This window comes from Sceloporus occidentalis, unplaced genomic scaffold (genome assembly GCF_023333645.1).
Source record: "Sceloporus occidentalis isolate IW3139 unplaced genomic scaffold, rSceOcc1.0.p SCAF_133, whole genome shotgun sequence".
Taxonomy (NCBI): Eukaryota; Metazoa; Chordata; class Lepidosauria; order Squamata; family Phrynosomatidae; genus Sceloporus; species Sceloporus occidentalis.
In genome coordinates, this window is record NW_028317113.1 from 143922 (window position 1) to 266642 (window position 122721).

General features: G+C 39.8%; 4 protein-coding genes across 4 annotated transcripts; 2 read left to right on the forward strand and 2 right to left on the reverse strand.

Annotated features, from left to right (window-relative positions):
• Positions 1 to 12627: 12627 nt before the first annotated feature.
• Positions 12628 to 29656, forward strand: LOC149281374 (proteasome subunit beta type-2-like). The gene is made up of 6 exons (XM_089499356.1): positions 12628 to 12718; positions 14203 to 14325; positions 14534 to 14604; positions 25473 to 25635; positions 28288 to 28337; positions 29555 to 29656. Exons 1-6 carry the CDS (start codon positions 12628 to 12630, stop codon positions 29654 to 29656), a joined length of 600 nt encoding a protein of 199 aa, XP_089355482.1.
• Positions 29657 to 36693: 7037 nt separating this feature from the next.
• On the reverse strand, positions 36694 to 59274 carry TFAP2E (transcription factor AP-2 epsilon). The gene is made up of 7 exons (XM_089499326.1): positions 59248 to 59274; positions 58440 to 58886; positions 55884 to 55935; positions 44757 to 44985; positions 41312 to 41430; positions 40068 to 40209; positions 36694 to 36982 (listed from the first exon to the last, which is right to left on the reverse strand). Exons 1-7 carry the CDS (start codon positions 59272 to 59274, stop codon positions 36694 to 36696), a joined length of 1305 nt encoding a protein of 434 aa, XP_089355452.1.
• A 9202-nt stretch (positions 59275 to 68476) lies between these two features.
• LOC149281376 (neurochondrin-like) lies at positions 68477 to 76464 on the reverse strand. The gene is made up of 7 exons (XM_089499337.1): positions 76349 to 76464; positions 74065 to 74293; positions 72455 to 73453; positions 71814 to 72055; positions 70040 to 70267; positions 69773 to 69915; positions 68477 to 68931 (listed from the first exon to the last, which is right to left on the reverse strand). Exons 1-7 carry the CDS (start codon positions 76462 to 76464, stop codon positions 68477 to 68479), a joined length of 2412 nt encoding a protein of 803 aa, XP_089355463.1.
• A 56-nt stretch (positions 76465 to 76520) lies between these two features.
• On the forward strand, positions 76521 to 111796 carry LOC149281377 (dyslexia-associated protein KIAA0319-like protein). The gene is made up of 24 exons (XM_089499338.1): positions 76521 to 76529; positions 80471 to 80519; positions 81544 to 81644; positions 84797 to 84866; positions 85235 to 85390; positions 89972 to 90519; positions 93266 to 93491; positions 97632 to 97733; positions 100114 to 100211; positions 100469 to 100556; positions 100644 to 100736; positions 102533 to 102665; positions 104110 to 104338; positions 104762 to 104885; positions 105254 to 105386; positions 106203 to 106351; positions 106757 to 106908; positions 107676 to 107814; positions 108643 to 108802; positions 108995 to 109137; positions 109413 to 109535; positions 110588 to 110678; positions 111416 to 111510; positions 111609 to 111796. The coding sequence occupies exons 1-24, from the start codon at positions 76521 to 76523 to the stop codon at positions 111794 to 111796; spliced, it is 3399 nt and encodes a 1132-aa protein (XP_089355464.1).
• Positions 111797 to 122721: the final 10925 nt, after the last annotated feature.

Consider the following 122721-nt stretch of genomic DNA (forward strand, 5'->3'; position numbering starts at 1 on the left):
GTGTCACGTTCTGCCCAGGCTGCGGAGCTGCATATCTGTCTTGCTTTAGTTTCTCTGTTTTGCTTCGATCCATTCCTGGATTTTATTTTGCTCTGTTCTGATCTTCCATTCCTTGCTTCTGCTTCAGCTCTTTGCTTCAGCTCTGTTTCCTTTATAAGGTGTGCCCCACCCATGTGTTCTGTTTGTCTCAGTCTTCAGTCTAAAGGTATGTCTCAGTGCTATGTGTTTGGTTTACATGTTTGGTTTGTTTCGTACCACTGTCAGCAGGGATTAGCGTTAGGACCCACCGTCATTGGAGTACTTTGGCGTAGTGGTGGGCTAAGCATACTATGGCCATATGATGTGACGGAATCTCCAATAGTTATCAAACAGTCTTAGGCTAGTTTCTGTATTCATGTTTGTCTGTCTCTTATGTACCTTTGCCCTTCTTCCTTGTATCATCTGAGGATTCTGGTTCCTCTCTCCTCTCCCTTTGTCCTAGTTAATATGGCCTATGCTTGCTTAAAGGAGAAGCGTCCGAGGATTCCGGCTCCTCACTCCTTCCCCTGTGTTCCTTGCCTTCTTCCCTGTCCTTTGTTGTGCCCTGTATCATGTATATCTTGTCTAGTAATGTTTATTCCTTGTCTGGTTCACTGTAGTGCCCTGTAATATGTATGTCTTGTCTGGTTATGTTTCGTGCCTGGTCTCCCTGTCCCTTGCTTGTTATGTTTCTGCTATATCCTTTGTTTAGCTTCCATACTCCCTCCCTGCAGCATCCTGCACATGATTCTAGTGATATGTTTCATGCCTGCTCCAGGGTGCCTGCAGGATATCACTTTACTTCATTCTGGACTTCAACCGCTGCTATATCAGGGCGCTGATGTTTGGCTGCACAACCCTAGGTGCTCAACTCCTGGGTGAGTGTGGTCGCCCTGCAAACAGGCCCTGTCCAAACTCCACTACTGCACTGTGACTCCTGCATACAATCTTCGGGCGCGCTGGGTCCTTTCAGTCATCTGTTTGGACCCAGTCCGTGACAAAAGGTCACATTTGGGAGGTCATTTTCTCAGCCCACTAACCAAATTTACCGAATCAAAGTATATATTTTTGAAAAGTAGATAAAACTAAACTAAAAAACTACAAGAACTAAAACAAAAATGAAAATGTTTTAGATAAGATTTATCTAAAAAAGTTAATCCCATCAGATTCCCTGCATTCCCATAGTACAGGATCTCTCTGTATTTGTATGTTGTATGGTATAGCTTATAGCAGGGGCGTCCAACATGCGGCCCGCGGGCCAAATGCGGCCCGCGAGACCTCGAGGTGCGGCCCGCGTAAGATCGGCAGCCAGGGCAACCGATCTTACACGAGCCGCACCTCAAGCCCTGCTACTTACTTGTGGGAGGGTCTTCTGGACAGCACAGAGGAAGCGGAGTTCACGTGACTTCCTACTTCCTCTGTGCTTTAGCAGAGAAGGCAGAGGGAGGCCGCGCCCCCTGCTGAACTCTGTGAGCGGCATCGAGGGAGCTGCAGTACAGGTAAGGGGGTGGGGAGGGTGTTTGAATGAGTGTGTGTGGTTGAGGGAATGAATCTGTGAATGAATCTGTGAATGAATGATTATATGAATAAATGTGTGTGTGTGTGTGTGTGTGTTAGCATGGATGTGTACGTGCTGGAACCTAGGCATGATGGGACTGTGATTGCTGTTAGCAATCACACTCCTATCATGCCAAGTCAGCCAGTACATGCTGAAACCTGGCCAGCTTCCCCCCTTGTGTAGTGATAATGCCAGCAGTATGGGGTCTGCACTTACAGCCATCCTGTACCAGCATGTACTGGCTGACTTGGCATGATAGGAGTGTGATTGCTAACAGCAATCACAGTCCCATAATGCCTAGGTTCCAGCATTTACTGGATGGATGTGTAAGTGCTGGAACCTAGGCATGATGGGACTGTGATTGCTGTTAGCAATCACACTCCTATCATGCCAAGTCAGCCAGTACATGCTGAAACCTGGCTAGCTGCCCCCCTTGTGTATTGATGCTGCCAGCAGTATGGGGTCTGCACATCACTTACAGCCATCCTGTACCAGCGTGTATTGACTGACTTGGCATGATAGGAGTGTGATTGCTAACAGCAATCAGAGTCCCATCATGCCTAGGTTCCAGCATTTACTGGATGGATGTGTAAGTGCTGGAACCTAGGCATGATGGGACTGTGACTACTGTTAGCAATCACACTCCGATCATGCCAAGTCAGCCAGTACATGCTGAAACCTAGCTAGCTGCCCCCCTTGTGTAGTGATGCTGCCAGCAGTATGGGGTCTGCACATCACTTACAGCCACCCTGTACCAGCATGTACTGGCTGACTTGGCATGATAGGAGTGTGATTGCTAACAGCAATCACAGCGAGCACAGTCCCATCATGCCTAGGTACCAGCATTTACTGGTTGCCTAGGCTAACAGCAATCACACTCCTATCATGCCAAGTCATATTGCTAATTTTGTCCAATTGCGTGTTACCTACTTTTATTAAACATGTGAGTTTTTATTAGTATTTTTAAAGGTGGGGGTCATTTTCGGTTTTGGCTAAGTGAACCCTGAATGTTTTGGTCCAGAATTTTCATTTTAGTTCATCCCTAGAATAAATCTAGGGAATCCTGAATTTGTAGTCGCAAAACTTTCAAGGCCCAGAAATCAGTGAGAGGAAGAGTAAAGGTTTTGTGTCATTTTACTTTATTTTAATCTGCATATTTTATTAAAGGCCATATTTTTTGTCACAGTGAAAAATGAGTGCGGCCCGCGCACGTATACAATTCTGATGAAGTGGCCCACTGCAGAAAAAACTTGGACACCCCTGGCTTATAGCATTCTCCAATACAGAGGCCAGGCTTAGATGGGCAGTCGTATGATGAATCGCTTCTTATCTGGAATGACTCATGGAATGGCATGCCGTCTTCAAAGGGTTAATAATGGGCTTTAATTTAGGGATCACATATAAACAAATCCCTCCCTCTTTTCTATTTACTCTTTCCCTTTCTCAACTGAGTAACATTGTAAATAAACTGATATATCAACCCACCATGTTTCCATGATACTGATCAAATCATACTGTCCTTTACTTACCAGTATCTCCAGCTCACCCATTTTGCTTGTCAAGCTTCTTGCATTTGCTTAAAACATTTTACATTACTCCCCATTTTTGGTTCATCAGTTGACAAGCACTTCATGAACACATGAAAATATGTGATTTGCATCAGGTATTAAATATACTGCATTATATAATTTTAACTGAACATACATGTGTTATATAGTGGGTTAAAGTGATCAGAAATCTCATTGGTTTAGTTAAGGGTAAGTGTTGCATGTTCCACGTGCTGTAAAATACATTTGGTTATAAGTGTGAAAGATGTTCTACTAAAAGTAAACAAATCATTATGTAATGTGATGCAGGGTGACAAGATAGGTATATGACAGCTCCCACAGGAATCATTCAATTTATCTTGAGGTTAATGCATGTTTTAACACCTGGACACAATCAATTAGCACCTACACTGAGTGATCAATATTATGTCCAAACTAAAACAGTCATGTCTCATGAAAGCAGACAATGGTGTGTATGTATACATTACTCAGTGAGACTTAACCATGTGTATCAATTAGGGATATAATCACCCTGAATTTTAGCAGTACTTGCAGTAAAATGTGGGACACTTTAATGCATTTGATACCGAGGTAAGAAAAAAAAGTAAGTGAACCCTTTGGAATTATCAGCATAAATTTGTCTTAAAATATGATATGAACATCCACAGTGTGGGCTGGACAAAATATTAGCAAACATAGAGTCCAAGCAATGAAACAGAATTGGAGGTGTGTTTAAGGCTAGGTTTCCACTTGGGTATTTTTCCTGCGTTATTTTCTTGATGAAAAACGCCAGGAAAATGCCAGGAAAACTGCCACTGCATTTTCCTGCGTTTTGGCGTTTTTGCCTTTCTGTGGAAATTGCTTTTTCGACCTTAGGCAGTTTTGCCAGCCTTTACAAATTAGAATTTTCACCCAACTTAAAGGGATTAGGATAAATGGCAAGTATCTGACCCCTCCTGATGTTATTTCCTTGATAGAGTTCTACTTAAACACGCCCCAGCGGACCCTTTTTTCTCTTTTCTGTGGTTTGTAAGGCATGCTTTATACCGAATCTCTGCTCCTCTAGGAAGATTGGCCCCAAATGATGGTGCAAATTGCAAGGGATACTCACTAGTTGAATAAGCTTGGACACATCAAAGACAATTCTGGGTGCCATGCGGCTAATAAATTACACAGAGACAGCACACAGTGTACAAGCAGATAAAAGTTTTACCACAGTACTGGGAAAACGGCAGCTCTTCCTCTTCCTCTTCCTGGGTTCTGCCCCTTTTTTGTAACTGTGGGAAAAAACGCCATAAAAAACGCCAAGGCAAAACCTACATGGCGTTTTCATGGCGTTTTTTTTCTCTCCCATAGACTTCTATTGGAGAAAAACACCAAGATTTCCTTGCAAAAAACGCCAGAGTGTCAACATGCTGCGATATTGAAAAACTGCCACAGAGCCCAAAAAAGCAGTAAAACGCCAAAGAGGACTGAAAAAACACCAAACAGAAAAACGCCAAGAGGATATGGCATTGTGCGATTTCCTATTGAAGAACAGCAAAAATCTGGCCGCAGCGTTTTTTCACTAATAAAACGCTGTGTGGCTGAATTGGTGTTATTATGGGCGTCTTTGCAAAAAATACCCAAGTGGAAACCTAGCCTTAAAGCTATTTTGGCGACCAAAAAAAACCCTTACCCCTTAATGACAAAGCCCGTACATGTACGGGCTCAAAATGCATTGTTTTCAATGGGTTTAGGGACCGCCCATTGTCCTTAAGGGGTTAAACAGTTTACTCTTATAAAAATTTTCTGATGTGAATCATGCAAAAAAAAATCTTAGAAGATTTACAATCAAGAATTGCCGATTTGCATAAAGCTGGAAAGAGTTACAAAGTAATCTCAGAGAGTTTACCAATTCATCAGCCCACATTTAGACAAATTGTTTATATATGGAGATTATTTGGTACTGTGGTTACTCTCCCTAGAAGCGGGTACCCAGCCAAGATGACTTCAAGATGATACAATGCAGAATGCTCAATGAGGAAAAAAGAACCATAGAGTAAAAGCTTATGGCTTAAAGGAACCTCTGTTCATGAGTCTACCATAAGCAAAACATTGAACAAGCATAGAGTCCATGGCAGGAAGCCACTGTTCTCCAATTTAACATTGCTGTTCACCTAAAGTTTGCTAAAGAGTACCTTGATACTCCACAATGTTAATGGGGAAAGTTTTTCTGGACTAATGAAACTAAGGGACCATCATGATTTAGGGCTGCTTTGCTGTCTCTGGGCTAGCTATCATCAAGGTATCATATCAATGTTTATCAAGGTTTTAGGATAATGCCAGGGTGGCTGTCCGTCAGCTGAAGCTCAGTAGAAGCTGTGCAATGCAGCAGGACAATGACCCTAAATATCAAACTAAATCTACTACAGAATGGTTTCAAAAAAAAGAAAATCTGCCTTTTGGAGTGGTCCAGTCAGAGGCCAGACCTTAACCTATTAGAGATGTGGAATGACCTCAAGAGAGCCGTTCACACCAGACATCCTAGGAATATGGCTAAGCTTAAGCAGTTCTGTTAGGAAGAATGGTCCAAAATTCCTCCTGAATGTTGTGCAGGTCTGGTCTGCAGCTACTGGAAGCATTGGTTTGAGAAGTTACTAAATCCAAGGGTTCACTTACTTTTTCCACTGTGAATGTTTATTGGGTGTGTTCAATAAAGAAATGAATAAAAGATTATCATTGTTTGTGTGCGATTGGCGTAAGCACATTGTGTTTGTCTATACTTGTGACTTAGATGTAGATCAGATCATATTTTATGAACAATTACTGCAGAGAACCAGGTCATTCAAAAGGATTCACTTACTTTTTTCTTGCCACTGTAGGTGTGTCTCCTTTCCTTTAGTGTTTCTGCCTCCCTGCAAATGCATAGAGGTATACTGCAGAATTCTTATTCCTATGTATGTTCACTTTTCCTCAAGCTCCAGCTCCTATGCTTATAGGAACAGCTGAACACATCTACTGTAGTGTATTTACTATACTCACCACCAGCTCCAGTGCAGACTTGTGCAATAGGTTTTGAGGGGGTCAAATGAGAACTCCCGCATCAGGCTCGCCATCAGAAATCCAGTACATGCTTAATGCCTGGTGCCTATGGTACCCACACACATGCCAGCACGAAATTCTAACACGTGCAAACTCATGCTAAAACTTTACAGACACACACATTCTAACAAAATATGCTCACAAGCATTAACACCTTATGGTAACACACTCTAACCTTACCAGGGGATATATACACTCATGCTAATGCCATGCAGTTACACACAACACCATACGCACGCACACACTAATGCCACAGCCACATATACATGCACACACTATCTAACAACATACATTAACACACTCCCGCTGACTCTAACACTATATGTATTTGTAGGAAGCACCGACCCCCCCATGAATCAGATGAAAACTAAGCAAAAAGCACAGAATTTTTGTCTGACATTCATGGGTCCACATTTACTCCCACTCTCATTCTCTCTCTCTTAATGTTTCCCTACCTTCTCTACAGAAAACTTCTGCTTCTGCATCTTCAATCTCTTTCTTCCTCCGCATATCCGCAGACATAACCCGCCAACGTCCACTAAAATGGAGGCACTGACTCTAACACTTAGATACTGAGTCTAAAACAGTACACATAAATACAAATATATACACATAAAGCTGCCTATCTACTGCCTAGTAACAGGCCTCCCTGGGACTCCCAAGCTCCTCCTACACACAGTAACATAATTATACACACACAGGGCTGGCCTTAGGGGTGTGCGACCTGTGCGGCCGCACAGGGCACCATGGCAGCAGGGGCGCCTGCCCGGGACTTAAATGAAAACATCGCGTTTTTAAAAAAAAAAAAAACTTTATTTAACATCCTTCATGTTAAATAAAGTAAAAAAAACAACAAAAAAACCCCAATGCTTTAATTTAAGTCCTGGGCAGGGGCACCGAGCGGTTGCTCGTGAAGTTTTCAGCAACCGCTCGGCGCCCCTCACTCTCCGTGACTCAGTTGCGGTGCTGGCATTTCATGTTGAGCGCCGGAATATGACATCATGATTTGTTGCTGCCAAAAGTGGCACGAATATGGGCCTATGGAGTGGGGAGGTTGGCTGAAGCTCTTTAGCTGCAGCTTCTCCTAACGTAGTAGATTTTTAAAAGACCCTTAAAAGACCCCAATGTGCATATGTGCAGCAAGAGCTCACATTAATTTTAGTGGTAGTGCTTTCAGTGGCAATAATCATTGAACCACAGCTGCAGGGCTGCAGCTCCTAGCTCAGGTGTTTATTTTTTTCATTTTAAAGAATACATTTTAAATTATTCATTTTTCTTTAATGAGGTTGCCAGGGACATTTTAACTCAGCTATCATAAAACAATAAAATAAAATGATTACACTACAATTAATGCTTAGTGACAATTTAGGGTACATTTTCATAATTCTCAAAATTCTTCTTAATTCATAAGTAGCTTTCGTGAAATTTATATATCTCATAAGATAATGGCTAAAATAAAAAAGTGTGATGATCACAAAGGATTTTTTTTTATTTTAAGCATTTGGAAAAAGGGCAGGCTGGGAAGCTTTTATGAGTTGTCAAGTTCTTCTCTTGGGCTAGAGGCTAGGTGAGACTTAGAGAGTTGACCTGTTTTGCCCCGTACTGTAGAAAAAAAACAACCAACAGCATGCAGATGTTTCTAATTATTTTCTCTGTCTCAAATGAGTTCAGCGCTCTGTAGAGGACTGTCACCCATAGATCCACATGTAAAAATCATGTGATAGCGTCTGAAGACCCAACATTATCATTAAAGACTGTGAAATGAGTCCTCAAACCAATTTTTCACCTCAGGGTATGTGTTACCACTGTCCAATTGATCTGTCAGCAACACATCCATCATGCTCTACTTACCCTAGAGATACACCCTGGGTTATTATAGGATATTTTATTAGTTTTTAGCACATACAGGTGCAACAAAATCATATATATTTATTTGAACTCCTTTGAAACTTGAAGTGGATTGTAAAGAAATGAGCTGCTATGAAAGTTTAGACCCTGTTTGAACCCTGAACTACTTTTTACTTACAGTAATTGCCTCATTCACATCTGCTAGGGGGATATTACAATGATCACATCACAAGTCTTCTCATGAATTCTTGCTTTTATACTGACACCGGAACCTTCCAACCTTAACAGCATGATAGCATGTTCTTCTCAAATCTGTTCATATAAATTAATCCTATTGCCCCCCAAGGGATACTAAAATCTGTTTATTATTTTACAGTTATTATATTATTCTGCATTGTCTTACTCATTTCCACACATCTTTACGCCATAATGTAAATTAAAAAAGTTGGGACTTCCAACAACTATTTAAGGTGACAAAGACAATAGGGAACTCATATTTCATGTTTTGGCCAAACTCGTGTTCATATTCCTCAAGCAAAAAGCTATTGCAGCTGGTGTAGAAAAGATCTAAAATATCCCTAGCTTTTAGAGATGAGTAAGACTCTTCAAATTTAAATAACTGAGAATTTTTTCAAAGCCACAATTTGGACGTAAATCTCTCAAATATTACCACATTATTAGGCTGTTATAAGTTATACCTTGATTGTTTATTTAGTTTGCGCTGGTAAACGGAATTTTACAGGGAACAATTTCCAGGCACCAGAGAAATATCTTGGCTGGGCACTACTTTATGCCTGAGCCTGGGCAGTGTCCAGGTCACCTTCATGGCCACTATCACGTATGCTAAGTGACAGGATATGATGTTCATTATGGAGTATATACAACCGTGCAAAAAAGAAACTACACCCTTTTTGAATTCTATGGTTTCACATATCAGTACATGTCATGCCCCTCTTACCCTTAACTGTTCTCCCCAGCTCTCCCCTGTTTCCACAGGCCTGCTAAAAGCTCAGTAGCGGAGTAGGCCGAAACCGTGGTCATTAATTATGTTTATAAGGGGAAACAGTGAACCAGATGCTGTGGAAGCACTCCCCTCCAGTTGTTACACCTATCGTGTCTGCCGGGGTCCTGCGTTGATCTGCTGTTTGTGGGTGGCTCCCGCGGGCTGACATTTACGAGCGGACAAGCGCGTCAAAGGGGCACGTCCATGGCGTTCGCACAATACGGCGTTCGCAAGTGTATGAGCGAGTTGCCGCACATGGACGTTACCTGACCTTTGGCTTCCCTGTTGGACTACCCTGTTTGTCTATTTCTTGACTCTTGCTTGGATTACCGTTTCTTCCTGATTGCCATCTGCCCTGACCTATTGGACTGTTCCTTTGCTTTTGGATTATCCTTTGCACTCTCATGCTCCCATTCCTACCAGGGTGTCCTACTTGTCTACCTCTGTGGACCACCTGGTATGGGTACCTAGCAAGAGATAACATCCTCTGCCTTTACTCCAAACCCAATCCTGACACAATCATCGTTTCTTTAGCAGGTCTAAAAATTAGGTAAATACAACCTCAGATGAACAACACATATTACACTGTGTCATGATTTATTCAACTAAAATAAAGCTTAAATGGATATGCCATGTGTGAAAAGCTAAGTACACCCTTACTGCTTCCATAGGAATTAAGATGCTAAGTAGCAGACAGGTGCTGCTTATCAAATGCACTTGATTAATTGACCATCAGCAAGCAGTTTGCATTCAGATGCCAAGAGGAAAGACATCAGTGATGATTTTAGAGAAGCAATTGTTCCTGGGAAGGGTTATACGGCCATTCCCAAACAATTCAAAGTCCATCATTCAACAGTGAGAATGTTTATTCAAAAGTGGAAAACATTTAATACAGTTGCCTATTCTCCCAGATTCTTACATTACATTTATTTATATAGCGTCAACAGATTCCGTAGCACTGTTACAATTAGCAGGATAATTTAAGATCTTGTGAGTTTACAATCTAGTCGGTGGTTGAGGGGGAAGTGAAACAATAGGAAAGGACTGCTTGGATCAGAATGAACAGAATGGCTGAAAAAGAAAAGAAGGTGTTGGCCCAGTCAAAGTGCAGACCTCAATCTGATTGAAATGCAGTGGGATGACCTAAAGAGAGCTAAACTAATGCCTGCAAACCTCAATGAACTGAAGCAAGGTTGTAAAGAAGAGTGGGCCAAAATTCCTCCACAATGATGTGCGAGACTGATGTAATACAGAAAATTATTATTACCTTTTTTGCTGCTTAAGGTGGTTCAACAAGCTATTGCATTGTAAGGTATATTTAGCTTTTCACACATGGTCTCACCATTTTGGCTTTATTTTTGTTGATTAAATCATGACACAGTATATGTTGTTCTTCATCTGAGGTTGTATTTACCTAATTTTTAGACCTGCTAAGAAACAAATGATTGCTATTAGTTATTGTTGTAATTATCATTAGAATTCAAAGAGGGTATACTTTCTTTTTCACATGACTGTATGGATACTCCATATCAGGGCCACAATCAGAAATTTTTGGGTAAATATGGCACAGGTAAGCTGTTTTGGGGCACTGTCGAGCTATTTCATGCTCCATATATAGTGTATTTGGGCTGGTTGCAAAATACATTGATCTCTGCTATCTGCCCATGGAGCAGTGGCTCGCCGTGGCGCAGATCATCCACTAATAGTCAACCTAGGCCAATATATGCCACTTTATGGACCTCTTCTGCTCTAAGACCGGGTGGGGAGATAATTATGTCAAATGTAAAAGTGATCTACAGCCTAGGAAGACACCTATGTACACATATGTAACCTGGTAGGCACGGCAATTATTACAGCTTTGTTTAAATCTATATAAACATTCATATAAAAATTTCTCCATTCGTGGACCAGTCAGGGAGATCAGAGGATCGCCACCCAATTTTTAAATACGTTTATAAACAGTCTTTCATGAAACGTAGTGGGTTGGTCCTGAACTTTTTAGTGCATGACCCCTAACAGATTGTAGATTGAATCTCTACTAGTATGTGTTAACAAATGTAATTTGTATTGTAAATTTATATATTGTCAGTTTCAGTTATTATTAATTTTCACTGTCCCTCTATTTTAATAGCGCTACAGAATCTGCTGTAACTGTAGAAGGGTTCTTAAGGTCATGACTTTAACAAGACTTTTAAGGAACTTTCTGACCAATTCAAAGCTTCTTTGATCCCTCTTTAAACCATCTTTTATTTGCACAATTAAAGGGACACTCCAGCCAGCATATGGACTTAAATGCATATGATAGCTGTGTGTTCACTTTTGATTTTTGTTGCATTGCTTTTCCAAATGCAGGGAGGATTCTGCAGGATCCTTTTTTGCAAGAGGATCCAGCTGAACATATCACCACGCGCTTGATATGCTTGCTGCCAGTCAGCTACAGATTAGCGAATGCTGCAGGCGGGGGTCAGTTCAGACCCTGTGCGTGGCAAGCAGTCTCATTGACCTTGATTATAAGAACTGATCATTGGCAACAAGTGCTTTCTTGTTTAAGGGGGGAATCCGTGACAGTACACTGTCCCTTTAAGTGTCTAAACCATTTTCCTCATTTTTCTTAACATACACATTGTGACATCTGCACAAGACAGACTTGGGTAACTAGCTGAGTAATGCAGAATTTCATTGCACTGTTTTCAAACGAAATAGCTCAACAGCAGCATTAATGGCAAAACCCTAGCTTACCTTCACTGTAAAATACACTGGCATTTTGCCCTTACATCTTTGAGCCAATTTTACTGGCATTATATCGCCATTAGACCTTTAGGCTAAAAAAAACTTTGGTTGTAAGTACATAACTTCCATTGTTGCAAATGTCAGGAAATCTAACTGATACAGAACCTGAAGTCCCTCAGCCAGGGTCAGACTTTATAAGTAACGTTGGAATATATTTGTCCCAACCGACATTTAGTCCCAGACAGTTATTCTAGGTCTACAGCTGTAAAGGCTGTACTCAAACTCTGGGTTGCTTGGTACCCCCAAGTAAAAATGTTTACACCCCCACATACTTTTGATTCTTGATATGGAAGAATTCTCATCCGGTGCCTTGTGTCCGCAGGCTTTATTATCTAGTGATCTATAGAACACTATAAGTCACTCATACTCGTTAAACATTCCGAGCTCCTTCCATTAGAGGAAGAAAGAGCCCGCTCAAAAAGTCGGTGGTGTGCCATAGTTTAATAATCCGCCCGCCAACTCCTATAGGGTTTAACAGCATATCTAGAATAGTAAAGACATGTGTTAGAATCTCAAAATCTGAACATTACTCAGGTAGTTTACACATGTAGAATAGCGGCGCTCTATACTGTCACGCATCGTACAGCTATATACCACTTCGCCCTTAAACCGGTCGGACGCGCTTCGATTCCTGACTACAGTTCCCGACATCCCCGTTAAGGCAGTCGCGCCGCAATGACGTCAGAAGCTGAGCGTCAGTCCCGGCCTTGTGGTGATTTGCTGTGTAACGACAAGAGGCCGCATCCGAGAACCGGGGATCGTACAGAGCAGCCGGCGACATGGAGTATGTAATTGGGATTCAAGGCGACGATTACGTGTTAGTGGCGGCGGACACGGTGTGCGCAAACAGCATCATCCAGATGAAGCATGGTAAGAGGGCATTGTGTTACTGCGATCCTGTCAGCTAGCAGAAAGTGGAAGTGGATTATAACAGAGTAACCAGCTCGCTGCAGTACTCAATTAATACAAATACCTTTCGCTTTGCCCAGACCTGTGGATTTCGGGGCATTTACCTTTTATTTAATCCCATACTAGTTACAGAGGGTATTCTAGATCGTAAACTAGCACTGTCATTACCATTTGTATCTGGAAATACAATATGTTATGTCCCCATTACCTATTGTACAGTGCTGTGTATTATGATGGTGCTCTAAAAATCTATATCTATCTATCTATCTATCTATCCATATATCTATCTATACATATATACACACTTAATTATAGGTGAGAAAAGGCCAGGAAGGAGCCGCTCTTGAGTCGTTAGTATTAGAGTGAAATCTGTTTGGTTGTGTGGAGTAATTTCTATATGGGCCTGAAATGATACCCCCAGAGAGTAATGTTAGCGTGTTCTCTGTAGCACCTATACAGGGATTATAAACGTCAATGTCCTGGCCAAGCGCTATGTTAATACAATGTAATGTGAAACTTGCTGACAACTCATATCTGTGTGAATATGGAGCCTTTATGCACTCAAACACATAGCAACTCGCTAGTCTGGGTATAAAGAACTTCCAGAAGATAGAAGTAAAAGGCGACACTAGTTCTTGAATGTCTGCTCACGTATATAGCGGGTATTACCAAACTTTTTTGGAACCAGTATCCATTTTTGTGTCCAGTTTGCTGTCCCTGAAGAATGCATATTAAAAGATTATGAGGTGGAAATCGCAGCTGTCCTCCTCTGTGGTCTGACAGTTATTGCCACTGATTGGCTGCTTGTCCCAGCCAATAGGATATTGGATTCATTGCACTAAGTGGTTCTGCGATGTCATGGAGGGGGATGGAAAGAGGCCAGAAATAACAAGTATAACATACTAGATGGCTATGTGATATAAATTCACAAGGTGGTATTTAAATGGCCAAGTGCTTAGTAATTCTGTCCGGTTTACCCTTTGGGATTCTTCAGGTTGGGTTAAACTGTCGCGTCATGGCCCGTGGATGAGCTGCCTGAAAGTGAAAGCGACACTTCCTGATTTCCTGCTCTGTCTGTAACCGGATCATGACCAAGACTTTACCCCGTTTTCTTCATTTGCATAATTATTTACCGCAATAAATAACCATCAATAACCTTGTATAACATTTAATACAATAGCATATAATATTTATATCATTTCTAGTACCAAGTTTGAAAATCAACCTAGCAATCAATCTGACCATGTATTTAATTGCTGTGGGGGAAAGCACAGTTGGGTGGTCCGGCATTGGCACTGGTTTTGTTTGCCTATATATCTGCAATGTAATCATTTTTTTTAATTTATTTTGCAACCCTGGCTTAATGTTCATTATGTAGCCGCCATGTGGAATCTGTGTAGATGACAGACTCGTCTAGCCTTAAGATGTCACACTGTCTTTTACAGATGCAGACAAAATGTTCAAGATGAGTGAGAAGATTCTCCTCCTGTGTGTTGGCGAGGCTGGAGACACGGTTCAGTTTGCTGAGTACATTCAAAAGAACGTGCAGCTGTACAAAATGAGAAATGGTACGTTATGGTGATGCCGCTTTATTATTTTCTCTTTAGCTTCCTCTTGATATCGGCCGGGAGAGCGGAGGTTTTGTTATTCTGGCGAACAGTTATCTGTAGGTTTTGTGCCCATTACATAGGGTACAGTGTTTAAACATAATACTGAATCCCCTATCTTAAACAATACATTTGCAGTTCATACGTAATTTATCGTTTTTATTGTTAGGCTATGAGTTGTCTCCTGCAGCGGCTGCAAACTTCACACGCAAAAACCTAGCTGACTACCTGAGGAGTAGGGTGAGTTTGTTTTATTTAAACTCATGTATAAGAATGCAACAAAACGGAATTTAATGTGTAAATGTGGGCAAAATCCTGCATTTTTGGGGATAATATTGAAGCAATAATCTATAGAATAAAGAGTTTGAGACTTGCACTACTATGAAATGTTTTCTATAAGAAATCCTACTATTGGATAATAGCCAATCATGATATTTTTTTTTAAAGAAAAATTTTAACCCAAAAGATGTGATGGTTAATGACATCTTTAAATATTGCCTCTCTTGTCCTGAAATACAAATACTGTGACAAAATTGAACACATTGAAATGATACAACATTACACAATGTAGAAATGTGAATACTTCTTATGTTTCATGGCTCTTGCCGATGTGAACAGCTGTACATATGACAACAGTATCTTAGTGATGTGGTAATGATGCAGAATATTTGGAGACTTGGTATCATTTCTCCCTAATTACTTCCCTTGGCTGTATAGAAGGGCTGCTACGTTAATGGAAGTGTCTCCCCCTGTTTCCACTCCGCTTTTCTCCTCTCTCTGCAATTTAATGTTGTCGGGTCGCTCACATGACCCCCAGAAACAGATGGTGCAGGTAAAGCTGTGACTTTTAAGTATCCTGTCTCCCAAGCGCTGAAATCCATTTGCGATACACACCGAAAACTAATACGGCTAACGAGGGTAATTGAACACGTGTTTTGGCAAACACATTTAGCAGGATGTGACATTATGCCACGTTCAGTCTCGTTGTCTTTGATACTGGAAGTGCCAACCAGCCCCCCCATGTGTCTAGGTCGGAACGTGCCCCCCTGCCTCTCCCACGCCAGCTCTGTCATTCTCTCTCTCTCTGTGCACAGGCCTGCCCCACCTGTTCCAGATGGGCAGCACAGTGGGAGGGCACTGGCAGGGGCAGATGTGTTTGCATACCGGAGATACAGCTCTGTGCTGCTGCAGATGGTGATGCCTGGGAGGGGAGTAGGGTGTGTAACCCCATTGTTAAGGAGTGCACACTGCAGTCTCATCATGCCCTTTCTTATCGGCGAGATCTTCCTGCATGTCATTTTATTTCTATATTTTTTTATTTGAGGAGGCATATAATCACCATAAGGCCTATTGTCTAATGATTTGTAACTGTGCATTATTTACCATTCGTGCTTGCTACTTATAACCTGTAAAGGCGCTGTTCCACCAACTGATTTAGAACTATACACAGATGTGTCGTTCCTGGTACCGTTGAATGCCCAAACACTTCTTAGTCATGTAAAACTTTGTTGTATGCATAATTTTGCAGGGATTTCTTATGTCACGTGACAAAAAAAAAACCCCAGACTTGCTTGCCATAAAAACTGGGAAAAACGCTTTTTAACCCCTTCGCGACCTTTGCCGGTTCAGGACCGTCATGACATGAAGGTCGCTAAATGACCTTTGACGGTCCTGAACCGTCATAAAATAAAATAAGCTTAGAAAGTGATCAACGATCACTTTCTTCGCTTAAACGGCGTTACTGTAATGCCTCGATGTCGAGGCATTCAGTAACGCCGAGATCGGCATCGGGGGCCATGTCTGGCCCCTCCCCGGGGCGTCAACAGCCGCCATACATTGTATGGCGGCGGACGCCCGTTTTAAAAGCGTTTAGGAGGCGATCGACGATCGCCTCCTAAACTTAAATGGTGTCGCTGGAATGCCTCAATCAGGAGGCATCCAGCGACACCAAACACTTACCTCTGGGTGGGCTGTGACCGCTCCGGAGAGCGGTCACAGCCGCCGCTGCCGGTGATCTTCGCCATCAAGCAAGATGGCGGCGGTCCGGGAAAATAAACAATAAAGATGATAGAGTTAGCTAGACGGTCTCCAGACCCTCTAGAGAACTCTGGCTCCACTTGCAGGTTGAATACAGGTACTGCATTCAACCATGCAAGTCAATGGAGCCCAGCTTTCTAATCACTATGTGATTAGTAAAATATAAAAAAATAAATAAAAAAAAAAAAAAATGGAAAAAAAATAAAAAAAATGTGCTAACATTTAAAAATAATTATGCAGTGATGTCACTAGATGAACCATCCAGTACATTGCAAAATGTGTAAAAAAAATATAAAAAAGTATTAAAAAGATAAAATAAAATAAAAAAATAAAGTTTATTATTTTGAGCAAGTGCTAAAATTTCTCAAAAATCTCAACAAAGAGTTAAAATAAAAGCACTTCAAATACCCAAGGGGTGTCTAATATATAAAAAAAATGGCTGATGGGGTAAATTGGAGTGGCCTAGCTCAAAGATAGGGCATAGGTACAGACTGACCAAAATGGAGAAAAAAAGCGCACTTCCCAAATGTGGCATTTTAAATCTGAAACAACCCGACAAACCCATGCATGTCGGGTATCACTGCACTCAGGAGATGTTCCTGAACACATATTGGGGGGTTGTTTGACAGTGGCATATACCAGAACCTGTATATCTATAACTAAAGTACAATTTGTGTGGAAAAAAAATAAAAAAAAAAATACTATTACAAAGTTTGACAAAGTGTAGTTCTATAATTGGTGCATGGAAAGGGTTAAAATAACAGCATTTGGAATACCCTGGGGTGTCTAGTTTTCAAAAATATATGGTTTGAATGGGTTAAATTGAGTTAACCGGCTTCAAAGATATTCCAAAGAGGAGATGGAGGCAGAATGACCAAATGACCACCTGGATTACGCATGCCCCAAAAGTAGCCTTTTACCAGCCAAACAATCTGACAAACCCATGCACGTGGGGTATCGCTGTACTCAGGAGATGTTCCTGAACACATATTGGGGGGTTGTTTGACAGTGACATATACCAGAACCTGTATATCTATAACTAAAGTACAATTTGTGTGAAAAGAAAAAAAAAAAAAAAATACTATTACAAAGTTTGACAAAGTGTAGTTCTATAATTGGTGCATGGAAAGGGTTAAAATAACAGCATTTGGAATACCCTGGGGTGTCTAGTTTTCAAAAATATATGGTTTAAATGGGTTAAATTGAGTTAACCCGCTTCAAAGATATTCCAAAGAGGAGATGGAGGCAGAATGACCAGATTTGTTAAAAAAGATTTGGAAATCATAAAACGCTGCTTGTACTTATTGCCCTATAACTTACAAAAAACAGCAAAAAAACATAAAAACATTGGGTATCTCTAAACTCAGGACAAGTAGTAGAATCTATTTAGCTAGTTTTTTTACTTGCTTTTTTAGGTGAGTAAAAGATTTTTCAAATAAAAGTCATAAAATGTGTTTTTTTTCAATTTTTCACCATGTTTTTTTTATTTTTTTTATAGTAAATAAGATGATACGATCAAAATAATGGTATCCGAAGAAAGCCCATCTTGTCCTGAAAAAAACAATATATAACTTATGTGGGTTCACCAAATGGGTGAGGAGAAAATTACAGCTGAACACAAGCACCACAAAAGTGTCAAAACAGCTGCGGTCCCACAGGGTACAAAACGAAAAATGAGCCTGGTCCTTAAGGGGTTAAATGTTTGTGTTGTATTTATACCTTTTAGCGGAACGAGTAAAATGACAGATCTGGTTCATTTGCCTAACATACTACAGAGTGCAGTTGATGTTTTGTTTAAATTAAACGGCATCCTTAACATCTGGGGGGGAGGAGGAGGAGGAGGAGAACATTTATTGCAGCAAAAAAATATATATAATAATTTGAGTTACGTGTTCAAGGATTATTGTCTTTTAGGGTACTGGAGCAGAGGATGAAATGTTATACCATTTAAACTTTCCCTCTGGTTTCTTGCTCTAGCGCCTTAATTCTGGTATTGATGGATTTTTCACTACATTACATTTTCATTAAACTGCATGCTTACCCACTTGAGGTTGTGCGTACCTACATTTTGTCCTATTTAAGCCTGTTATTGGTTTGACATATACATCGTACCCCGGCTGTAAAGCTCTGAAAAGGAAATGACCTTTTTTGAATACAATTCAAGTGGTTATTTGATTTTTAGCGATTTCGAGCACTTAGATTTTTGTTTTCATTTGTGTGACGATAACAAATCTGAAATTGTTAGCATCGTTTGGGATTCAGATTTATTCTGTATAAAGGTTGCTTTTAAAAGAGTTTAATAAAATGGAATTTGACTACACATTAGAGCATTTCATTGGCTGCCGTGTCGAAGAGTGTGCTTTTCAGACTTAGTACCAAAAACTCACACATATATAGATATTAAAGTCGTGCATCCAGATTTATGCAAAATTTACAGATTTTGTACGAATCTCTGAAAACGAGGCCAGAACCCCCACGAAAACAAAGCAAGAAGCTTCGAATTTTCGTCTGCAATCCAAAAGTTCTTCACTCAACTTCTGTGAATGTCTCCATCCGTTCTACGCCGGCCCCTTCTGGGTTTGCAGCTCCGTGTCTTGTATCTTCTTGCTCTTTTTTATCTTCTTTCTTAGTCCGCACCTCCACGGACATGACTTCGCTGTGGACTTCCGCCATTTTGCCTTTAGATAACCTAGTTTGAACTTCAGCCAAAATGACAGAGCTTGGAGGGTCACTGGAGAAGATGTCACCGGAAGCTTTACCGTTTTGACCGAATTTCGCCTAGGGGTTCTGTCCGCGCATATGGGGAGGAGAAAGGAGAACAAGAAGATGCAGGACACAGAAGCGGAGCTGTGTGACACAGGAGGGGGAAGTGGTTTGCAGGAAACGATGGAGAGACATTCCGAGAGCATGAGAGAGAGTTAATGTGGGCGTCAAAACAACAAACTTAATTTCTGAATCTAAAATGCCCTCCAAATTACGTCCAATACCAGCGGGAAATGGAATTCATGTCTGAAGAGGAATGGGCCAAAAATGAACTATTTCACAGTTCGTGCTATGTTAATATCGCCAAAATAATCACAAAGCCTGTGCGTGTATAGACCTCACATAGGCTGCTTTTACCTTTTCAGTATGTAGGCAAGTTTGTCATAATTCTACGCGTATTATTTAAGTGATAGACTGTGGGCAGGTGTGTCGAGGTACCGTTTACAGTAGGATACAATTTTGTACTAGGCTTCTCTCTCCAGTAAGAAAAGCAAATGTAAAAATCGGTGTGTGTCTGCTGGACTTTCCCACCTCTCGGTTTAATGGAGCTGTTTATTTATACAGTGCTGACACAGTTGCAGGATCACAGGTGTAGATTTCCAAGCCCTTCTTTGGCTCTCTGGGGGATCTGAAACTGAGGCAGCATTGTTATCTCGCTCCTGGAGAGAAAGCATAGACGTGCCAAGCAATGTGGTACCTGCTGAGACAGCGGACTTGCAGACTCAGCATTACGCCAGTAGAACTCGTTCGCGGTGTGTAGTAGACCTTTGGATACCTGCCGTGCTAGATGTAGACAATCAGGTCCTCTAGTTTGTGTTCCTTTCAAACTTTCTAAGATGCATAACAGATAACGTGTTTCCAGCTCCGCGTACGTGTTAAGAGCCGTTCCACCTACTTTACTAAACTTTCACACTTTCGCAATTAAACGTAGCATTAGCAAAATCATTCCTAGCATTGCTGACTGCCCAAACCTTTTCTCGTGAATAATTATTTAATCCAGGGCTCGACAAAACCCTTTACAAGCAGCCTCTCATACCTCTTTTCCTTAGTATGATGTGCTGGGAACGTGGCAGGGTCACATCCTGGATTTTGTGGCTGGTTCCTGCTAGCGGCGCATATTTATTGGCCAATGTTTTCATCGGGAACTTTTCTCATTCGTAATTTTGTGTCTGTGCGCATTATTTCCATGTGACACCAAATCAGGCACTAATAGGTTGTCGCCATAGAAATTGAGCAATCATTTTCTTATGTAATCAAACCACTGGAAGAAATAATAAAATGACAAATATGCTTAATAGTAGTTGTAAAATATTAGGGACTGTAATGTTTTGTGTTAGTGGACCAGCGTCTTTTATGTTTCATTTCCAGGGAGAGTAATAACTTTTTTTTATTTTTTTCCTTAGCGAAGTAAATGGTGAAAAGGTTTTTAATGCTAAACGTTTTTTTGACAGTGAAATTCTCATGTTTTCTCAAGGGTGCCAGTATTTGTGGAGGGCACTGTATATATAATGCACACGCATACAGTGTCAGTCATTGGATACACTGTGTCTGTTACAGGTGTGTTACGCTCTGCTCTTTCTCCAGAATGCTTAATCAGGGGACATTGTTGCGATCTAGTATTGCTGCTCTAATCTGCCTCTCGCTTGCACTGTGTGCATATCGTGCTCTGCAGGATTCTTCCTGCGCAGCTTCATCTCCCCCCCACCACCACCACCACCACCTTCCAGCGGCTGTGACTTTGCCTTCCGCCAGATGTCTCACCGATGCTTAATCGCTGCCCTGGTGCAGTCCCGTCGTACGTACGGCATGTCTCCGCATTACTTTTCACCACTGCTCCCCAGGAGCTGACAACTGAACGCAAATTTCACGCTCTGCTTAATCAGGCGGTACACATTCAAATTCCTCATTGTTGAGAGTGGGAAGAGTACCGGATCCGAGGTCTCTCTCTTTTTTTAAAAGTTCTGTTTTGAGCCCGAGACTTGTTTCCTAACAGCATGATAATATATATATTTATTTATTTTTGGAGAAGAACGGGTAAACAGAATAACAGCTGAAAACATTTGCGCACACAAGGAAATTTTCTGCTAGGAATTCTGCCGTTAAACTCCGTGATTCGAAACCTACTTATAAAATTATTTTGCATTGGATTAGCCTTAAAAAAAAAAAAAATGTAAAAAAAATATTACAGCTTTGAAGTATTTGGGACATGGTAAGCGAGGCGGGACCCGTCCTCACACTCACTGGAAACTTAAGACGTTGTCTTACTTAAGACGGCACTTAAACTCTGGTCTTCAAGATGATACAATAAGTATGAAAGAGAAGGCATTTGTTATTTATTATCTTTATGATTGCAAATTACAGCGTAGAAAAAAAATAGCTAGAAGTCCAAAGTAACTCAAATGGTTTTCCCTCTCGTTGCAAAATATATGTAGGCAATCCAAAAAGAAAAGTCAAACACATTTAGATTTTGGCGAGAATGCAAAAACCACTACATTTATTAAAACATATAGAAACATTAAAACATTTGGAGCAAAGGCACAAATGACGTCCTTTTTCAGTTTGCAAAGCCAGTAGAAGGCTGTCGTGGCAAAAAATGGTTATCATACATGGGTTAATAAGTGGTTTTCTATGCTTGAGTGTTTTTGTATGGTTTTTCTGCGAATTTTACTTGCCAAACTGTGAGATGTGCTAAAATGATCCCCAGGTTGGGTCCCTCACACCCTCCTAATTTCACGTGTCTCAGTAATGCTTTTTAGAGAGCTCTATGCAGCCTGCCATTGCCCTCTTTGCCTAATCTTCCGGTATTGAGCCGACAGCGTAGTGTGCACCTACCTTCCACACGGGGAGTTTCAAAGCTTTTGACTTATTTATGCCTTTGCGTAATACCATCTTTCCAACTAATGTGAACCATGCTTGCACTATAAAGGTCTTTGGAAGTTAGTGGCAAACAGAAGTCATAGGCGATACCATTACTAGTGCATCGTAGAAAATAACCATCCCAAAAGGTCATCTACAAGGTGCTTTTGGACCTTCCAGCGTTGAAAGGGTAAAATGCAGAATGCTCCCCCGCTGTGCTCGAGCGTGTCAAGAGGAAGTCTGACATGGTAACTGGCACAGATGTATTGGTTTAATTAAAACCGCCTCACACCCTTTTATTTATGCCTGAGCATCTCACACATGCAGAAAGCTGGCATCTCGAGAGTCGCACAAACCTTTAGCGAGACGTCTCCAGCACCACTCTTTATATAGTGAGCTTTTTTTTTTTTTTTTTTTCTCCTGTTCTTCCTCTTGTTAATTGTGACTGTGTCTCAAATGTGTAGGCATACATAAATGTTAGAGTGGCTAATTAAATTAAACCATTTAGGGAGCTAAGACTGCAGCAACATTCCCATATTGCCCATTACGCCAAATGTTTTCGGGTCATGTAGCACATGGACAGCAAATTCTGCATTACTAGGAAGTGACTGCACCAGTTTGGAAACTCAGTTTGTGTAACCCTAGATCAGATGTCAACAATTTAGGTGCCAACCTTCTTTTTTTCTTCTTCCCCAATAATGTTTTTATTTTTATTTATTACCCCCTGCTCTGCAGTTAAAGGGTGTTTATTGAGGCAATACGACACAACGCACCTTTTTTCAGTGCTGGAATGCTTTAAGGACTGCAGTTAACCCCTTCATGACAAACCATGTTATAAGACATAAGCTGCTATTCTTACAGTTACACACACACACACACACTAACACCATGCAGTAACAGACACGCTAATGTCTAAAGCTCACAAACACCTTACAATAACATTCTACACTCATGTACACACATGCTAATACTATATGCTGACATACAGAATCATGCTTATGCCATACTGTAACATACAGCACACCCTAATACCCATGCACACACTATCCAACAACATACACACATTGGCCAACACTATACATATATACAAATACATATTCTAACACTATGCACACCTAAACACAAAAATTTGGCACTAAGCTACAGTAGAGATGGTCTTTTCCACTTCACATTTATACACACACACTCTGAATCTACTGCACTGTACACACACACACACACATACACTGACTCTACAGTATACACTCATACACTATGCCCCCTCCCACCTTGTGAAGACCTGCCACACTGCTGCCTATCTTCTGCCATTATGAATCAGACACCCTACACTTTACTGGGGGCATGGGTGCTGTAAGGCACCCGCGTAGCCCTGGCCTGTTTTTACCCCCCCCCCCTTGTCCCACAAAACCCTAGATGTGTTTATTTTTGATAACTAATGAAACCACTGTTAGAGGGTTTTTGGGGTTTTTTAACCTTTATACCGCACAATGCCCTGTAATTTATGCCCCCTTGCCACCCTGCTGTCTCATGCAAATAGACTGTGCATGGTATCTAATTTGCATATGAAGTGAAGTTGGTGGTGAAGCTATTGCTATAACAGTTTTCCTTGCCTACAATATTGTAATATATTTGTTCCTGATTGTAGGTTTGCAAGTTGAATTTGGGGCGAGCAATGCATAGGTAGCATTTGAACATGAGTATAGATGTATTCTATCTCTACAGGAGCAATAGATGCATTAGCAGATGGGAGGCACAGAGGGGGCAAAGAGTAAGTGTTGTAATGTGAGGCCATTCTTTTCAAATTGTGTTCTAATTAGTTCCCTGATGTGACTTGGATTAATTCAGTCATGCGTAAAGTATCTCAAGTGCTTGGAAGGAATAAATGTTGCACTGTGGTTGATTACACATTGATGCACACATTGTATAGATAAATTAAATGAGGGTTAATTACCTTTTATGAAAAGTGTAGTCTGCCAGTTAACAAACATGCTTTTCAAGGAGAGGAGTGTAGGTTGCTTTTTATGGTTTGCTAACTGGCAAACTATTGATGACACCTACATTACTATAGTTCATCAGAATGCAAGAAAACTAATATTGTAACCAAGTTTAGCTATATATATATATTACATACATGTGTCTTAGCATGTCATGTGACTAGTTATGTCTGGCAATCTGGCTGCCCTTGCAGTTTAGTATAAGAGTTTTCACCCTGGGGTGAAGATGGCTGCAAAACTTGTAAATTGCACCAAAGAGGAACACCGTTCCGTCATATGCTTTTTGTGGGCAGAAGGTGTGCCAGGAGCACAAATTCATCTTCGCATGTGTGCTCAGTATGGGGATAAAGTTCCCTCTCGTAGAGTCGTCTATGAACGGATTGAAAAGTTCACAAATGGCTGTACTGGTGGTGGATGCAGAGCGCTCTGGAAGTCCAGCTACAGCCAAGACCACGAGGAATGAAAAGAGAACCCTGGAACTAATCCGTGAAAACAGAAGAATAACAGTTGAAGAGGTGGCAGGACAGCTGAATGTTGGATCTGCCTATGCCCTGATTCATGGCAGCCTGAAGTTCAGTAAAATGGATGCCTAAGCAGCTGACAGAGAAGCAAGCACTTAGACGTGTGTTCCCGACACATGAAGAAGGTGGTGATTTTCTTCAGAAGATAGTCATTGGTCATGAAACGCGGGTTCACCATTACGAGTCCGACAGCAGGCGGCAGAGTATGCAGTGGAAGCATCCATCATCTCCCATAGCAAAGAAATTCAAGATGCAACCGTTGGCAGGAAAGTTGATGTTGACCGTTGGTACGACGTAGGGAAAATTGCATTGACTATGTAGAAAGGTGATGTACCGGAATTTGTTTTGAAATAAAAAAAAAATATATATATGTATATATAATAATTATATATATTTTTTTTGGTGCTGAGCCCCACAAAATATATGGTGGCAGAGAACATACATATGCTCCAGTATTTTTATTTTTTTTTTGTATATCCCAGGGGTTGAGTGATTATGATACTATGGTAGCACTTATTCCTGGTTCCTTAATTCTACATAATCCTGACCAGCCCCACCATAATGTTGCATGGACTTCATAGACTTTCTTTGGGAGTGATTTTCAAAACCTGGACAGTTAAAGTCCAAAGTGGTAGCTCTTAAAATGAACATTCAATTCTGTCCTGTGAACATTTAATTTATAATTTTATTACTATCCATATAAAATACTACTTCCCCACACTTCCAACACACATTAACTTTATTGTGAATAGGTGATCGGATTGCTTTGCCCTAGAAAGCATGCCTTGAAGCTTGGATTAGTGTTTAGGGTCACACACTGCCTTTATGGTTTGTTTTTTCTCACCCTCCACGAGCACAGGAACCACAAAGACTGCTCATGGAATATACATAACTTCTCGCTTTTAATAATGTCTTTTCACTGTCTTTATTATTCCAGACTCCATACCACGTTAACTTATTGCTGGCGGGGTACGATGAACATGATGGGCCATCCCTCTACTACATGGATTACTTGGCCGCACTGGCAAAGGCACCTTTCGCAGCCCATGGTTATGGAGCTTACCTCACCCTTAGCATCCTGGACCGCTACTACAAGCCAGGTATGACAGATGCTTTTAATCCAAGAAGCCTAAATAACCTCTAATCTATCTTGTCAGCTTTCATGGCAGATTTCATAAGTAGGTCTGCAGATGCCGGTTAATGGTTCCCCGTCCAGGAGAAATGTGACAAAGAACTACTTTTTTCAGAGTGCTAACTTTATAGCGTTCTAGCAAAAGTGGTAACTTACAATAAGGGAATCCAGCCTATTTTGTGATAAACGGAATATAAAACACACTATATCAGAGACCAAGACTCCTTGGATTTATTGCTAGTATATAATTATGCAGTAAGGTTGTTTTTAAACACACACCGGTTGGGCAAAAGGGAAATGCTGTTATGTTTGCCCATGTGGTACAGAATGTGAAATACAAATTACGAGGCTGGCACGCTTCTGAAAGATTTTCTGTGATGTTTAGCACTCGGGGGGGGGGGGGGGAGCAAGGGCAGAAATGTTAAGAGTAGTGTCATTGCAATATAGCCCTCCAAACATGTTATGCCAGCGCTGAGATGTTAGTGTGATAACACCCGCACCTTGCAGGGGTATGCAGAGAGCAGAGTACCCCCTGGTGGGACTCGGTCTCACCCCCACCCTTTCTTCCTTAGTCCCCCAGGTTCTTCCCAAGTGAAACTGTCAATCACGGCACCTCTGATCTGAAGCACCCTTTCATTCCCGCGGTGAGGTTCAGTTCGCTGCACTTACAGCCCTCTTTACTGCCGTCTCGCCCTGACATATTATCTTATCCAAATGTTCCTTCCTTGGTGTCATCCTCTGAATTCTAGATCTAAGCACAAACCAGGAATGACACTGTTGATTAGAATAGTTCAAACAAATTCCAAGCAGATTTTTATTGAACTTTTGGGAATTTCAACATTTGGAAAAATTCATGTCTTTAGTATTTAGGCTGCAAATGATAAGTTTTTGTCTGATTTTTGCCGTGGCTGGTCCATACCTCCAGTCCTTGAGGAACTCAACAGGCCACAGTTTTTTTATATCTGAGCTTCAGACATCTATTTAAAAAAAAACAAACAAAAAAAACCCATTAAAATACTTAATCTGTGCTGTTTATGTCTACCCACGTTAGTCAAGGTAACCGTATTACCCATATCGCCTAAAAACTGTGTCAAAGGTGGAGTTTACATGCCTCTAAAGTTATTCATCAAGGATCATAGGTGCCTATCTTAATTGACATGACCCTGGCCTGGATTATTTTCTGGGTGTATACAATTTCAATGGGAATCGTGGCTATCAATTTACAATTTATCCTTTACTGTTAAATACAGAGGATTGGTATTATGACGACTTGGGATAGATTTTTACATTTCGTTACATTTATTTATGGAATCCCAGCTAATATTGCTATTACAAGGAGGGAAGAGACAACATTAACAACAACACTAAAATTGCCAAAAAGTGTCTTGAACTGTTTGATGTTCCAAATTAAAATAATTTATATATCCTGTCATTAATATAGTTTTTTTGGTTTCTAGCATTGGTAAACTGTGCCATTTTATTACCAGTGTACAGGTTAGCGAGTAGGAATGAACCTTGTAATATGTTTTGCAAATATAGTTTTTATCCCAGAAAAATGCATACCCCACTTTTTAATGCAAGTCAAGTAATTATTAACATGTGCTCTACACTACAGCATCCTTGTCTGGTTAACCACTGTAGTTAGACTATAAATAGGTATTTAAACATGTATCTCGACGTCCCAGCAAACATAACAGCATGGTGATGGAGTGTATTACCTTCCTTACTCAATAATTATTGCCAATGGCACCTCAGTACCTACAGGATTGCATGCCCATAAAGCTGCCAAAAAGGTGTAAAAGCTATATTACCCAGCAAGAGATCCAGGCTTAAACCAACTCCACCACCCCCAAAGCCTAGCCATCACAGCCTGAGGCCGAAGCAGCTAATTCCCTCCTCGAAGAAGCCTGAGCGCACCTCGTCTCAAATACCCCTCCCGAACTAGGCTGGAATTCCGTCACGCCTCTCTCCCCAGCGTAACAAACCGATTAGCAGCCTTGTTATTAGTGGTGTTGGTCACATATGGAACATGTTTCTTTCCCAGAGAAGTTATAGAAAGGGGGAGGAGCAAGCTCATTGATTTTGTTTAAACATTCATTCACAAAATAAATGCTTTACAGCACTAAGAGCTGCCCCTCTACAACGGCCATGGAAAGTTTCTAACACGTACAAGCCTTTATACTTCTCTGCATCACATGGCGGTGGTTTTATGATGCCTCTAAGGGGCACTGAGGTTAAGCAGCCAAAGAAAGTAGTTTAGGATGATTGAGAAAAACAAATACAAAAATTTAGTCTCAACGTAGTTCCAGTCAAGTTGTGGCTTATTCCTGTCATGCGTAAGTGGTAATAGAATGTTACATGCTCTTTTGCCTCTGATTTATGTAGTTTAAAGTGTTGTACGTGTATACATTTGTAACTTCTTAACAACTTCTTCTTTGTATACACTTGAATCAGTTTCAAAGAAATGACAATTATCGAGATGTTGGTATACAGGATGTTTATGAATGAATGTTATTCCCCATCTGAAACTAATCTTTTATGAAATTGCCATTTGAGAATGGGTTCTTTGCCCAGTGTTTGTTATAATGAGTTGACTATTTTTTTTATTTATTTTTTACAGGTCTCACAAGGGAGGAGGCAGTAGAGCTGCTTAAGAAATGTATAGCAGAGGTAAGACATTTTATTTTGCAGATTTCTGAAACTCATGGCAGTTAACTCTGCAACACCTAGTCTGCCTGTTAACCAGACGTGCTTTACATTCTCTTGATATCCTTAGCATGCTGCTGCTTATCATAGCGCTCGCACATAAAGCACATTTATTTATCTTCACTCGATATTACAACTTTTGAAGAAACCAGGGTTAGTTTTCAGGTGCAGGTGAAATCTTGAGAAAGCAGCTTGTGCTACTGGAGAGAGAAGAGAGTCTAAATACTCAAAACATGTCACACAAACCCCTAGTACTTTGTGTTAAAGAATATAACATGTCCACATACACAGGTTTGTGAAATTGCACCAGGAGATCCTCTGGATAATTTTAGTTTAACATGAAGTATAATTAAGAGACTGGCACTAATGTTCTAGAGTTCTAGACTCATTTCCAGTTCAGAAGCCATATGCTTCAAGCACAGCCTGGTAGCAGCAGCTGACCTTCTCGGAGCTATTCATTGCCGGTAAAGGGTTAGTGTGCTTTTCCAGTGGTTAGCTGTGAACACTATAAAGAAGGAAAGAAAAACACTTTGTAGCTCTCTGGTATGAACCAAATGCGAAATAAGCAAGTAACTCAGAAGTCCATTCTGAAGCATTAGCTGTGTCATTTAAAGTGAATTCAGAACTTCAATATTCATGCACCTGAACATATCCTACCTCCATGTAAGATACATTTATTTATACAGATTCCATAGTGATGTTACGATAAGAGGTAGTGAAAATAAGCAGTTTGAAATGACATAACACACTTTAATACATAGTGCTACAGAAGGAAGAGAGGGCTCTGATCTTGCGAACTTACGATCTAGTCAATTTATCTAAATTTTCGTTTAGGATCTGTACTTTAGCCTATTGTGTGTCAAAGCATTCTTGTGACCTACACATACTAGGGAACTCAAACAAGTCATTGATTTATTCACTTGTATATTGGTTTTGAACTGGCACGAAACCCAGTTAAATTATATTTTGCACGCTATGGAAGGTTTCAGCACATATTTTTAAATGTCATTCAGAGTCACAATATTTGTTTATTTTGCTTAAGTTTAGAGTCAGCAATCTGCTAATTTAAGTATTTTAACCTTGTTCATCAGATGAGAGGAGTTGAGTTAATTTAATTTATTCTGACACCTTTTGAAAGCAGCAGGTTTTTCACACACCTCCTTTTTCTCCTTGTCTTCCAGCTTGAGAAGCGGTTTATCCTGAGCTTGCCTTCATTCACCGTGCGGATAATTGATAAGGATGGAATTCACGACATGGACACCATTCCTGCTTCGAGTGTCTGATTTGCCCCCTTTTCCTTTCTCTCCATCCTGCTTTTTTACCTTGATTTCTACCATTTTTTTGGAAACTAGTGTAATTAAATTGCCTTATGCCGATGGCATATGAGGCTAATGAAATCTCATCTTGGCTTCTGTGTTTCCTAATAAAGTACAGGAATTTACACTATTCCACTACACAATGCAAATACATTGGCCAAAAATATATCTTCCTCTGTTCTGATTTGCTTATTAGTAATAAACTGTAATGGCAAGAATGGGAAATATTGGCAAAGACCTGCTCTTCAATTGGTTTTAAGGTTTGGGGCAAGTTGAATAGAAGTCCTTTGGAACAATATTGTCCTTTCAATATTAAATATAGTGCGATGTTCGGTAATGTAGCTTACCATTTAAGAAAAATGGGTTTTATCTTAATTTGTTCCACATCTACAAAAAATAGCTCGCTGTTGTTGGCAGTCATACTTTGGTTGACCGTCCCTGCTCAGACACCACACTGAGACCATTCTTTATGATAATGCTAATGAAGTCCTGATATTCTAAAGACATCCTTATCTCTATGGACTTTACTGAGTAAGGGGTCCCTCTGGGAGAACAAGACTGAGGCATCCTATTGTTTACCACAAGGCACTACCATATATCATTTCTCATGCCACATTACCGTTTGTTTTTTTAAAGCAGCCATTCAGTTGCAGGAATGTCCTTCAATTGGTATAAGTGGGCAAATGATTAATTTTGTTATTATATGCCATTTTCTTCACCACATAAAGCGATCAATACTGACGTGGCAGAGCCAATGCAGCTTTGTCTTTAATAGTAAGAGTCTTTAATATTTTGGTGGTAAAATGACAAGAATAATCTAATCTGAAGACATCAATTCCAAATATAACTGAAGCATTTGTTTCGTTAAACTAGTTACTTTAGACATAACTTTGTGTGTATGAAGGTATAGCTTTTGGCTACCATAATACTGGGCTTTTTTGGTTGGCATTAACACCCTTCCATATAACTAGTTCCTTACCTCATTTACTAACTCTTCGTTAGTAGAAGCTTTCTGATCCCGTCAACAACTCTAAGGAAGAGTAATCACATCAATAGCGTACAATGCATGGACACCTAAAAACAAATTTATAAGAAATATGAATAGTGCACAAAGTGACAGCCCCTATGAGCTAGTTGAATGAAGTGTTACTACAAATATGCATAACTAGAGTGAGATCTCAATAAATAAAATCTCGCATAAGAAAGGATCATTCCAAAATATTTGAATAACCTGAAATGAAAAAAGACCAATAATAAAAAGAAAGAAGCCATTGTAAATGTATTATGGCTTGGCACACTTACAAAAGCAGCTGCTATGAACGTAGCAGAATAGACAGCACACAAAGGGAAGGTATGCTTGCCTCTCCTAGGACACCTGAATTGGATGTCTATATATTAAATGTAACCCTAAAATGTTAATGAATGAAAATGTTTGAAATACAGTAGACAACGTTAATCCTCTAAAACAAAAAAGTGGAATAATGCTGTGACGTGTATCATGGAATGATCAGAATGTGACGTGCATTGAGCATGAAATGCATCAGGTAGGTCACTACTTTTAATGTCTACCACCATCTTTCTTGTTTGCCTATGTGCAACATTGGGTGATTGTAGGTTAATATTTCTAACTTTCTATGTCACCATACACCATCTGCTGTTCCACTGCCAATTGCTCCATTTGCCTCCCCATATCCTTCAGAATCAAATTCAAACTTCGGATACCTACAGAGCCCCCCCCTCTATATCTTCCACTCTCCTATACAAATAATCCCCTAACTGCTCTCTTCGTTCCTGTAATGACCTGTGTCTCTCTTCTACCATCTCTTCCCACCCTCGCATTCACAATTTCACCTGTGCTGTACCCCTTTCTCTGGAATTCCCTTCTTCATTCCGTCGGACTTTCCTCATATCCGACTTTAAAAAAAAAAAAAGCTCTCAAATGCGTACAACTTTCTTCCTAACACCCTCAGCCATCGTCCTAAGCCATCTAATTGACCAACAACCTCTACAGATCACCATGGTTCAACCAACTCATCTCCATCCAAGCAGTCCTCCTACTGTTTCACCTTCCCCTCAACCACCGACTAGACTATAAGCTTGGAAGGGCAGGGCCCCCTTCTCCTTTTGTACCAGTTTGTTATTGTTTGTGATTTTAAAATATTCTACTGACTGTGCCATAGAATCTGCTGGAGCTATATAAATAAATGTAATTTACAAGAAAGACTCATCTGTAAGATGGTCAAGGTCACATTCACACTTGGGGTTAATAAGCAATAAATCAGCAGGCTGCTCATTTGAAAGAGATCTTATCTATTGTCTACAGAAACTATATGTGTGTGTTTGGCCCATACGTGACTACTTTGGACCTCCTTTTCTGCTTGAGATCTTGAATTATTAATTGTGAATTTTCTTATCGGGAAGCTGCCCTCTCCAATCTACCCTTGTCTGTGATTTCTATGTGCATGTTTGCGGCTGCTAGCCTAGTTTTCTTTAGTTGTTCATACATTCCTTTGTGCGTGTAGCTCACTTCCTGTCTTGTAACCGAGTCAAACCCTTTGTATTCCCAGACCCAAAAGTGTACACCTTGTGCTATTTTACCCAGGATTCTTCAACCCTCTGATCTGAATCCCCTCATATGGGCCAGATTAACAGATGAATGTGATCCCTGCTCACCTTTGTAGGAATGTTATTCATTCCACAAGTTACTTAAACCTCAGCTTTACTATATTGTGAAATTCTAATTGTCGTCTCGTTTTAGTTGTGTTCCTGTCTTAAAAGTTGTGGTAATATGTATGATGCAGATAGACACACTTGATATATGTGAGGACAGTTGTACAATGGAAACGGAACCATCAAAGTGTGTAACATTTAACTACAACCTTCGCTGGTGTCATTATGTTTCCATAGATGTGTCACTATTCATCAAATGTGAATTTAGTTCTATTTTTACAATGGTAATTTGGCCCATATGTGTAGATTCAGATCAGACTTTTGTAATGATAGCTAAGAAACTAATACTGACAATTTAAAGTAGGGTTGTCAAATGTAAGGCCTCTGAGGGCTCCATCAGACCCTCCAGAAAAGAGAACAGAACAGTTATCTTGCAACCCCTCCTTACTGATCATATTATAATCTGGTGAGTTTCTAAGTGTGTTCATGCATTTGGGGGAAAATAGGTACTTGAAGGTTTTACTGTGCATTCAGAAGTGGTAGCTCTAGTGAGAGACGTACGCTAGGATGTAAGTTGGTCCTGTGGAATGTATTGCTAAATTAGTGATATTTCTTAAAAATCACTTTATTGGTTGAACTCTTCATTAGGTTGAGGTAGCTAATCTCTACTTGAAGGACAACCTTGCCATGGTTTGCCCAGCAAAGAGTAGTAAAGTTCTCTCTCTAAATCTTCTGAAAACTCCCTCTTTAATCAAAAAAACTTCTGTATGATTTCTGCAAGAAAGTTTACTGAATGATACTGCAACAAAAAATGTAAATGTATGGTTTAAAGAACCATAACATCTCATTGGCTATTGTCCATTTTACTGTTCAAAAAAATTTGTTGATCAATGTTCTTTGATACACATCCAAGAATCAAAGGGGTTAGTTTATCCTGACATTAGCACGCATCCTTCCCAAAGTTGGAGGCCACCAATGCTACGACCACTATATGCTCCTAAACCAAAAGGCCCAGTATATGTTCAGGTTATGTTTTTAACTATTCACATAGAAAATTGTTAGAGACAGTCTAGTGTCCCTGCCACCACCTCTAAAGAAGGATGCATATTAAAGTCCTCCATGAGTACTTTAGTATACATTCTTCCAAAACATAAAAATAAAGAACTTACCTGACATCGAAGAGGCATCCCTGCAGCAGCCCACCTCTTCCATGTTCCTACTATTCTTGCCATTGATTTGCTGCATGAAGCAGTTGATATATGTGAGGACGGTTGTACAATGGAAACAGAACAATCAAAGTGTGTAACATAACACAAAATTAATGACAGCACTTTCCACACATGCCCACAGGGTCTGAACTCTGAACAGTCTCCCACCAGCAGCCTTGGAGGTGGGACATCTTCTGCAGAATCCCCTTAAAAATTAAACGTGACCACACACGTACCATATGCATTAAAGTACAAATGATGGCTATTGTGTCCCTTTAATTTGCTGCCACCAAAGAGTTGTGTTGGGCAATCCTGCACGTGCTTATAATAGGCAGAGGATTCTCCATAAGATAAGAATATAAATATGAGCCTAAAGTGCTAGATTTGTATTTTCCAGTAGATTTTACCTCTCATGTAACTTGTATTATGCATTAAATTAGTATCACTAGGAACAATTAGTACCAGCAATAATTCTGAAACATTTAGGTGATGAGTCCAGCCAAAGAGCTCATTGTATGGTAATCCAGACATTGAAATGCAGCCGCTGATCTGAAAATGTTCCAGTAAAGGGTGCTGTTCAGAATGTACAGCAATTCTTGGTGCTACAGCAGGTGAATAATAAACATAAAACAACTACCCACTTCCCCTCCTCACGCCCTGGCGGTGGCGGTGGGGGCACAGGGTGAGAGGCAGCATATGTTGTGCCTGGGGCAGGGTAAAGAACTGAAAAACCTCCCCCTACCTACTGATAGAAAGATACCAGGGTCACGCTTGCTGCCTGTCTACTGGGCACCTCGTTAGCTACTGAGATCCACTGACTGTGTTAGGTGCTCTACAAATATATTATATTATAGGTAAGCACTGCTGTGTCCGAGTCTGTCCTGATAATCCAGAGCCATGAATCTGCTCTATGGTAAAAGCTCAGCTCCGTCAGTAAAATCTTGATCATTTTTTATAAGGCAGGATAGAGCTCATAACATTGGACTGGAGTCCGGGAACCATTGCAAATGCAAAGTATGAAAGCAATGCCCCATTGTATAACAGAACTGTGTGTGTTTGTTGTGTTTCATGGTGCTGCGCAGTAAATAAGGACCAAGCTTTGGGCTAACCGCACAGCCAATTCAATGCACATAGGCCATTAGCCAGACCCCAGGCCAGAACCGTAATGAACAACAGCTGTGCTCGAGGTCTTTATTCCGAGGCATGTAAGGTTGTTGTTGATTAGCATAATGATGCCTTTGTTCCTTCGCCTCTTACATGTCATTAAGTGTTTCGAGGCTAAGCATTTAGGGTATTATCACCCTTTTAGCATTCCATGTTAGAATTGTTTGAGTAGCATACCCTAAAGAATTATCTTCTACATTGATCTGAACTGGGCCCTCAGGGTGGACCCAACATTGTGTGTATTCTGGATATCCACACACGCTCTTCTAGAAGCACAGGTGGATCTGCCTAAAAGACATAATGACTGACTTCATCACCTGCATCAATATAAGAAGATATTGAAAAACTCTAATCTTATGTGGGTTCGAGGATCAGTGTTGGGAATGACTAATCTCTGATTTCCACATAAAGAACAGATCCTATAAAATAATAGTCCAAATAAATCACAAAAGTAACTTTGTTTTACTTTTTTTTATTAATGAGAATTTTTTCCCTTTTTTTTTAATCTTTTTTCTTTCATTTGTGTTTTTTACAACAGAGGTGTCTATGAAATGACAATTCCTCTTGGATACACTTTCAACTCCCTGGTGCAAGAGGGGAATAATCCCCCAAATATTAATATACCCAAAGTCACCCCGTTTATAAATAGCTTGCACTGAAACGTCTTTAAAACATCCCAAATTAATTACACATAAATAAATATGTACAGAAGTCTCTCTGATTGTGCCGAGATATAGTTATCACCTGGTTGACAATATTTATCAAGCATTGTCCTTGCGCTGAGGGTGGAGCTTTATCTCCTTGCAAAGAGAAGAACACATTTCCGTCTAGTATCAGTGTAAGCGACATTTCACGTGTTGAAGGGTCTGTCTTATGTACCAAAACAATTCTGAAAGGGAAGCCTTGTGTACTAATACACTAACAATGGCCACGAGGTGGCATCTAGTTTAGTATTTATCCCGTACAACTGAGGCTGATAGAATATTGGGGATTTCATATAATGGTCATTTTTCAGTGAAACCCAAGAGGCTAGCATGGGTGACATCATGCGCAATAGTAATTCTAATGGCAGCAAAGTCTATGTTAGACTTTAGAATGGTTGGTGTTCCATAGAGCAATACAGCCCAATCACAGCACTATAATTAGCCAAATTATTAGTGTTCTGGTTTAGAAATGGTTGGTTAGTCAGTACCCAGTTGTTTGACAAATTGATCTGGGTTAGTATTATATAGGATCATTCCAGAAGCACACATGTTAAACTATCTCATTTTAATGATAAACTCTTGTGTTTCACTGTTGCAATGCATGTAATCCATGACCTTTATCAAAATTATTGCGTTTAAATATGTTATTCCAAAAATGGCAGGGTCTGTCCTTTCCCGACACCTGTGGTGCTGTCATTGGCCAAAGTACAGGGGATGGAGCGATTAATCAGGAAATTTATCTCATCTAGCTGTATTGATTTCAACAACCACTGATACAAACAGAATTCCCATTTCTTGTTGCATGGGCAACTGACATGATGGTTACATCTGTCAATCAGGGTAGCTCTGCTTTTAGTATGGCTTCTATGTGATTCAGAGTGTTAAATGATTTGTCATATATGTACCAAGAAAAACAATGGCATGGGATGCCTGTGATTGTCTGCTCTATGATACATGTGTTGGCTAGCAAAATTGTCATGGGCTACATGCAATAAGGTCCAACAAGATGTCTCACTTTCCATATTCTGCTGGTAGCCACAATGAGATGTATTTTCCTTTTTGTAAAATGTTCAGTCTTGGCCCTCACACAACACTTTCTTGGTCCATTTTTAGAAAGGAAGCTTGTTGTAACATAAATCATTTATGTTCAGTGATTACAACTGTTCCCCGGAAATTGCAAGAGACATGTCTCCTCCTTATGTCCACTTCTGCTTCCCAGCATCATTCACCTCTCGGTTCTCCCTGTCTATGCCAGGGGTTATTTCCGATGCTTAATATCCTTCTCAGAAGGTTTGGATTCCCCAGTAGAGTGTCCATTTCCTGTGCTGTTCATGAAGATCTTGTCCATCCCCTTGAGAGACTCCAGCAGGTAGTTTTGAAAAGCAGTAAGAGCTGCACATATGGCTGGACCTCCAAATCCATGTGTGATTAGGCTGAAGTGGGTGAGGCAGCTCTGGACACCCGGTTCTAGGATAAGGGATGGGCGGCTGTTTCCCAGCGGGGAGCGATCTTGGGCCAATAGGTCTGCAAATTCTTTGCATATCTGCCTGAAAGGGAGAAGAGTTGAACACTTAAAAGTCCTGTAAAAATAATGGCAACAAAAATAGGCCGCCTCGTACCTCCCAGTATATTGGTGGTATCAAAATTGAGATCATTCAGTATTTTCTGCAATGACCATCCGATTGCACACAATCATCTAACTTTGTTGATTTGTTTATTTATTCTGTGCTAACATGTACCATCTATAAATGTGGGGATGTCAAGCGTAAGATTTTATCAGTACCTTGGCAAATGTAGCAAATGTCCAGAAAACATGTACAAGTACCCAGCCATTTATTTTCATGCCAGTAAGGAAGCTACACTATATGGCTGGACACTGGTTGGACATCCCTGCTATATGGGTAAAAGTATTGGGACAACTGATCAGTACACCAACAGGGACTTAGATGACATTGCATTCTAAATATATAGACATTATTATGTAGCTGCCCCCCCCACCCCACTTTGCAGCTATAACAGCTTCCAGTCTTCTAGGAAGGCTTTCCACTAGATTTTGGAGTGTTTCTGTGGGAATTTTTGACCATTTGTCCAGTAGAGCATTTGTGAGGTCAGGCACTGCTGTAGGATGAGGCCTGTAATCGCTGTTACAGTTCACCCCATAGGTCAGGGGTGAAGAACGAAATCATTTGGTCTGGCCCTGCCAAGGCAACCTCAGGCGGCCACACAACCGCTATTTGCGATCTTTAATGCGCACTGGCCATGTTTGATGAATTTTAGACCAGCTTGAGGGACCATTGCCCCCTGTCCCTCCCCTGGATAGTGATCAGAGATCTCCCTAAACTGCTCAATTGAGCTGCAAAACCTATAAAGTAACATGCCCAGGTTCTGCAGTTAACGAAAGTCTAAAGTTAAGAAGTATGCATATAGATTAAATTGCATAGTTTGATGAGGGCTTATGGCTCAGTCCTGACCTTGAGTATTATCATAATTCAAGGTTTACAAATCTATGGAAATAGACATAAGGGAGATATCCGTATTCTTTGGTTATAATAAGCACAGATGTCTGGGTCATGAGGAAGCAACATTTCAAAGACCCTAAAGTCACAAGATCCAACAGTCACTTTATAAACAGACAAGAGCAAAGTTGAGTTCTGAGAATCTGTCCCTTTTACCTTGTGGAAAAAAATCCTTGTCCTACCACCTGTATCAGATAGAGTCTGACCCTGCTAAGCAAGGTCTTAACATCAAAGTACATAAAAATATCTGTCCCACTCAATGTTTTTCCTGCAATGCATACCATAAATTCTGTAATCTGGAAGTCATTGCTTCAGCTCCAAATTTTCCATGTTGTAGGGAGAGTTAGAGAATGCTCAGACATCACAAAAATAAGATAACGCTAAGTACTCAAGCCTCTAATCTCCAAATAAATCAGTTACTTCCTATTGCTGGCTATATGTCTCACCACACAACAGCCCCCCCGAAAAATGCTAACTTTAAAATTTGAGATCACAAGACTGTAGACTTTTGCCTGAATTCCAAGGCTTACCAGTTTCTTAACCCTTTATATCGGAGATCATGGTATTGTGTACATTTGTTGTTTTATTGTTGTTTATCACTACTATCAGACATTTAAAGGTTTCACGTAATGCCACGTCAATTTTCACATATATTACTTTTCAGTCACCATGTACAAAAGTAAGAGAGAAAGTTTACAGTACACCTGGATGACTAGATGTGGGATAAAGTGTCTTTCTTGTGTAATGAGACTATATAAGAACCTCAAAATCTCATCATAATTATAGAAGACCTAAGGCCTAGCTCCATTTTTGCTTAGCTTTTGAGAAAGTTGGCCCAACCAAAATCTTCTCTTTGTGACACTCAACACTAACCAGACATCTTCAACAATGCTCCTGAATGGTTGAATTTAGCTGAAGGAGGTCTTGATCTGTACCTTAAAGTCAAGCTACGATTCTGTTACTCAGCCATACCCCTTGCAAAGCAAACCTACTCCACTTAATTTATCCTCTCATTGTCTCACAAGCCTAAACTCCTCTTCAGTATCTTCTATTTGCTATTATACCACCCTTTCCACCAGCCTTACAGCCCTTGACAGAGCAACTTACTTTGAGACAATATTAACACAATTGAATAAACATACCCTTGACCCTTCGTCCTCATTAACCCTAAATAAGTAAGTTCTCCCCAGTCACTGAACAGGAGCCTTGTGCTCTTCTTCTTGTGCTCTTCTCCTTCGTCCCAGCCACCTATCTCATTAATCTTATCCCCTGAATAGTAAAACTCTATATTATCCTTTATTCATGTACACATCTCCATCCTGCTAGTTTTAGCTGGTTTCCTTCATGCCCTACAATCCATCATGAATGCTGCTGCCAGACTTATCTTACTTACTGATAACTCTTCTTGTTCTTGACAATATTACACTATAAGATTATTTCTTTTTTCTATGTACACATGCGCCCCGAATTTTGCTGGTTACGTGTTTGAACGCCGAGAGGAGCGTTCTGGTTGGGCTGTGGCAGTGATACATTAGAGAAGTAATTTTTGGTTCCTATTCTTTTACCATCACTTTACACGTGTTTTTTGGGTGTTTTTAGTTTTTCGTTTTACTGATAACTACAGCTCTCCCCTCTGTCAACCGCTTTAGTGTCAGCCTATATACCTCAGGACTATATACCATCTGTACATATGTCTAGTGGTATTATTTATTTAAAAATCTTTACAATAGGATCCATCTTCTAGATTTGCACATTTTGTGTAATATACCCCACCTCCTTCTAAACTTTAAGAGCGGGGCCCTGTTCATCTTTGTTCTGTAAGTCCAAATTGTTATGCGATACCCTACTTGTTATGTCCTGCTTAACCATTGTACAGTTCAGAGGAATATGACGTCAGTCTATGAATCGATAAATAATATTAACACGGTAATGAGCTTGTAGGGGGCTCTGCCATGAGGTTTCTATGCTGGCAAGCACACACTAATAGGGCCCTAGTGACCCAAGGGTAGGCCCTGATCAGGTTTCATATACACAAAATACCGTGAAAATTTTTCTCCTTGTCAAAGTTCAAGTTCATTTTTACATATAGCATGTTAGCTGAGATTTCTATACTTACTTGGTAGCAAGTAGCATGTTTTTCCGTGTATGAAGTTCTGTAGGGTCCGAGTGCTGTCTGCAGAGGTATTCAGCTGTCGCTTTAGCTGGGAACTCCGTCTCACACACGTAGCCAAAATCCCGGGCAAGGTGCACAGCCTCCCCTAAAAAAAAAAGGGATGTGTGACTTAAGTTACACCTTATTCTAAATTGAAATCAGCTAAAAGGGTAACAAGAATTATTATGGTAATGTTCCCACAAGGTAATACTGAAGTCTATATGGCTTGGATGGACGTCACTCTTACGGTATCAGCAGATCTGGTCAGATTTGTTCAGGGTAGTATCTATAGCTGCGTAACAATTCATTGCTGACCAGTTGAAAGATTTGTTTATTTTTGTAAATGTATTTCTTACTATTTTAAGTAAAAATAAAAGTAAGTAAGTAAAAAGAAACTAACAAAAAGTAGCTGTTCCCATCAGCTGTATTTTGGCGCACACATAATAAAGCATGGTAGGAGGACAGCTGACAAGACATGTAAGTGAGCCAAAGTGATCGATTACGTAATGTCTGAGTTGACGCAAAAATATTTTCAAGATGAAAATTCATGAAAATTGTTATCATGGGTGAGCCTGAAAAAATATTCAAATGTTCAATTTAGTCAAAATATGGAATTAGGTATAGAATGTACTGTACGTTTCAGTTTGGAAAGTGCAGCATTATAGAGTTAAATCCATTTTTTTCTGTGTTGTTGTAAGTCCTTGTACACCCTGTATATCAGAGAATTATTGTGTGTGTTTTACTCAATTTTATCTCTGTTTCCTTTTTACAAAGCAACAGCAACTCATGATTAAAACCAGTTCTGCACATTAGCCCAAGGCACCGTCATTTGCATAAATGCTAACTGAGAGGGGAGGGGGAGACATTTTCTGTCTGTACTAGAAAACCGCTGTTGTTTAAGAGACTTGGGAAAAAAAATACAGAACAGCTTTCATATCCTGCCCTTGATGGGAGCCAGAAAGAAATTGCTTGTGGATTAACCCTGAGTTACATTATGTTGCACTCCAACATCCGCCTTATATGAGCTGGTTTGACAAAAGTCCACCCTGTACCTCCAAAGTGTTTCTCTTTGAGAGGGTTGGACCCTCCATGGGACCCAAATCACGCTAAATAAGATACACCATTCTTCTAAACATTCTAAAACAAAAGTATTTTACTTTAGCCATTTAAAATGTTGGTAGGTAAACCATCTTATTCCATCATCTCACCTTCCACCAGAGATGTCAGTAGAGTGACATTGGCTGCTTTGCGTCTCCCTGCTGGCAGGTTCAGGCCTATCTTCTCCAACCTCTCTCTGAGACAGCGACCGCCATTCTTTGACTTTGCTCTAAATCGAACCAAAATATATTTATGAGGTGTGTTAATTAGTTACATGTTACTTAGCCTATTTGTTAGTGCTTTTAGAATTTTACACAAATTTTGTAGGCTCTGTGCTTATCCCACAAGAGAAGGGGTATCAATGTATATTAAAAGGTCTAGTCTTGGCTTATTTACATGTTAAATGCACATTACATTTTACTGCATGGAAGTTGGTGCAGGTATTCTTTAGTTATTGGAATAAAAAAATGAGACTTCTGTTTTATTTCACTACCATACCTGGGAACTTTATGGCTCTGGCTGCCCAGAGCCCCCCTTGCAGGATGCAGGCAGGAAGTCCTACTGACGCGAGTGGGCTGTCCCTCAAGAGCCCGCTAACGTCCCACTAACTTCCTGTATATTCTCAGTAGCACTCGTGTTCCAGTCAATGGGAGCTGAGCCCCCATCTAAATCATTGTGACCCGAACAGTGATGTTTTGCTAACATATATGAACTTGGCTACTGCTACACCTACAGTTGTGTGAAAAAGAAAGTACACTCTTTGAATTCTATGGTTTTACATATTTAGAGCATAAAAACAATCATCTGTTCCTTAGCAGGTCTAAAAATGCATGAAATACAGCCTCATGACATTTTACATGATTTATTCAACAAAAATAAAGCCAAAATGGAGAAGCTATGTGTGGAAAAACTAAGTACACCTTATGATTCAATAGCTTGTAGTACCACCTTTAGCAGCAATAACTTGAAGTAATTGTTTTCTCAATGACTCTATCAGTCTCTCACATCGTTGTGGAGGAATTTTGGCCCACAACGTTGCTTCAGTGCATTGACATTTACGGGCATTTGTTTATGCACAGTTCTCTTAAGGTTCCATCACAGCATTTCAATCGGGTTAAGGTCTGGATTTTGACTGGTCTTGACATTGCAACACCTTGATTTATTTCTTTTTCAGCCACTCTGTTGTAGATTTGCTAGTGTGTTTGGGATCATTGTCCTGTTGCATGACGCAAATACGGCCAATCTTTAGCTGTTGGACAGATGGCCTTGAATTTCAGAATATTTTGGTATACAGAGGAGTTCACGGTCGACTCAATGACTGCAAGGTTCCCTGGACATGTGGCTGCAAAACAAGCCCAAATCACCCCTCCATCACCGTGCTTGGTATGATGTTTTGGTGAAAACTAAACACAGCATATAAGCACAAACATGGTGCTGTACATTATGGCCAAACATCTCCACTTTGGTTTCGTCTGTCCAAAGGACATTGTTCCAGAAGTCATTGAAGGCCATGTTATTTTTTAGAGAGAAGAGGCTTTCTCCAAGTAACCCTTTCAAACAAGCCATACTTGTTCAGTCTTTTTCTAATTGTACTGTCATGAACGTTAACATTTAACATGATAAACAAGGCCTGTAGAGTCTGAGATGTAACTCTTGGGTCTTTTGCAATTTCTCTCAGCATTGCATTCACCTTGGGGTGAATTTCCTGGGACGTCTACTCCTGGGAAAATTGGCAACTGTCTTGAATGTTTTCTACTTTTGAATAATCTTTCTCACTTTAGAACGATGGACTTTAAGTTGTTTGGAAATTGTTTATGACTGGTGGGCAGCAACAACTGCTTCTATAAGACCATAGCTGATGTCTTTCCTCCTTGCCATTGTGTTAACACGCACCTGTATGCTCCAGACCAGCAAACTGCTAACACTTCGGCTTTTATAGAGGCGATCACACTTGCTGATGATCAAATGATCAAGGGCATCTGATTAGCAGCACCTGTCTGCTACTTAGCATCTTAATTCCTATGGAAGCAGTAATGGTGTACTTCGTTTTTCACAAATGGCTTCTCCATTTTGGCTTTACTTTTGTGGAATAAATAATGACATGGTGTAATATGACATTTGTTGTTGTTCATCTGAGGTTGTATTTACCAAATTTTTAGACATACTAAGACTACTTTCTTTTTCACATGACCATTCTGATTTCAAAGTGAGTGTTGTTGAGCATGAGCAAGAAGTATCCTACCATCTTATAATTCCGAGTTTCAGTAGACACATCAAGGGAAATCTCATTTTCCAGCAACTAAATAATGAATCCAACAATTAGCATGCAGCAAAATGCATTGACATCCATGAAAAATGGACTTAATGCTTTAAAAAATAAAAGTATAATTTTGGTGACTGGTTTGATCTATAATTTTCATCCATCTGGTTTTAAATCTTCATTAATCATATAAGCCACATCAAATAAAGAGAACAGGTTAGATCAAGTATTATGCAGAACTTATTAATGGGGTGTATAAACATAAATTAAACATCTTTAACATTACGTTATGATTAGACGCATTCTTCATTAAGGAATTTGGTTATACGTATTTTAGTGGCTGCCAAGACTCTTAAAGCTCAATTTTGGGAGGAACAAACATGTCCCCTCCAAACACCAATATATTTTGCTTAGAGAGGAAAATGAATCATGTGAATACAATGCTCCTCTGGCAGCAAATTGGGTAGAGAAACATGTAAAGGCTAGTAATCTGTGGCACTTGTATGCAAAGTTGGTTGCAACCTGGCCATCAGGTACTTATTCAGAAGAGAGAATTATAATGGTGTAGGGATACACATTATATTCATTATATATATATATATATTTTCATTCCGTTATAGTACAGAACATGGGTAAATGAAAGTGTAGTTTTATTTTACACTGTCCAGATTATTTAACCTAATGTAGTGACCATGGTAGATATATTTAAAGACATCTAAACCATGTAAAGCAAAATACCAGGTTACTTTTAAAATATGATTTAGATTTAGGATTGAGCATTGTTGACACATAATAACCGACAGAAACCCCAGTCCAGGGACTGTCCCCTAAAAAACAGTATTTCCCTACTATTTATCTAATTTATAGCAGTAATGCACTTATTTTTTTAAAATACATTCATAGATTCATGTGTTTGCCTCAGAACAACAGCAGTTTTCTCTATTAAAGTCCTAAATTTGGAGAATTTGTCATAGAAATCACTATTCTATGACTGTTCCAAATGTACTTTTCCCTAAAAGCTCTTAAACTATCTGTATTACAAAGATGTTTGATTGCTTTCCTTATTAAACTGTTCTTGTTCTTTGATGTTATGCTCTTGTTGTTATGTTTCTTTGATTTTAACTCTTAATATTCCCAATCTGTTAATGTAATCATGTGTGAATAATTTGTACCACAGATTATTTTGTAATGTAATTTAGCCCTTTAAAACAAATGTGCAATACAAATACTATTTCAAGTAAAGCTCATTAAAAGTATGTAATGACATGGTAAAGGTTTGGCCTGTACATACTGACCTCCTTAAAACCCCTCCAAGCAGGGAAGCATTGAGACACTCAGGGGGTGACAAGCGCCTCTGCACTTCTCCCACTGTCACCTTGTACTTGGAAGTGGAACTGAGAAGTGATAGCCGGCCCGGGACAGAACAAAAAACCTCATTTGGATTGGTCACTCCACCGATGAGGCTTTCTTTATTCATAGACAGAGAAGACATCATGCTGCCATTATTCTTTGATGGTATGGGAACTAAGGAAAGGAAAGTGAAGAAAGAGAGTGAACCAAAGGGTGCCAAATATTGAGTCCAGGAAAATAGAATAAAAATAAGAATGAGAACAGGATAAAAAAAAGACATGGTATCACATGAAAGAATGACAAAGAAAACACAATTAAGGTAAAGATGGAAGGGAAATAAGGAGTGAGCAGATTAAGAAGAAACCCGGGGTAGCACATAAGAAAACAGAGCAAAAAAAAAAGTGAGGAACAAGGAAGTGAAAAACGGTGGAACAATAACATGAATGAACACGAATGGGAAAGGGAGATTGTGAGGGAGAAAAGAGTGGTGTTCACAATTAATAACATAGTTTTGTCAATATAGCAACCAACATAGGAGCATTTAAAGAAAATGAAACAAAAACCTCTGCCAAGTGTATCAGTCAGGCTTAATAATAAAGATGAGTCAAGAAGACAATGTGGTAGACTTGTGTTCCCCATCTGAGATACATGAAACAATGATACTGAAATAACATATATGTTGTTATAGCTAGTGTTTATGATTTGGCACATATTTCAAATAGCAGATGTGTTTAGAAGTGAAACAGTTCATTATTTTGCACTTTGGAAATATCATTTTATATTGATACAATGAATTTTCAGTGAATATACAATCACCTAAAAACTGCAAACAGAACCACATAATGTTATGCTAATTAAGACCAGGATGCAGTATTTGTACTGCTACCCAAAGTCCTAATCCCCGAAAGTCACTTTGGTGTCATAAACAATATGCAGGGGTACATATGATAGAAAGTCAAAGTTATTTTTTGTTGCCAATTGGAATTTTCCAAAAACAAGTTAAATCTGCTGACAAAGAAATTTTGCAGTGAGCATCATGCATTTTGGCTCACAAATTGTAAAGGGGATCAGGTTAAAAACTGCGTCGCTCACTGCGGGAACAATAAGTGACAACCAGATCATCGTCTACAACCATGCAGTGTCAGTCGCCCTGAGAAAACAATTTGTAACTTTTAAAGTACAGGGTGCCTTCTCTGAGGGAACAGGAAAATAACTTTTCTTTTGAAGAACCCAAAGTTATTTTTAAAGTTTACTGGCACTTTAGCGATTAAATGCAATTAGAAAATTGGTTCTCTTGATCTGCATCAGTAGCGTGTTCAAGTTTTAGGCACAGATTGTATCCATAAAAAGATGAATTTGCACACAAGGACTTAGTTTCCAAGAAGGTCTGTATTTATAGAACATACTCTATAGATAGCGGCCATATAAAGGTCCCTTAGGAGCCACTTGGTGACAGATCATTGAAGCAAGCAACAACAATGGCAAATTCAACTCCCCTAACAAGTGACAAACTCATTCCTCTGATTGTTGCACATCTGGTTTGACACAGCTTCTAGGCCCTCAGGTCAGTAAAGCTGTACAGTGTACCGCTTCAATGCTTAGTGCTGGCCTGCTACATCGCTCTCACCCTATAGTACAGTCAGAATACATAATATATATTAAACAAGTATGCTGTATAGTTATATGGAGTATGCATTGATAATGGACACTTTATTCTGCATAATAGTGGCACTGACATATTTTCGAGCGAAGGGTAGAGTGCCAATTTTAGTTTCACGTTAGGCGCCAGTTAACCTAGAACTGGCCTTGTCTATGACATGTAGCCAGGTTCTAAAATGACATGTGCCTATTCACAGAGCATCTGAGAAAACTGCAAATGTCATTTTGGAATACTGTATATGTATAAATTAAGACCTTATGTACACCAATTATTTCAGTTAACCCCACAGGATGCAAACATAAGGCACCTCTATGTAAAAATATTGTAGTGGTCATTATCAGACTTTTAGTGTCGGTAGTGTAATTATGCTTGGTGGAGTCAAATATTCTAACTATTTTACCCATGTTTCCAGGGCCGGCCCTACAATGGAGCCGAGTGGGGCAATTGCCCCAGGTGGCACTTTTGAAGGGGCGTCACTTTGCCGCTCCGCGCGGTTTGTTTTTTTTGTAGCGGAGGAGAGAGAGGGGCGCTGAGTGGTTTTCGCTTACCCGCTCGGCGCCCCTCTCTCTCCTCTGCGAGCCCTCTAGCTCGGTCTCGGTGACGGCTTGTAATGCTGAGCGCCGGAAGTGACGTCAATTTCCAGCGCTCAGCATTACAAGCCGGCACCGTGGCAGAGCAGGGAGACTCGCCGCAGGACTGTTCAACGGTAAGTACAAAGGGGGGAGGGGAGATAATGGCGTCGGCGAAGTTTAAAATGACGCCCCCCTCCCCAGCGTCGGCAGGGGGGGGGCGTCATTTTAAACTTCGCCCCAGGCGGCATTAAGTCTTGGGCCGGCCCTGCATGTTTCTTTACAACGTCCTTACATATCCATTCCTTGCTGAGTTACTATGTCTAGAGGGGCAAAAGAAACATATATTCTCTGATGGCGACATCTGGTTTCATTCTCTGCAGAAAGAGCCACACGTTGAGATACTGAGAGCATCAGTGTCAAGGTACTTATCCCAGCATCCTTCGTCTTCACTGGCTTAAGGACCAGCTGCGAGGGGGGGGGGGTTGGCATGTAGATATTCACTGCATGTAAATGTGGGAGTAATAATGAGGGGAAACAAATGATTTCAAGTAATTACAGTATATTTCTGAAAATATAACCAATGTTGCAAAAAGATTTCTTTTCAAACATCTGCTCTACAGGCCTTCATCCTATTAGCTTTTCATTTATAGTATGTCAATATGTTTAAGGGGGTGGGCAGCATAGACTGTTTGCCAAGTACCCATTTAGCATTACATAAACGGAATATTGTGCCACGGCAATGGAGTGATAGGGCGACCTCCCATACCCAACCACATACACACTGTTTAATATAGTAGCATAAAAACGCAATAAATTAATGCTATTATTATGTTTAAAATGAGCAAGAGGAGAGCAGCTTGATTACCATCTACAGATGACTAGGTATTAGGAAAGGTTTGTTCAATGCTATTTGTTTATTGGGTCACTAAAACTAAATGACTATGTACTATAGTATGGTGAACATATCCCCACTTTACCTGAATATCCTCATAAAAGATGCATTCAGCAATGAGACAATTGTTTTACTGTAAGCAAGTAGGATTCATTCCCTGTAAGTGGCCCTAGAAATAGGTGAAATATTTGGCTTTGTTGGGAGTTATGCTTTTTTTTGTATTTTGTTTTGTTTGTTTTTTTCTTGTTACACTGTGAAAATGTATTTTACTGTTGTCATAACACAGAACTACACGAGATTCCTGGCTGTATTCTCTAATGAACAATCTCCTGCAGACAGGTGAGCGAGGATGATGCAAAAACAATATGTGAATGGCTAAGCCAGCAATTTAATTATGTCTGACAATTATATGGGCTGTCATCTATTCACCCTGGGCCTCTAACCATCAATAACATGTAACAACACATCCCTGGAAGGATACGTGTTCACAGGATGACTCTAAAAGTCACTTATCTCCTCTTATGGAAATTAGTGCTGTTTTCATTAACTGATACTGCATGTTAAAAGATCATTAACCCCTTAATGACAAAGCCCGTACATGTATGGGTTCAAAATGCATTGTTTTCAATGGGTTTAGGGACCGCCCATTGTCCTTAAGGGGTTAATGAAAGTAGCTTCACCTGCTTAATCACAGAATCTAAAACAATTGCGAAAATTATTATTTATTTATTGAATAAACTTCTAGGATTAGAGTGAGTGTGGATTTACCTGCTCTAGGGCTCACAATAAAATATTACCAAGGGTGCCTAGTATGGGGAACAGGCCATAAGTCACATCCCTTCACTGTCACTGATGATTTTGCGGGGTTTGTAAGGATCAGTGCCACAGATCAGGATCTCAGCTTGTGTAAACTGGCACCAGGCTCAGACCGGTCATCTGGCACACCGGCAAATGCCAGTTGGGCCGCTGGCCGATAGAGCCGCACACTCACGCGATCTGCCGTTCCAGTAGCAGCTTGTGTGTTGCAGCGTGCGGCCAGCAGCTGGAAAGACCAGGCTGCACGCTACATGAGCATAAAAACCTAGCTTATGGAGCAACTGGCAGAAACATTCAACTTGTTTCTATGCCAGTTGTTTTGCATTTAACATTTTGCCCAAGAATTGCTTCTGTTTTGCAAAAATACCAGTTGTTGCATAATAGTAAGGCCTGCACTGTTATATATTATCAAAGAAGTTCAAGAAAGTTTGGGATGTGCAGAAAACGATACTAAATAATTAATAAGTAAACAGTGATTTAAAAAGGGCAGGTTTGTTTTCTGAAAATTGATATATATGTTATATATAGGTATGTAGATGTATTAATATTTGACATTGTTGAATATTTAAGCTTGCGAGCAGGGCTCTCTCCACCGAATGTATCGGTTTGTCTGTCAATTCTCGTCTTGTCATACCCCTGGAATTTACGTATTGTATGAAGCGCTGCGTAAACTGTTGGCGCTATATAAATCAAAGATAATAATAATAATATTTCTTTTGTTTGTTGAAAACTATGCAATAAATTTCACAGATGTATTTAAACATCACTTTATTTGTTAATGTATATCAAATTCTTACTTGCACGAAATCTACAAAATGATTTCTGAATGAGACCATTTGAATACATATTTGAACATATTTTGGGATGTGATATTTTGGGATATAGCTCCATCGCTGAGCACAGCACACACATTTTAAAGGCCTGAGGACGGGAAGGGGAGGTTTCCATATTACATCAGGTGCTGTGAGCGCTGCTTTTAATTGATACATCTTGGTCCCGAGGGTTTCTGTAATGTGAGAAATCTGCTCTCCAGCACCGTGCTTTCCATTGCTACATCTGTCAGGGGTGGGGCCCTACTAACAAGAGCCACCGGAGGCCAGAACACATCCAACCCCTGTATCAAATGAGAAACCTCTGATACACTGCAACAAGAATGAGTGGATTTTTACACAAGATCCACAGCAAGAAAAGGAAAACACTACTGTATTATTCTTTACGCCAATCCATTCCGGTTTTGTCCGTTGGTCATGAATCCAAGAAACATGGCACAGGACATGAAACAAACCAAGAGCCCTTTTCTCCTGCAGCTACAGATGTGCTTTGGCCTGTTATGTAAGTGGGATGAGAATTTTTAAAGCATTCAAAATACAGGGTGTGTTTAATTGTCCTGGGCCCAGCATGCAATTTGCCATATCCTGTGGTTTTGGCCAACAGCCTACCGCACATTTATGCAACGGATGGCCAATCCAGCTCTGATTGTCATAATTGACATAAAAACTATAAAATGTCGGTCCATATAGGAAGTTGTATGTTGCTTCCTGTGTTCTACCTGCATTCATTTAGCACAGTGTTCCTCAACCCTCTCCTCAAGGCACACCTAACAGTCCAGGATTTAGGTATTACTCAGGTGTGGCTAAGGTGTTTAAGGTGCTTTGGTTCTTTAATTGCGCAACACCATAGCCACACCTGAGTAATACCTAAATCCTGGACTGTTAGGTGTGCCTTGAGGAGAAGGTTGAGGAGCACTGGTTTAGCAGGCTGCACATTAGCTGAGGGCAAGGCAAGAGTTTAGGCATGATGTGGCAGTGGTAGTGGTAATACACAAATTATATGTGTCCTGAAAAACATGCCTGATATTGTCATTGTATTCCTAGTGATACGTGTTGGTCAACAGTGTTGACCAAAAGAACTTCAACTCCAATGATAAAGGGACAGGACATGAGCAAACATGTATGCTATATTATTTAATAAGACAAACCCTCACTATCAAATACAATGTTGAGATACTTCAGCATCATCTGGTGGAACACAGAAGTACAAGATAATGGTGCAAGAGGTCTATGAAAGGAATGATTGGTCTATGCAGATTCTGCAGAGATAAAATAGGACCATGTACTCTTTCAATGCATGGTAGTCAATATAACCGCAAAAAGTTAGTGAATAGCAGCAAAATACTATTTCACTGATCCATAATATTTTATACAAATAGATAGATAGATAGATAGATAGATAGATAGATAGATAGATAGATAGATAGATATCCAACTTGTTTGACGGTATGGTGTGAATGTTTAAATTTAAACATAGTCCTGTAGTAATTCTACATTCAGTTCATATATACATGTATGTATGTACATGTATACATGGTATGCATCAGTATGTATATATTTGCATACATTTTGGCACCAGACATGCTCCAAGGCTACACTCCTGGCTTTATCCTTATCACTGTATCCTGATGTCTGTACCAATACAAAAAGCCTTTCTCTGCTTCTGATAATTGTTTCCAGATCCATAAACCAATTAAACACTTTATAAAGGAAGCTTAAAACCTCCCAAACATATACAGACACAGCGAGCTTACAGTATGCCTTTATCTGGCTCAGTTTACACACCATTTAAAAAACGCATTAAAGAAGAAAAAAAAAAGCTTTTTTGCCTTGATACTGTAACACAGACATACACAATCTCCCAGTTGGTATATTTTCAAGTTTCTCTCGCTCTGGAAACATGGGAAGTTTTCCTACAGATACGATCTAAGAGTCCTCCCAGATTCATTAATTACTTTGGTATGTATGTCAAAATATCACTGGGCAAAAACACTGCCAAAGCCAATGTGAAAAGCCCCCACTGTGCGAAAACCCACCTGAATCAAATATTACTGTAGCTTTTAGTAAGTAAGTGAAATTATTTGGAGAATATTTTGTGTAAATGTTCATCCCACTGACGCTGCGATGGGCAGCAGCCTATGGCAAAGCCAGCATTATCTAATGAATTTGCCGTCCTCAAATTCCCTCCCTTCTCCTCACTTCACCCATACAAAAGCTGCCAACAAATGTACTATGCTCAGCAACTTGAAAATAAGGCAGAAATAATCATGCAAATCCTCAGAAAATGAAGTTATGATCCAAGGTGGGATTTCATACATGTTTACACATACCTCTCAGCCCTCCCCAGTGGGCATAATGGGATGATTAAGGACATCAGATGATCTACGCTGACTGTCCCACAAGCTGTGAAATCAATTAAGATTTTGGTGTTCTTCAATTGGTTGCAAGGTGGTAAGGACCTGCCCCTGCCTCCAACCACAGCCTGTCCACTTCTAACCATATCCCCCAAAAAACTGTCCCATCTTGGGCATCTAAATATATTGATTGTAAGCTTGCGTGAGGGCTCTCTCTACCTAATGTCTCAGTTTGTCCAAGCCTGTCAATTCTTGTCTTGTCATGCCCCTTGAACATATGTATTGTATGAAGCGCTGTGTAAATTGTTGGCGCTATATAAATAAAAGATGAAAATAATAATAATTTGAATATGTAAACATTACATTGGTTTATTTATTGTATAGAAATGCAAAATGTACTCAACAGATCTGCTTTATATTAAAGGGAATAGGTGTCCAGTTACATATCGTACATAAAATGACTTTGCAGCCCACGTGTTATTTAATATTTAATCTTCTGAATCTAAATACATTTAAAATTATGTTTGTACACCCCAAAACCATTAAATATTAAGTTTTTTTATTTATTAAAATAATAAGAAAACTGGGGGGACTGTTAAGATATAATAATATGTATATAATATACAGTATATACATATATATATATATATATAAAATTTTTAAAAAAATGTTCATCCTGTTCAGAAGTTCTATTGAGGAATAATTCTGATCTATTTAGCCTTGATGTCAGAACTCTTGGTTAAGCAATAGGGCGCTGGCAATGTGCGCAAGCAAAATGTCTACATACAACTCTGCTCGTTTCGCTGTACAAAATAAAAGAACTCTTCTTGTGTGACGTTTTTGAAGGGGCTGTATAAATCTGACATGTAGGATGAGAGCCAGGAAAAAAAGAAAAAAAACAAACAAAAAACGATAAACATTAATGGCTTGTATTTTAACTCTCTCTGCCCAAACCCAAGGAAAAAAAATAGGTATTCCCTTTTTTTCTTCGTTTGTTAGCATCTTCTAATCTCCTCTCTGGAAGTTCTTAGCTGTGACATTGTTAGTGGTTTATGAGGCAGTTAATGCAGGGGAACAGAAAGGAGGATTTGGGGATATGAGACTGGTCTCCAGTAATTAGTTTTAATAGGAAAATCCGGGACTCTGTGAGGGGCCGGAGGTTTGATCATGATCCTGGCCAGGAAATTGAAGCAGACAGTACAGATTGGAAAAGTATTCCCAAAAATCCTGCCTCTGTAAGCCCACGGCAGGGGGGATGGTATTAAAAAAGGAGTACCACTAATATTTTTTTATGCCAGGGTAATATGTCTTAATATTTACCTTGTAAATGTCATCTATTACTTTTTTACTGTATGAATGGATGGAGAAAAGCAAGCCAGCTAGTAGCCTGTAGTAGGCTTTTGTGGCTGCTGATGTGTGGAAGGGCTACTTTGGGGGTAGTTTCTCATTGTGTTTGACACATATATGAAGTGGTATCTGAGTAAATTTAGCATCTCTAGCATTAACAGACTTAATTATGAGTGGCCGACATCAGCATTTTGTCCTGTAAGGAGGGCTGGGTTAATAATAATTGAATCAGTAAAATCAACTCAGACAGGTAATCTCACAAATTTTGCTTATGTGCGGGTGATAAACATAAATGTGGCTCATTCAAACAATTGCACTAAAACCAAAAAACATAGAATTTTATATGAAGGGTCTTTATTAAAAGCCTGCAACATACTGTGTTTATCATAACTAAAAAAAAAACAAAGCAATGGTTACGTCTCTTTTGGTATATTTAAATATAGTCCTAAAGCCATATTAAGATTATGTGTACAACAGAATAAAAGGGGCCCATTCCATCGTAATAATGCTATATGTAAATGATACTGTATTGATTCTAATAAAAAAATGCTGGGCCCCCTGGTGGCCCTTCCTGGTACAGTTCATTGGGAACCTTCCGTTTGGTATGTTGTTCACCACCAATAACAAGACACTTCATTTTAGCTGACTCAGTAGATAAAGCTTGAATTAGCTTAAGTGCAGGTATATTAACGCTGAAAAGTCAAGTCTAGTTAAGTTGACCTATAATAAAGCAGCCGAAAACACACTTGGCAGACTATACACTCAATGGGGATGACCTGGTTGTGTCCAAAACATGTCTACAGAAAATGTATTCATAAAAGGAGCATATGAAGGATACATGTAAGGTTAGGCCTTTTGATTTTAGACATCCTGGTAGCTCCCACATTTTATAAGTTTCCCCTAGTCTTTGCCAGTCCCTCCTTGAACCCCAGGTTCTGAATACTCCACCAATTGGACCTACAACATTTGGCCATATTTGGTGCAGACACAAAGTTATACTTTCTAGGCTGAATGGTCGTATGACATATCTAGGCCAACTGACATATCTAGGCCAAATGCATAGCTGTTACAGTATACCTGATTAAGGGGGGCCAGTAGTACAAGAGCATCGAATGGGCAAAGTTACATGGTTCAACCCTAAGCAGGGATAAACGCACCCTTTTCTTGACTATGGGAGAATATAATTTATTAATTTGATGAGCAGAAGTATTCGTAGTTTGTGGATTGTTTTATAATGGGATAGTTGGTAGGTGGTGAACAGTTTATTGGCAGGGAGAGCTACTTTACTGATTTATCAACTTTAGATAACAGCCATCAAGTACAGCAAATAAGCAATTCTAACTAATTTCCAAAATAATCCTTCTTACAACACACCACTGCACACTATTTCACAAACAGGAAATGACAGCTAGAAGTTTAGGCCACTGACTGTTATTGAGCTTGTAATTTAATGACTGACACGCCAGCACTGGAATTGTTTAAAGCCATTGATCCGTGCCATATTGCATTAATACGGGCACAACTCTAATGATTCGGCTATATTACACACACAAAATCACAGGGTAAAGAACAAAGTCTGCCAGTATTAGAGCACCGCAAAATTATATGGCTTCTGTCCTTCTCTAATCCTGTTATGCAGTCACACTTAATACTTGTTGAGTGTATTATAGGAATAAGTATGCATATACATGGCCTTATCCATTATGGAATCACCATATATTACAACCATTGCTAATTTTAGTTAAAGCCCCATCCCCATAGACAGAGATTTTTAAAAACTAAATGTTGATAAAGTTTAGATTACTGTGTGATTGTATTATTATCCAGCTCTGGCAAAGTGTTGTTGCTATTTTAATAGCTTAACTGTGACAATATTATTACAAGGCAGTTTATTGTAAAATTGAGGGGGATTCTGCCCTAATTAGCATTGTTATATTTTGAATAACAGCATTGTTGCAGTTATCCTGGGTAAACTGGCTCAATTTAATTTAATGTTTTAGTGGTATATATATATATAACGATAATGGTATTTTTAGGTTGTGCAGAATAGATTACAGTGCTATGGAATATGATGGCGCTATATAAAGCGATAAATAATAATACTAATAATTATAATTTATATGTGCCATATATAAGCTTCAACTAAACAGATCTGTATATGCCAGGTGGACTGCACACAAAAGAGAAACTGTTACACTCAAACAGTGTGAAAGTGGAACAAAAGAACAAAACACTTAGGAAGGCAACCCAACCAGCAGAACTAGCAAAATTAAAAAATATATTAAAAAATGCACTTTGATTGAAAAAATGAATGATCATTCTGCACAGCAAAACAGTGTATCCAGACTTTGCAATAACAGTTGGAATGTTTTCAGAAAGATAACATATTTTTTGTCCAGAAACTTGAGTATTATATTTCTAGTATAAACAGAAACAGCCAAATGCATTAATTTAACAAAAAAAAAAAATATGAATCTAAATATATTTTATTATCATAAAAATCCAAAAATAAAGTCTGATGGTGGTTTAGCCTTATCAATGTGACATTATTTGAACACATGTGACTTTCTCTATGGATACATATCAGGTGACACCACTTACCTTTCTTTATCACAGACTGATCCAATAAACTGACTCCTGATTCATCCATCATCTGAAAAATACCATCATCACAAACCATAAGATACAGGACAAAAGAGAGCTACTATTTGGGTAGTAGAAGATTTGATTTCATTTATTAATTAGTTTAAACCCGACGTTTTCAAACTGCAGTACAGTAGTTTAAATGTTCTACTTATTTTTTTCATTATTTTTTTTTTTGCAGATTAGTGGTTGCAATAAATTAAAGGCAAAATGTTTTCTTAAGCTTTGATTGCGTTATCCAGGATAGTGAATAATAATATAAATCCATAGCAATTGCACTGTGCAGAATTCTCCATCCTTTGGCTGATAACATCGGAAAACAGAGCGATATGAAGGAGTAACCCGTGATCACCCTGATCTGGTATATAAACTGATATTCACACAGGTTAGAGGGCACTCTCTGGTGTTATTATACACTAAGAACTGTCACTAATGCAGATAAACTATAATTACAGGGTGATTTTCGATTTAAACAGTAGAGATGACCATCTCTAAACAATGGAAATTTATCTAAAGTCATCGGTATGCCTTTATAACACCCATTTGTACCTATTGCCAAATATATTTGTTATTGTCAATATAACACATATAATACTTAAATATTTAATTGGTCAGTGCGGATAGGATATGGACGATCGCTCATGTGGTTAAAATGTTATTTATAAAATGCAGAAACCATTATAATTATAATAATGCGTAAAGGTTTGGTGGCAAAAACACCTTGATGGTTGTGGTTAACAGATTAAACAGATAATGCCCGAAATATTTTTTCTCCTTAGTAGAATAAATATCTATAAATTCCCTTGTGTCAGAAAACGATCTGTTTAATTAAAACAGTCCAGTATGTTGTTTATCGATTCAGTTTAATATGTCGCTCCTGATCAGTTACATACAAACTATTTTACTGTAAACACACGACTAGCATAACATCGTCTTAATTTTACTAGTATATATATATTACAAATTTAGTAAATTTGGGCACTGATTCCTACAAATCTAGATCGATTATCTAATTACAGAGATTGCACAGGAGGTGGGAGAATTATTCTGATAATCTGAATAATGTGGCGATTTTAATAAAAAATAATAATATGATTATACATCTATTTAAGGAAAGAATTGTATATTAATATGATTTTCCAGAAACTGACAATTAATTTTCTTAATGCTATATTATGGATTTCTTGATTTTATATGTATGTCTTAAAATATTATTGCAATTTGTGTTTGTAGATAATATGCAGGAAGCATAATCATTTAATGTTGGAAGTTATAAGAACTCTCTTGTGAGTTTAGAAACAACGAAGAAATATATTTAGTTTATAAACAGACTCCACTGGAAAATAAAACTCAAAAATGTCGGAATCTCTGAAACTAAAAACTTTAGACACATTTTTATTCTCAATTGAAATTCAGATTAACTAAAATATTTAACAATGTTTTATTATTTAACAAGACAAACAGATTATATATATATATATATATATATATATATATATATATATATATATATATATATATATATATATATAATAAATTAATCAGTGGTACACTGTATACGTTTATTCTATTGCTGTTTTGTAAAATGTACTTTAAAAACCAGTGCTTACCACTTTGGTTTCTTTAAGAAATGAATCATAAATAAAGTTTAAATAAAGAAAAGGATCGGAAGATATTGTACACTATGGATATAATAATAAAATATTTCTGCAAATCGGTATTTTATTTTGAACAAAAAAATCGTTTAGAAAAGCAAATAATGCTTCTTTTTATATATATATATATTATTCTGTCTGGAAATCGTGTTTTCGCTTGCGATCTGTTGTGAGTAATGGACAAGAAAATCTGAAATACTGGGATATATTGACGAATAAGAGATAAATATGACAAATATGTCAAATAATATGGTACATTTCATATATTTGTTTAAATCACTTTTTCCCCTACAGAATTCCAAACAATGTAAATCCAAATCCTAACTTTCTTCATTTGACACCTAACAAATACACTATAGCCCCAATCGAGACAATCCACATATATAGATGACAAATGATAATACTCGCAAATTGATAGCCCATCAGGGGGGAACACTTATTTAATTAAAGCCCAGGACAGAGATTAACGTGCCTGTGTGTGTGCGTGTGTGTGACTTCTCACGGTGTTAGTTACAGCCCAGGGATATGGTGTTATCGTGTTATGGTGTTTAGTTATGACACGAGTACACGTAGATTTATTGATAGTCCTATAAAGATAACTCAGTCTAAATATATTCTTTCCTCTGGCAATACCCTACTGATGGTTAAAATAGAAGCCATCAGACCTTATAAATCAAGGTGATCAATGGAGTGGGCAATATCTATCTATATATCTATATATATCCATGTATATCTATGTCTATATATATATATATATAGATATAGATAGATAGATAGATAGATAGATAGATAGATAGATAGATAGATAGATAGATAGATAGATAGATAGATATACATAATAGTGAGTTGCATCTCTTACCTGCATGTCCTCCACGCTGTGGTGAGACAGGGCATGAAGGGACAGGGCACTCTCTGTCAGGCTGTGACCCCCATCTCCCAGGCCTTGCAGCAGACGAGGGACCCCCCCATAATCCCTGCGAGGGTCCAGACTGAGCCCCCTGTGTGCCTGGGACAGCAGCCCAGCCTCCTCTTGGCGCCCCCTCTGTGCGTGCCATGCCTGCTGTTGGTGCTGATGGATCGGGTTAATGCTGCTGTACGGGTCCCCCAGGTGAGGGTATCCAGACTCCTGTCCCTGGGAATAGGATAAAGGCGGCTGGGGGTACGGAGGCGGAAAGTAAGGCGGTTGGAAGTCGGATGCCGGGGTGTGGCACAGTGGAGGAGCCGAGGTGTAAGCTCCCTGGTTCAGAGAAGAGAGCTGGGATAGCCGGCCGCCGCCGGCAGCTCCATTCAGGGCATCAGATCGCTCCTAAAATAACACACAAAAGGTAACTATTAGTTCGCTGCACGACCTCGCCTTATGAGCTGACACTCTTCTTCCGTACGGTCTGACATATAGTGCTTCCGTGTGTGTATATATATATATATATATATATATATATATATATCGCCTGGAGACTGCCTTTAAATCTGACCCCCTATCCTCCCAGACTCTCAATTCTCCAAAGGAAAATTAGAAATAAGGCAAAACACCAATTAGGAGCATCGGGAGCCGCCATCTGCTCGAGGTGACATTTTCTAGGTGTAAGATTTCCAAAATGACTTTAAAATGATATAGTATTAGTAAGAAGACCCTTTAAAAAAAAACCTCTCATCATCTGAGAACTTACCATGGCAGAGTACGCGTGGACTAACATGAGTGCAGAGGTGACAGCAGAGTCCGATGGGGAGAATAAATGAAGCGATACGACAATGACAAGTAGATCGGGGACAAGCAAACCAAGTCACAGGCGAGGAGTGAGATCCATAGGGAGAGAATCCAGCAGCAGCAGCCGGGGAAGACGTCGAAGCTCCTTCTCAACTCAATGCACAAGATCCCCGAGTTTCCCAGAACCTCAGTCTCTCTGAGCCTAAGGCATCCCCATGCACTCCAGATATAGGCACGGGAGCGCGCCGGGGGGTCGAGAGCGCGCCTTAAAGACACAGCACGCCTGCCTGCTCTCGGCAGTCCTTTTGATGGACTGCTCGGGATATGAAAACGCAGCGTTATGCAGATTTAAACAGCGGGTCAGACTAGCAGGGGAAGGGTTAATCAAACACATGCTTTTTTCTCTCTCTTTACCCCCCTGAATAAAGAGAAGCATGAATATTTCATTAAAGCATTATTTAGTTTAGGTGCTAACGAAGGAAAAATGCATTTGCTTAACAAAGAAGTTTTAACGATCACAAAAATGTTTATGTACATTGTAAACCATCTGGCACTCAAAGAAAAAAAATCAACAATATATTAGTAATATTGTACTTATAGAAAGGAGCTCGCTGACAGTTAAAGGGATAGTCCAAAAAAATAAAATAAGATAGATTATTACTTAAGCAGTTTCAGTGCTGTCATGAAGGAGCATCTTTGTTTTTGAATAGATGCTTTTTATACATTGTCACTATAATTTGTCATGTGCGATAGGGTGCACTGTGTGATCTGAATGGAGCAGCTGCAGGCAGACAGGGACACAGAGAAGGGGGTAACACTGCATCCCAAGTCTGCTTTGTTACCCCCCTCTTAAATCACTAACACACCTTGTGTTACTCACTCAATTATTACAAACCCCCATAAAAAATCCAGTAATTATTACAGATACCATGTGCCACTGTAAAGTGAATAGATGTGTTACTTTCCAGCATTTATAAATTGATTTACACAATTAACATTTTCCCTTCTAGGACTGGACTCAATTACCCGAAAAAAAATGTATCTCTGACGATACAATAACTACATAATGCAACAATGTTATTAAAGTGATGATAATCATCTCTTATAACAGAATCTAACCATCAGTTCCAGATAATGTATTATCTTTCTAAGATCTCATTCTATCTATCTATCTATCTATCTATCTATCTATCTATCTATCTATCATCGGTAATCGTTGTCTCTAGCTCTCTCTCTCTGTCATCTGTCTATATATTAGATCTCACAATGTATCTTTTCCCCAGCTCATTATATAATGTTTATCGGTTCTATATGCTCTCTTTATTGTCGGGCTTGGTGGTATTACCGTAATTACCAATGCCCCGGGCAGTCCCTGCAGTAATACTAAGTGTAGATGTGCGGATTCTTGTGGTTTAAGGTCCCATCCAGTGGATGTAGTTTGATGTCACCCAACCCCCCTCACCCCTTCCATAAACAGCCCTTTGAAGTGTATGCTTCTGTGGCTGTGAGTCTTGTGTATTTACCACTCTCTGATGCCCAGAGGGCTGGCTTTCTACTCAATCACATGTACTGTACTGTGGGACTGGAGTCCCTGCTGATAACTGGTAGGAGAACAAGTTTAACTGGATGATGGATTCTAGAGACAGCTATAGATCACCTATATACATGGCCATATATACTAATAAGCTTCCTAATTTAGAAGATACGGTCTGCATGATACAAAACATCCTTTACTGGTAAATGATCATCATGAATTCCTAGTTTCTTTGTCATAGTTAGATTTAAATAGACATTGAAAACTATATAAAAACAAAATGACTTTAAAATAAATCAGCAACTAGATCACAAAAAGAAATCTATAAAGGATGATTCTAAATCGATTTGTAGAGACTTACAATGCAAGTAGAAACTGATAAACACTCTGGAATACAGACTTTACAATGCCTGCAAATAAAATTCCAGAGCAGAGATCCATGATCTAGAAAGAAAACTGATCTCTAAAGCACAGGGTAATAATTTAAACAACAGTATAAAGATAAGATCAACAGTCCCATCATGAAAACTCCTGTATAGGCAGGTTATAAAGCGTTCCATAAAGTCACTCTGGCCATATAGACAGATGTCTAATCAGAGAACATCCATAATCAGTAATCACATAAACCAAGGACCCTAACAGGCCTCCATAATCCATTTTTAAATGGCTAATTCGAAGAGCAAACCTTATTGACATGGAAAACCTTTCCTAAAAGCCAGGAAGGGGGCATGACAAGCATCCTGGGGGCACTGAGCATAGTGTACTGGGCAATAAGTGGACATGAGTGTGGAGAATAGGCTTATTTATGCCTACTAGTTATGGAGTAATGGATTGTCCTGCAGTGTAGTTAGGGGAGTTTCTATGTTTAATTATTAGGCAAATAAATGTATCATGTTATGTGACTATAGATGTACTTCCCATACATAGCCCTAACTCTAGCCATATAGACCCCACACTCAAAAGCATGGGGTTTAGTAAACTAGGAGTCCTCTGCAGCGATTTCATTGAGTCAGTTCCCAATCATCAGTTGGGCATTGGTATCCAATCCATAGGGTAACATAAGATTTGCCACTGGGGTGAAATAAATAAATCTTGTCTATCTATCTATCTATCTATCTATCTATCTATCTATCTATCTATATATCGATCTATCTATCTATCTATCATCTATCTTTCAATTTCTAGAAATCGGGGATCGCTGTATTTGAGAGGCTGTATTTGTAAATATGATCACACTACAAACACAAAGTATTCAGTGAGTGCAGGAAACCCGCAGAAAATGTTACTCATATTTGTAAAAACAGATATTCCGCCTTTTTTGGTTTTTAGATCGCATTTGCTTTCACAAATATAATAAATATATATATATATATATATATATATATATATATATATTAACGAAAATAATATAGTAGTATAGTAGTAGTATAGTATTTAATAGTTTTTACAGAATCTTTTTTAAGCTGTTACTCTTTATTTGACTTTGTTTATAAGACAGGGATCGGACACGATTAACTATTTATGCGTAGGAATGGGTTTAATAAACGCACCGTCTATTCTTATGTTTCTCATAAGGACTTCGATGGGTTTCATTTTCTATCACTAATTTTGTTATATAGAATCTTCTGGTCTCGTAATACTTTGCAGCTAAAGATCGTTTGCATTCCTGATGAAGAACAACAATGAACTATTAACACAAACCACATGAAAGGCTATAGAATAAACGTCATCTGGATACTATATTTAACACATTGTCATGCACCTTCCTGCTTCTCCCATCCCCTACTATATATAATTATTTTAAAAATATTCTGCTCAGATTAACATAATTTAAATTAAAACATATATATATATATATATATATATATTAGAATTGTTTTCTATTATCATCGTTACATGTATACTCCTATCTGATTTTAAATATATATATAATATGCACTTATCACTCTTTTTGTTGTTGTTTAGATAAAATTGTGCCATTGTTGTTTCCCATGCCTGTAGTAGTAATTTGTATGGAGGTATGAAACATTTGGCTTTCAAGGCTAATTCATTGTGATGTGTGATAGGCATTAGTAAACACAGCCCACGTTAATTTCATTCCAGAAATCCACCCTCTAGCAATATCTGCCTTCATTTCATTTGGCTACAAATTCCCACAACTCTGTTCTCTTTGATTTCCAGGTTTAATTAACAATGCTCATTAAAATGAATTTTTATTCCTCTCTTTTAATATGGTTCTTCCACCTGTCTGCAGACAGGAGAAATGTTTGTATATGTTTTAGAGCAGTTAATACATGGTTTTAGGGATGTCGCTGCTATATATATATATATATATATATATATATATATATATATATATATATATATATATATATATTTACATGTATATATATATAAATATAATATATATAAATATTATAATGTATTTATTAATAAACTTAATCATATATATATATCAGATTTTTTTGTTTACTTATAGTTTTCATTTTTTCCATGTATTGCAGACTCCTTGTTAAATAAAGACAAAGTGACATCCAACAATTCCTTGTATTACCGGTATTATCTTTTGCACAGATCACTTTAATTTACAAAATTATGAAACCAGTAATCAAAGCCAAGATATTGAAAAGAAACCAGTAGCTTCTATTAATTTAGATTACAAAAATCTAAGAAACAAATATCATATTTTATTTTTTAAATTAGGTAATATTAAGTAATGTTTTAACTTTTATTGCAGGATATGGGAGAATTCAAATTTCAAGAGGAATAAAGTTACTTTAGGCAAAATTTAGATCATAACATCTAGAACCTTTAATTTACCAAAGGGTCCATGTAGCTGGTGTGGATACATTGGAAGCTAATCATACTGCAGGTGAATGATGGATGTAGTCGAAACACAAAGAAACCAAGACATCCGAACATAATATTAACTTAATAACATCTCTCTTAAACAAGTCCTGTTTAATTCTGTATAGGGGAAGGTTCACCTGGAAAGGAGAGCGATTAAAGGGTTAAAGTCACCCATATTACACTGACATGTGTAATATATACATTCTTTTTTTAATACTAGTGTTTAATAACACTATATATTATAAAATGACCTGCTACATGCACTACATGAGCTTCTCAGTCATTAACAAGGAATCTTCTTGATCGATCTGATTAATAAAGGATCTACTCAGGTTCCTCCTGTTGGTCAGAGATCTCCTCTCTGGTACTGTCATTATAACTGATCATCATTTTTTTTAAATAACACTCTCTGATACTACGGGGATCCCCACATTTTGGTCAGTCTCTAGCTCACTCGGATTAGTAACTGATCTCCTCTATCGCACTTATGCAAAATATTATATCCTCAGCATGTATAAATATATAAATAAATATATTTATGTGATCTCTCCAATAAAGTTATTTATTATAAACAAAGGATCACCATATCATTATGTTCTTAATGTTCTTTCCTATGTAAGTCGATCTGTTGATTTAATTGGAAATCGGCAGTAGTATAAATACACACTGTCTGTCCCTCAGTGTATGTATATATATATATATATATATATATATATATATAGGTTATATATACCGTATGCTGGAAAAATAGTAACTGACGTCATCATGAAACCACTGATCTCACGCACCAGCGCTTAAAGCTGTGTGAAGCTTATTACTCATGTGAATTGCAACGACGCCTGGATTCGCTAATATAAGGAAAGTGTCTCTTCCTAGAGACATTTCAGTTGTTGAACACGCTGTCATGTCTCATTCTCCAGACACATCGGACTGCATAGAGTTAACTGCTTAATAGTAGGGACTGGAGAGTTTTCACAAACCTTGTAGAACCCAGGTCATTAACTAAGTGGCTGGCAGGATCAGTGATCGACAAATGACCCCCTATGTTGTCCCAAAAATCACCCCTGTTGTCCTCCTGTGACATAACTTTAAAATGTCATCATGCCAAAAGCTATTACTATATGTAACATACTCCACATACTCCATGTGACTCTGGAAACAATACTGGCTCATATATATTACACATACCATATAATATGGTATGTATAAAATACACACACACACACACACACACATATATATATATATATATATATATATATATATATATATAGTCATTGTATAGTGTATGTGTTACCAAATAGGTGTTTAGAGTGGATCAATTCACAGCTGAAGAAATGCTCTCTAAAATAGGCCAAGACCCTTGTTCAAGGACGCAGAATAAGATGCTTTTGTAATTCGTATCTCCACATAATCTATCTATCCAGCTTTACTATATACCGTATTTTTTTAGCAAGGTCACAATTTTATGCTACAGTCTATTTAAACCATTGAAAGACAGAGGTCTGTTCAGGGTATTGCATCCCACCTAGATATCTCATATCAATTTCAGTGTAATATACCGAGAGTGTGGTAGATGTGGTAGTGTGGAAGCAGAACAGCCTCCCAGCGGAACTGGTAGAAGGTAACACAGTAAGAGAATTAAAACATGCATGTGATAGGCATATCACAGCAAGACTGATGGGGGTTTGAGTGTTCGAGCTGGAAAAAAAGGGCAGACTAAATGGGCCGAATGACCGTCAAATTCTAATTTTCTATGTTTAAGAATACATGCAATGCAACCCATTAACCTTTTCATTTTAATTACTGCATTGAGCGGCGTGTACATGCACCATACCAATATCAAATGCACCCTCCTTCTTTCACCCAGTTTTCTGGGGTCCCTACTTCTGCAGAGTACATCACTGGCGTAGTACATCAGGGAAAGTAGTTTGGAAGTAGGTTGTGCTGGAGGCTTAAATTGAAGTAGTGACTACTAATGTGTCTTTTCCCATCTGCTGGTGAAAGGCCTCCATCTGCTGGTAAAAAATAGGCATTGCATCTTGTTCTAAAACGATTTGATTGTATTTGCCATTAACATTACATTTTATTTACAGAGCACCTGCATATTCTGTTGCAATAGTGGGGGATAAAATTGAATAATCACGTTAAGACCGACAATATGCAAAAATGAAAATAGCATTAACCCACACATACAGACATACTGGCACAGAAGGGGGTTCTGCTCTTGTGAGCTTAAAATCTATAATATTCTTTGTAAGGCGTGCCAATAGAAAACCATGAGTCAACATAAAAAAAAATTATTTTCACATGTACTACCAGCCACTGTCCTTATCACTGACAAATGCCATTACTAGTATAAATATGAAACCCAATTAAGTAGCCATGGGTTCCATACTAGAACATATTCCGGTAGCCACATGCTGTGACTTTAGCGTCCCCAGTCTGCATTGCACCCCCATGGGTAGGAGTCCTTATATATGTCTAATGCGAACTGATAAAAGTTTTATTTGGTCCAAGTGACAGTTTGGTTTTAAGTATATGGCAATTAATATATAGATTTTCATAGAAAAACCGGGCCGATTTCAAGGGAAATCCTTGATCGCCCCAACTGGCCCATTGAATTCAGTGCATTGTTCTGGTGAGGCCAGTTTGCCCAATGTAGCAATCAGCCCCTATACAAATGGCCTATAGCTTTCATGGGGCACCTTCACTGCATCTCCACGTCCCACATGCATGATGTCATGGATGTGGGACCATGAACGCTGCGTCAGACACCAAGAGTCTTAGTTCAAAGGCTTCTGCCCACCTAGGCCTAGTTGGCTTAGACGAAAATATGCTACTGCTTTTGAAACCTCAGGGGTTTCTTCTGCTTATGGATTTCATCTGAAGAAGAGACCACTAAGCGCCCAAAAGCGTAGACCGCATGCTTTTCCACGTGGGCCCAATGAATGGCATCACGTTTTCTCTTGAACAGATACAGCTATATGCATTTCATTTTATATGGCATTGTCGGGAATCACTCGCTGGTCCCTTACTCGATTAAGCAAGTCCATAATGATATCATTATGCCTGTGATTCTTGTACATGTCTACAAGTGTTATGTTTGAAACCATGAATGTGGGTGGAAAATGCCCCAAATTTCAACCAAACTGCAGCTTTACGAGCACAGCCCTCACCTTAACAAGTGACTATACACATCAACGTGGGGCAAAGAATGAGCCTTTTCAAGTAAGAAACATTGTTGTAAAAATGTATTTATAAAACTTTGTTAAAGTTGCTGCTCCACTTTATCTGCTGAATGTAACTAAATGCAGCATTAGAAGCATAGCTCCTCGTAGTGCTGAAAGTCTGAAACTCTCCCTAAAATTATTAAATCTTGTATTCTCATACTTATTTTTTCATCACTGCTTACTTCTGTGTCCCATAGGCAGAATTTTAACCTAGTCTACATTGGTTATGATTAATTAGCTCACTTTGTTCATTTTTGGTTAATTGGATATACTGTTAATCTATACAAAGTTAGCTTTCCAAATGGGTCATGTTCACAAAGGTTCAAGCTCAGTTGAGTTGCTCTGGCCAACTTGACCTCATTGCTTGAAACAGATACATTTGCCTTTTCACGAGTTGACTACCTTTATCTAAAAATGTATCTACTCAAGACACTTGAGTAAAAAAAGAAAAAACGCCTCTTTGTGAGGTGAGTTGATCCAGAACCCATCAATTTCAGTAAGTAACCCTCCAAATAATAAGACTGACTCATCAGGAGACTGAACAATCATCACCTTGATGTTTTGTGAGAAGATGAGCCGTCTTCATCAGAGTACTTCATTATGTGTTCTTCTATAGTGGGGCCGTCAGGGGCAGTGAACAATTCCTTTAACCGTTTAGTCTGAGACCCGTATAGGTGAGACCTGTAGGCTCCATGAGCAATTTTAAGTGTCTGAACAAGACACAGAGGTGAGTATCTGAAACGTCTGGCAGATACCTCCAGACTACATATGAAAATCTTAGGACAACGTCTTTAGCAGAATACCCCATATCCGTTTGCCCCAATTTCCCACCCCCCAACTAGTTGGCATGCAAAAGATGCATTGGGCCAAACACATCATACATTTAATGTCGGTCACCCTAGGTGCTGGAGGGAGCAAGGTCCAATGAGACCTCTATGCATGCATTCACGGAAAGTGCTCTTGTTGATTTCAATGGGAGCACTTTAACTGTAAATGGATTGGCTATTACAAGCAGCCAATCAGCGGTGGGAAACATCGACCAACAGAGGCGGCGTTCTGCTGCATCTCTGCAACTGTATAAAAAGTATTTTATTTTTGCTTGTTAAGTTAATGCACATCAAAGCACTTACAATGACTTTCATATGTATTCATTAATAGAGAGTGACATATGTCTCTGGTACCATGGATGTAGTTGTCCAGAAAAAAATAGTTCCCACCGGTGTTCTCCTTTCATTTTTATCTTATTTAAAAAACTTCCTCCTCTGGGTCCCCCCCCCATCTCTCTCACTCTCTCCCATATGGTTAGATGGTGCAGCAGGGTTTGCCTCATTACAGACTGGATTAAGTTTTAAACAAACAGTGAAGAAAAAAAAACTATTATAAGGGACAAAAAAAAAAATCAGGACACTAGGTTCTAAACAGGATTAGCTCTAGACAAGCCACAAGCACGATATTATGTTATTACATTAAAGAAAATATGAACTCTACTGCAGTTAGGCTTTAAGTGCTTCTCGCTGTATTTGGGCACCCACCATGTTTTCTCCCTTCGGTCTATCAAACCGCACCAGACTCCTCTATCCAGAATGTTTTGTTGTCAGGGTTTCTGACAAACTCTGTTCTAGAGCAGCCATTCCATATAAGTTAGCCAGCCCGATGCCTTCTTGCTGTAGTACGAGCTCTCTGCAGGCAGGGCTGTTTTGGGAGAGCTCTACAAGAAGGGGCTGCAGCACAGTTACCATGTCAGAACTAACAGATGATGGGGAGACTTTCTCAAAGATGTTGAGTATGGCTTGAAGCCAGCCAGACTTCAGCACTAGGGAAGACAGCCATGGCAGCAAAGGGACACAGCTGGCGAAGGCTTGTACACCCAGGAACCACAGTTCAGAGATCTCCTCCCATACATCGGCACAATCATCCGACAGCGACATGCAAGGCTTGCTAGAGTCTGGGGAACTGGAGGTCACATGGCAACAACTGAGGAACTGAATGACACTTGAAAAAAAATCATGTGACAGATTTTCCTGCAAAACTGAAACAAGAAAAAAAAAAATTAAAAAAAAAAAAAAAAAAAAAAGGGGTTTTCCCCACAGTGCATATAAACTTTTCTAGATAGAAAAACAGTCTACAAAAACAGAGCCCCTATCAAGTAGCCAACTTGTGCAACTTTTAGAACTATATATATATTTTTAAGTCAGCATCACTAGCACTGCACTGACAGCTTTGGTGTTACATGTTACACGTCTCTAGTCATGTTTCACTGGAGCAGTTCAAACAAATGCCTAAGATTCCTAGTAGTAATAATAAAGATAAATTAAGAGGTGCCCCAATACCCTGCACCCCATACCACTAAAATACAGAGAAGTATTGAGAAATAGGGTACTATATAAAGAAGGAATGCGTATTATAGTAGTCAGTGGATGTTGGTAAATAAATATAAATTATTATCAGTGATGGAACATACCTAAATAGAAGAATTCCTAAGCAAACTGTTTTGGTTTTTTTTTAATATTGGTACTAATACAATATTATAAATACATATACATGTGTGATATATGTACAACTCCCTCCTTGTTCTGAAAGAAAAGGAGCATGAATATGCACCAAACATGGAGAAGGGAAATTGTGGTTGTGCAAACATGGTAAAAAAAAGGCAAACAAGCTCTGGCCTCCTTTTTGGGTATGAATACGCCCAACCAATGTTTCCAAGCGGTTTTCTATCAGTGTGTACATTAACATTTTTTTCCCCAAGCAAAGTATCTGTGATATCCAACTGTTTTTCCCCCAAAAGTGTCCTTGTTACTAATTTCTCTGACAAATGATATTAACCTCAGATAATAGGTGCCAATAGACCTTTTTTACACAATATCTACCTGGAGTCTCGGCTAGTAATCGGCCCATCATCACACCCAGAGTGACAATATTGGCTGCCAGGACCAAATGACCTTTTCTTGGTAACAGACCAGGGAGACAGTGCACGAGATGTGTCATCAGGGTTGCAAAGCAGGATTCCTGTCTTGGGGAAAGTATAAAAAGAAGTCATGTTAAAAAGGGCTAGGTTTGGTTTATTTGACAGATGTACTTTAAACCCAAGAGCGTGTTGATTGCAGAGCAGGAAGAAGTGTTGCTTATCTCCTTACCCAATAAGTGTTGGCTCGGTTACCACCAGATTGAGGAACACACCGCAGCAGCTCTGGAGACTCAACTCAGCTACAGTCCGGTTCTCTGCACACTCGTTCTCTACTCCGGAGAAGACCCCCCATTGCTGCAGGAAGTAGTCACAGAGCAAGGCAGGAGCCCCTTCAGAGATCAGTACTCTGCGCGGAGCCTCCTCGGCACTTAGGTGGCATAAGCCAGGAAGCAAAAACCTGCAGGGGGCAACAATGTTATTTTTTATTTTTTTCAACATACACCTATTTGAGGAGATGTGATAAGTGTCATTTTGTGTATAAAAGTGTATTTTCATACAAATATGTTAGATTTCATAATTGCGATTAGGCGCTAGAGGCACTTGTTGCCCAAGATCATGGAACTTTTCATGAAGTAGTAAGAGTTTTGCAAACACCTAAATAAAGTAAAGTGCTGTAACACACACCTAGAGAACTCAAGGTTAGGAGTAGCAGGAAACTGCATGGTAAGACTTGGGATGGGTGGCATACTCTCCACCTAATGTATCGGTTTGTCTAAGTCTGTCAATTCTCATCTTGTCATACCCCTTGAATATATGTATTGTATTAAGTGCTGCGTAAACTAAATATTTTCCTCTCCTACACATACATAATCCATACAGGAAACAATTTTCAAAATCACTGATCAAGGGCATCATTGGTTGTTATATGGATATTTGAACCCCAAAACACTTGTCCTTGCTTATCCTTGCTATTTTCTTGCAGCATAAGATCCTCTCTCAGGGATCCAGCCAATATTAAAACGGCAAGGGTGCCTCAAGATGCACAAAGGATGTTACTGCTCATACGAGTAGAAATACCTCTGTACATTGTTAAGTTTCCAACGCACTCACCTGTGTCGCATAAAACAAATACACTTTTCCATAGCTATTGGGTGGGATTTAAAAAAGGCGATGAAGCATGTGTGTTTGGCTTTCCAGAGTGTCTATAACTAAATTAGCACTGCGATCAACGCTGTTTTGTCACAGGTACCAACCAGAAGCCACACAGATCATTCTGGAATGCGGGGACATAATATATAATAGGACAGTTGTGTGTGTATATATATATTACACACACACAACCAGCTTTTTTGCGTCAGGAAAGCGCCCGAGAAAACAATACAGAAAGAAGAATGTCTTCTCACCCTCGATACACGTGGAGCATTAGTTGCATACCCCAAGCTATTCTACCGGTGGCTACAGAGTGCTTACTAATCTTAAAATCAGCATATCTTAGCATTGCGCAGATGCTGGTTTTCTGCTTCTGTGTGCACCCACATAACATTGATGCTTTATATCTTGTGATCAGTTGAGTAATGGAATTGACCACCTCTCCACCTTATGGGCGAAGACCTGGAGAGAGATATAGCTCCATGTCTGTGTTGAAGATGAACTTCACTGAAGATGAGTGAAATGTGCACACACAAAGTACAGACACAGCATGCCTATATACAACAGCCACAAACGCAAATGATTTTTGCATTTTTCGGAGCTCATAAGCTACTAATTCTCGGAAGTTAAGAAAAACACCACAAACACGGCACATACTGAGCATCATCAGTAAATATGCAGGTACCATGGATCACTGGTTCTCCACAGTGCCCTACAGATGGTTTCTATACAAATGGCCAATCTGCCAATGGCACAGAAAGAGAATGCATTACAACCACCATGCAAACAGTTTGCTTCAATGATCCTACACCAATGAGCTAATAATTCAAAATGTGTATAATTTAATCGGGTACCTTATCGGGTCTCCAGGCCATACGGCTCCCCACTTGCTACTTAACATCGCGACCTGGGAGACCTCTTTTGGCAAACTCCTACAGGCCACACCTCGTTGGAAGCAGGTCCTCATATAATGCAGCAGGAAAGGCAGCAGGTTTAGGACTTCCTTTTTCAAGCAGGAGGTTTCCTCAGCCAGCCATGCGCCCAGCAAACGCACAGAAGCCAGCGTGAAAGGATCATCCATTTTTTCCCATCCTTTCTAAGAGAGGACATAAATTGATGAACGTAATGAGCATTTTTTTAATCTCTACACATTAATATTCAAATAAGCAGCAATGCCAATATAGAAGGCAAAGGTTACCACTGCCACCAGTAGGTATTCAAATTACCACTTAATAGTGGCAGCTGGTGCTCTTTAAATGCCAATATCGCACAAATATATAATAGTTTTCGGGTATGTAGTATTGCTGCATCTAATCTTATTTTCCTGTTGCTGGACCTTTTAAACAGCCTTAACAGCTTATGATTTCCCCTAATAACATCGTCCGTTCTCCATAACAGGCTCCCACTATGACTGTGTACCCATCGTACCCATGTTAAAATATAGTGTATATATTTAGAATAAAATAAATTTAGATTCAAAATAAACTGTGGTTACCAGTTGTAAATAGTGCATGACCGAACCACAGGCCTCTTGCATGACTCTGGTGAGCTGCAGTTTCTGCTCCTCACTTAATAAAGGCCTTTCCTCTTCCTTGATACACTCTTGTACGCCCATTTCAATGATGGAATAACATGCAGTCACAAAAGTCTGTCTTGAATCCAGGGGTTCGGTATCTTCCAGAGCCATCCTCACTTCCACACAGGCCAAGTTCACCAGCAGAGCTAAGCATTTTGCTCTTTCAGCCTTGGTTTCTGCCAATATCCAAGGCGAGCCATAGGTATGTGAAAGACAGGCCCCCAACTTTAAAGCTGGATCACGTTGTGTAATGCTAAGTTTACTGGCCAGGATCTTAAACAAACCGTTGCATAGATACTTCAGACACTCCTTGCCCCAAGTAGTCTCTGACAAAACAGGTGAAGTGGGGAGAAAGGTAGGAAGAACCTCAGCTAGCTGGAATTTACGACTGTCTTCCACCTGACTAAACTCCAGAGTGACTTTTGTTAAAAGGAGCTGAAGGTCTGAGCGGCTTTTTTTCCAACATTTGGCTGGCATGGAGGTGAGCAGAGAGGTTAGAATCTGAAATGCTTGTTCACCGCAATGATTGTGATTCATGTAGGCCTGGCACAAGGATGATACAGTATCAGCAGATACAAGGTGTTTTGCCCCCTGTGGAGAAGCCAAGATACCAACAAGACACTGATAGGCATCCTCTACCATGGAAGCCAAATCTCTGTCATCCTTTTGGCATGGTGTAGCCACTGTTTCATTGAAGATGGGGATCTTGTTGAGGACCTGTGGATGGGTGGCTAGAGAGGGGACAGTACAGAAGCAAGCCAGCAGTGTTACTCCCAGACCCCGAAATAAGTGGGTTGGGCATCCATCAGGAGTGGACTTAGAAAAAAGAAGACGATTTGGGAATGAGAAGCCAACAGCGTCAAAAATCCTATGTCTTGCCTCATCATCCAGTTCTGCAGCTCGAGCACACTTGGTAACCTGTAGAAAAAAATATTTTAGAGAAACCATTCAAATGGAAGAAGACAAAATTATTTAAGGACAAGAAACCACTGAATCATGTCTTTACATATAGTACCTAGAAAGTGCTGATGGATTATCTGATTTATTAAAGGGACGCTATGCTAATGCATATCCATATTCTGTAGAATCCCTCCATATGCATTTGCCCCTTTCCACACCGCCCAATTAAATGCCTTACAGGAGTTATACTCGCTCCTGTGCTGGTTTGGGGAATCCTGAGGGTCACGCGCACATATGTGGAAAGTGGTCCCATTAATTTCAAGTTGACAATCAGTGGCAAAAATAGTTGGGCCACAAAGAAAGAAGGCAGCCGCTGAACAGGGCTGCCTCTTCTGCGCGCTCAAAGAGTACTTCTATAGTACAATTGTCGGGACATTAAACAATCACTTTAAGGGTGTAAGCTTGCGAGCAGGGCTGTGTCTACCTAACGTACTGGTTTCTTTTTTTGTCTGCCAGTTCCGGTTTTGTCACGTTTTGAGTATATAATTCTTGGTGCTATATAAAAGGTTAATAATAAAAAATAATGTGATATTATCAGACACTGAGAAACGGCAAACATTTGAACTCACCAGAAGTAGCGCCGCGAACTGTTCGCTGTCAGTTTTTGCTCCCTTCAGGACCTCCAGACATCGGTCCAGGGTGGAATTCCAGCTGCCATGATCCGTGGACGCCTCTGGCTGCGCAGTCATTTTGTCAGCTTGCTGCGTGAAAAGACGCAACACATACTCAAAAGGGAGTCTGTACGGCATGGATATACGACAATATCTGAGTGTTTGGCCAAACTCTCCACCAGAAACACTTTTAAGCATAACAGTAATATGTCATTAGGCCTTTAATATACCCAACCATAAACATGTATGCTTATAAAGGTTGATTTCTTTTGTATGTCCTCTAGCTCATTTGAGCAGGGCCCTCCTTACCTATTTCTGTATGTCATCTTCTTATGTTATTTACTAATTCTTATGTCCTGTCTACTCTATGTACAGCGCTGAGGAATCTGATAGGGCTATATAAAACAATAATAATAACAATAATAATAAAAACTGTTAGTATAATGTTTTCATTACCACAAACTGCAACACACAAACACATGCTATAGGTAAATTCACGCTTTGACATGCCATACTAAACCAATAAGGATCTGGGGTCATTAACCAATGACCAAGAGCACATAGTATGTATTTTACATGCATGGCAATTATGCTACACAGAAATGTATTATTTGCCCTACAACCACCAAAGATAGCCACCCTAAAAGCAGCAGTGCCCTGGTCCATGTACACCAGGAGGGATTACACCAGCTCTGTAAGGTATAAACCCAGTGATCTCCACTAGATTGGATGTCCAGCCAAACAGGTCGTTTTTGCAAAAGAAGCTGTGAAACCGGTATTGGGCAGAACTTGACAAGCCATTTCTGGCTTAACCTCACACTCAGATGACTCATGTTTAGCGCTCATATAGATTGGATGACAAATAAGAACCAATCGGACCATCTAGCCTGCACATTTTTGCTCATGTACAGAGCCCTTAGACATCCCAGACTCAGGATGGTCACATGCATAGGTCATGGGTGCTTAAATTCCCCCACAGTATTAACCTCTACCACTTCTACCAGCCTCTAGGTAAAGCCAGACTTCCTTACATGACATTTAAACCTCCGACCCACTAGCTTTGAAATAAACTTCCCTCCTGTGTTTGTTATCCTACAGCCCCTTTAGCTTAACCTCACCTTGTCAAGTGGTCACACCTTACATTAACAGGTAAACACCCCCCTCCCCTACCAGTTCACTCACCTAACGCACAACATCGCACAACCAAACACGTGTCATGGGACCAACAACACCCGCCCACTAATCGGCTTCCGTTTTTTACAGCCGAAGAACTCGCCAACCAATCAGCAATTTGTGCCTGTAGACAGGAACCAATCATACCACTAGCTCACGTCCCGGACCGGCTGCCATGGTAGCGGACGCCATGCTTAGTGGAGAGTGAGTAGATTCTAGCATCCGGGGGTTCTCGTGCTTCCGGGAGAGGGAGGGGCTGGAGGACGGAATACAGGGGGAGGGGACACCGGAGACAGCCAAGGGGAAAAAAGGGACAGGTACTACGAGAGCGGAGTCATCTTTATGCCAGAGACTGTATGTCAGCGGTGTATGTATCAAGCTTTATTTACTATTACTTGCCTGTATATATTACGCGTATGCGTATCTGTGGAGAAATTACTGTCATATACATGAGCGCTCGAAGTATATGTATGACGGAAAATATAAGCGGGAGAGGATGTGCTGTATAATAATGCAAATGGCTCCATGCGTTACACATGTCCCCGTGTCTATATATCTATATAATGTATGGCAAGGTCTCGTTGGTAACGTATACCGGTGGCAGCTAAGTATGGAGAAACCCTCTGCTTCTCCGGGAGCCTGTATACCACTTTGTTTATGGATTGTGACTGCACTGGTTATTTATTCCCCGGGCATGTAATAATTATCTATCTCCGCATAGACAATGTATGTGTCGCTTAACTTCCATTGATCAGTCCATAATCCTGTATGTGTTACTATATATATATATATATATATATATATATATATTGCACACAGTCACATACATGCACTGTGTATGTGCAGTCTATCCATCTGTGTCATCTATGCTATATCTTCAGGCTGCTCTGCCAATATTACACCTGTTGTATTACACCTGTAGGAGGGACCATGGGAAAAGGTGTTATGTGCACAGTATACATACATGAACGGAGCAGTAGTAGGGAGAAGTTAGTGACAGGTGTATGGCTGCCATAAATGTAATAATATTTCTATAGATTCTGTTCAGCGGTGTGTGTTCATGATTTACCTGGCCTGGGTTTGGCGTCTGTGAATGCGGATCTTTATTTTCTGTAACCAGAGAGAAGCGTCTAAGCTGACCAAGACACGATCATTGTGAAGATCTCCCCCTCCCGTCTGCTCCATGGAGAAGGGTTCCTGCTGCTAGCCCTGCCAGAGTCCTGGAACTGAGGCCAGCTGACATGATTCAGGTAAGCAGATGTCGACAAACCAAAAATAAGTTATGCCTTCGTGTCGGTGTGTACACGATAAACAAAAGTGTCAAATATTTGTAATTTGTAATGTTGTTTATCAGTATAAATCCTCTCTCCGCAGCCCTGTTATTTATGATTTCATGCAAATGCTTCAACAGGTTCCGTTGTTTGCAAAGCTGTAAATAATGGACTGATTTCACAAAATTGCTTTGCATAAGCAATCTGATACGCGGTGATCCATATTTTTATTATTAACTGACTATGCTGCTTAATCACTAAAGGGGAATTTAGTACTTTAGGCTATCATGCTAATTGTAAGCAAGTGTGATGTGTATTTTGTTCTGTTTTAACAAGCTGCCGTTTTCTGTATCCAGGTTCTGATTATTAAAATCCCTGGTTTAAAATATTGGGGTTGTGTACTTTGACTTAGTGCGTCATCTTATAGGTTGATGCTTCGTGTAAATACAATCATTTGAAATTGAGCAGCATTGCAAAAGTTGCAAAGCTTTGAACTAAGTAGAAAAGAAAAGAGGGGTTTGAGGGTGTACTTAGTAGTACATTTTATTGTCCTCTGTTTTTATTGGACCCTATTTTTCCGTATTAAAATCATATAATAATAAAAATAATTCTTTGCTTTAGTTTGTTCATTTTGATTGGTCAAGCCCTGTCTAAAATATAAAACAGTGTAAGTTTTGTTATTTTCAAGTGATAGCATTGTAATAATCATAACACATTTGTATCCTTAATACACAGCCACGTATCACAACAGCAATGTGTATACAATAGAAACGGAAAACAAATGGTCCTCAGACTGTGACTCAAAACCACAAAAGGGAAAATGTCCTTTTTTTCTTCTTCTTGAGTACATATAAGGACAATGTCTGCAGTATTTCTTTCCAGGGGGTGTAAATTACCTTTCCAATCCATGTTTTGTTCTGGATTGTGCTGGATTGTGAAAGAAAATCTTAATAATCCCACAGGGGTATACTTAGGAAGTTTCAGAGTTTGACCCAGCGTGTCAGGATGAAGTGGCGAAATCCCAGCGTGGCATGAGCTAACTCTGTTTCATCTAATGATCTGTAAGACTCCTCTTTAGTGGTTTTGATACCTGTATGTTACAGCATGTTAGATCTCTATTTAAATGCATATCACTCAATCATACGTTTAAATAATAAGTCATGGTTCAGAGCTATTAGAGCTATTCGGTTAACATATCTGTTTAGTCGCTAAATAGACTCTGCATGAAGAGTCAGCCTGTTTAGGAAGTTCCCAGGTATGATGGTAGGCCATTATTGACACGGTTTTCCTGCTTTTCTTGTATTGATGCAGTAGCCTGGGTATGTACACGTGTTGCGTTTTGTTTGCACTTGAACAGGAGCCAGGTAGCCATCAGTAGAATTTTCCTGCTGCCACCTATTTTGCGATCTCGTCTGAGCAATCATTCCTTCTTGGCCTCTAACATTATGAGATGGCACGTTATCAGCTGGCTTCTTCTATGTCTATTTTCATTAACATTTTGTACATTTGGAAACTACTCTGGGTACGGCTTAACTGTAAAAACCGATTGGGCTGGAAGAAGTTTTCTACGTCTTCTCCGTTGTATGTCATAGGATGAAATCCCTGCTGAGCACGTGGGGAAACAGGACAGACGTGATTTAAGCTTTAGTCCTTAAACCTCACATTGCTACCAGGCAGATAAAGATGATCTGATGGGATTGGTTTCACAATCATATAAGAAGATATATAAGTAGATTAGGGGGTAGTTGCCCTGCTGATGTGTTAATAATAGCTACTGTGAGAATTATGACATCACTGTCCCTTATACATTTCCCCAGAAATTTGTTAGAACTAGCCAGGTTTCAGGTACCAAATCCAGGTATTACTCAATACCACTGCGCTGCATAATCATAGTCATATATTCAGTTACATTTTCTGAAATTGTGTAGATTGCGAGAAGGCATGTAAACGTGGGTAATAGGATACGGACCCCCCCTGCAAAAGATTGACTGACGGATGATTGTGGGAATTGTAACCACCAGATTTTTCCGTTTTCATAGATGTTGATTACAATGAATAAAGACTAGAAGCCGGCAGGTGATTACGACTACACACACGCACACACACACACGCTTACTTTGTTTTTTGACGCGCGCGCACACACAAACACACGCTTACCTTGTTTTTTTGGCTTATGGCTGAGGTTGACTTTATGGGCATTAAAAAGTCATTTATATAACCATATTATTATTTAATGTGTTTAAAAGATACATTATTTGCTCCGGAGCTCCGTGAAGCCCACATATTCACCAACCATTCTGAGTGCCAAGGAAAGAGGGACTCGTGTGGAGAAAATTATTAGTTAAAATTATAGAGCTAATCGTTAGCCGGTTGCTTAGTGTATTTGTATGCATGATTCTAATCTGTGAAATAAGGCAAAACATTCTATATCCAAGTAATTTTGGAAAACTGAAGTTCACCTACTGTTATGCACTTTGTGCAGACATATAAACCAATGAATCATATGAGCTAAAGTAAGCAGCTAATTTGAGTTGCTTATCATAGTAATAGTTTATTTATGGCTTGAGTCCCGCATCATGACTTTTTCAGTGAATAAGGTCCATCAACATAAGGACACATCACTAATAAGAGTTAACCTCTGCACACAGTTTGACAATGTTGACAATGCACCTGGATGCAGGCATCAGCCAAACAATCCAAAACCACAAGCTAACAAATGAAGTTGTGAGGATTTGTACATTTACAGCTGTTTGGAACCCGGGTGGACGTAGGGGTTTATTCGCTAAAGGGGACATTGTTAGGGGAGTTATGGCTTCATCTCCTTAACTTCACTATTCATTATGAAGGGTCAACTCTAGCAGGTTTGTCCATAAAGAAGGGCTGAGACGGCCCTGCATAATGCAAAATTCAATGTATGAGGAGGCTGTAAAGAAATCTCACTGGCTGAACTGTGTTTTTTTACAGGGCCAGCCAAGCTCTTCCCACCACTTACACTAACACTGATAACCTTAACACACACACACATGCTAACATTCTATGCTTTTGTACACAAGCTAACGCCATTCTCTAGTACAGATATTATATATGCTGGCATACACACTAGTGCTAATGCCGTACTGTAACATATACAGCACCATTCGCTTTCTGATCATGGGTCTATTTTAAAATACACAAACCATTAAATGTATTCTGTATGTTGCTATATGCTTACTTTTAGGTCCTTCATTTACTTTGTTTTCCTTCTCTTGAGCACACAGAACCTTTTTTGTTTTCTCTCATTTTTTTTCCAAAGCTTTCCAAATATTGGTTTCACGGCTGCCCCAGCTAACCCAGCATTCTTTACCAAGGCCCGAACAGATCTTGTCATCGCCTCTTTAGCTAAAAAAAACCACTGAATTGCATCGGTATTTTACCTAGTCCCTTAACACCTGTTAACCAACTGTTTATGGACCACGAGTACCATACATACAATATGTAAAATCATTAAAAAAATTATTCTATAAAATATCACATTGTTTCTGAAGTTAAATACTATTTGTAGCACCTGTATTTTTCTCGCCCCTGTTCCCAATATATACAGGTAGTAGAAAAATGTCGGGATGGATTTTCTGCATGTTATACGCTGTGTGTTATGGAGCAGATGGCTTCTTCCACCAGGGACACCTTCTGCACGCTTCATTAGATCCTTTCAGACTTGTGTAGAATGGCCAGCACTGTGAAGGTTAGACGTAATAATGTCACCCTAACATCTTGACCTTCTTTCACAAGACTGGATGCAGCAGGGCATTACTTGGCTGAACATCATGGTATATCCAACTTGTTAGTTGGCAAGATGCTTTCAAGACATTTGCTTTATAGTTCTTTTTTTTTATCTCAGCGGTTCTTTGTTCTGACGATAATCCTTTTGTGTTTTCATGCAGACAAACTCTCTTGTTGCAGTAACATCACTACCAACATGTCTAGCAGGAGGTAAATGAAGTGGTTATCTGGTGTAACCTCGTGACATCCTGGTTCCCCAGTGGAAGAATAGTATGGGATTTCACAACATCCGTGTATGACAGATGGACTCTGCCACCTGTCAAGCTCATGAAGTCACTGTCAGCCATGCCTGTCCATTAATACCTGCTCAGATCAACGTGTACTTATTTATTGGCTCAGTCGCTCCTGAGATCAAAGTTTAGTGAACGGTGTGATAGGAAAGGCTGCAAGACTGGTTAGTGTTTTCTTCAGTCCTATGCATATTCTATCCATTGACGTTGATAGTATTACAGCATTTTGCAGCTATCAGTGTGTTTCAATACAGATACTGAGATCTTTTACTATGAGGGATTTCACATTTAAGCCCATCCACCAAACCCCCTAAAAAAGAGGCAAAACAGAGAGAATTAACTAGCTGGTTTGATGACATTATATTGCTTTTTTTCTTCTTCTTCACTGCTCTGCTTTAAAAAAAAAAAAATCCCTTTCCATGTTATGCTAGATAGAACAGTCATAGAAGTGTGTTTTTTTGTTTTTTTTTTAAATTTTCATTTCATTACACATTTTAAGTGGTTATTTTAATGTAAAAAAGGGAAGTTTGAGGCTCTGATTAAAACCATGGCCATCACTTGGAAGTAAAGGTTATTTCTGGCTTTTTTTCTTTTCTTGTAATACCGTTGAGGTCATTGGAAGGTGGGTAGGCAAAGGGTAGAGTTTGTATTGTGGAGGATGGGGGTGGTGTGTAGTAGGTTGAGCCGCACTTCCTCGCCCAAAAATGCTCCCTTGCTCGTTCTTGACAGTCTCTCCATACACTGTGTGTATGTATTGGGGAACCTAGGGACTTGGGAGCCGCTAGCTGCTTTAGTATATAACCAGGTCATGTGATTAGGTGCTCCTTGAATTTACTTTGATTGCCCTAGACATCCCATAGGGATTAGGGGTAAGGGCACCTGGCTTGCCCCCTTTTTTCTTTTATATTACCCCCACCTGTTTTAAGTTCTAACCTTATGATTAGGGCTGCTGATGGGCAAATACAGCCGCTGTATCAGCAGCAGCAAGGTTTTTCAGGCCCTCTGCTGTGAGCTCCCCTTTGATGTTGGGGAAATGAACAGCAAAGTAACAGGCAGTGGAGCTAATTAAGCCCCAGTGCCTATTACAGCATTATGTGCAGATCAGCAGACCGGAGAGAATGATGCGTTATGATTATATTATCTGCTACTAAATTGCTTAATCAGTATGGCAAAGATACTGCTGACTCCATCTTCAGCACTGATAAGTAATGGTGACTTGTGCCGTGTACTGCTGCACCTCTGATGTTGAGTGAGAGATCTATATTTTTTTTCTGAATGATCACTAAAAGGACTACTACATCCTTTAATACATATGTCCTGAGAGGTCCCTTTACATTTATGTGATGTCCCTCTTGCAAATGCATGGGGTGATTCTGCGCATTTGCCCTTTTCCCCGATACCCCCACCATCTGCAGAGAGTGTGCCCGTGGATTTCAAGCCTCCAATCAATGGCGAGAATGTTTGGACCGCGGAGGAGGGAGTATTTTGGTTTGTGTGAAAGTGCTTGCAAAATACTTTCATATCCATTTTGTAGTCCCTTCCTTTTAAAATTTAAAACTTTTATGATGAGATCAGTTGAGTTCCACCCACAGAAGAGGTGCTGTGTCTAAAAAGATTATATATATATATATATATATATATATATTTGTCAGAACCCTGCACCATGTCTATATCATGGGAGCAGCCATCTTGGCTTCCTGTTCTCAGGACCTTATTAGTTATTCATCCTTTTATTGAGCAGTAATGGGATGAGAGAGAATTGATTGTCTGACACGTTTTGCCACAGATCACACCTTCTTTGAGGTAAAATAGTATTCCTTTAAAAAAATAAAAACAACACACATAAGGAACGCATTTTAATAAATGAATTTAGTCATGCTAAAAAGCTGTTCCTCTTTAACACTCCAAATAGCTGTTACCTTCATGGCATGTTTATCCCAATTCACGAAATTATTTACTTCAATATACGGTATACTAAATTTGGCATTTGCCACCCGTGTCAAGGGCACTGTTCCTGTTCTAAGTCAGAATAGCGTTACACAATATGCGGAACTTTGATCTGCGTCCTGGGTCAAGGTGGACCGATCCTTGGGGTCTGCTAGCCGTGGCTCCACAAATTGTACAGCTGGCACCTAACAACCATAGTCATCTTGCTAATCTTATACTGATCTACACAGATGTGTTGCTTCTTCAAGAAAGCAAGTGTTATGAAGATACTACAGTCTGAAGCGTGACGCCCGATCAGTTCACAAATCTTCCCTAATGACCGGTTTTTTTGAAGTTCTACTGGCCTTTTCTAATCTGCAACAGCTCAGGAAACAGAACCTGCCCTTTTGTTAAGCGCGTTATGGAATTTGTAAAAGGAAAGCTATAACATTTTTCAAATGTGGTGTTCTTGGCGGACAGTAAGCGCTTTTTAGGCAGCCTCTAAAGAAGTCAGAAGTTCAATTAGCAATTTTAGAGGTCCTAAGTGGTGTCCATGTTTATAGTGTGATGCACTGGTTTGTCGCCCACCCGTTAACATGGCAGAAAGTGTTATGCAAACAAATGGCAGTAATAATGCCGTTCCTTAGTGGGGATAAGCAAGCTGTAAATAGACATAGCTTTTGCTATAGTTTCTCTGACATAAACGTTAATTCAACATATAAATGAAAGCAGCACAATTTCTTTTTTTACGTCCGCCGTTACAGTAACCATATCGCAGATTTAAAGGCGCTATTACTAATATAACCAACCTTTTTAAGGTTTTTTTGTTTTTTTTTATAGAGGCCCAAGTTGCACCAATGGTGTCAGTGCCAAGGCATAATATTCAATTTTCCTATAGAAACCCACAACATTTAATGTGCTATATTAACATAAGCTATTTAAGGCAGAATATTGGGTAGATTTTACAATACAATTCACATTTTGGGCAGTAGAGGGTTTTAGGGTATACTTATAGGGTCAAGTAATAACCAAGGACAGAGGTCTCCATCAGTACCCTGTCCTCTGAAAATCAGTTTACCCTATTTATGCACCCCTATTTGTCACTAGCTAAAGCGCATAAGAGGCATTTAACCATGGTAGAATTGTGTTATTTTACAGACTCCCTTTACAATAACTCAGTGTGGTAAGGGTTGATTAAAAGAACACTCCAGCTATCATATGCACTTCAATGTTTTCAAGGTGTGCTTTCTGCAAATGCATCCAGAATCCATGTTTTCCAGAAATCCAAAGAATCCCCCTTTCGCCTGGACTCATCTTCCTGCATGTGATATACTCTCCTCCAGTCAGCTCTAGTGCTTGCTCGGGGAAAACTTTGTGGAAAGCACTCCCATTGGACTAATAAAACCAACATCAGACTTTGCTTGGTTTTTTTGCCCATTTCAATATCAATATCAATAGGTTTGGGTATTTGGAAGAAGGGTTGAACTTGATGGACATTGTCTGGGTTTTTTTACTCCTCCCAACCTATTTAACCATGTAACTACTGTATATGGTGTATGGTCATTTGTACATTAGGAACTGGAAAACCATGGATTTCTTCTTGTAGTACAATCATTTATTGATTGTGTTTGTATACAGGGAGATATGCTATGGCGACAGAGCCCACTCTTATGAATAAAGTGGAAACAGTTTGAATGTGCAATCAGTCTAAAGGGAAACACATTTTCAACACATTTCCTTGTTTTGTTTTTGGTACAAAAAAACGCACATTGAATAGGATTTTAGTGCAGTGGACAAAAGCGAACAATATGTAGGACTCAAGATGCCCAGCTGCCTGGCACTGACTTCATTCTTCATTCATATTGTTGTGAGTTATGGATGGGATCGGTGCTGGGACTCATACAAAGCAGTACACAGTGCCTGGTACTCTTTGTCAGGCACAGACTTTGGCGTGTCACGTGGCTAATCTACATTTACTGTTACCAGAAAACACAACCCAAGTTCCAGTTATACAGAATTTCTCTTTAAATTTTTCTCTCTAAAGATTTTCCTGAAGCATTACCTTTGTCGGACTGTACTAAGATCTAGGTGGCTATGCTACTGGAACACAGAACAGCATCATTCTTCTGAGTTTGATTGTTTTTAGTGGAAGGCAAATATTCAGTGGGATTAATACAGCATGTGCAACATTAAAAAGAGTCTGCTTTACGTTGCCATCCCTTGTATCTACAATGTTAATTCAGGCCTTTTAAATGTTTTTTTTTTCTTTAGATTAATCCTTACGACTCTTCCTTTATCTCATTCATGCGTTTCTTTGTAAGAATCATTCATGCGTTTCTTTGTAAGAATAAAATGGCCTCTAACGAATATTATCTGAATTTGATTAAATTTTGTAACTTTTGTTGGTACATTGTACTTCTCTGTTTCCATATTTGTTTTCTTCTTTATTATAAAAGTAGCGTTCTTTATGCTGGGGCATTTTTCTGTGCAGCGGATGTGCTTGTTAGTAGCTTTTATCTGTGCGTTCAATCAAGGTTATCTAAAAGCACGTCTTGAGATCTTTGTGCACTCTTCTAAATGCAGTGCTACCATGTGGGAGATTCTGTAACAGATTACATAGTCCAAAACTATGTACATTTTTACTTCTGATTGTTACTTTATTACATATCTATGTGTAATGCTAAATTTGTTAATCTCTTCTACATACAGGCTACAGAACGCAGACAGACACCATGGAAAAATATCCCACGGAATTGGAGATCTGTGACTTGCCATCGTCAGTGAAACTCCGAGTCAGGAGGTGCTTTAGGAAGATACACCTGTTGTACTCCTTCCTATGCCTCGGCGTGTTATGCACCACCACAGGTGAACCCCCTCCCATGACAAAAATACTGTCAAAGGCTATGTTTACAATTCATGTACATGTTCGCCAGAAAGTAAGATCTCTCCCAAGGCTTACTACATGAGCCTAACATATACATCTAATGGCTCATACTTACAGAAGAGAATTTTTGTGGTTATCATCTATTTATATAAAACATACATATGCAAAAGGCGCTTGCACTGTACTCCATCCTCTGTTTATGCTGATCTGGTAATGTAATATCGTTATTACAGTATTTGACGGCAGATAAGATTCATTCATCTCAACTAGTCTGTCCATTTTATTCCTGCTGTAAAACCTCACATCTTATTTGGCCTTTCCCCTTGTCTAATAATCAGTCTATGACCTATTGGCCCAACATTTCTTCTCCCTTGAAATGTACTACCTCATCGGTTATCATTGTGCCATTTCTCTTAGATGAGCCCCACCACCTGCGGGGTCTTATGTTACACCTAAAGTAAGAGCCGATGACAGGATTCACTTTATATGGAAACAATTGTTAGCTAAGGATTGAAGTATAAAAAGTAATTCTGATGCCATGTTTCAAAGGTGATCTTGTTGCTATAGCAACTGAAGAAATGGCCCAGTCCTTTATGGTGATAAGGTTATTCCTCACAATTTGCAGCAGAATCATTCCTTATGCATAACCCCTATTTATTCCCATTATTAGCATAATTATTTAATGTTGTTATCTAGATATTATTACAAAATGACATTGTAAGCGTGCCAGACACTTTTGATTATACATAATATAATATATAATGTTTTGATGTATGTATGTATGTTTGTTTTCAAAGGATCCCACACCATTTTTATAAGCAGAAATTAAGTGACCTATTTCTTACACCCTTATGACATCGTTTATCAGGGAGGGAGTACAAAAAGCATTTGAGAGAGCTAGGGTGGAATTGAGCTTTCCAGGCAATTTTTATGGCATCTTGTCAGCTAATGTTGGAGGTAGGGCCGGACCAGTGGTGAGACAGGGGTCCCTGGAGTATGGGGTGCTGTTGGCCTGGCTTGGCTAGGCCTGGTTGGAGGGCTTGCAACATCTCCTATTCAAAGGTTCACCACTGTTCCAGGTTTTCTCCATTTGTAGATAATGACTCTCAACGTGGTTCGCTGGAATACCAGAGCCTTTTGCTTTGTAACCCTTTACAGATGTCATCTTGAATTTCTTTAGATTGCGTCATCATGTTTGCTGCTTTTTGAGACTACTACACTTTGCAAGACAGGTTCTATGTAATTGATGTTTAGGTTCATCAGGGCTGGCAGTAATGATGCCTGGATGTATCTAGTCAAAATTGAATCCATTATCAATGACATTTGGTTAATTGGTTGATTTAGTAACTAAGGGCAGGTAGGGTTGCATAGCCTTTTTTCCTTTTGTACACGAAATCATCATTGGGAAAAAATGCATTTTGTGTTTACTCGGGCTATCTTTGTCTAATATTAAAATAAGTTAGATGATCTGAAACACTTAAGTGTGACAAATATGCAAAAATGGAAGAAGAAATCAGGAAGGGGCAAATCATTTTTCACAGCACTGTACATTTCCTCTTAAAAACCCATAGATTATGTTTTGCTACCGCAATAATCTTACAGTGCCGGTGTCTGAAACTTACGTGGCCCCTGCATCCAGATGCACAGTGTTCGACATTGATGCCGAATTCTATGCCCTGTACAAAGTAAAAATAACTTCTTATAACTGTGATTTATATCTATGACAGATTTCTTACCTGAAAATGACATAGTTAATGACTTTGTACCATTGTGCAGGCACAGTGTAACTCTTTACTCAGGCACTTTATATATTCCCATAGTCCTGTCTCTTCATCACATTTATCCACGGCGATTATTTACATTTATTTAGGAGTAATATTAAAAACCTAATCTAGAGTTAAAGTTATTATTGGAATTAGTTTGAATATTCTGTGCAGCCTAATTGCAAACTTGCAATATTGTTCGTCATGCCAATAAACAGAAATTAGTACTGTGAACGAACATTACTAAGCTGCTTGCTCATGCACATAAGGCAGGTAGTAGATCAACAGAGTGATAATAAAGTGTGTTTGTTCTGTGCTAGTTGTGATAGACAGGTGTCAGAACACACAGTGCATCGCAGTTTGTTGCGTATGGGGCTACGCAGCTGCAGACCAGCCAGGGTGCCCATGCTGACCTCTGTACACTGATGAAAGCGCCTACAATGGGCACGTGAGCATAAGAACTGCACCACGGAGAAGTGGGAGAAGGTGGCCTGGTCTGATGAATCGCGTTTTCTTTTACATCACGTGGATGGCCGGGAGCGTTGCTTACCTGGAGAACACATGGCCCCAGGATACATCCGTCCAGGCCCCACCTTGCAACTTACAGGTCTTAAGGGATCTGCAGCTAACGTCTTGGTGTCCGATATCTAGTGGACTCCATGCCTCGACAGGTCAGACCTGTCTTGGAGGCAAAAGGGGGGCCTACACTATATTTGGCAGGTGGTCATAATGTTATGGCTGATTGGTGCAAATACATGTGGTATCAGCACTGTTTCTAAAGCTACACTATCTAAAATGTAAATGAAAAACTGTGTGCCCAGATATTATTCGAAGATGAAATCAGCTTGGATTCTTCATTGCAAATAGGCGGTGACCATTGGTTTAGATTTAGTATAAATATTAGCACGTCTTCAGATTTTTATAGTCGCCCTCACAATGAGAAGCCTTTGAGAAGCCTCATCCTTCCCTGCAATATTGCAGATCATATTTTAGTTACTGTTGTCCTTTTATTGCAGTATTGCTAGTGTGGTTTTGGACACATCAAGCATGGCCTAAGGGGGTTATCCACTAAACAACTACTTTTAACTGGGGCCAACCCCAGTGTGCTCCTCTAAGAAAAAGATGACCATACATATAATTAATATGTCGTGATTTCTAGAAGGACATCTCGGTAATTTGCAATATGAGTTGAAATCCTCCCACATTAACTATGTAGTATGCAGGGACACCTTGGCCCTTCTTGCAGAAAAGGATAGTTGGAATTCACTCGATACATTAAGTGAGTGTTTCAAAACATGACAACTCGCGTTTTAGTGATCGTAACCCCATCCGTTCTGCAGCATAGTCAGATAAGACTTGGTCTTTGTTGTCCACACAGCTGAGTTAGATGCCTGGCTCCCCAGTCAGTGCTTCTGTTGTTTTCCATTGCAGTCGTGCATAATGTAGCTTATTTGCTAAGTAGTAACCCCTTTTTCCCTGGCATGTAATATCTCATATCCGCTTCTTTACATCATCTTGTCTCTGCATCTCTTCCTTTTAAATGTCATGGTGGCAGAGAGAAACTTCCCTCTTTAATGCCTTACTACTTCTGCTATATCATGTTTAAACAATATAGGTGCTGGTTATTTCTGATGGAGCAATAACTTTTAGCCCTATAGAGTATGTCAGTGCCTTGTTGACGTATATCAAAGTCTAGCAGTTGACTACGGTCAGGCGAAGGGTTAACCTTCTCCAGCGAGTGAGGGCATCCAGCATTCCAGACTTACACACATTCGCTGTCACCTCGGATCATCATCTCCTGCATATGAAGTGTAATCAGGTCAGAGCCACCCTGGGGGTGGGGGAGAACAGTAAGAGTCTCTCTGACAGGCCAGGCTAAGGATTCTGATTTTTCTTGACAGGGGGTTGGTGCCCAGTAAAGAGCAGCCACTGTCAACTTCACGTCCCTCTGGGTTATCTCAAACATTGGTTTAGCGGATGCTGTGGGGGTGCCGCCCAAGGGTGTCTCTTACGAGCTTCACGTGCCAATGCTGCCAGTCTGACTTTACGAGCCTTTGGATTAATAGGGGGTTAGAGTCCTGTTTAACCTTCCTGCTATGTGGACCCTTATACTGAGCTGGCCATATGGTACAAAAGGCCAATTTGCTCGTCAGCTGGGTCTGGGATGAGTTTTGAGTTGCTGACAGCATCTGATCACTTAACCTGGCTAGTGTGATTTGACTGTCCAGGCCTATTTTAAAGTTTGAACATGTTGGATGACATTGCCTTCTTTCAGGCTTTATAGCTTTTGAGTAGGGCATAGACAGCTGATAAATCCCTGACCTGATCCTGTTCTGGATAAGGCTTAGGGAAGGCAAGGTAAATGGCTAAATGTATTTGTTTGCTAGCAGAACATATAGATAAATAACAAACTTCAAGTTGCACTTCAATTCATGATGCCTTGTAGGAAAAAACCTACATTCATAACCTGCAAAAATATTTCGAAACACTGTTTACCACAAAAACTGTATACTTTATACAATAATATGTAACCATAGAAAGCTAATATGTCTGTCTTTTTCTGTTGTGATAATGGCCATCAAGTACTAGCATAGGATTTCCCTGACATATTTACATTTGTGATTTTGCATGTCTGAAGTTTTTTAGTCCATATTATACCAGGGGAGCCTGCAAAAGGCTCATTGGTGTTTATGGGGCTTTGAGAGAAATGTTCAAACTTTTTGCTGCCTGCCCCTAAGGCAAATAAGGTTCTTTTTTTTTTTTCTCCATGATTTGACTTTTTTCACTTCTTCTACACAGATGCCAACCAAAGCAGTTCTGGATGTCAGAGAGGTAGAATTCATTTTGGGCTTGGCTTGAAAACGAAGCATGAATCTACCCATCTGCAGTTTGTTGATGATTACCAAACAATTAACTCGTGTCAAGCACTCTGCTGCCGGAGCCACATGTGTAATGCCTTCTGGTTGCTGGGGGACACTTGTGTCCTTGCTGACTGTGCAACACACAAATGTGCCACAACTTGGGTGGAAGAGGGAGACTCTCTGCTTGTGCTCTTGCATAGGGACAGAAAGTCAGGAGCCGTGTTGTCTCACCAAAGGACAAGAATTGTAGTCCCACACAAGGAATGGGGTTTGTGGACTTCATCAGTGAAAGAACTAAGAGGAAACCCCAGAGGAACGAAGGGTGAAATGCCATTGTTCCGGGTCAAAAGGCAGCTACTTGATCTCCAGCAAGAGATGAATGAAAGAAATGTAGAAGCCTCAGAAAAGTCTCCATCAGATATAGAAAAAGAACAAGAGTTGCCCTCAAAGAGGATCAGCCAGACTGAACTAAAAAGCTCCTCAGAGGTCAGTGGGGGGGGGGGTGCTTTATAATTCCTAAACAAATCTGAATGACTTAACCCCATTTCGCACTAAAAAAAGGAAAAAAGGGATCCAAAATTAATTTTTTCACAGTGTCGTCCCAAATGTTCCAAATTTTTTTGTTTTGTTTTTTTGATGGTTCTAACATGGCCTGGAAGTGTAATAGAACTGGTTAGACAACTTTGCGTTACTTTCCCGTGAGACGTGATATTTGAACAATCTTTTCCTCTGCAGTCTTTTAGCCCTGTGGCTGCTGCAGTAAACACTCGAGAAATCCTGTTTGCTTGGTGTATGATACTATGTAACTAAAGACTTTACACTTTTTTTGTTTTATTATTAGTTCAAGTGCATATTTTGCAGGCGTTAAACTGGATTTGCTACATTTCGTTAGAGGTGTTTGAATGTTGTTGTGTTCCAGAGTAGCCATTTTCTAGATGGGTCATGTCTCCAAACTATTGGTGTTCAAGATTAGCAATAACATATAACATTACTCTTAGTAGTGTAGTGTATATGCTATATGGGCTGCGTACATACCATATTGTTTGCTCTTTTGGCAGCACCCACTATCACCTGTCATTTAAACCGGATGTGGGGCTGAGCCAACAGACACAGTCAAGCTGTGTATCTGATACCGGTAATGTCCACAGTGTTACTGTTTTAACCCCACACTCCCCACAGAGCTAGCGTAAGAAACCCTGCAAAGTGATATGCTGCCCAATTAAAAATGGTTTACTAAACTTGTACTAATCAGCCATAGTATCTCATGCTTTCCTGACCGTCGTTATGTGAAATAATGAGCATCTTGGATGAAATGTCTGGGATCATAGAGATGTCCATGAAACAAACATTCTGCAGTGTTAAATAAATCCGCTTTAAAGGGCCATTCACCTCCGTCCTCTCTCAATAGCCTCAAATTAGGTAGTCTTTTTTTCCTTTCCTTTTTTCTTTTCAACTAACCCAAAAGCCAACTCAGAAGCTGTGCAACTTAAATAAAGTTACTTCTCCTTATTGCGTGTCAGCTCTCCTCATTTATTAAATAAGGCAACCATTCCATGAAACTACCTGCCTGTAGGTTAAATTAGAGGAGACACAACTGTTAAAATATAATGGTTATTCAGTTAACATATGAAAAGATTTTGAAAATCGAATTTAGAAATAAAAGCCCATGTGTATAGTCATATAGAACACTTATGAAAATATTATCTAGCATAAAAGTGGCATTTGTCGGAATGGCCCGGGTAATAACAGGCCTCTCTGATATTAATACCGTTTATATTGTGAACCAAAACTTTAAAGGGGAACTCCCACCATTTTTTAATCACTAGTACCAGATTAGAAACAAGATTTTCTTTTTAATTTTTTTTTTTTACAGTTCTCCTTTTTACAAAATGTTTTCCAGCAGCTGCATATTTTATTCATTTATGTGTGTTCTTGCTCTGGTATCTTAGCCCAATCTTCTAGACAAACACCCTCTCTCTCCTTGCCATACCGCCTGTGGTAAACCCATAGAATGGCTCCATCTCATTCATCCAGCCGGACACCCGGACTAATGGAAGTCTATGGGGGAACTGACTTTGTTAGCGTTGCCATAAAGAACCCACTCTGTGTGATGATGGGCCAGGACAGTCAACCACAGTATCACACGACTAACAGGCTCTAGGTCTGCAGATAAAAGAAGCTTATTGAAATAAATGAGATGAAATTAGGTTGACCCACATTACCCATACAGCACGTTGTTTTATTCTAAGTGTAGAAAATAAGTCTTCCCTTTTAAGATAGCCTGTCTTAGAGCAATGACTCTGCATGGTTCACCACAAGGACCTGGCTTTATCGGGCTCTGACTTTTGACTCTAAACGATAGATGTTACGAGCTGTACTGGGACCACTTGGGACCATATTCTAGCTGTCAATTAACCCTAACTTTTTATGCTTGTGGGCCAGTTAAAAAATAATGCTGATACATAAATTGTGCCGCTGGGGCAGTAGGAGCCAAAATAATATGGAACTCTGTGTGGGAGGTGTTTGGGCCATATTTATAAAACGCACTTATTGAGAAAATGTGGAGTGATTACTACAGAAACCAATATAATTAGCATCGGATTGTCCCACAGCTGCACTAGGGTTGCAACCTGGCCGGTATTTTAGGATTTTTAAAAACTTGAGAAGCAGCATTAAATGATTGGAGCCCATAGGTAAATGACCTCTGACATGTAGAAGTCCTTACAACTAGGAACTTGCCGTCAGCATTTTGTTAGTGTACAAAATTCCACTGCAACTGTCCATGTGGTGTGGAACCAAAGGGTATGTAGAGGCGTAGAACTGAGCCAGTGCCAAGATAGAACTGGCCTCTAATTGTCACCCGTTATACAAGACATGTCAAAACATTATAGTGTTCGTGAAATAAGGTATTCAAGCTATTTTTGGTTGGAAATGCGAAACTAAAGTGAGAGACATGGGAAGAAGAAATCTTCTGCAGAATACAATTTTGTAGTTGAATTTGTTTGCTATGGTTGTGGCCATTTTGCTTGCTATATACTGTTCTTTTTTTTGTAAATTGTTTCATGGTGCATACTTTGGAATGAAATGCAAAAATGCATTTTGTATCTGGCTGAGCGGATTCATACTCGTTGGAATAAAACATTGGGGGAAAAACAAGAGCTAATTGTGTACCAAGTTCGCTCAACCATCATTTTTAAAGTAAATCTAATACCTCTTAATGGTCTTCTTACAGTTTGAGAAACCTACTCTGCTGCCAACAACAGAGCCACCCCCCATCAGAGTTGCGACTGAAAGGCTTCCCGTCCACTACGATAATGCAACAAACGCACTACCACATGAGGATCCGTCTGCTACAAGAGTTGTGAAGCCAAGCAGCGTTGTCACAATGGCACCAACCTTGATGCCAAGCAAGGAAATCATGGATCCCACCCCGGTACCTACGAGCACTGCAACTCCTGGTAAGACAAGCTTTGTCGTATATTAATATAGAATAGGTCTATTAATTTATTAAAAACACTCTTATGGATGACAAGCGTCATATAGAACGTTTAGTCTGACGCTAGCAGATGCTGTTTGGTGCGTCTCTGTGACCTGCACAGGTCTTCTTAGAGCTTCTGAGTTCCTCCTCTTTCCTGACTCCAACATTGCTGCCTGAAGCCGCGTCGGTTGCATGATGGAGTCTTTCTACATGATACATAATATTATCCTGTCCGGAGCCAACTCGTTTTAGTGCTTTTGCTAGCAGAATGTCGTGGTTGATATCTCTGTTTGAATGTATGTTACTCAAATAATTGAAATATTTTTAAGTAACCTTGACATGTCATGTATCAGATTGCTTTAGTTAACACGTCTGATGAATCGCTACAGAGACTCTGGATAATGGGTCATCAAAGGGTTAATATTTAAAGAGTCTCAAGGTCATTTAGAAAGTTACCAAGTATGAATGCAAGTTTTCTGTTTTGAGGCATTCTCAGAATTTTGTGCGCCTAGTACGAAATATACTTGTTACTGCATTGTGTACATATTATTTTAGTAAGTGGTTTGAACAGAACAACTAAATTAACCCCTTAAGGACAATGGACGGTCCCTAAACGCATTGAAAACAATGCATTTTGAGCCCGTACATGTACGGGCTTTGTCATTAAGGGGTTAAAGCTTTAATATATCTAAGAATCTCTTTAGGCGACAGTTTTCATTCTTTTATTAATATTAATGATATTGCCCATGGTGAAGCATTATTGGGATTTTGTAATGTGAGTGTAATATGGTTTTTAAACACTACAAATCAATTTATTACACATAAGTATAATGCCCAGCCCCAAATTAATCTAGCATCTGCTGTTTTGTTTTTAAGGCAGTGCTGGCATTTTGATTTAATGATCTTTTTTTTTTACTAGCCGATAGCATCTGATTGGCACTCTGCAAACAAAGTACGCAGTACAAGGGACAGGTGACCTGGGTCAGCAAGGAATGACAAATATTTATCTGAAAATTATCCAAAAATTCAGGTGTATCAGAATTAAGTGTGCTGTTCCACCTACACTGCTGAATTTTACAGTTGTAACTAAATGCATCATTAGGAACATCATCCCAGGACTAATACTTTAGTCATTTGTAATTAATCATATATAATTAGTTGCGTGACATAAAACCAGGAACTCCTGTGTTGTTGCTATACAACTTGAAATAACTTCTTAAATTTTACCGTTTTATGTAATTATAAAAAAATAACATAACAGATTTGTTTATATTTATCTGCCTAACAAACTAGAGGGCATTCATGTTTTTGTCTAAATGGGACAGCAATTTTTTTGTTGTTAAGTTGTTGTTTTTTTTTTTATGGGTTTTTGTGACGGAGCCCTCCATCACTGGGGCCACCGAGGAGCCAGCCTCCTCCCCACCGACTATGGGTCCTGAGTTTGTAACAAAGTGCAGAAGGACGAGGCAGAGTTCTAGTTAAGGCAGGCCTAGATCAGGTATACGTGAGCAGGACTGGAGATCAACTTGATAAAGACCTCATCGTGAGGTCGAAACGTTGTTGTCTTTCTCCTTCAATAAATCTGCCTGAAGGAACCCTTGAGTGCCTGGAGCCTTTTTCTATTTTGATTTACTGGGGAGCTGCCCCTTCCTGGCACAGCTAAGCACCTGAGTTCCTGTGGGGAGTGTGTGCAGATTCCTGATTTTGGTGACAGTACAAAAGGATAAGGCAGGGTCGAAGGTCAAGGCCAAAGGTACACAGTTAAACATCCAATGGTGACAGTACCACAGGATCAGACAACTCGTGGGCAAGGCAAGGAGCTGGAAACCGGTGCAGGACTCGGAACAAGGCAATTACAAGAAAAAGGCCCAGAGACTTAAGATGGGAAAGGGATAAATAGTTAGTGAGGGTGTATATAGATAGAAGGTGAAGGAAGCAATTAAAACTGCACGTGTATTCCCTTTTAAAAATGTAGGGCAGGTGTTGCCCTTTATATGTTTGCGGAGTAGCCACGACCGGGACATAGAGACCATATCTCCGGCGACCAGGACCGGAGCAGTGGGGAGCTGGGGGCGGGCGTGACTGACAACAACATATTTTATTAGTGACCACATCACGAAAGCAATCGGTAGTCCACTCAGCAGGAACATTCCCTTTGTTATGGTGATAAGGTCACTTTTAAAAACTTCCCACACAATCTCAATTAAAAAACACTGTTATTTCTTCCATTGCCGCTTAGTGTTTAGATTAGTGTGTGGCAGCCTTTAGCTTTCTATCCCATCACTCCCAGTCGGCAAGTTTCTCTAACAATGTAGTGCCCCCCCCCCCCCTCCAAGAAGTTTGCGGTTTTAAATTTGCCCACCTCTGCTATAGATAATATAGGTTAGCGTGCTTTACCCCATAGCAAGTGATGAGCCTTGCAGCTAGGTGGATCGATAGGCTGGTTCAAAGCATCTGAAGACACACTTTAAAGTTTTGAATGTATCTAGAGGGTCTTCCTTTTTAATCGAGGCACCATTATCTTTGATTTAACACTTCTGTATTGTTCCAGTCCTCCCAGGTTACTGACTCAGCTTCTCTTGTCTCCTGCATCCCTAGCCCAAGGATTGCCCCAAACCAAGTATTACTTTGGGGATCAGCTTTTATTGTGTCACTTAGCTCCCTGGTGGATTTTTATTGTTTTCTTCATAAAAGAATTTCCCACATCCTGTTCAAACATGTTCCCCTGCCATTACTTTATTCTTTTGCCAAACTACAATTTCAAAAAGACAACCCCCCCCCCATCCCCCTCAAAGTTAATATTCTGGGGGACTTTTTTGATGGCTTGTAATTGCTAGATTTTGCTTAAATACAGACATTTTGCAGTACTAATATTTTTATAATATCTTGATTTTATATATATTGTCGCTAAAGGCTTTCAGCAGACCTGGGCTGGCCAACAGTCTCGCAAGGCAAGTGCTCAGTGGGCTGGTGCCTTCCATTGACCTTTTTAGAATGGAACATTTATGGATTATCAGCTTCTGGCCTCAAAGTGGCAGGATTGATTTAACTCACCAGTTCAGTACTGAAAAAACCAAACACGGCTCAATCGAGTGCCATTTTCCCAAATAAAGAAGAAGTCTAGGTTAAAGAAAAGGCCACGCAACTGTTCTGTAGGACGTCAACTCATGTTTATTGTGATTGTCTGCGTGATCTGTAGGATTAGGGGGAAGCCAAAAATGCTTTACCCGTAAAGAGTGTGCGTTTAACTGCTTTTCTTCTTTTTTCGAATCTGTGATGAGACTGATATGAACGATGTTCACGCCAGTTCTATGTCACTGCGTTGAATACAGATAATAAATGGACTACAATTCCCATGGTTCTGTTCCCTTCAAAGCCTTGCCATGTGGCTTGCAGACCAATACAGCTAGTACTGGAAATGTTTTCTTCATTTTGTATAGCGCTTAGTCACCTGCAGAAATGTGGTGATGAACCAAACCCAAACCACTTTTCTTTTTTTGCAGTAAATCCCAAATAGAGAGAGTACATTATTCTAAGGATTAATAACTGGATCACCGAGGTAGATAAATCTCTAATCCTTTAGGTCAGGGGTGTCTGATTACACTTGATTACACTTGATGTAAAAGTTGGAGTAAAATACTTAACCCATCATGCGACAGTTATTATGTTTTTTGGGTTTTTTTGTTGGTGTGTGGTGGGGGATTGCAAAGCACACTTGGGTGCTCTTTATGAGCTGTGCTTCAGTAACATGTTTACCAAGCAGTTCACGTCTTCTTTTGTGAGAGAACTGGTGAGCTAACAAAAGTAATTTTTGATGTCACCTAATGGTGTCGGGCAGAGTTTCTTGGTCCTCAAGTTCTCGGCATCCCCGTATATTTGAACATGTATGTGAATAAAAGGAAAACATGCCAAGTTTGAGAAACCTTAACACCTTAAAATCCAAAAGCTGTAAACTTCACACTGCGTATTGGCCACTACCTCATAAAGCTCGGTGCTGTCCTACAATTGTTTCTTTTTGGCCTTTTGCGGTAGCGGCCATTTTGTTTTTGGGGCGGTTGAAATTGCTGCAGATGTGTAGATTCTCATAAGTCATGTGATGTGTTCTCATTTCTCTCCTCAGTCACAAACAAGCTGGTGGTTTCTGCTGGGGACAGTGTTGAGGTTACCTTGCCAAAAAATGCGGTCCAGCTGAATGCTTTTGTCCTTCCGGAGCCTCCCCAGGGTAAGCGAATCTGTCTTCCATGGCTTGTGGATTCATGTTTGTAGCAAGAGGCCTAAGATGTCTTTTTCCCTGTCATGCAAAGAAAAACATATTTTTTTGTGTGTTTTAGACACGGCGTAACGTTTTAATATTAGTCCGTCTTTTGTTTTTGGGCGTTTTAAATGGTTGCAAATGTGCAGTTCCACAGAATTTCCGCTAGAACACTGTTTGCTATGCAGTAGGACAGTGTGAAGCAGAAGTAAATTATACGTGACATTAGAAGTTATTTGTTAACTAACAGTTGCTATTACGAAGTATCTGTTGACTGCTCTTCAACGTTCATCGTTGGTGGACGGACCCCATAGTCGTTTAAAAGAGACTGCGTACGGATTACGGATAGAAGCCATGTTTGTAACCAAATGCAGTTACTAATGTAGCCAAAAAATGTTTACCCTCTTTGCTGTCTGAAGTAGTTGTAGGTCCTCATAACGGCAAGGTGCTAATAATCCCTAATTAGAGATAACGTGTTGGAACAGCGAGTGCAGATAATAGAGTGGTAACGAGATCACGTGATATCTTTTAACGGCGAAACTGTCCCGAGGATCTCTCAGTTGCGCTTATTATGCTAATGATGCATTTGAAAGCTTCTTCACGTTCCATTTCTGGTCCCACATCTCTGAAAAACAAAGCGACTTAATTACCCTGCTTGTCAGCTAACATAAATGCTTTAAGCTTGGCCAGCACTTGCGCCGTCTTGCCGCTCTCCGTGAGGCTACAGTATTATTTTATTTTTTATATAATTTCAGGTTAGTTGTGCCGGTGCTTATTGAATTAAAGCTTCTCGGTTTGGTTTGAGATGGCTGTCCCTTTAAAATATATTGTCCGATCTGCTTCATAGCACACTGACCACCTGTAAATTATTACCTGCTAGCTCCTACCTAGACATGCAAGGCCTACTTATCTCCCCATAGACAATTTTTAATCGGCATAATACCAGTGGACGCTTGCCCAAAATGTAGTTTTGCAGGTGCTGACCTGTTTCATAATTTTTGGGCTTGCCCTCTAATTCGTGTCTTCTGGACTACTATCCAAACCTTTTTGAGGCAGTTATCAACTGATGCTTATTGTATTGACCCGGCTGCGGCCATTCATGGCCTCGTTAGGATGGGGGGATCCAGGGATGTGACATTAATCAGAATAATTTTGGCAGTGGCTAGGAAATCTATTTTGCATCATTGGATACAGGCGTCCCCACCATCTCTGTCCCTGGTTCGTTCTAAATTGTTGTGTTTGCTTCGAATGGACTGGTTGGATGCTTCCCTCAATAAAGACAAGGGTACTTAACGTTTCTTTACGAAATGGGACACCTTTATTAAAACGTTGGGCGAACCCCTTAAGACACGAATTATACGTACTTTTCAGGATACCTCGTGGTTCACTGCCCGCTTACTCCGAGGTGCTACCCCTTGCGCCTAAGTTGTTACTATGTTTGACTAGACAACTGACGAACAACATGTATATACATATATTTATGCATTTTCTTTTTTCTTTTCTTTTTCTGTCCATGGCCAAGGGTTTAAATGGTTGTTGGGTGGGTGGGGTGGGGGGACTTGTTTTCGTTTTTGTTTTTATGTTATTGTGTCGCTTGTCTCCCTTATCTGGGACTGTGTACTGTTCCTTGACGTCTCTGAGACAGTGGCTGTATCGTTTTGTCACGATGTTCTTGTTCTTTGTTAAAAATTAATAAAAAGAGTTTAAAAAAAAATAAAAATATATATATATTGTCCGCATCACAGTAACAAAGAAATCGGTATCACTGTTACTGGGCATTTTTCTTTTGTTGCAGTGAGTTACAAAACATTTCCATGTTCGCGCCGACAGTGTGCACACATAGCTTTTTCAAGATAAGGGTATAATGGTTAGAATTGATCATTTCCAGCAGAATAGGGGCTCCATCTGACACATGCACAGGGCTACAGCAATTGTACATGCTGGGGCTATTGGTTTTGAAGCTGGGTTTTCTGTCGAGAAACTGTCTTTGAGCCGTTTACGAGGCTGATACTTCCCTCTACATAATGAGCTGACTTTCCCTACTGTCCGTTCCGTACGCTGGCTTTGCAGACAAATCATGAAATGTGCTTTTTTTTCATAGCTGCTACGGACAAAGACTTTTAAAAGTTGTGCCTTATTGACTATTCCTTTATTTGGCACATTTGGGTCACCAAAAAGCAGATGAGGTCCTATAAAACGGTAATATCAGGATGAGATTTATAATTTTATCTGTCTAATATTCACACAAACATATATCGGGGGGAGCAAACCAGGTAGATGTCTGACTGGTATAACAACGATTCTCATGATGCTCCGTTAACCACCCTTTCTTTATCTGCCGCGTTTTTAGGGAAAACGTATACGTTTGACTGGAGACTGATCACTCACCCAACGGATTATAGCGGAGAGATGGAAGGAAAACATTCCCAAGTATTGAAACTGTCCAAGGTAAGACAGGAAGGCGACGCGTGGCTCTTCTTACCCCTGGCCGGTATGAATGGGTGCTGGGAGTTATTATTTATTGATTTATATAGCACCGTTATATTCCATAATGGGTAGACCTGACATTCCAAGTAGCCCATAAGCTTTTACCTAGAAGGCCTTACAAGCAATTCTTTTGCGGTTTCATTTTCTTTTATCTGCTTGTGTTCCGTGTTTTAAATCTCCATACACGCCTGTAAAACTCTCTTCCTTTTCTCTCCAAGCTCACAGCTGGTCTGTACGAGTTCAAGGTGATTGTGGAAGGCGAAAACTCATATGGGGAGGGATTCGTAAACGTCACTGTCAAGCCAGGTGAGCTTGGTGTCCAAAACTTACTTTAATTACCTTCATTTTATGTTTTCTAATAATATTTTCTAATATTTTATCTCATGCGGATAGAGCCACGAGTCAACCAGCCTCCTGTGGCTATTGTATCTCCTCGCTACCAAGAGATCTCGCTCCCCACCACATCTACTGTGATAGATGGAAGTCGTGAGTATTTCAATGATTAACAGCCACGGGGCTGTTCAAGAAAACCAATCGGGGAAAATGTTTTCATTCATAACCCGATTAGCACTCTTTTAAAAGGCTGCTGGAAATCCAGAACGTTCATATTTCCCAATAATAAAGATGGCGCCGGCTTCATACAATCAAATGTCACCGCGACGGGCAGAATAACCCCTCACCAGTTGCTTTTATATATATATATATATATATATATATATATATATATATATATATATATATATATAATTAGGTCGGTAGTCCCATAAAAACAAATGCATTAGATTCAACAATTGGTATGAAGACAGCTAGCCAGACAGGCTTGTAATAAAGAGAAGAGGAGGCTTAGCGTGTTTTGCACGTATGCGCTTTGAACAGCTACATCTACTTCTACATCTCTATTATATAACTGTTAAGATTATTACCAGGCATAGAAAAATGACACTAAGCTTTTCCCGACTACCAGAAAAATCTCGGCATCTGCAAATCTAAATATACGAAATAGACCTTAGTCAGATTTTTCATCCCAGTGCAGTACTGTTGTAACTCATTCTTTTTCATATCTCTTATACATATTTTATTGTACTAGTTCTTCTTATATGGCAGCTTAGACACTTGCCTTGAATACAGATTTTGTGGGGGTCACGGTATTGTGCCCACTTCATCCAGCTTGTACGCCCGTTGTTTGCCTTGTGCTGCACCAGTGAAGAGTTATAGTTATACAGTTTTGGTGAAGCGCAGGAATAGCTGTCCTTGACTCAGCTGCTGATTTTCGACCCCAAAACGACTGCCTGAGCATAGTAGGAGCTGTTTTCCAAGACAGAGAGCCAAGCTTGTTTTATGCTTAATGTAATTTAAGGCAAATCCTTCCACAGTTAATTTGTTTACATTTAAGGCCTCTTTATCCTCTCAATTGTGTTTTCCCTGTTGGTATTGCCACTTCTCAGGTCTGCGTGGCATGTGTTCTATATCTTCTATAGCCACAGATGTCCACAACACACACACCTTTCATTGCAGTGTAGGTTGCTCCTTTTTTCTTTAAAGGACCAAATGAAAAATGTACCTAGTTGTCCGTGATTTGGCTCACACAGAGAACAGGGAACTAAATGCAGAGGTGGGCAGCAACAAGCTTCACGGCAGGCATTTCATCAATGACATACACGGATATCCCGGGGGGGGGGGTGCTTTGGCTAGCCCTCCCTTTAGTACCGGGTCTTACCTCGTAACGCAGAGCATCTGGGTTTATTACAAACCTTGAAATTTGATTGAGTGATGAATTCGGTGTATATGTAAGAATAGGGGCAAGAGAAAGCCACCTTTAACCTCCATCTCTATTCTGGCTGTGCATTTGTATATTTGTGGTTTGCTATTATGCATTAACTCCTCTTTTGCCATTTGGTTGTTTCCCAGTCCTGTCACCCAACCATATCCTGTGATTTGAGACACTGAGGACATTGTGCATCTAAAATGGCTGCTTCTTTTACCCCCTCTAGTGGCGACAAATAAAAACTGCAGTGCTATACTCCTAAATTGCCTCTTGGGCACAGAACAAGGCTCTTTTCTTAAAATCCTAATTAGCTCTTAGAGACCCTTTCAACCATGAAGTGATGTGTAGGTGGCTCTGGAAAGCTTATAATGGCTCCCAGTAAAGTTAAGTGCACAAACTAAGTGCTTTCGTTGATTGTCATGCGGCATGCCCTTGGTGGCCTGACCCCACTGTGCGCACATCTTTTAATGAGAAGTGCTTTAAGTTACTGATACAGAGTCTCTCGCCATCTTCTCAGAAAGCACTGATGATGAAAAGATTGTCAGTTACCACTGGGAGGAACTGAAAGGCCCCCTGAGAGAGGAAAAGGTGACCGGAGATGCACCTATCTTAAAACTTACCAACCTGGTCCCTGGAAACTACACTTTCAGGTGAGTGACTGTAGCCGGCGGAAGGCATATACATCGTGTATTGTGTTTTTGTCATTATTATTATATACGTCAGTCCATAGATGTAATTATCTGTAAAATAGGTTATTAGTTTACGAAAGAGGTTCAAATTATGTTTCTCGCTTCCAATCCAGTTGCTACACCGGGCACTGTGATGTCCGCGCAATTAATTAAAGCGGAATTTAAGGGGAAAAAGAAACGCGTGGCTTGGATTTGAAGGGAACTTGTGTACCTTTTTAATTACCTATTTGATATAACTACAAAAAAATATATTTTAGAAAGGTAGGGGCTGTTGCCATATATTGTACACTCTCCACCTTCTGCCTGCCTATAACATGAGCAAAGCGAGGCACGGCAGGCATTCTGGCATGAATGGCCATCAGATAGTTAACAGCATATTGTGCTTAATATTGCATCCATACAGCGCTGGGATATTGGCACTGATCCCAGACAATGGCTTTTTGTGCCTCCTGTATGACCACTGAATCTGAACAGTGCCTAATTGCATTCATTCTGTGTGGCTGCATGCAGAGTGCAGCGGTGTCACCGGAAGCCTCCCCGCACGCTCGTAGTCGTGACACAGTCCTACCAATGGCTTTCGTTCAATATGTAACCTACATCTGTCACCCGTAGTCTGCTGCGATTGACTTAATGCTACATGGCGCTGACAAGAAATCTCTAAGTAGCCAGGAATTAAAGGAGTTTAGCCCCGTACACTTGCTGGGAAGCATTGTGGTTTTTGTTGCGTACATTTTTAGTTTATAATTGGTTACTAATCCCAATAAACAGAATAAATTATTTCCACCTACCTGGAACTGAAGGTAAAGTATTTTCCATCTGCTGCAGCCGCAGCGCTGAACGGAAGGCGTCTGGGACGGCTAATCCTGCTATGTGTTTTAATTACTGCCAGTCTGATGAAACAGAATCGTGTTGTGTATTCCGAAACGTGTTTTGCAATCCTAGGCTGCTCTCCGTTGTGTATTAAAGAGACACTGGACTATTGCTTTTTTATTTTTATTTTTTTTGCAGAAAATAGTTAAGAATGTTTTCAGATGTGGATTTCTGCATCTCTGGGGTCCTAAAACAAAGCAACTTAATTTGCTAAGAATAAAAAGCTTTACCAATTGAATTACCTTTCCCTGTGCTGTTCCTTTCTTTTCCCTCGTCCATGAGTTTACCACTTGGCTGCTCACACCACATGTCTTATATTGCTGAGAGCTTTCTGTTTGCTTCGATATTGTATTTTTACATTGTGTGATGAAGAATGCAAATCCTCAGCATTTTTAATGCCTGGTCACATTTAGAGGAGAGAATTAAAAAAGGGGAAAACAAAATCACTTGATCACTTGACTGTGTGGAATATTGTTACAAACCCTGTGATCGGACCCATGTCCATCTAACTCACCGTCCCTCTTCCTGTTTGCAGCCTCACTGTCACGGACTCAGATGGGGCCAAGAACTCTACCACCGCCAGCCTGACCGTCAGCAAAGCTGTGGATTACCCTCCTGTTGCGAATGCAGGCGCCAACCAAGTCATCACCCTCCCTAAAAACTCTATCGTTCTCTATGGGAATCTGAGTACAGATGATCATGGCATTGTTAGCTACGAGTGGTCTTTGAGTCCAAGTAGCAAAGGAAATGTCATGGAGATGCAGGTAAGGGATTTGAAATAAATATGGGCCGTTTTACGCTGTTCCAGAATTTTACCGTGCAGTAATGCCAAGTATTTAAATCGACCTATTGAAAGGGATTAGTCAACAAAATGTTTTGGTTAATTGTGTCCTATTTTAGTTCTGTGTATTGTTTTATGAAATGAGCCAAGCTTTTCCGCACATGTGTGCAAAGGTCCAGAGTACTCCAGCAAGTCCACATATTTTTGTGTTGAGATGAGGCTTGTTTAACTCATTGGGATCCCCATCCCTAAAGTTACAAAAACAAATTTGAGTTGGGCAGATGTATTAAATAAGAGTAAACGATGAAGAAATAAAGCTTATACAAGTTTGCAAATGCGACACCAAGACATGAAATATTAGGGGACATTGCCATCAAATGCACTTATGCTAGATTTTTATTTATAGGGAGTCCGGACTTCGACTCTTCAGCTATCTGCACTACAGGAAGGTGACTACACCTTCCAGCTGACGGTGACAGACTCTGCTGGGCAGCAGTCTACCAGCGAGGTCACGGTGATCGTTCAGCCAGGTAAGTAGTGCTCATGAATTTTGTTCATGACATCAGCCGTCACTCCTAGCCTTTTTTTTTTTCTTTTCAAACATTATGTATTAAAAGAAAATCAGTATTTTTGTAGAAATATTAGCTTTTTTTTGGCATGGAAAAAAAATTGGTCTTTTTATGTGTCCAAGTAAAATCTCCAGCCATAGCTGTTTCAAATTCATTTTCATTTGTCATTATTATAATTATTTTTGCTGCAGATTTAAAAAAAAAAAATATATATATATATATATATATATATTTTATATTAGTAGAATCACTCTCTTGGCTTAATGCGAGGAGGGACGGCTTTGTTCTTTTTTCCTTCATGGTATGTGAATACTTTTCTCGTCTACCAGAGAATAACAAGCCACCACAGGCTGATGCTGGACCAGACAAGGAGCTCACCCTGCCAGTGGACAGCACCACTCTGGATGGCAGCCGAAGCACTGATGACCAGAAAATTGTCTCTTATCGATGGGAGAAAACGCGGTGTGTACCTGTACTTGTTGTATGATCGTCCAGGAGTCTTCCAGGGCTGCTTAAGGAAAGGTTTCTGTATTTTGCATAATCGTGTAGAGATGTTAGGATTTACTTTTTTTCTTTATTTATTCTTAGTAGAATGATGAGCGAACGCAACACTGAAAAGTGTTGAGTAATATGAATTTAAACACACTCTATATAACACATTCGTAAGTAATTAGTACAGCGTTCACACAAAGCATGAGCTTGTAGACAGAAGAAAAATCCCAGTTCGTGGACGGTATTCGAACCGTGGCGCAGTCACCATACTAACCAATGGAACATCCTACAGATTGCTCCACCTTGCAACAATATTGCTCTTAATAGATAACCCCTAAGTGTCCTAGTGGCTTGGCTACGTATTTGCCTTTAGTCACTGGACCTCATGTTGCTCACAAATGCTCTAGGGCAGCGGTTCTCAACCTGTGGGTCGCGACCCCTTTGTGGGTCGAATGACCCTTTCACAGGGGTCGCCTAAGACCATCGAAAAACACATATTTCACAATATATAATTACATAATTTTATGGTTGGGGGGTCAGCACAACATGAGGAACTGTATTAAAGGGTCGCAACATTAGGAAGGTTGAGAACCACTGCTCTAGGGCAACTACAAGTTAAATAGAGCACTTAACTGTATGTGCCCCCCCTCCCCCCCCCCAAAAGAACACATTAAACAATGTTCCCCACCCCTCGGAAAATACAACAATAAAATCTTAAGTAAGGTCTACACTTTAGTGCATTTTGAGCTGATTTTAACTGTAAATAATGCAGTTCTTTTTTTTCAGAGGGCCCAGTGGAGTGAAAATTGAGAATGGAAACACCAGCATTGCGACAGTGACCGGCTTGCAAGTCGGAACGTACGAGTTCACTCTAACTGTTAAGGACGAGCGAGACTTGGAGAGTCAAAGCGTTGTCAGTGTCATTGTGAAGGAAGGTAGGTGCTCGGGGAAGAGTTTTTTAAAGTGTTGGTATCATACAAGTCTTACCTTCTGAAGTGTCCTACCAAACGATTATCCCATACTGACAAAAAAGCAATGTTTTTAGCAGTGTGTAAATTGGGGACAATCCAAAAGAGAGATTTGGTCATCCCTATAGTAAATGGGGAGTACTTCATCTACCTCATTTCCTAGTTTTATTTTTTCCTGCATTTTTGGTTTGGTATCATTCTCATCCCAAAGCTCACTTAGCGGGTCCTGGTTCCTTCTGTTTGGTTGGTAGATTATTGTGTTTTAAAACAAAAAGTTAGTTATTTAAATGTAAATGTATGCCATAAATCAAACTCCTCATCTTTAGACTGATTTTATTGCTATGATTTAAATGACTTAATTTCCCTTTACAGAGATGAACAAACCACCGGTTGCCAAGATTGCAGGAAACCTGGTCATCACCCTCCCTACTAGTACTGCAGAGCTGGATGGAACAAAGTCCTGGGATGATAAGGGAATAGTCAGCTATCAGTGGGAGCGGGACGAAGGGAGCCCTGCAGCTGGGGTGAGTAGCACTTCACTAGAGTATAAGTCTTTTGTACGGAGTTTGATGGAGCCTTGCCGGATGGCAACGTGATCATGTTTTAAATGGCCTAGGAATACTTGTTAATGCCGAGAACGGCGATTAAACTACGTAGTGTAGCTCTTATGTCTAGTCTGTACCCAAGTGCTTACATCAGTACACGATCAAAACTCACAGAATTACTGTAACAAATAAGCAAGAAGTTGAACATTTATTTATTTTGCCCAGCACAGCTGCCCTCTTACATCATTAGCACGCCAGGAAAATGAGCAGTACTTTTATTTCTCTCCTGTACATTTGGGGTCATAGAGCTTGTCACTCATAACCCCACTCTTGGTATATAGCGTTCACCCTGAAGACATCTCAAATAATTTCTGATTGGGGTATTAGTACATTATATTTTGTGAGTTAGCTTGCTGTCGGTGTCAGCATATTTGTATAGTAAAAATGTATTTGGGCCCTGATAAGAATAACTAGACAGTTTTTATATAACAACAGGCAATTTAATGATTAATATTTAAAACCATTCAGGCTGATCTTACAAGAAACCTGTGGTTATAGGAGAACTAATTGAGTAAATGGCAAGTGCTCTCTGGAGACTATAGCTACTTGGGATAATAGATTAGGTCATATAGGTATATTTGTATAACATGCTGTATATTTGATGAATCACTTGCTAGTTAAACTGTTAGCTGAATGTATAAAGTGCGGGTGTGTGAGGAAGGTGAAGAAACTTTTTCCTTTTACAGGAGGTGCTTAATAACTCTGATCGTCATGCAGCCTTATTTCTGTCCAATCTGGTTGAAGGCACTTATACATTTCACCTAAAAGTAACAGATGCTAAGGGGGAAAGTGACAGTGACAGGGCAACCGTGGAGGTAAAACCAGGTAATGACATTCTATACCATTTTATCTCTAATAGTTTGACAATTCAGTATAGCTAACAGTTACAGCTGTTAGATACACAAACAAGGGTTTTGCCACCAAGTACTAAGTGTTTTGCAAAGGGGTCAAATACTTACGTATTTCATGCAAATCCATTTATAATTTATTTGAAATGCGTTACTCTGGTTTTTTTTGGTTCTATTCTGTCTCTCTCTGTTCAAATAAACCTGCCATTAAAATTATAGACTTGCTGCCAGTGTGGTTTGTGAGTAGACTGTGGCACCCAACTATCACATGACTGGCTGTAATTTACACTAGTGTATACATGCAGGCACTTTCCTAAATATTGCCCTACATGGCATTCAATTCTTCTTCTGAATTTTTTGATAACAACTTTGTAAACTTAAGTACACATGAACATATTAAGTCTTCACTCTATTTGGATGTGGTATCTATAAGGTGTTTTCGGGCTGTTTGCCGTGCCTGGGAACAGTAGGCTTGTTCAATGTTTTCTCTTAATCTTGTTGTAATAAAGCATCCAGGCCCCAAAGTCCATTTAGGGGTTGTATGTAGAATTATTATTATTTTTTTTTAGTGAACAGTACTACAGGATCTGCAGGCACTATAAAAATAAATCCGTGTTACTGTGCAATGTAATGCAAGCGCTAAATTTGCTTACATAAAAACAGGGTAGATCTAACGTTGCTGGGAAATATTACCCAGAGCTGCCACTTAGCAATTTAACTAATGGCTATTTTCATATCATATAGAAGAAATATGACCATCTTGAGAAATCAGTAGTAACTTCTCCCCTTTCTTTACCACCCAAAGATCCCATGAAGAGCAACCTGGTTGAGATGATTCTGGATGTGAATGTCAGCAGGCTGACCGAGAGGCAGAAGGGGATGTTCATGAGGCAAATTGGAGTGCTCTTAGGGGTACTAGATTCGGACATTATTGTGCAGAAGATCCAACTTTACACAGAACAGAGGTGGGTAGCTTTTTAGGATCAGACCCTAAACCCCCTTAACATTATAGGATATTTTCATGTAAGTACTTGCCCTTTTAGACAAAAAAAATCCTGTCTTCATCTGAGACACCTCCATGGGCTTTAAAATAATATATTTACATAGTACATTTCTACTCTTCAACAAAAATGTTTGTTTGTTTTTTTTAACTACAGTACAAAGGTGGTCTTTTATGTCAAGAATCAGCCACCACACCTGGTCATGAAAGGTTACCAAGTGGCCTGGACCCTTCGCAATGAGCTTCACAAACAACAGAATGACTTTCTTATCTTCAGAGCTCTGGAAATAGACACATTCAGTGAGTTTAGATTGGATGACTGTGTTTAATCTCACTCTTAATCGAGTTTGTAGCTTATACTGCCTGGTAGTGCCAAGAAAATATAATGTTTTTTTTATAAAAAAAAAAACAACTTTTGGGTTAAGATGCTTAGTGTTTTGAGCCGCTCCAAATTCATTGAAATTACTTATTGTTAGGGAGGAAGATACCACTGATAGCAGTGAATAATACAGTAGACCCTTTCCCGCATTTCCAGTCGCTTAAAGGTTATGTACTCATGGTTTATCTCTTCCTAGCCTGCCAGCTGAACTGTTCCCTGCATGGTCACTGCAACTCTGTCACCAAACTCTGTGTCTGTGACCCTTTCTGGATGGAGAACTTCATCCGTAGGCAGTTTGGTGATGGAGAGAGCAACTGTGGTGAGTCTTGGTCTGCTTATATTGGAATGATCGTGGTTTATGCGGTTAACTTCATAGTTAAAACGAAAAAAAGTGTAACATCTAAAATATATAATCAGCATTGTCACTGTGGGAATAGTCAGTCACGCTGGGTAGGGCTTAAAGTAAGGTCCTGTCAGAGTCCGCATGATGCACTCTGACTAGTCCATGTCCTGCTTAAACCTTTGAATTCCTACAAGGATAAGTGTCCTATGTTGCCTTCTGCTGTTCCCCTCTGATCCTCCCTACCCCTCAGCTAGCACTTGAAATACCCTGGGGTGTGTAGTATTCAAAAATATATGGTTTGATGGGGTAAATTGCATTGGTCGGCTTCAATGATGTTCCAAATAGCACATGGGGGCAGAATTACCAGATTTGGAAAAAAGGTTTTGAAATGGCAAAACGCTACTTGCACTTATTGCCCAATAACTTGTAGGAAAAAAGTAAAAAAAACAAACATAAAAACATTGGGTATTTCTAAACTCAGGACAAATAGAATCTATTTAGCAGGTTTTTTCATTGGTTGGTACAGATGAGTAAAATATTTTTCAAGTAAAAAAATTGTATTATATACAATCAAAATAATGACATCTAAACAAAGCCCTCCTTATCCTAAAATAAACAATATATAATTTGTGTGGGTTAAGTAAATGGGAAAGAAGAAAATTACAGCTAAACATGAGCACCGCAGAAATGTTAAAACAGCCATGGTCAAGAAGAGTACAGAAATCAAATCAACCATTTTCACGAAGGGGTTAATTTATTTTCCACACAGTCATTGGGTCATAAACAGTGATAAGGTTTTCAGCTGCCTTCCCCATGACTGAATCCTTTGCTAAGTTTTTTTATGTGGTCCCTTTTGGCAAATGGGTATTGGGCAGACCTGGCAGATTTCCTCTGCATTACTGTTTAATTGGTTGCCTTTCCTTGGAAATATGATATACTGCACCATAACTAACCTCCTACCCTTTGCAAATGTTTAGCACTTGTTCATGTTGTGCCCTATGACACGGCCTGCATGCTCTCTCTTGCAGATTGGAGTGTGCTGTACGTCATCATTACCAGCTTCCTTTGTGTAGTGGGTCTGGGACTGCTGTCATGGTGTGTGATCTGCTGCTGTAGAAGGTAATATATGACAGAGATTAGGGAAAAGCAGTATTTACAAAAACTAAAAACATAATACATTTATGTAAAAACAGCCTGTTAGAATTATAAAGGTTCACAGAAAGATCAGACGGCCTGATGTTCTCAAAGAATGGTAGGAACTACCGTGCTTCTAGCTTAATGGACATTTATCAATGCTATTTATCAATGCTAAAACTAATACATAAGTTATGGTGGGTAAAGGTGATGGAAAACCCTTCCACTTAAAATTAAGGGGTAGTAGAAGCATTATTAAATACTCATCTACAGACACCAGACAAGCCAGCCTACCCAGAATCCCTTGTGGTTGTGGCAGCACCATCAGATTTCTGAGGGAAAAACAAGCCGCCTGGCTGGGCTGGTGTCTGTAGATGAGTGTTTAATAAAACACTAATGTAGCATAATTGATAAATAATAAATGGAGCTATATATGTTGTCCAAATAAAAAAAAAAGGTTAATAAACCACCATTTGGGGTGAATTTTCCATCTGTCCTTGAAAAATATATTTCATTCGCAACAATAGTGGGTGAATCGCAACCAAAGTTTCATTGGTACTTTAAAAGGGCACGACAGATAAGTCAATACAATAAATGCATATATAGCATAAATCACTTTTTAATGAACGTCAACATAAAAATCAAATGTGACCGGTTAAAAGTACCCTGATCCATACTTCTTGCACCTTAACATGTGATCTTTAATTTTGCTGCCCTCACAGGAAGAAGGGAAAACCTAAACGTAAGAGCAGGTACAAGATCCTAGACGGGACAGATGATCAAGAGAGCATTGAGCTGAAATCCAGCCTCAAAACAGGTAAGTAGATGGATATGGGAGAGAGAGAATGCAAATGCATGTTTGTATGAAAGGTTTTATCTGCTTTAGGAGTTTGTTTCATAATGTCTTTCCCCCAGGTGTGAAGCTGAAAGCCCCAGTTCAGAATACTAGTCTGATGCACTCAGAATCAGAACTAGACAGCGAGGACAACGTGTTCACCTGGTCAGACGGGGAGAAGGGAAAACTCCTCCGACCTCAGAATGGCTCATTGCGTAATGGACAAGCATCCCACAAAACCAAGAACCAAAGAGAAGAGATCTTATAGTCAGAAAGGAGACAGAGCCGGCAGGGTCCGGGAACCCATTTTCTGCTGTGCTGGATGACTGTCCTCCACTTTCACTTTCAATACAGTTGGTTTTCTCCTTCAATAAAGCTGCTTGAAAAGGATATTTTAATAGATTACCACCGCCCTTGCATCTCAGGGGAACCCGGGATTACACATACTTGAACTGGAATTTTACGACTGGAGGAACTACTACTGGAATAATCCAGCTATTTTTTTATGTGACTAATTTAATGGTATTTTTGTTTCTGCACAGAACCTTGGGATTGTTGATCCTCAGGTATGAGCCACATTTTTAAACAAAAAACCGGTCCCACATTAAAGTGCACTACGCTGCTGATTTTTTTTTTCACATCAATGAAGGATAAAATGTGAATGGCGCTGGCTGGATTCTGTGCCCCTGACACTGTCCCTGGGATGTGAAACCAGAACTTATTTAAAGTCTTTGGCAGTTCGAAGTACAAATAGTTACCTAGAGGCACAAGTTATTCACGTTTTTCTACAATAAGCCATAAAGGAAAAGGAAGCTGACCTGCAAGGACTAACGTTGTGTTAACTGGAATCTGGGTTTGAAAAAGGGAAAAGCGCTAAGTTATTGTGTTCAATAAAGTACACTGTACAATGCTTTTCGCCAGCCTTTATGTACCCAACAACTTTGCACAGACACAGGTTCGTACTTTACAGGTTCTGAAACGTATTCAGTTTGTTTAATTTTATCTTTTTACATACATATACAAAAATTCAGTGAATAGGTAGTAGGTCGGTAGCCCAAAAATACTCATAGCTCTCTGCACATGCCAAGTCAAACATCCATCCATCCATCCATGAGAGTTTACCTGTCAAATAATCCAGAGCTAAAAACAGAAGAACCAAGTTCATATTCTTGACGGAGTATCAAACTGAATTGGACCGGGAATTAAAATCGGCTCTGACACTTTAAGGCCGGTGGCGTGTGTGTGGTCTCTGACTATATACACACACGGTTACACACTAAGATGTTGTTCTCACTCAGCGTGCATCTGCATATATCCAGCCTGCTAGGCATTTCTCACCAACTTAAGACTAACTACCCCAACAGAGGCTCCCAGAAGCCATGGGGCTCCCATGTATGGTTTTGGTAATAAGGACACTTTTCAACCTCTATACTAGAATCGCCTTTTATAAGTAACCTATAATGCTTGCAATGTTTGCCCCCACAAAAGCTCATTCCCAAATCAATGGCTGGCTATGGCTATCAACTTGAGCAGTTATGGTTTAGCAGGTGTTAAGCCACCCCTTTAAAGAGAAAAAAATCGGCCAACGACAAATTTACTATATATTTACTTGTTCTTGGTGAGAATGCCAATGGTCATGCATACCTTTGGTAAGGGACTTACTTTATAGTCTATGGTGTGTTTAAAGGGGAAGTCCCGAATAACAATATATTTTTATTCATTTTGTTCCAATAAACATACTTTTATCTGCAGACCTGGAGGCTGCCATTGGTGTCAGTCGTGATATTTTGGGTAGCTTTCCCTGCTCAAAGATTACATTGAGGTAATTCTTTATGGCAATACTAATGTAATGTGTTAGATTTCATTATCCACAATGCCTGGCTGGATGATAAAGGATGAGCTAATTTATCACTCCCACAAAGAAGTATTATAAGGAGTCAGGGTATACCGTGCCGTGTTCCATATAAACACGCATCACGCACATGCCCTTGCATAAACAGACACACAAGCACTTATACACTCTTGGTTAGACACACTTTGTGTCTTTAAAAACTAGACAACCCAACACTTCATGAACCCAATTAATAACTTATGTTTTCTGAAGCTGGTGTTAAAAAAGGAAATATACATTTTTTTTTTAGATACAATTCAACTGTTTTTCACTGAATCTGGGCAAGATCATAAAAAACTGGGTGCGGTATCTCTTTGACCCTACCCCATCCCCAGAACTATGCACCGGCAGAATTTAAACCACGAACCCTAAGCTTTGGAGGTTGCACACCTGCCCATACTTACCACCTGCCTGAAGCCATTTGTGTAATTAGTGGTCTTAAAATGCCTTGTTGCTCTTAGCCTCCAGTGCTGGAGCATTGTATCCACACATTGTGTTCTTCTTACATCAGAACTATTCTGCCCATCTAGTCTGCCGTTTTTCTTGATGTCCTTGATCTTGTTGTCTTGGTTTCTGTAAGTAATTTGACTATTCAACTTTAAATAACTACTACTACATTCTTCCCTATAAAAGATATAGACTTGAGAGAACACCAAGGTCTTCTTCGGACTTGATTTCAGCCAGCCTTGCCCAAAATAAATCTGTGCCAAGCCCAAAAGTTGGAGTAGTTGGCACAGAAAGCTCCAAAGTACAATCATGCCATGCACAAACACATCCCAGAACAGCCCAGGGAAATGGTTTGTGATTTGTATCGGTCTGGAAAAGCTTACACAACCCTTTCCAAAGTGTCCAGGTAGGGCACCAAACCACTGTCCGAGACATACTGAGCAAACGGACAATGTTTGGGACAGTAGTGGATCTTCCCACCCAATGTCAGATGTCTCAAAGTGCAAGGCGTAAGATCATCCAGGAAGTTGAAGAACAAGAACTGTAATGTTTTGTAATGTCCACACCCTAGTTCCCATTGAGATGTCCTTGAGGGACCTAAAAATAGGAAGCATTTCATTGCATTTATGGTGAGAACATCAAAAACTGTCTCCATGTAACACAAATACCATAAAGTCATTTTGTTTAACCATATATTTCTATAAATCTAGTGATTCCAAGAAAGTAAGTAACATTTTTCCTTGGTGACTCCCCAGCCACTGATGTAACAGGGATACAAGGTGCGGATGTCAGCGATGGTGCTTGGCAGGTAGGACGGCTGCATAAAGTCACTGTATTGGACAGATTTATTACGTTTTAGGTCATTACTTTCAGCGCAGGGTTTGTAAAAATTCATGTTTAACATACAACTCAATTAACCTTATCTGGACACCGCTTTTTGAAGGATCAGAGAGTTGGTATCTTCCAAGGATTTTAATCCAACCTTGGGTTATTATGGGCAGTCCAGTTAGGCACCACTTTAACCAAACAGGTCACTCAATACATGACCTTAAAATGAAAACACTGAGAGGTAATTTCAAGAACACCCAAGAAAAAGACATTTGAAGCGAAAAAATGATACATTTTTATGCAAAAACAGAGGACTTAATGTGGATTTGAGCTTCTTAGCACACTATCAAAACTTCCTATAACCTGTGCCTTTTTTTACATACTACTCACCCCTGCTGCCTCCCCCCCCACCAGCCTTATCTGTGCAGTATATGCCACTATTTTCGACCCTCTTAAGTTTTTTGTCTGCAAATTCTCTACCTTGTTGTTTTAACCCTGTATCAGAACATGTACTGGTTAGTTTTAAACTGTGTTTTTCACTTGCTTGGTCAGAAATGCTTTTGACTTGATAAAGGGAGGACTCACGAAAGCTCGTCTTTTATTTTAAACACCGTATTACAAGATTCTGCAACATTCTGGGTTTTTTTGCATTCTTATACACTGGACTAATACGGCTACCCCAAACTACAGTCCTGGTTTTGGAAATACCTCATTTACCACGTATTTCCATTTACGTGTGTTGTTACCAGACTAAATATGAAAAACATGCATCACTAGATTTTTTTAAAATGTGATATACCGGGAGTTTTTGTTTTTTCATTTTTAACAAACATATTGCAGTTTTTCAGTAGGTTTCACTGTATATGTGATACATCAGCGTTACACGGTAACAAGAAAGCCTCAAATCAAGACAGTGCAAAGAGGTTTAAGCTTTTCTACACTTCAACCCGTACGTCTTATTTTGTGAGTAAAACTATCCCTAAACGTCAAAATAACCTCTATAAACTATATATTCCCTGAGCCTGAGGATCTCAAAGCCACCCCACTTAAAGTTCTAAGTGGACCGCCACAACGGCGAATCAAACTGGATTACATGATATTGAGGGTTTTTTTTCTTCTTCCCTTTCACATTTCTTGCACATACCGGGGTGAATATCAGGATTTCCTTTTTTTCTGTATATGTGTCATTGTACATGGCAATTTTTAAAATGTTTTTGGTGGTTCTCCTTCCACGTGTTTGGGTCTAATTTTCCAAATGTGTTTTTGGTGTCTCAAAACCAAAGAGCACACTAAAAACTAACGTAACAGCTTAGTGAAAATACCTAGAGGTTACTTTAGGGTTTAGGGGATAGTGTAAGGGTTAGCGCCGGGCTCCTATTAGGGGATAGTGATAGTGTTTGACACGATTAGTGTTAGGTGACATTTAGTGTATGACTTTAGTGTATGATTAGGTCAATGGCTGTTGATCAAAAAGACTGATCAATGATCATTGATCTAAAGGGTCATTAATCAGGGATCACATTGCAGTTTATTAGGTTACAAAATGTTTAAAATTAAATATATATTGTAAAATAAAAAAGTGATCGCTATAAGATCACTGGTAAGTGACAAGTTTAAGCCACTGACATTGACTGATCACTAATCAGTGACCTAAAATGTCACTGATAGGTGATCAGGTAATAATAACGATGTATTGCTTTTTAAAATGTATGTGTTTTTTAATCTAGGATGACTCCTCTGTCTATAAGAGGGGTCATCAAGTGACTGCCACAATGATCAGATCATCATCCCACTCCTGATTGGCTCTGGAGCAGTTTCAAATCAAAGGCGGGCACCGCTTTTCTGCTACTGGTTGGCCAGGACTTCTCGCGATTGTGGCGATATGAGGACATTTTCTTTGTTGAGCGTACTAGGTACGTCAGTGATTGTAAAGGGGTTAATAACTACTCCAAATGGCAAAAAACCAACACATAATTCCGGACTTGTCCCAGTTTTGGAAACTCCTCATCTACCTCAGATTCTCACTTTTTTAAGGCAAAATATGAAGTTTTCACAATTTGATTAACTTGAACCTTGATAAGTTGTTACCAGGAGAGGGCTGGGCACAAGTATAATCATACTCATCTTTGGCCCCTCATGTACTTACACACTACCACCTGTGTACATACACGCACACACTCGCTCTCCCACTAATACACACTTTAGGCCAGGCCTAGATCAGCGTCAAAGATAAATACATTTCTGCATGTAGGACCACAAGTGCATGATGGGTATGTTCTACTTATTCTGTGATGTAGATAGTACTGAAAAAATAACAAATATAGTCATTAATAAAATTGGGATTGAGTATAAAAATGTAGTTATTGTGGTAAGTCTGGATAGTGGTCTTAAAACCATAGCAACCACGGGAACGGTCCAAACAGCAGGAGCCTTTAATCACTCGCTATAGTGGTGACCAGAGTTTAACCCCTTTTTTTTGTGGGACACGTCGCTGTAGGAGCTGCCAGAATTTGCATCAATGATTTAGGGTATAGAATGCAATAATACAGCTACCCGAAAATACCACGCTGGCGACTCGCGACTGTTTCTGAGCTCGTTAACCTTAACAAGCGACATTCCACGTACCGCCATCATTTAACCTTTAAACAATGGAGGTGAGGCCGCCCTTGCATTTCATTGGCTATCCTCAGTTCGCGGGAAGATGACGTCACGAGTCGGCGCGTAGGGGGGCCTGGGCTTGATTCGCGGAGGACCGGAAGGAAACTACGGTTTACAGGTGTTATGGTAAGAGACCGGGAAATGGTGGGAGGAGACGGCAAAAGGGCAATGCAGCAGAGGCCGCTGCGCCTAGCGTTCGTTTACGAAGATGAATACTAACATGCAGCTTTACCAGATGTTAAAAGCCAATGGAACTCATAACACACCGGTCTCCGATAGTAACTAATTGTCATTTAATGTAACGCTTGCATCAAAATTCGCGCTCATCAAAGAGCTCTCACGCTATGTTAATGCGAATAGTGAGTTTCAGTTGAGATTACTTTACTTGTAGCTGTCAGGACTGCAGTGAATGTCTGAGAAGGGAGCTTGTTGGCTGTAGTCTGCCAACATGTTTCTTAAATTAGGTGACTCCCAGTAATGAAAATTCAGGGAAATACATGGTTCTTCATACCTACTTTCCCAGAGGGCAAATGTGCAAGCTTTCTGGGTGCTCCCAATGCATCTTTCCCCCAGAGGGAAGGTTGACCATAGAGTACTGTATCGACGGCGTATAGGAGGGCACTCAATATATTAACGTCCTGTCAATATAGACACACAAACTATATCATGCTGGTATGAAGGCGGGTGTGTGATCCTAAGAGTCCTCTTCCTCAACGCCCCAAGTCTATAAGTAATCATATTATCCCAACAATAAGGTGGGTGGTTGGCCATGCCTTCCTTCCAGCCCACTTTTAGCCCAGTCCTGCCTCTTGCCCTATACCCCCACTTCTGGGACAGTCCTGCCTCTTGCCCTATACCCCCACTTCTGGGACAGTCCTGCCTCTTGCCCTATACCCCCACTTCTGGGACAGTCCTGCCTCTTGCCCTATACCCCCACTTCTGGGACAGCCCTGCCTCTTGCTGTACACCCTTCGCTCCAAACGAGCCGTGTCTCTTGCTGTACATGCCTGAACACAAAATGTTGGGGGGGTCTCATTGTTCCTGCTATGTTCCTCTTTGCTAGGAGCTCAGAATGTTTAGTGATTGTATCATGGTGTCTTACAGCCCTACAAGCCACAATAATACGTATCGAAACAGCACAAATTATTGTTCCCCAATTAAAATGTCTTATTGGACTTATTGAACTATATGAGTGCCGTTCAGTTATTGTACCTCCCCATTATTGTACTGTAAAATGTGATCACTAAATGTACATGAATATAAATTATGTAAATAAAATACATTTTTTTAGTATAACTTTTATTATTCAGTTATCTAATTATCTTTTATATTAATTTTGATTGTAAATGTTATTCAAGTATATAGTTATGAACATGTCACATGCAAAAGTTTTGGTAAAGCCATAGTTACACACTTACCTGGTACTTGTTCCCACACTGCAGGTTTGCCGCGTGGTGTGGGGGTTCTCGGCTCATATAGCTTAACCGGAAGTGATGCATTGCCCAACCACCATGTTTTTAGTGCCTTCTATGGGCAAAATGGCGGATTCTTGTATGACGTCCCTGACACTCGTTTCCAAATTTGAGTATTTAAAGTTCAATTCTACGGGACCCAATTCTGTGTTATGTCAAGTCCTGCTGGACCCTCTATGCAGAGTCGGGTAAACTGACATTAGGAGGATTGGTACCAGTTAACTGTACAGGCATGCTTCCTAGCCACACTTCAACAACACTCCCCAAAAAAATAGTCTCTTTGGCAATTCCAAATGTTGATTATCCAGTAGACTTGTGCAAATGGTCCAGAAGTGATTCGTACACATTTTTGGATTTGTTTTTGGCCCATTCTTTTTGGGCATCAAGTTGTTCCCTGTCTGTTTACTTTGAAAGAAAATCAGGGGGGCATTTTTAATGTGTGAACAAAGTTCGCCCTCTCCCCTGATCTGAGGATAGCAAAAGAGGACATAAAAGGAACCGATATTTTACCCTAAGGTGAACTTCTGCTAAAATAATGGCGCTGTTGGTAACAAACTCTCCCGCGATCCTCCAATTGGGAAGCACCACCGTTTTGCTGGAACTTCGCACTAAGTTGTGTTCGCGGAGATGCGGACGAAGAGATGAAAGACAGAAGGTTGAAGTCAGCAGATGAAGAACAAGAAAATGTGGAAGTTGTCGGCAGAGAATGTAGGGAAACATTTAGAGTGTGAGAGAGTGAACGAGAATATAAGTGAGAGAGCATGAGTGAAAGGGCCCGCAAATTTTTACTTTGTGGTGGCCTGGCCTTGTTTTCATGGCTTTGTACAAATTGCTGAATTTGCAAATTGTACAGATCCGAATGCACAAGTCTATTAGCCTACATACCTCAGGCTAGCATTTTACACGTGCTGGTCAGGAACATTTGAAATGTGCGAGTCCTGGAAAAACAAAGTGGTGGAACAGGGCAGATTATTTATACACTGAAATGTTGCAATGCTGATGAAACCAATATATAAATTTTCTAAGGCAATTGCAATAGTGTGAAGGTCATCTGGAATATTTTTAAAATTATAATTTTGAAGCTTGCAATTATGTTGTAAAGGTAATGATCCCCAGCCTCCGTGGGAAACACTCTAGGGGCTTCTGATCGCCTCTCACCTTCAGGTTCTGGCAAGAGCTGAGACCCAGCCTGTGAGTGCAAAACCCAGTCACTTTTTCTTAATGCTGGGATTTCAAGGCCAAACACCATTCGCTTCCCTAACTCAACAAATGGCCATAACTGTTACTAATGGCATATGAGCCAGGCAGTCCCAGTAAGATGTCAATGAGACCACTAATCTAAAGGTATTGAGCCATTTGTGGTGGAAATCGGATATTTCTGCTTTTCTGATTCATAGTTTTACCAGAATCTTTAGTGCCATTTTTTTTTTGTTGGGGTGATGTAAAAATACACATTCCTACGTTATCTAGCCAATGGCTGTAGATGCACATTGATAAAGGGGTGTGTGTGTACCCCAAAATGTTTGTGCTTCCACCTTGTCCGTCATCACACTTATTAAAGAGTGGATTCACTTGCAACATCCCTGAACATCCCGCATTTTTTTTCTTGGATTAATGTCTTATTGTGCACTCATTGGAGCAGGAGTGGATTTGGACATAGCTGCACAGGATTTTCCATTTGTTTTACTAAGGTAACTTGCGTACACATCCCATTTTTTTTTGTCTTTTGGTATTTTTAATGGCATCTTCATGTAAGAACAAATGCTTGTTAGTGGTACGCGATAGCACATCCTAAAAGACTTGAGGACATTTTTGAGCTAGAGACAGGTACGACAGTTGGTTTGCTGCAGATCCAGAATATCTATTGTGAGGCTGTTTGCGTCTCTTCCTTCAGAAACCAGAACAAAGCATCTGCTGTCTGGGGTGACTTTCCTGTTTTTTTCCCCAGATTGAAAAGTCTTTGGCAGCTGGTAGCCCTCCCCATCTGTCACTCCCCCAACACACACTAGCATCTGATGAATTATAGAGATCATTCAGGAGTCAGTGGATATACTTACCAAATCCTTTTGGAAATGGAGAGACTATTACTAAAGAAAGTTTGGCAAGCTAAAAACATCAAAGCCACCTGTTGTCATTAGCTGTTTACACAAAATTACATTTGGTTTATACAAAAAAAAAGCCACATTGTGTATTGGCCCATTTAATGGAGTAAGTGACAATATCAATTCATTCAACCCATCCTAATGTGGCTGTACTTTACTGTACATGTTATAGGGGATATTAAAAATGTAGACATATTGGACTAGGACATGGGGTGAGCAATTATCAGTATACAGAAAGCATGGTATACTTAAGCAAGGAAGTAAAAGGCAATTCTGCTTTCTTAGCCAATGGGAGATGTAATTATCCAAAATGATGCTTCAGAAATAATAAAAATCACAGTCTAAGGACGATTCCCAAAAGGAAATCAGACGAAGTGTCAGACGAAGGCTGGTAACATTCAGCCTTGGAAGACAAGTCCAGTCCTGCACAGTATTATTATTACCCTTTATTTATTTGGCATCAGCAATGTATTCTGTGTCTCTTAAAGTACATAAATTCTATGAATCACAAAACTAGAATTGACAGACTAAGACAAACTGAGAAATAAGGTAAGCTTGCAATCTAGAGGAAACGAGAAAAAAGAGGGAGAGCGTGCCATAAATTAAAAATATTTGTCAGACACCATGCTCAATACACACCATACAGGCCTGTCCAACAACCATTCACCAAGAGGCACTGCATAGAAACCCATAAAACATTGCAATGTTCCCCTTTATTTGTTGATACAGATGAAGCCAAAAACCTGCACTAAGCTAATGCCAATTTTTACCACAGAGAGTAAACTAATAAGTGCTAAAGAGTGCCTTTCCTTGCCAAAAAATAATTCCAGTTGTTTCTTAAAAGAATACACATTACTTGCCTTTTCCCAGGTTAGTGCATTCCAGAACTTTACTGCTCTCACTGTATAGAACAGTTTCCTCTGTTTAAAACAAATTGTTGATCTTCCAATCTTAATCTAATAATAACTTGCTTAGTCGATGAAACCTAAAAAATGTTTTTATGGGACTTAGATTGGTGACCAAAACTGTACCGCGTGTTCCAGATTCTTTGGTCACTATATGTGCATACCTGGGAACTTCTCAGTTCCCTAGCGGGACGTTGCCAGGACTGCACGCTGATGTCGGTGGGCGGTCCCGCTGACGGCAGTGGGTAACACCCCCATTTACAGGAAAAATGGGCGGGCCGCAACAAGACCCCACGACCCGGCGGATTCGGGTCTTGAACTGGAGGAGCCGAGGTATGTATATGTGTAAAAAAGCAAAACGCACAAAAAAACGGCGCTCAGACCTGGAAAGCACAGGAGGTTACTGCCCTCTTGCCAAGCACCCTGCCAATGTTAAAGGTTCAGTCAACTTAACCATTTTGGAGCTCATGCAGATATGTCCCTATACATTAGCCAGACGGCTAGGTTAAGGAACCATTTTGTTTATATTGAGCCACTCAGAGGTGGACTTGCTTGTGTGTTTCGGATTATTATCCTGCTGCCTACCTCAACTGTGCTTCGGTTTAAGGTCACTGATCACCAGACGTTCTCCTTTGGAATTTTCTGATAGCAGAATTCATGTTTCCATCAATTATGGGAAGTTGCCCAGGTCCTAAAGTAGCCCCAGACCATCATACTACTACTACCACCACCATGCTTGATTGATTGTATGATGTTCTTATTGTGGGATGCTGTGTTAGCTTTATGTCAGATGTAAGAGGACCCAAGTCCCCCAAAAAGTTCCACTTTTGACTCATCAGTCTGCAGAATGCTATCCCAAGTCTTGGAGTCATTAAGATGTTTTTTGGCAG

Bases quoted from the DNA above. Each gene is read 5' to 3' on its own strand.
- LOC149281374 (XM_089499356.1), top strand. From the start codon at position 12,628: ATGGAGTATGTAATTGGGATTCAAGGCGACGATTACGTGTTAGTGGCG. The intron at 14,326-14,533 runs GTACGTTATGGT...TTTTATTGTTAG, and splicing joins GCTGTACAAAATGAGAAATG to GCTATGAGTTGTCTCCTGCA. The intron at 25,636-28,287 runs GTATGACAGATG...TATTTTTTACAG, and splicing joins GGACCGCTACTACAAGCCAG to GTCTCACAAGGGAGGAGGCA.
- TFAP2E (XM_089499326.1), bottom strand. From the start codon at position 59,274: ATGTTAGTCCACGCGTACTCTGCCATG. The intron at 58,887-59,247 runs GTAAGTTCTCAG...GTGTTATTTTAG, and splicing joins TCCACGCGTACTCTGCCATG to GAGCGATCTGATGCCCTGAA. The intron at 40,210-41,311 runs GTGAGATGATGG...TTTTTTTTTTAG, and splicing joins ACTGACATCTCTGGTGGAAG to GGGAGGCTGTGCACCTTGCC.
- LOC149281376 (XM_089499337.1), bottom strand. From the start codon at position 76,464: ATGGAGCAGACGGGAGGGGGAGATCTTCACAATGATCGTGTCTTGGTC. The intron at 74,294-76,348 runs GTAAATCATGAA...TATGCTTAAAAG, and splicing joins AGACGCCAAACCCAGGCCAG to TGTTTCTGGTGGAGAGTTTG. The intron at 68,932-69,772 runs GTAGATATTGTG...TTCTTGTTTCAG, and splicing joins ATTACTAGCCGAGACTCCAG to TTTTGCAGGAAAATCTGTCA.
- LOC149281377 (XM_089499338.1), top strand. The intron at 100,557-100,643 runs GTGAGCTTGGTG...TCATGCGGATAG, and splicing joins AAACGTCACTGTCAAGCCAG to AGCCACGAGTCAACCAGCCT. The intron at 106,909-107,675 runs GTGAGTAGCACT...TTCCTTTTACAG, and splicing joins AAGGGAGCCCTGCAGCTGGG to GAGGTGCTTAATAACTCTGA.